Source organism: Oncorhynchus gorbuscha, linkage group LG15 (genome assembly GCF_021184085.1).
Source record: "Oncorhynchus gorbuscha isolate QuinsamMale2020 ecotype Even-year linkage group LG15, OgorEven_v1.0, whole genome shotgun sequence".
Taxonomy (NCBI): Eukaryota; Metazoa; Chordata; class Actinopteri; order Salmoniformes; family Salmonidae; genus Oncorhynchus; species Oncorhynchus gorbuscha.
The window spans coordinates 14,943,662-15,087,840 of record NC_060187.1 but is presented as its reverse complement, the minus strand read 5'-3'; the positions used below and the strand labels follow the sequence as shown (position 1 = coordinate 15,087,840).

The following is a 144,179-nucleotide window of genomic DNA, read 5'->3' as shown; positions in this document are numbered from 1 at the left end:
ATCAATCTGCCAGCCTTCCAATGACAGTTGTGTTTCTGAGTGACAGGCTAACATGCCTGATGGTGTGAAAATGTCAGAAGATCAGCCGGTATTATCCTTCTCCCTAGTGCCCACACTGCAGATCATTAGGGACATGGGGGTAAGAGGGGGTGGAGGGAGTTTAGGGTCAGGATGTGGGGATGAGCAGGAAGAGAAAGGAAATGAAGATGGTTACAATGAGAGGGATAATGTTCCTGTGTTTGTTTGGTTTGTCTTAAGTGGTTATGGTTGATAGTTTAGATTTAATCTAATTTAACCTGGTAAAGTAAGTGATAGAAAACAACATACAGTATCGTCTCTCAGCCCAGAAAATGTATATAATGTTCAATGTAAGCCGTATGAGTCGGTTTCCCAGACACATATTTAACCTAGTCCTGGACTAAAAAGCACTTTTCCATTCAGCATGTATTTTAGTGCAGGGCCAGGATTAATCTGTGTCCAGGAAAGCAGATCTAAATGTTCAGGATACACACATAGAACAAGAGAACTGCACCCACATATTATTTGTGTTGGTACCTTAACCAGATTGTTTTTCTTTTGAGGTTTGTGTCACAGAAACAACATTTGAGAGTTATTACTTTGTAAAACAAGTGCGTCTCTGGTATAATTTGTCATGCCCTGCGCAGTAAATAAACGGAAAACCCGGCACGGTTCATTTTCCCAGCTGTTGCTTCTTAAGGTGGGGAAAGTGTGGGAGTTTGAAAAGGGAGAGTGTTTTGCCTTGTTGCTTCAGAGCAAATGGCTATTTATTTCTGTTCTATGTGAGACCTATGCCAGAGAGCTGAGGAAACATGTTAATTTGATGTTGTGTTATATTTGTACAGTATATGTGCTCCCTTTCTTTTCTCTCTCTCTCTCTCCTTCCCTGCCTCCCTCTCTTGCACTAAACTGGACCACAGAAACCTTCTCTCGCTCTAAACTGGACCACAGAAACCTCCCTCTCAACTGGACCATAAAAACTTCCCTCCCTCGCTCTAAACTGGACCACAGAAACCTCCCTCTCTTGCACTAAACTGGACCACAGAAACCTCCCTCTCTTGCACTAAACTGGACCACAGAATCCTTCTCTCACTCTAAACTGGACCACAGAAACCTTCTCTCGCTCTAAACTGGACCACAGAATCCTTCTCTCACTCTAAACTGGACCACAGAAACCTCCCTCTCAACTGGACCACAGAAACCTCCCTCTCAACTGGACCACAGAATCCTTCTCTCACTCTAAACTGGACCACAGAAACCTTCTCTCGCTCTAAACTGGACCACAGAATCATTCTCTCACTCTAAACTGGACCACAGAAACCTCCCTCTCAACTGGACCACAGAAACCTCCCTCTCAACTGGACCACAGAATCCTTCTCTCACTCTAAACTGGACCACAGAATCCTTCTCTCACTCTAAACTGGACCACAGAATCCTTCTCTCACTCTCAACTGGACCACAGAAACCTTCTCTCACTCTAAACTGGACCACAGAATCCTTCTCTCACTCTAAACTGGACCACAGAAACCTTCTCTCACTCTAAACTGGACCACAGAAACCTCCCTCTCAACTGGACCACAGAAACCTCCCTCTCAACTGGACCACAGAATCCTTCTCTCACTCTAAACTGGACCACAGAAACATCCCTCTCTCACTCTAAACTGGACCACAGAAACTTCCCTGTCTTGCTCTAAACTGGACCATAGAAACATCCCTCCCTCACTCTAAACTGGACCACAGAAACTTCCCTCCCTTGCTCTAAACTGGACCATAGAAACATCCCTCCCTCACTCTGAACTGGACCACAGAAAGATCACTCTCTTGCTCTAAACTGGACCACAGAAACATCCCTCCCTCACTCTGAACTGGACCACAGAAAGATCACTCTCTTGCTCTAAACTGGACCACAGAAACATCCCTCCCTCACTCTAAACTGGACCACAGAAACTTCCCTCCCTTGCTCTAAACTGGACCATAGAAACATCCCTCCCTCACTCTGAACTGGACCACAGAAAGATCACTCTCTTGCTCTAAACTGGACCACAGAAACATCCCTCCCTCACTCTAAACTGGACCACAGAAACTTCCATCCCTTGCTCTAAACTGGACCATAGAAACATCACTCTCTTGCTCTGGACTGGACCACAGAAATGCACTCTCTGGCAGTAGGACAAGAAGCCTCACAACGCTGTGGTTTCTCCAAGAGAATCTTGAGCAAGGACCAGAGGGAGAATGAGAGGAGAAGAAAGGAGAGAAGAAGAGAGTAGAAGAGAAAAAATACAAAATATAGAGGTCTATGCATAATATCCAGCATCTGCAGTGCGGTCAGAAACATCCATTATGCTGAGCCTCTGAGCAGTTTTATATCATAACAGATCATTGTGTGGATTCCTCTCCTGACTTGAAACCAGTCTCAGTAATGTCAGTAACATGGTGGTCCTCTGTGGCCTATCTCAACCAACACAGAACTGTTCTGTACTGCAATCCCTATTCCTGGAGAGACAGTATATCTCCTCGCAGTTCAACATGACACCAGTATGGAAAAAGGATGAGAATAAAAGCTCAACAATCCTGACAGCGTTTAGTTATCCAGCTCATCTGCCTAAGAGATGTGAAATCTATATCAACAATGTTTTAAACACACTGGCTATTTCGGGAAGACCTGTTAATGTCATCAGCCCTCGAAATGTTCCACAGGTTTCACAGTACAATAGTTGTACAGTGCAAATGAGTTTAAAATGGTCTAAACAGATTTGAGTCAGATTTATAAGATGTAAAATTCATTTTCTGCAGATTATGTTTTAGTTTAATTTTCTAATTATAAATTATATTATAATACATGACATCATACAATTATTTGAGTGAAAAATACTTTATAGGGGACAATATGCAGTTCAAATCAAATGTTATTAGTCACATGTCCTGAATAGAACAGAGAAATACTTACTGACAAGCCCCTAACCAACAATGCGGTTTATAAAATACACATAACAATAAGAAATTAAAGTAACAAGTAATTAAAGAGTAGCAGTAAAATAACAATAACGAGACTATATACAGGGGGAACCGGTACAAAGTCAATGTGCGGGGGCACAGGTTAGTCGAGGGTGCTACAGTACATCCATTTTTGGGCTTATAAGTTAATATGTATCCATTGATTTTCGAAGAATATAACTTATAAATGCCTCATCAGCTTAGTTCAGCTGTTACACTTCATCAGAACCCAACATATAATCTAATAAAGCATATATACAGTACCAGTCAAAAGTTTGGTCACACCGACTTCAATTGGCTCGACCAACCAGTGCTCCCGCACATTGGCTAACCGGGCTATCTGCATTGTGTCCCACCACCCGCCACCCGCCAACCCCTCTTTTCACGCTACTGCTACTCTCTGTTCATCATATATGCATAGTCACTTTAACCATATCTACATGTACATACTACCTCAATAAGCCTGACTAACTGGTGTCTGTATATAGCCTTGCAACTCTTTTCTCAAATGTCTTTTTACTGTTGTTTTATTTCTTTACTTACCTACACACACACACACACACACATACACACACACACACACACACACACACACACACACACACACACACACACACACACACACACACACACACACACACACACACACACACACACACACACACACACACACACACACACACACACACACACACACACACACACACACACACACACATACTTTTTTTCTCCGCACTATTGGTTAGAGCCTGTAAGTAAACGATTCACTCTAAAGTCTACTACACCTGCTGTATTCGGCGCACGTGACAAATAAACTTTGATTTGAATTGACACTGTCTGTGATTTATTTAGAATTCAAGGCACACTTAACCAGCATGGCTACCACAGCATTCTGCAGTGATACACCATCCATCTGATTTGCGCTTAGTGAGACTATTGTTTGTTTTTCAACAGGACAATGACCCAACACACCTCCAGGCGGTGTAAGGGCTATTTGACCAAGGAGAGTGATGGAGTGTTGCATCAGATGACCTGGCCTCCACAATCACCCACCTCAACCCAATTGAGATGGTTTGGGATGAGATGGACCGCAAAGTGAAGGAAAAAGCAGCCAACAAGTGCTCAGCATATGTGGAAACTCCTTCAAGCCACCTTCAAGCATTTCAAGTGAAGCTGGTTAAGAGAATGTCAAGAGTGTGCAAAGCTGTCATCAAGGCAAAGGGTGGCTACTTTGAAGATTCTAAAATATAAAATGAATGTTGATTTGTTTAACACTTTTTTAGTTAATACATGATTCCATATGTGTTATTTCATAGTTTTGATGTCTTCACTATTATTCTCCAATGTAGAACAGTAAAAATAAAGAGAAAACATTGAATGAGTAGCTGTGTCCAAACTTTTGACTGGTACTGTATATACAGTATTTTCTGCACTTTCATATATCTCCTAGATATAGGACAGACATTTCAAAACATTATTTCTTATGATTCATTTCTTTACTGTCTTTTTCCCCCATGCATTAATGTGTTATTGTGTTTTTATGGGCTATTGTAGTAAAGGCCAACTGCAATATTTTTTATATTTTTTTAAATTATATATATTTTTATAACTAAATGATCCATGGTATGATGTTTAGAAACAATTAGTTAGGTTACCTTTAGTTTCTTTGGTACAGGAACAATGGTGGACATCTTGAAAAAGCTTATAAGCATGTTTTACTAAATGTTTATTAACTAAGTAACTGTAAAGAAACTCTGTATGGCCTCAAAAGATGCTTGAAAATGTTGATATAATGGCATGTCAGTCCTTGCATCCATAATTCTATGAATTTGAGTGGTTGCATTTCTCCAGCTCCATCTCTCAGCTTTTTACCGAAACAGTGGCGGGATTTCCATTTGTTATTGTTTCAACTGCAGATTGCCGCTTTAATGGACAAAGAGAGAGAGGTTCAGAGAAAACCACAAGAAACATTGAGTTATACTTGATTTTATTGTACTCTGTGTTTTCTCCACTTCAGGACTTATTTAAGGCATTTTAGAATGATGGCTTTGTCAGCTGATGGTGTTATTCTATGTTCCAAGGGACCGGTTCATCCTGCAGAGTAATCTACGGACCGCTATAAAAACACAGTCGCCCTGCCAACCACAAAGAAAGTCATTTAGCCATCTAATAGCTCCAGACCAGAGCGGCTTAATGTAAGCCTTATTGTGATTACCTGACGTAATGACAGCCAATCTAAATACAACCTGGGAACCATTACCGGCACGGCCGAAATAGGGGTAGACGTTATGTGTCGCACAGTGTCGGAATCACAGGCCTGGGCCTCAACAATGCAGGTCCAGGACCAAACTGTCCACCCTACTATTCATCCCCCGATGGACCTCAAAGAGGAACCATTTAGAGTCGTTACATATCACCGTCACAGCCTGTACCTTTGGGGGGTGGGGTTAAGGTGAACCCCTTCTATGCTACAGAGATGCCCAACAAATAAAGGCCAGGGTTTAGTGGATTTGAGTCGTCAACATGAATGACATTGACATACATGACAGGCATGGGTGGAATAAGTCTATTTGTGCTCCCCAAAGCAATTTTATTTTCCCCATGTCGAGAGAGAGAGAGAGAGAGAGATATCGCTCTTCTTAGGTGCACCTGATTTTGCTGCTTCTCAACAATTAACTAAATTTGAGACAATTTAGACACAGGACTCAGGAGACGGGATAATGACAAAAGGTGACGTCAATCCATAACCAGTAAATGAGGTTGGAAGAGGACAAGTTTCTCCATTTCTCTTATGCTATACAATTCAATTCAATTCAATTCAAGGGCTTTATTGGCATGGGAAACATGTGTTAACATTGCCAAAGCAAGTGAGGTAGACAACATACAAAGTGAATATATAAGGTGAAAAACAACAAAAATGAACAGTAAACATTACACATACAGAAGTTTCAAAACAGTAAAGACATTACAAATGTCATATTGTATATATATATATATATATATATATATATATATATATATATACAATGTACAAATAGTTAAAGGACACAGGATAAAATAAATAAGCATAAATATGGGTTGTATTTACAATGGTGTTTGTTCTTCACTGGTTGCCCTTTTCTCGTGGCAACAGGTCCCAAATCTTGCTGCTGTGATGGCACACTGTGGAATTTCACCCAGTAGATATGGGAGTTTTTCAAAATTGGATTTGTTTTCGAATTCTTTGTGGATCTGTGTGATCTGGGGGAAATAAGTGTCTCTAATATGGTCATACATTGGGCAGGAGGTTAGGAAGTGCAGCTCAGTTTCCACCTCATTTTGTGGGCAGTGAGCACATAGCCTGTCTTCTCTTGAGAGCCATGTCTGCCTACGGCGGCCTTTCTCAATAGCAAGGCTATGCTCACTGAGTCTGTACATAGTCAAAGCTTTCCTTAATTTTGGGTCAGTCACAGTGGTCAGGTATTCTGCCGCTGTGTACTCTCTGTGTAGGGCCAAATAGCATTCTAGTTTGCTCTGTTTTTTTGTTAATTCTTTCCAATGTGTTAAGTAATTATCTTTTTGTTTTCTCATGATTTGGTTGGGTCTAATTGTGCTGTTGTCCTGGGGCTCTGTAGGGTGTGTTTGTGAACAGAGCCCCAGGACCAGCTTGCTTAGGGGACTCTTCTCCAGGTTCATCTCTCTGTAGGTGCTGTATCACTGCCCGGTACGGCAACTGCTCCGCCCTTAACCGTAACGCTCTCCAGAGGGTAGTGAGGTCTGCACAACGCATCACCGGGGTCAAACTACCTGCCCTCCAGGACACCTACACCACCCGATGTTACAGGAAGGCCATAAAGATCATCAAGGACATCAACCACCCGAACCACTGCCTGTTCACCCCGCTATCATCCAGAAGGCGAGGTCAGTACAGGTTCATCAAAGCTGGGACCGAGAGACTCAATTTGGTGTTTGTCCCATTTTGTGAAGTCTTGGTTGGTGAGCGGACCCCAGACCTCACAACCATAAAGGGCAATGGGCTCTATGACTGATTCAAGTATTTTTAGCCAAATCCTAATTGGTATGTTGAAATTTATGTTTCTTTTGATGGCATAGAATGCCCGTCTTGCCTTGTCTCTCAGATCGTTCACAGCTTTGTGGAAGATACCTGTGGCGCTGATGTTTAGGCCAAGGTATGTATAGTTTTTTGTGTGCTCTAGGGCAACAGTGTCTAGATGGAATTTGAATTTGTGGTCCTGGTGACTGGACCTTTTTTGGAACACCATTATTTTGGTCTTACTGAGATTTACTGTCAGGGCCCAGGTCTGACAGAATCTGTGCATAAGATCTAGGTGCTGCTGTAGGCCCTCCTTGGTTGGTGACAGAAGCACCAGATCATCAGCAAACAGCAGACATTTGACTTCGGATTCTAGCAGGGGGAGGCCGGGTGCTGCAGACTTTTCTAGTGCCCGCGCCAATTCGTTGATATATATGTTGAAGAGGGTGGTGCTTAAGCTGCATCCCTGTCTAACCCCACGACCCTGTGTGAAGAAATGTGTTTTTTGCCAATTTTAACCGCACACTTGTTGTTTGTGTACATGGATTTTATAATGTCATATGTTTTACCCCCAACACCACTTTCCATCAGATTGTATAGCAGACCCTCATGCCAGATTGAGTCGAAGGCTTTTTTGAAATCAACAAAGCATGAGAAGACTTTGCCTTTGTTTTGGTTTGTTTGGTTGTCAATTAGGGTGTGCAGGGTGAATACATGGTCTGTTGTACGGTAATTTGGTAAAAAGCCAATTTGACATTTGCTCAGTACATTGTTTTCATTGAGGAAATGTACGAGTCTGCTGTTAATAATAATGCAGAGGATTTTCCAAAGGTTACTGTTAACACATATTCCACGGTAGTTATTGGGGTCAAATTTGTCTCCACTTTTGTGGATTGGGGTGATCAGTCAGTTCCAAATATTATACATCAATCTCTTCTCTTCTTAGAGCTGGAAGTTCTGGAACTGTATTGTCCCTCACTAGCTGGAAGTTCTGGAACTGTATTGTCCCTCACTATCTGGAAGTTCTGGAACTGTAATGTCCCTCACTAGCTGGAAGTTCTGGAACTGTATTGTCCCTCACTAGCTGGAAGTTCTGGAACTGTATTGTCCCTCACGAGAAGTCTCTCTCTTGCTTAGCTTTCTGTCATCTGGCTAGAATATCATCTTACACATCATTCAGTATAATGGTGACTATCTGATTATGAAGTACATTTCACTGCAGAGAACAGGAAGAGTAGATTCAATTGGTCTTCTATTCCTCTTCAGGATCAGGACTGTCCCCCAAATGGCACCCTATTCCCTATGTGGTGCATTACTTTAGACCAGGGCCCATAAGGTGTCATTTGGGACACAACCCAGGAATGTCTTTGGAAAGACTTCACCTTTTGGAAATACTCCCTCCCCCACTTCTCCCATATTGACTCTGGACAGAGCCCATTCTGATCCATCCTGCACTTCTTGGCTTGTTTGATGACAGAGGATAGAATAACTTGCCATGTTCATATCCAGAACAGTGTCTCCGCTAAGAGGCCATCACCATTAATATCATTCCACCCACCCATTCCCGTCTCCCCTGGCCCAGTGAAGGGCTGGCTAGTTCTGGCTACCTCAATGCTTTCTCACACACTGTCTGCTGAGGGGTTATGGTCTAGGTCTACCAGAGTTAGTTCTCATCAGTTCAAATAGACACCCCTGGCCTGGTATGTGTGGTGGGAAGTAGAGAGAAGATGAGAGAGAACAAACATTTAGAAGAATAGGAGAGGGGGATGAGAGCAGAGTGATTATGGTAAGGGGGGAAATGTCTGTCTGATACCTTCCAGCCCAGAAGTCAATATAATCTTCTTCAGAGAGGCCCTAAGAGGCTTAGACCCACCTGATGCCAGGAGCTGTTTGTTTAACCTCTGCGTGGCTGCAGCACTAAGCACAGTAATGGTTTACCTCTACACAAGCTACTCCGGTGTTTCCATAGTTGGATTGCCCCAAACCAGGCCCTCTGGCATCAAAATTGACTGTGTATGTCCCCAAGCTAGTTGACTGATCTCACCACCATAATCACATCCTAGCACTGATCTCTCAGCTGATTGGCTAGCTCAGGCATGCTGGGAGAGATTGACATTGGTCACTGACTTCGGGTCTGTCTTAAATGTAGAATTCTACGGACAACAAAACTGACTGTTCATACTGCTTTTGTGTCTTCCCTAAGAAATTCTAATAAATGTATATTGAAATATATATTTATTTAACATGTCCCAAATAAATACACATGAGTGCGACAATATTATTTTGTAAGGAAGTTTTATTCATGGTGAATGGCAGTGTTACATTTTAAGCTTTTGTTTGGATGGCTTTATGGTACAAGTGAGGTGAGGTTGTTCTTCAGAGGCACACGTGGAATGGTTGATAGGACAGAGTTACCTGGAAGGGTGTGACAGGGCCTGATCAGGGCCAGCAGTCTATGTGATCACAGTGGGGGGGGCAGGGCCAGCAGTCTACGTGATCACAGTGGAGGGGCAGGGCCAGCAGTCTACGTGATCACAGTGGGGGGGCAGGGCCAGCAGTCTACGTGATCACAGGAGGGGGCAGGGCCAGCAGTCTACGTGATCACAGGGGGGGGGGGGGGGGGGGGGCAGGGCCAGCAGTCTACGTGATCACAGTGGGCCCGATGCGGCCGGTTTTCTCATGGAGCCCAGAGATCTTCAGCGCAATCTCCACCAGAGGTTTCAGCATGACCTAAGGAAGCCAAACAGTCAACATTGCACTCCAGTCTCACTCGGTCATTGCCTCTTCCTATAACCCCACTGACATCTATGTTATAGTTACAGACTGAACACATAAGTCCAACTAGCCCTGGAACAAGCCAAGCTGAGCCACTACCATAATGCTTTCACCTATCCAATCCTTTTAGATTTGTAAGCAATAGAAATGGTCCTAAATTAATCTGTGTCATAGAAGGTCTCCTTATCCAAAATGATAGTTTTTTTCCACCATTCTGTCAGTTTGTCTTTCTCACGCCATCAGTCTGTCCCTCCTGCCCAGACCACTCGGAATGATTTTATGAAGTGTCAACTCTGTGCTTCTCAACCTTTTTTTTTCTCCCATGGCCTGATATCAACCATGACTCAAACTCTTAGCCAAACATTCCTTCTCCTTCAAGTCAACTAAGAATTCATAAAGGCACTGTTGTTGGACCCGTTGACCCAAAACAAGCTAGCTGCCAGGCTTGTGTGTGTGTGTGTGTGTGTGTGGTGGGTGTAGAAATACTTCATCTTCCATTGAATCATCATGACAAGTACAAGAGCTCCCCCACTGTGCCTCTAAAATTATCCTGTCACATCCAATCAGAGAAGAGCCCTGCTGCTCCTCAGCCCCCAGGTCTCACCTGTGCGTCGCCGTAGATTTTGGCGGGGTCCTTCTCATAGCTGTCTATGTAGAGCCTGACGGTCGCACCAGCGCTGCCTGTCCCACTGAGACGAAAGATGATCCTGGAGCCGTCGGAGAAGACTATCCTCAGACCCTGAGCGACACAGAGAGAGAGACATAACTAAGGAGGAACTCAATATACTGGGAATATGGAGAAGAACTAATAATTATATGTGCCTCTAGTGATGCTTCAGGTCTATATTTGCAGGAAATGTGCTGGTCATATCAACATTCTATGAACTATTAATATCACAATAATATTGTCACAACTATCCATCACTCTTTATCATGTACTGACAGAATTGTATCCACCACACCCATGTCCCATGCTGGGATGCCTCTCTCTAGATGCCTTTTTGGCCCCGTCTCTCACCTGGTTCTTGGAGACGCTGCCATCCACAGGGTCGGTGTAGGCAAAATTGTCAGAGACAGCCACCTCATAGCTCTTGTCTCCCGATGAGAACTTCTGGCCCACAAAGGACTTGTCAAACATCTTAGCCTCAAGATCCTTGATCATGGTGTTGGCTTTGTCTGAGTCCACTTCTTCATAATCATACCTGTTGTAGACGGGGCGGGGGTTAGGGTTACACCCGGTGTAGACGGGGCGGGGGTTAGGGTTACACCCGGTGTAGACGGGGCCGGGGTTAGGGTTACACCCGGTGTAGACGGGGCGGGGGTTAGGGTTACACCCGGTGTAGACGGGGCGGGGGTTAGGGTTACACCCGGTGTAGACGGGGCGGGGGTTAGGGTTACACCCGGTGTAGACGGGGCGGGGGTTAGGGTTACACCTGGTGTCACAGGAAGGCCAAAAAGATCAAGGACAACAACCACTCGAGCCACTGCCTGTTCACCCCGCTATAATCCAGAAGACGAGGTCAGTACAGGTTAGAGGTCAACCGATTAATCGGAATGGCCAATTAATTAGGGCTGATTTCCAGTTCTCATAACAATCGGGAAAAAAATCTATTTTTGGGCACCGATTTTTGCCAATATTTTTTTTTACACCTTTATTTAACTAGGCAAGTCAGTAAAGAAAAGTTAAGAACAGTTAGGAACGGTGGGTTCCAATGTCAGCTCAGGGGATCCAATTTTGCAACCTTACAGTTAACTAGTCCACGCTATAACGACCTGCCTCTCTCTCGTTGCACTCCACAAGGAGACTCCCTGTTACGCGAATGAAGTAAGCCAAGGTAAGTTGCTAGCTAGCATTAAACTTGTCTTATAAAAAACAATCATAATCATTAGTTAACCACACATGATTGATATTACTAGATATTATCTAGCTTGTCCTGTGTTGCATATAATCTGACTGAGCATACCAGCATACAAGTATCTAAGTATCTGACTGAGCGGTGGTAGGCAGAAGCGCGTTTTGCCAGCAGCTCTTCGTTGTGCGTCAAGCATTGCGCTGTTTATGACTTCCAAGCCTATCAATTCCCGAGATTAGGCTGGTGTAACCGAAGTGAAAAGGCTAGCTAGTTAGCTCGCGCTAATAGCGTTTCAAACATCACTCGCTCTGAGCCTGTGGTTGTTCCCCTTGCTCTGCATGGGTAACGCTGCTTCGACGGTGGCTGTTGTCGTTGTGTTCCTGGTTTGAGCCCAGGGAGGAGCGAGGAGAGGGACGGAAGCTATACTGTTACACTGGCAATACTAAAGTGACTATAAGAACATCCAATTGTCAAAGGTTAATGAAATGCAAATGGTATGGAGGGGAAATAGTCCTATAATTCCCATAATAACAACAACCTAAAACTTCTTACCTGAGAATATTGAAGACTCATGTTAAAAGGAACCACCAGCTTTCATATGTTCTCATGTTCTGAGCAAGGAACTGAAACATTAGCTTTCTTACATAGCACATATTGCACTTTTACTTTCTTCTCCAACACTTTGTTTTTGCATTATTTAAACCAAATTGAACATGTTTCATTATTTATTTGAGGCTAAATTGATTTTATTTATTATTATTATTATTATTATTTATTTATTATTATTATTATTATTTTATTGATTATTAAGTTAAAATAAGTGTTCATTCAGTATTGTTGTAATTGTCATTATTACAAATAAATAAAATTGGCTGATTAGTCGGTATCGGCTTTTTTTGGTCCTCCAATAATTGGTATCGGTGTTGAAAAATCATAATCGGTCGACCTTTAGTACAGGTGCATCAAAGCTGGGACTGAGAGACTGAAAAACGGCTTCTATCTCAAGGCCGTCAGACTGTTAAACAACCATCACTAACATTGAGTCTATGTTGGCAGCAGCCACTCAATCTCTAGCCACTTTAATAATTGGATGCAATAAATGTATCACTTAAGCAATGCCACTTTATATAATGTTTACATACCCTACATTACTCATCTCAAATGTATATACTGTACTCTATACCATCTACTGCATCTTGTCTATGCCGTCTGGCCATCGCTCATCCATATATTTATATGTACATATTCTTATTCATTCCTTTACACTTGTGTATTAGGTAGTTGTTGTGAAATTGTTAGATTACTTGTTAGATATTACTGCACGCTCAGAACTAGAAGCACAAGCATTTCACTACACATTAACATCTACTAACCATGTGTATGTGACCAATCTGCTTTGATTTGACTGCACCACTGGAGGGCAGCAGAGTTCAACCACTAACCTGGTGAAGAAGTTCCTGCCAAATTTGTTCCAGTGGTCTTTCATGATCTCTTCCACACTCTGCTTCCTGTGGGCTAGGATGGACATCCAGGCCAGCACTGCCCACAAGCCGTCCTTCTCACGGATGTGATCAGAGCCTTTGGTAAACAATGAAGAGAGGAGGGGAAGACATGTAAAAACACAATGCCTTGCCCAACTGACTGGAACCATGTACAGTGCCTTGCGAAAGAATTCGGCCCCCTTGAACTTTGCGACCTTTTGCCACATTTCAGGCTTCAAACATAGATATAAAAAGATATAAAACCGCCCAATTTTTAAGTTTTTGGTTTGTTAAAAAAGTTTGAAATATCCAATAAATGTCGTTCCACTTCATTATTGTGTCCCACTTGTTGTTGATTCTTCACAAAAAAAATACAGTTTTTTATCTTTATGTTTGAAGCCTGGAATGTGGCAAAAGGTCGCAAAGTTCAAGGGGGCCGAATACTTTCGCAAGGCACTGTAACACCACTGACTCTTTATCAAACTACTAGAGCTGATATAATGCATACAAAGCTACATTATGCTGTACAACTAGAATGCTGGTCTTTGGAAAAGAGAGCAATGCTCACTATGTAGGCTGGTAATAACAAAGTTCATAACACAACTGACAATGTAAACATATGTGTGTGTTATTTTAGTGAATGTCTACCGTCTTTTGTTCTGCCATGGCCCTGGTCAGCTAACGTTAAGATCCCAGTCCTCCTAACTCCTAACTCACCAGTGCCGAAGCTCTCCTCTCCGCACAGAGACAGCTTGCCAGCGTCCATCAGGTTGCCAAAGAACTTCCAGCCAGTAGGAGTCTCATACAGATTCATCTTCAAGGCTTTAGCTACACTGAGGCACAGCGACAGGATATTCAAATGAACTATTTAGCTAACTCCGCCAGTGAAACATTAATGAGGAAACTGAAATGCTGATTAATGTGCACTGTCCCAGTAAAATAAATGTCATAAACAAACTAAATTAAAAAAGGTACAATCAAGAAGAAACTAGGAATGGACTGCGTGGAGTGGACGTTAGGCTCACTTGTCCAGAGCTCCGCTGGTGGGCATGCTGCGGGCCAGACCTTTGACCCCAGTCTTCTGGAAGTAGGGGATGCAAGTGATATTGGCTGCAATGACGGCCACAGAGTCAGAAGGGTTGACAAAGAAGCCATGCTTTCCAAGGACCATGTTACGATCCTGAGTAGATGGTAGGAGTAGAGAGCAGAGGGTAGGAGAACAGAGGAGACTTCAGCATCTGAACAGACTGCAGGAGATATAGAGGTTAGGATTGTGGGATGATTCAAGGACTGGTACTATGGACACGGGTCATGCATGGAATAGCCTCGATTCCAAGCTGCCTTCAGCCGAGTGATGAACGAGACCTGGAGCCTATATTTGAAATATGTGTGAGATGGGGATGAGATCGGGCTGATATCTTCAACTGGTTCCCCCGACTGTCAACTTACACCGTCACCATCAAAGGCGGCTCCGAGGTCGTAATCTCCTCCCTTCATGGCGTTGACCAGGTCAGAGGCGTAGGTCAGATTGGGGTCAGGGTGATGACCACCAAAGTCCTCCTTGGGGACACAGTTGAAGGCACCGTCGGCGGCAGCGCCCAACTCCTCACAGACAATCTTCTTCACGTAGGGTCCAACCACTGAAGGGGGTAAAGGTTATCATGAAGGGAGGTGTAGCTGTACAGGGCATTGCGTGTCTGTACAGGGCATTGCGTGTCTGTACAGGGCATTGCGTGGCTGTACAGGGCATTGCGTGGCTGTACAGGGCATTGCGTGGCTGTACAGGGCATTGCGTGGCTGTACAGGGCATTGTGTGGCTGTACAGGGCATACAGGGCATTGCGTGGCTGTACAGGGCATTGCGTGGCTGTACAGGGCATTGCGTGGCTGTACAGGGCATTGCGTGGCTGTACAGGGCATTGCGTGGCTGTACAGGGCATTGCGTGGCTGTACAGGGCATTGCGTGGCTGTACAGGGCATTGCGTGGCTGTACAGGGCATTGTGTCTCTGCTGGGAATCTATCTGAAAACAGCATTGTTGAGAAATCAGACTATTGGACAATAAGTCACGCAGCACTGAAGATACAAACATTACCGAGAGCAGGAATCGAATTCATTACATTTTAGTCAATTAGCAGACGCTCTTATCCAGAGTGACTTACAGGAACAATCAGGGTTAAGTGCCTTGCTCGAGGGCACAGACAGATTGTTCACCTAGTCGGCTCTGGGATTCGATTACAGGCCCAACGCTTGTAATCGTCAGGCTACCTACCACCATCTCTACCTTGTAGCTAATGCTATAGCAAACATTTAGACAAGGCATTACAAGCACACAGATCATTGTCAATAGAGGGACCTGTGGTATCATACAGCAGTCAGCTGAGCGGACCAGTGATCTACAGTATATGTAGAGTACCTCCGTGCATGGCATCCAGACGGACTTTAATGTGATTGGCTCCAGACACAAGCTGTTTTAGGGCATTGAAGTCGAAGATTCCCCTCAGCATCTCAGCGTAGGACTCCACAGAGTCCACGATCTCCACTGTAGAGGACAAACAGCAGTTAGGATAGATTAGATGTACTAACTATTATAAACTGGGTGGTTCGAGCCCTGAATGTTGATTGGCCGAAAGCCGTGGTATATCAGACCGTACACCAGGTGTATGACAAAACATTGGTAACCAGTTTATAATAGCAAGAGGGCACCTCGGGGTTTGTGGTATATGGCTAATATACCATTGCTAAGGGCTGTATACAGGCACTACGCATTGTACCTAAGAACAGCCTTTAGCTGTGTTATATTGGCCTTATACCACACCCCGTTGTGCCTTATTGCTTATGTAGCCTGTTTCTAGACTTAGGAGAAGACATACAACTAGAAGACATACACATACTTTACTGATTGCAATAATACACCTGAACTTGAGTGCCTTGCCCAAGGATTTGTACCAGTGAGCTTCTCCCAGGTTTGGTCTCCAAGCTAACCCATCCCTGTCAGTTGAGAATAATTCCTGCCTATCCTGCTGTACCTGTCATGGGCTTGAATGTGTCCACCTCAAAGGTCTGCTTGCCGATCTTGGAGATGTCAACCTTGAGGTCGGGGCAGATGTGATACTCTGTTAGGCTCTTGCTGATCTGGAATATTTTGTCTGTGATTCCCTCGGGCGCAGGACCTGGAGACAGACACATACAATAAGGAGAGGAGGATAAAGAAGAGGCTAGAGAAATATTATGTAAAACAGCCACGCTCCATCACTAGGCATCCTAAACCTTGTCATAAAATTACTGATTGGATTGTGTGCTTATTCTATCCTGAAACGTCCTCCAGCTTCGTTACAAAGGCAGGCTAAGTAAAGTTTAAATGTTTCTTGCCTCCCTCCTCTCCCCCATGTCTCCCTGGCCTTCCTCCCCCTATGGCTTTCCCCCTTTCTTGCCTCCCTCCTCTTCCCTTTCTCCCCCTATGGCGTTCCCCTTTCTTGCCTCCCTCCTCTTCCCCATGTCCCCCTGGCCTTTCTCCCCCTAGGGCGTTCCCCTTTCTTGCCTCCCTCCTCTTCCCCATGTCTCCCTGGCCTTTCTCCCCCTATGGCGTTCCCCTTTCTTGCCTCCCTCCTCTTCCCTTTCTCCCCCTATGGCGTTCCCCTTTCTTGCCTCCCTCCTCTTCCCTTTCTCCCCCTATGGCGTTCCCCTTTCTTGCCTCCCTCCTCTTCCCTTTCTCCCCCTATGGCGTTCCCCTTTCTTGCCTCCCTCCTCTTCCCCATGTCTCCCTGGCCTTTCTCCAAATATTGCTTTCCCCCTTTCTTGCCTCCCTCCTCTTCCCCATGTCTCCCTGGCCTTTCTCCCCCTATGGCGTTCCCCTTTCTTGCCTCCCTCCTCTTCCCCATGTCTCCCTGGCCTTTCTCCCCCTATGGCGTTCCCCTTTCTTGCCTCCCTCCTCTTCCCTTTCTCCCCCTATGGCGTTCCCCTTTCTTGCCTCCCTCCTCTTCCCCATGTCTCCCTGGCCTTTCTCCCCCTATGGCGTTCCCCTTTCTTGCCTCCCTCCTCTTCCCCATGTCTCCCTGGCCTTTCTCCCCCTATGGCGTTCCCCTTTCTTGCCTCCCTCCTCTTCCCCATGTCTCCCTGGCCTTTCTCCCCCTATGGCGTTCCCCTTTCTTGCCTCCCTCCTCTTCCCCATGTCTCCCTGGCCTTTCTCCCCTATGGCGTTCCCCTTTCTTGCCTCCCTCCTCTTCCCCATGTCTCCCTGGCCTTTCTCCCCCTATGGCGTTCCCCTTTCTTGCCTCCCTCCTCTTCCCCATGTCTCCCTGGCCTTTCTCCCCCTATGGCGTTCCCCTTTCTTGCCTCCCTCCTCTTCCCCATGTCTCCCTGGCCTTTCTCCCCCTATGGCGTTCCCCTTTCTTGCCTCCCTCCTCTTCCCCATGTATTCCTGGCCTTTCTCCCCCTATGGCGTTCCCCTTTCTTGCCTCCCTCCTCTTCCCCATGTCTCCCTGGCCTTTCTCCCCCTATGGCGTTCCCCTTTCTTGCCTCCCTCCTCTTCCCCATGTCTCCCTGGCCTTTCTCCCCCTATGGCGTTCCACTTTCTTGCCTCCCTCCTCTTCCCCATGTCTCCCTGGCCTTTCTCCCCCTATGGCGTTCCCCTTTCTTGCCTCCCTCCTCTTCCCCATGTCTCCCTGGCCTTTCTCCCCCTATGGCGTTCCCCTTTTTGCCTCCCTCCTCTTCCCCATGTCTCCCTGGCCTTTCTCCCCCTATGGTGTTCCCCTTTCTTGCCTCCCTCCTCTTCCCCATGTCTCCCTGGCCTTTCTCCCCCTATGGTGTTCCCCTTTCTTGCCTCCCTCCTCTTCCCCATGTCTCCCTGGCCTTTCTCCCCCTATGGATTTCCCCTTCCTTGCATCCCTCCCTCTCCTGTCACTATTTCCAGTCTCTCTCCTCCCTTCTCCATTTATCCCCTTCCTGTCTTCAACCTCTTCAATTCATCTCTCTCCCTCTCCTCTCCCCCCTCCTGTCCCATCTCACCTCCGGAGGAGATGTTGTACTTGATGCCAAAGTCTCCTTTAGGGCCACCGGGGTTGTGGCTGGCCGTGAGGATGATTCCTCCCACGGCTTTGAGCTTGCGGATCACACAGGACACAGCGGGGGTGGACATGATGCCATTCTGACCAATGACCAGGTGGCCTATCTGCATGGAGACAGGAGAGAGAGGGAGGAAGGGATGGAGAGAACAATGGGTAAATTATCATTCTCCGATGTCATGTTTTATATATTAAACTGTAGGTCATATTACATTGACCTATCCAGTCGACACAGGTAAGGATGAAAATAGAAGAGGAGTGCACAGATTCAACACAATTCGCTATTGGTGAGGTCAGGCTGCTATGTGGGCGCTAAACAAGCAGCTGAGTGACATGGGAGAGTATGGAGGGTAAACCATGTCTAGGGCAGGATTTTCATAAACCCCCCCAGGTGCATGTTTAGTTTTTTGCCCTAGCACTAAAACAGCTGATTCAAATAACTAACTCACCATCAAGCTTTGATTATTTGAATCAGTTGTGTAGTGCTAGGGCAAAAACTAAAACATGCACCCAACAGGGGCCCCAGGACTGAGTTTGGGAGGGGGGGGGGGAGCAGCCAACAAGTGCACAGCATATGTGGGAACTCCCTGGAAAATCATTCCAGGCGAAGCTAGTTGAAAGAATGCCAAGAGTATGTCATTAAAGCAAAGGGTGGCTACTTCCGAATAATCTCATATAAAATATATTTTTATTTGTTTAACACTTTTCTGGTTAATATATGATGCCATGTGTTATTTCATAGATGATGTCTTCACTATTATTCTACAATGTAGAAAACAGTAAAAAGAAAAAGAAAAAACCCTTAAAGGAGTAGGCGTGTCTAAACTTTAGACTGGTACTGTAGGTCGCAAATAAAATAAGCAATATGTTATACATCATGAATAAGAAGAGTTCTGATGATCATGTTCCTTTTGTGCAGGATTATATGGGACAGATCATAGTGGAGCTATATGGTGTGATAATGACGTTGGTCTGTCTGAACAATTGTGTTCAGCCAGGAGGTCAGTGTCGCGAGCGCTCATGTCATGCCTGGGCTCCGTGACAGCATACAAATGCACTACACCATGAAAAAAAGTGTGAAATTGTAGGAAATTAGCATTAAAATGGCGAAACTCTCAGCCTCATGACAAAATGTGTAGAATAGCATTATAAAACTGCACATTTTTCTCTGCACCATGGCAAAAATGTGTTGAAATGCAGTAAGTTAGCTAATTTCGTAGTTTTTTTGTATCCTACAAAATTATTTAGGGTGGTGGGGCCCCAACTGTGGTAGTCCGACAATGGCAATAAGTTACATTTCATTTTATTATAAAATGGTATTTCCATCTGTATCCAACATAAAATAACGTATCGGCATTGGCAACAGTGTATCTGCCAAACTTCAAAAATGATTAAGCGCTACAATGTACCACTGATTGGAGCGGTCACTGTCAAAACTGGGAGTAGTCAAAGACGCTAGGCTAGCTGCTAATGGTATACGTGTTTGGGGGGGGGGCATGGTATTATTACTGACCCCATTAGCAGCGGCGATCTGGATGATCAACTTAATGGCATCTTTCATGAAAAACCTTCCATCGCCTCCCACTACGAGCAGTCCAGGCTGACGCTCCGCTGGTTCGATGCAAGAGATAATGCTTTGAATGAAGTTCTCCGCATAGTGCTCATTCGTTTGAAAGACTGTCACTCTTTTCCTCAGTCCACTCGTGCCAGGCTTCTGGTCGGGATAAGCCTTGGTTTTGACTACTGTGATTTTCGTCATTTTCCACAAAAGGTTGACAGCCCGTGTGATCCGCGTATTCGGTTGAGGCGAATGCACCGCACAGTTGCCACACGTACACACTCGCAAGTTCCCCCTTGGTTAGGTCCTTCCCACCTCTAGATTTAAACGGACAGTACTGGATTTTGATTCAAGGCCTGGCACATAAACTAAACAATATTCAAAAGAAGTCTGATGCCACAATGTATTTGTGCCTCAAGCCAAACATGGCATCATGGCAACATTAGGACCAAAATAAAACTGTAAGATGCAGTATCTAATGGTTTGGCTAATTTCAGTTTGTGACAAAACAAGCAAGTATAGTGTAGAGAGAATCATTGTACCATCTAAATTGCTGTTAAACATATTCTCTATAACCAATATTGTATTTTCAGATTTTTGAAGCTTGTGTAAAAAGCAAAAGCCAAATTAAGAAATAACAAACAGAACAGATTTACCGCTTCTTATACCTGCTTTCAATGGGAATGACAGATCTATAACTCACACTTCTATGTGAATTTGGTCAGTCTCCCAAAAAGTTAGATATTGCAGCTTTAAATGAATAAAGGCAACCCGAGTCTTGAAGTTAATGTTCTTTGATTTAACCGACTTGTTGAATTTAGGCAATCAGTGAACAGATCAATTAACTCAGTTGGTCAGGTGTCAAATCAAATTTGATTGGTCACATACACGTGTTTCGCAGATATTATTGCGGGTGTAGCGGAATCATTGTGCTTCGATCCAGGTGTTGTCCCTAGTTGGAACAAAATCCTGCAGTCCCTGTGGCACTCCAGGAACAGGGTTGGCTACCGCTGCCCTAGGACCATTCTGTTTTTTATTTGATTTTAAATGTAACCTTTATTTAACCAGGCAAGTCAGTTAAGAACAAATTCTTATTTACAATGATGGCCTACACCGGCCAAACCCGGACGTGTGCACTGCCCTATGGGACTCCCAACCACAGCCAGATGTGATACAGCTTGGATTTGAACCAGGGATTGTAGTGACGCTTCTTGCACTGAGATGCAGTGCCTTAGACTGCTGTGCCACTCGTGTCTGTCTACAACACATGGGTTCATTGACACTGTAGGTTGTGTTTTCTCAGTGAGGATTTTATTGATTCTGTACAGCATCAAATAATGAGATGGAATTAGACAAAACATTTCCATGCATCTCCTAGTGCATATAAATAAAATCAAATGTATTTATATAGCCCTTCGTACATCAGCTGATATCTCAAAGTGATGTACAGAAACCCAGCCTAAAACCCCAAACAGCAAGCAATGCAGGTGTAGAAGCACGATGGCTAGGAAAAACTCCCATGAAAGGCCAAAACCTAGGAAGAAACCTAGAGAGGAACCAGGCTATGAGGGGTGGCCAGTCCACTTCTGGCTGTGCCTGGTGGAGATTATAACAGAACATGGCCAAGATGTTCAAATGTTCATAAATGACCAGCATGGTCGAATAATAATAAGGCAGAACAGTTCAAACTGGAGCAGCAGCACAGTCAGGTGGACTGGGGACAGCAACGAGTCATCATGTCATAACAGGTTGGGACAAATTTAACAGATATATAAAAAATGTTTAACCTTTGACTTTGTGGTGAACCACTCTTTTAAAACTGCAAGTCAGTAAAGCAATGAGCAAACATGCCATAGCACTTGAGTCAGCCCATGTTCCCGAAGAGACAACACCCCCCCCCCAATTTAAAAAAAAAAACATGCACAAAAAAAACACTTCGGGCAGAAGTCGTGACAGTCTAAATTAACATGTATGTAGAAGGAATTAGCCCATTGTGACATTTAACTGCTCAGAGTAGTTGCTACACTTTCTGAAACTCTTTCATTCACAGCCCATTATTAACAAGGTATTACCTCAGACATTACCCATTAGTAATGACATAATTGCTTTCTTGGGGATTAACTGAAACCAGATCCACTTGGTTAAGGTTTGATACCAGGCAAGAAGGCCTACCAGAGAGCATGCATTACTACCGCAGTACCATTACTGTTCCAGCTAAAAGAGGACTGTGGGGTAAAGCGTTACTAAACATTTGGTAGTGAGAAAGGAAGAGTGGAGAGGCACTCAGCAGATTAAATACAGCTCACATCATGTGACATTTACCGGTGAGTTCTACGGTTACGGTAGAAAAAAAGTCAAAGGGCAAAGTAATGGCCTGCAAGCTATTAATAGGAGGTCAAGAAGACTGTGCTCAGCGCTAAAGGAGAATAAAGTGCAGGCCTCAGTGAGGAGGACAGGAATGTAGCCGACTGCTAGGCAGGCCATGCAGCAGCAGGGCTCTCACAGCCACCCGTGTCAAATTATCATCCAAACCTGAACTGTACCGTGCTGGCCTTTCCAGCATGATTACAGCAACTAGGCCAGTGCAGTACAACTCTGATCAGCAGTGTCAAACGTTGAGGCCTAAGGGAAGAGCATACAGGCGTGTCTGACTGCCAGGCAACTCTCACAGGGCTCTCACACCCTTGTTGCACTATCAAGACAACCTGAACCGTTCTGTGCCAGTTCTGCTGGTTCCAGCAGCTATGGTGGATGTGTAACCAGGCCAGTGCTCAGTAGTGTGAAAATGGTGCAAGAACAAGTCTCCAGAGCAGTGTGGTGAACAAGGCTCCAGAGCAGTGTGGTGAACAAGGCTCCAGAGCAGTGTGGTGAACAAGGCTCCAGAGCAGTGTGGTGAACAAGGCTCCAGAGCAGTGTGGTGAACAAGGCTCCAGAGCAGTGTGGTGAACAAGGCTCCAGAGCAATGTGGTGAACAAGGCTCCAGAGCAATGTGGTGAATAGGCATCTCACAATGTCTACAAGTTAATCCATTATTTTAAATTTGAGATTTATTTTTTAGTTTTGACAGACATACGTAATAATGTAATAATGTAATATACCATATTGTTTGTAAATATGACACTTGAGCACACTTGTTAAAACACGTTACAATGCACATCATATTCGTATATAAAGGCATGTGATAAAACAATGTACTATTGCAAAATTATACACATTATTATAGGAGTCACAGTACAATGAAAATTGAGTGTTAAAAATATTATAAATCAGTACAAATATTAGTTCAGTATCATTATCTACAGTATCTCTATTATAGTTCCATTTCCATTAAAGATTTTTCAAAATCAACATAATTTCATACAATTCCATGGAAAAACACAACTACACACCACTATCAAAGGCACATGTTACATACATATAGTATTATTCATTAATTCAGTTTCCCATTGGCTATAAATAGCTGTTGGCCCACTGTCCCTTTTCTATTAGTATGTTTTATAAAGTACCATGGTAATATTAGGGTTGCTGTCTTATCACTGTTTCACTGGCATGGTATAATGCTCTCCACACAGCTGTAGGTCCACTCCTGGTGCTCGTTGATGGGCAGGACATGCTGGCACACCTGAGAGACATGACAAAGACCATTTCAAGTGAAAAACATTATTACACTTGCCCCATTGAGAAACGTGAATGCTTCTTGAAGTAACGTGTTGCTTCTGTTTCCTCTTAAGAGAGAGCAAGTGTGGTTGAGCTCTCCTTTACACCCATCAACATATGTTACACAACAGGAGAAATAGAGCATTAACTGCTCAATGGAGGTCAAATCTGTCTATTTAACATACACTATATATACACAAATGTATGTGGACACCCATTCAAATTAGGGGATTCGGCTATTTCAGCCACATCCGTTGCTGACAGGTGTATAAAATCGAGCACACAGCCATGCCTGTGCCATGCCTGTGAGCTGCCCCAGTCAACTGTAAGTACTGTTATTGTGAAGTGTAAACGTCTAGGCTTCATGAAATGGGTTTCCATGGCCAAGCAGCGTACACAAGCCTAAGATCACCGTGCGCAATGCCAAGCGTCGGCTGGAGTGGTGTAAAGCTCGCCACTATTGGACTCTGGAGAAGTGGAAACGCGTTTTCTGGATAAATGATTCACGCTTCATCATCTGGCAGTCTGACAGACAAATCTGCCCAAATGTGTAGTGCCAACTGTGAATTTTGGTGGAGGAGGAATAATGGTCAGGGGCTGTTTTTCATGGTTCGGGCTAGGCCCCTTAGTTCCAGTAAAGGGAAGTCTTAATGCTACAGCATACAATTATATTCTCGACGATTCTGTGCTTCCAGCCTTGTGGCAACAGTTTGAGGAAGGCCATTTCCTGTTTCAGCATGACAATGCCCACGTGCACAAAGCGAGGTCCATACAGAAGTGGTTTATCGAGATCGGTGTGGAAGAACTTGCCTGGCCTGCACAGAGCCCTGACCTCAACCCCATCGAACACTTTTGGGATGAATTGGAACGCCAAATGCGAGCCAGGCCTAATTGCCCAACATCCGTGCCCGACCTCACGAATGCTCGAACATCTAGTGGAAAGCCTTCCCAGAAGAACGGAGACTGCTATTGCAGCAAAGGTGGGACCAACTCCATATTAATCCCCATGATTTTGCAATGAGATGTTAAACGAGTAGGTGTCCACATACTTTTGGTCATGTAGTGTACATCCCACAAACTATGAAGCCTAAAAATAATGATAAACTAACATTTTGCTGAATCAAGCAGAAGAAAGAATAGGAGACAGCTCAACCTCTGTCCTATGGGACAGTGTGTTCTGTGAGTACAGTATCTCACCATCTTGGTTCTAGCAGGGACCTCCACAGCGAACACACTCATCCCTCTGCTGCTGCTGCAGTTCTTACTCTGCTCGTTGTTCACGTGCACCGTCACCTTCTGGTTGGTCTGCAATAGTATAGAGGGGAGATTTTACATGAACTGTTACATAAAGAACAATAGGTAATGTCATGGTAGCCTGGTCAAGCCAGACTGAGTCTTTAGCCCATTGCGAGTGCAGCGTTTAGTCTGGTTTAACCAGGTTAACATGATGGCCCAGGGTCTGGGGAAATGGGCTGGTGGTAGCCTAAGTAGGTGGACAATTCAAACGAGTTCATATAACCATGCATATGGATTGCTACATTTCCTTTACGAGCTGTGATACCAAGCTTGCTACAGTATTTCCTTACTAAACACTCCACCCAGACCCTTCACTGTTGGCTACAGTATTTCCTTACTAAACACTCCACCCAGACCCTTCACTGTTGGCTACAGTATTTCCTTACTAAACACTCCACCCAGACCCTTCACTGTTGGCTACAGTATTTCCTTACTAAACACTCCACCCAGACTCTTCACTGTTGGCTACAGTATTTCCTTACTAAACACTCCACCCAGACTCTTCACTGTTGGCTACAGTATTTCCTTACTAAACCCTCCACCCAGACCCTTCACTGTTGGCTACAGTATTTCCTTACTAAACCCTCCACCCAGACCCTTCACTGTTGGCTACAGTATTTCCTTACTAAACCCTCCACCCAGACCCTTCACTGCTGGCTGCTTTCACTACTAAGCTAATTTGAAAAAGTATAACACATACCTCCTACAGTATAGTATTACCAGGTACATGGAGAAAAACAGTCTACTAAATCAAAAAGAAACTGCAGCACTCTGATGATCTTAATGCTCCACACAAACTATTCTGCCCACTATGTGTGACCATTAATGCTCACAGTGTGGATCCTGTTGCCATGTGAATGGTGGTGTAAGATGCATATCAATTACAGCATTATGTGATAATGGACTCACTCCTCAACAGTTCTAGACTAGCAGCAATGTATGACGTTGGAGGTCTAATGTACACACATTTCTCAAATCAAATGTTATTTTTTACATGCGCCAAATACAACAGGCGCAGCAGACCTTAGCATGAAATGCTTACTTACAAGCCCTTGACCAACAATGCAGTTCAGAAAATATTTACTAAATAAACTAAAGTAAAACTTTTTTTTTTTAAAGTAACACAGTAAAATAACAATAACGAGGCTATATACAGGGGGTACCGGTGCCGAGTCAATGTGCGAGGGTACAGGTCATTTGTACATGTAGGTAGGGGTAAAGTGACTATGCATAGATAATAAACAGCAAGTAGCAGCAGTGTAAAAACAAAGGGGACGGGCATTTATTTAATTGTTCAGCAGTCTTATGGCTTGGGGATATGGGCCTTTTGGACCTAGACTTGGCACTCCGGTACCACTTGCCGTGCGGTAGCAGAGAGAAGTCTATGACTTGGGTAACTGGAGTCTGACAATTCTTTGGACCTTCCTCTGACACCACCTAGTATCTAGGTCCTAGATGGATGTGATGTACTGGGACGTATGCACTACCTTCTGTAGCGCTTTACGGTTGGATTCTGAGAAGTTGCTATACCAGGCGGTGATGCAACTGGTCAAGATGCTCTCAATGGTGCAGCTGCAGAACTTTTTGAGGATATGGAGACCCATGCTAAATCTTTTCAGTCTCCTGGGGGGAAAAAGGCATTGCAGTGCCCTCTTCACGACTGTCTGGGTGTGTTTGGACCATGATAGTTGGTTGGTGATGTGTAAACCCTCGATCCTTTCCACTACAGCTCTGTCGATGTGAATGAGGGGGGGGGGGGGGGGGTGTTCGGCCCTCCTTTTCCTGTAGTCCACGATCACCTCCTCTGTCTTGCTCACATTGAGGGAGAGGTTGTTGTCCTGACACCACACTGCCAGGTCTCTGACCTCCTCCCTATCGGCTGTCTCATTGTTGTCGGTGATCAGGCCTACCACCATTGTGTCGTCAGTAAACTTAATGGTGTTGGAGTTGTGCTTGGCTAAGCAGTCGTAGCTGAACAGAGAGTACAGGAGGGGACTAAGCACACACCCCTGAGGGGCCCCAGTGTTGAAGATTAGCGTGGCAGATGTGTTGTTGCCTACCCTTACCGCCTGGAGACGGCCCGTCAGGAAGTCCAGGATCCAGTTGCAGAGGGAGGTGTTTAGTCCCAGGGTCCTTAGCTTTGTGATGAGCTTTGTGGGCACTATGGTGTTGAACGCTGAGCTGTAGTCAATGAACAACATTCTCACGTAGGTGTTCCATTTGTCCAGGTGGGAAAGTGCAGTGTGGAGTGCGATTGAGATTGCGTCATCTGTGGAACTGTTGTGGCGGTATGCAAATTGGAGTGGGCCTTGGATTTCCGGGATGATGATGTGAGCCATGACCAGTCTTTCAAAGGACTTCATGGCTACCAACGTGAGTGCTACGGGGCGGTAGACATTTAGGCAGGTTACATTCACTTTCTTGGGCACAGGGACTATGGTGGTCTGCTTAAAACATCTAGGTATTACAGACTCGTTCAAGGACAGGTTGAAAGTGTCAGTGAAGACACTTGCTAGTTGGTCCGCGCATGCTCTGAGTACACGTCCTGGTAATCCGTCTGGCCCCGTGGCCTTGTGAATGTCGACCTGTTTAAAGGTCTTCCTCACATCGGCTATGGAGAGCGTGATAACACAGTCGTCCGGAACAGCTGGTGCTCTCATGCATGTGTCAGTGATGCTTGCCTCGAAGCAAGCATAAATCAAATCAAATGTATTTATATAGCCCTTCGTACATCAGCTGATATCTCAAAGTGCTGTACAGAAACCCAGCCTAAAACCCCAAACAGCAGGCAATGCAGGTGTAGAAGCACGATGGCTAGGAAAAACTCCCTAGAAAGGCCAAAACCTAGGAAGAAACCTAGAGAGGAACAAGGCTATGAGGGGTGGCCAGTCCTCTTCTGGCTGTGCCGGGTGGAGATTATAACAGAACATGGCCAAGTTGTTAAAATGTTCATAAATGACCAGCATGGTCAAATAATAATAATCACAGTAGTTGTCGAGGGTGCAGCAAGTCAACATCTCAGGAGTAAATGTCAGTTGGCTTTTCATAGCCGATCATTAAGAGTATCTCTACCACTCCTGCTGTGTCTAGAGAGTTGAAAACAGCAGGTCTGGGACAGGTAGTACGTCCGGTGAACAGGTCAGGATTCCATAGCCGCATGCAGAACAGTTGAAACTGGAGCAGCAGCACGGCCAGGTGGACTGGGGACAGCAAGGAGTCATCATGCCAGGTAGTCCTGAGGCGTGGTCCTAGGGCTCAGGTCCTCCGAGAGAAAGAGAGAATTAGAGAGAGCATACCTAAATTCACACAGGACACCGGATAAAACAGGAGAAGTACTCCAGATATAACAAACTGACCCTGGACACAAACTACTGCAGCAGTTAGTCTTTTCCTGGAGGCTGAGACAGAAGTGGTCAGGAGACACTGTGGTCCCATTCGATGATACCCCCAGACAGGGCCCAACAGGAAGGATATAACCCCACCCACTTTTCCAAAGCACAGCCCCTACACCACTAGAGGGATATCTTCAACCACCAACTTACCATCCTGAGACAAGGCCGAGTATAGCCCACAAAGATCTCCGCCACAACACAACCCAACCCAGGGGGGTGCCAACCCAGACAGGAAGATCACGTCAGTGACTCAACCCACTCAAGTGACGCACCCCTCCTAGGGACAGCATGAAAGAGCACCAGTAAGCCAGTGACTCAGCCCCTGTAATAGGGTCAGAGGCAGAGAATCCCAGTGGAAAGAAGGGAACCGGCCAGGCAGAGACAGCAAGGGCGGTTCGTTGCTCCAGAGCCTTTCCGTTCACCTTCAGACTCCTGGGCCAGACTACACTCAATCATATGACCCACTGAAGAGATGAGTCTTCAGTAAAGACTTAAAGGTTGAGACAGAGTCTGCGTCTCTCACATGGGTAGGCAGAGCATTCCATAAAAATGGAGCTCTATAGGAGAAAGCCTTGCCTCCAGCTGTTTGCTTAGAAATTCTAGGGACAATTAGGAGGTCTGCGTCTTGTGACCGTAGCGTACGTGTAGGTATCAGAAAGATAGGTAGGAGCAAGCCCATGTAATGCTTTGTAGGTTAGCCGTAAAACCTTGAAATCAGCCCTTGCCTTAACAGGAAGCCAGTGTAGGGAGGCTAGCACTGGAGTAATATGATCACATTTTTTGGTTCCAGTCAGGATTCTAGCAGCCGTATTTAGCACTAACTGAAGTTGATTTAGTGCTTTATCCGGGTAGCCGGAAAGTAGAGCATTGCAGTAGTCTAACCTAGAAGTAACAAAAGCATTGATGAATTTTTCTGCATCATTTTTTGACAGAAAGTTTCTGATTTTTGCAATGTTGCGTGGATGGAATAAAGCTGTCCTTGAAACAGTCTTGATATGTTCGTCAAAAGAGAGATCAGGGTCCGGAGTAACACAGAGGTCCTTCAGTTTTATTTGAGACGACTGTACAACCATCAAGATTAATTGTCAGATTCAACAGAAGATCTCTTTGTTTCTTGGGACCTAGAACAAGCATCTCTGTTTTGTCCGAGTTTAAAAGTAGAAAGTTTGCTGCCATCCACTTCCTTATGTCTGAAACACAGGCTTCTAGTGAGGGCAATTTTGGGGCTTCACCATGTTTCATTGAAATGTACAGCTGTGTGTCATCCTCATAGCAGTGAAAATTAACATTACGTTTTCGAATTACATCCCCCAAGAGGTAAAATATATAGTGAAAACAATAGTGGTCCTAAAATGGAACCTTGAGGAACACCGAAATTTACAGTTGATTTGTCAGAGGACAAACCATTCACAGAGACAAACTGATATCTTTCCGACAGATAAGATCTAAACCAGGCCAGAACTTCTCCGTGTAGACCCATTTGGGTTCCCAATCTCTCCAAAAGAATGTGGTGATCGATGGTATCAAAAGCAGCACTAAGGTCTAGGATCACGAGGACAGATGCAGAGCCTCGGTCTGATGCTATTAAAAGGTAATTTACCACCTTCACAAGTGCAGTCTCAGTGCTATGATGGGGTCTAAAACCAGACTGAAGCATTTCGTATACATTGTTTGTCTTCAGGAAGGCAGTGAGTTGCTGTGCAACAGCTTTTTCTAACATTTTTGAGAGGAATGGAAGATTCGATATAGGCCGATAGTTTTTTATATTTTCTGGGTCAAGGTTTGGGCTTTTCAAGAGAGGCTTTATTACTGCCACTTTTAGTGAGTTTGGTACACATCCAGTGGATAGAGAGCCGTTTATTATGTTCAACATAGGAGGGCCAAGCACAGGAAGCAGCTCTTTCAGTAGTTTAGTTGGAATAGGGTCCAGTATGCAGCTTAAAGGTTTAGAGGCCATGATTATTTTCATCATTGTGTCAAGAGATATAGTGCATAAAAGGCATTTAGCCTGTGTGGTTGGCTCACGTCACTGAGCAGCTCGCAGCCTGGTTTCCCTTAGTAGTCCGTAATAGTTCGCAAGCCTTGCCACACCGACGACTGTCAGAGCCGGTGTAGTAGGCTTGTAAAGAATTCCCTACAGGTCAAATTTACATACAGAAATATGTAAAAACAGACTTGGTTGAAAGCGGATCAGATAAATGAAGATACCTCCATGTTTTTTTCTTCAACAGGCTAGTGTGTATCAAAAATCTGAAGGAATCACAATTTATTTTACCTTTATTTAACTAGGCAAGAACAAATTCTTATTTTTAATGATGGCCTAGGAACAGTGGGTTAACTGCCTTGTTCAGTGGCAGAACGCCAGATTTTTACCTTGTCAGCTCGGGGATTCGATCTCGCAACCTCTCGGTTACTGGCCCAACACTCTAACCACGAGGCAACCTGCCACCCCATAGAGCTCCACAATCATCAGAGTAAATACAGAACATCCCCTCTAGTGGCTGATCATCTTGTTGGTTCAATAAAACCTCTGAAAACACAATGCAAAAAAATCCAATAGTATTTCTTCTAGTCCTTCACCTTGTTGGCGATGACGGTGGAGATCCTATGTTCTCCTCTGTAGGTGTAGAGCAGGACGTTCTCCTGACCCCTGAGGGTTTTGACCTCTGACCTGGCCGTGATGGACCTCTGCAGGGCTGTGTTCAGGATCCTGTGGCCTGACTCCAGACTGACCGGCTGCAGAGTACACTGACCCTCCTCACAGTAAACATCTATCAGGAACGGACATGCCTAGGGGAGGATGAGAAGGATGAGAAGGATGGATTTATTTATACTGCACTTGTTAGACAATATTGTTAGTCAATTTGTGATGATTCAATGGATGTATGTATTAGTCTGATATTTGATGTGCTATGGTACTGCTGAGTGCTACTGCTCTGTGTGCTGCTACTACCAGCAGCTAATACACACAAAGGATCAGTGTGTGTGTGTGTGCGTGTATGTGTGTGTGTGTCTAGCACTAGGACCCACCTCCACCATCTCCAGATTGCGGTTGTAGCCCATGGCCTCCAGCGTTACCCAGAGGTCTGTGGGGTCTCCCCCCCTCTCGCTGGCCTCCATCAGGTTGAGCTCCATGAAGCCCTGACGACTGAGCTGGTTCTTCCGGGTGTCAAAGTTCTCTGGGAAGGAGTCACATAGAGGAGTCATGAACCACTTGAAGAATCAATTGAACCACATTCAACTAATACACCGGACAGGTAGTGTGTTCTTTAAGGCCGAGTCAAAATGCCATCAGACTCAATCTAAACAATAATCATTTCATTTTCAAAACAGCCTGGTTTGACTCTAGCCAAAGCATTGATTAAAGAAAACACGATCAGCACGAAGCTGGAACAACACATGACCTGGTGGCATACGATAGCAGTCTACTATATTATCCATTTGTATAGATCAGGTATATTTCACCTTTGCAGACAGCCCATGCTTCCTCATCACAGTTCTCTCCACTGGTCCTGAGCTCAAAGAAGTTGTACTCCTCCAGACTGAGGAGGCCGTTCCCATCCAGGTCTATCACCTCAAAGATATCAGACAGCGCCCCCCTGTGTTAGGAAGGAAGCATTGTCCAGGTCAGCTCCTGTCTGAATCCTCTTCATAGATATAGAGCGGCACATTTGATATGTACTGTGGACATTAATACACAACATCTGGCACCTTTCACAATAATATAAATATTTTGCCTCTGATAATGAGTTTAAGGTTCACATTGTACAGGGCAACTACTAGGGCCAGGACGATACCAGTACTGCTATACTTATTAGTATCGTGGCAAGGAAACAAAACATGAAGCGGCCCTAATGTTGGAAACAAACATCATTATGTTGTCTTCCAGAGTCAAATGTATTTATTTTCTAACCTATAGCACACAATACTTTACATACAGCAAGTTTTTGAAGGACCAAAGACTTTGGTCTGCTTCGAGTGTTTTCATTTTGCAATGGAAAAAATATAGTGATACTGGTATTAATACTATATAATATTACTCCTCATCATTTCTAGCAGGTGTGTAACAGTTAGGGGTGTACAACTCACCTGAAGTCCCTAGTGAGGTCCAGCTCCCCCGTGTCAGTCCTGTTGACCAGCGTGACAGGTTTAGACACACTCTTCCTGGTCCTCTTCCTCAGCCTACAGCTCGTGGTGAAGGGAAGGAGGCAGTAGGTACCAGCACTCAGCTCCCCCTTCCAGCAACACTTCTGTTTTCAGGAACAATGTTTGTTAGGGTTTTCAATTTAAGTTTTGTACACAATCACTGGAGATGAACGGTATCACAGCTGGCCACTAGAGGCCAGTAAACATTTGAAAGAGACAGTTTGAAAGGCTATTCTCATACTATACTTAAGCAATAGGCATGAGGGGGTGTGATATATGGCCAATATACCATGGTTAAGGGCTGTTTTTAGGCACGACGCATCACTAAGGGCTGTGCCTGGACACAGCCTTTAGCCGTGGTATATAAACCATATACCACAAACGTCTGAGGTGCCTTATTGCTATTATAAACTGGTTACCAATGTAATTAGAGCAGAAAAAATAAATATTTTCTCATAACCGTGGTATACGGTCTAATATACCATGGCTGTCAGCCAATCAGCATTCTGGGCTCAAACCAACCAGTTTATAATTCAAATTAGAGGTTTTCACAGGTCCAAAAAGTTGCACCCGGACAGGCCGGAGGACAATTAGACCCTAACGGATCTGGGTCTCGACCAGACTCGATTGGACCGGAGTGACAAAACAAAAGTATGTTCATCAGTCAAGCTGGCTAGGCCTTCTAGAAGTCAATAAATTCACCTTGTTAGAGTAAAATAAATATGCTATGCAGAACCGTGGTCGATAATCAAACAGGACACGTCCCGGACCAGAGGAACAAGTTAGAATTTCAGACCCGAATCTAATCGAGTCCACCCGGACCCATGAAGACCTCTACTACAAATATACTCTCTCGCTCTCTAAATTGGAGGTTGTTTCATTTGAAAATGGTCATCATGCATGACATTTACAATAATTAAGGACTGACCTCTTTGTCTCTTGACTCAGTGAAACACACCAAAGTGGAGTCCTCTTTAGTGTCTTTTCCTGACACCACAAAGACAGCTGTGTCCACCGACATCCAGGATGAGGGCTTTTCTAAGAAACAGGACAAAAAGGTTACATTCCAAAAAGGTTACATTCCAAAAAGGTTACATTCCAAAAAGGTTACATTCCGGTCCTCAATTGCAAATATCAAAACATTGGGGGGGTCTGATGGTCAGGGTTGGGGAGTAACAGATTACAATAAAACTAACTGTAATCTGTTACCAGCTAAAATATCTAGGATTACTTTTAAATTCAGAAAGGATGTTTGCAAAAAAAAATTTTTATGACACCTTTCTATTCTCAATGACATTCAAATCAGCATTGAAAAAAGGCTCAAGTTTAAGTTTGTTCCCCCGAAGCGAGTCTGACCACAAGTCACAGACCACTATGATGACACACAGAATGTGTTTGATAGATCACGGGAAAAGAGCTGGATTAAGGCTTTTGCAGGATCCAGTCCAAGCTACGTCTTCCAATGGTGTAACTGCTGGCGGCATCCAAAGATTATACATCCAATTTGAATAAACGCTTGGAGGCATGGACGACAGCAGTGGTGTAGCTGACAGGCGATCTGGATATCACTTATTATTGATACAGTATCTACAGTATCTACATAGCGCAATGATGTGGTGCTCCCGAGAGGCGCATCAGTCTAAGGCACTGCATCTCAGTGCTAGAGGCGTCACTACAGACCCTAGTTCGATTCCAGGCTGTATCACAACCAGCCGTGATTGGGAGTCCCATATGGTGGCGCACAATTGGCCCAGCGTTGTCCAGGTTAGGGTTTGGCTGGGGTAGACCGTCATTGAAAATAAGAATTTGTTCTTAACTGACTTGCCTAGTTAAATAAAGGTGAAATAAAAAAGAAATAAAACATGTGAATCAAACTGTTGCTCACTCATTTAGCTATTTGGGCCTTACAGATTGTGGGCGTATGTGTATTTTAACACAATAATGGTTGAATTGAGGAAGTTTAAGGTGCCTATAAATCCTTGTTTTTTGCAACCAGTGGACAGCCAGTGAAAAACAAGCGGTCCACGTGGATCCTAGCCTATGGAATACAAGTTTGAGGGAGTGTCTCTCTTCTAAACTCCTCCATGGTATTGTGATCCATACTGTCAAAAACTAGTTGAATTGAAGACCACGAGTGGGGATTTTATTGCTCAACACATTTTTTACTGATTTAAAAAAACAAAAAAGTCCATAGGCCTAATGGCTAAAGTTGAGAGTCTGATGGTGAGGTAGACTTACCAAGTCTCTGATGGTGAGGTAGACTTACCACGTCTCTGATGGTGAGGTAGACTTACCACGTCTCTGATGGTGAGGTAGACTTACCACGTCTCTGATGGTGAGGTAGACTTACCACGTCTCTGATGGTGAGGTAGACTTACCACGTCTCTGGCTAAGGTTGAGAGTCTGATGGTGAGGTAGACTTACCAAGTCTCTGGCTAAGGTTGAGAGGTCTGATGGTGAGGTAGACGGTGGCTGTCTGGGGGACGGTGAGACGGTATTGCAGGGACGTGATGCCTCCATCCTCCTCAAGGAAGAAACTGCCCTTCATACAGGTGTGATGCCAGTCCTGGCAAAGGGGAGATGTTTTTTTATTATCAAACACTGCTTTAATATCCCAGTGGGCCTTTTAACTGACATAATGTATGAAAAGCTCACAGAATGGCCTACAATCCTTGAACAATGCATTAGTGCAGGTGGTTTCAAAACAGGAGGAAACCGACACCCTGAGAAGTAAATATTAAAGGGATGCATCATGTTGAATTTGTAACAAATATAAATGATAACTCACTTGGAAATCCGTTAAACAGACAGATATAAATGGGCATGATGGCCCCACATTAAGTATGCTAATTCAGAGAGCATATTCACAATGTTATGCTTCCGCACCTTGCTTCAGTACCCAACACCAACAAGTAGACCACTAAATACAACCACCAGATGGCAGGATGGAGACAACAGCTTGAAAACAAAGGCCTCATCTAATGGGCCAGATTATTGGAAAATTGCATTGCTTTGATATATATATTTTTTCAACAAAATAGTTTAAATAGTTGTCCTCCCAAAACATAACGTGATTATTGAACAATGTTTATGAATTCCATTTTTTTGTTCCCGCCTGCTTTTAAAATCTCTATTACAACTGTGATCAGAATCACCTTTATTCGACAAGTACATTTAAACACACAACATTGTTGGCCTAATATTTGGGAAATTGTATAATTTGAAAGAGAGCACAAACATCCATCCCAGATGCAGATATGTACAGCATAAAAGCTCTCTCATTCCTAAACCATAGAAGACACATTCAATGAAACACAACTGCTGGTGGTCCTTACAGTCTGGAATGGCATCTTTTTAGGTGACCTGTCAATCACCAAGTTAAAGAAACAAACAAACTGTGTCTGGACAAAAAAAAAAAAAAAGAGTCAGCTCTTAAAACCAAAGCTATTTCCTCAAAGTATTTATGTTAGGTTGTAAAACATACAGTGGATCAAACCATAGAAGTCCCAATATCAAATCAGGCCACCTGCCCCGGGCGCATGTCACATCCACTACTTTAAGGGGTCTGAAATAATTCCCCCCCACAGAGAGAGATCAGCTTCAGCCCAATACAGGCCCCTGTCACTCAGTCACTCTACTCTGGCCCCAGCACTAATTTACATGGCATCTTGAGGGCCACAAGGTTTCTTGCCTCCCTTTAAAACACATTCTTACCTTCCCTAAGACATGGCTCTAGACAGCCTTACCCATTCCCAACGATCAACCCAGAACAGGCCTGGAGCAACATACTGTACAATGAGGACCTTCCAGCAGGTAATCTCCAGACACACATTGTTTAACCTTCTCCTCCATCTGGCACTTTCCAATTACACTCCTCTGACCAGGAAGGTTCAGGGAGCACAGCTATTGTTTTTCTCTCTTTTGTTTTGTTGCAGTAAAGAAAACGAGCCATGGTGAAGTCAAAAAGAGTGCAAACAAAGAGAATGGGATCAATACCAACACTCTATACTTATCGACTGACCCAGAGTAAATTTGCCACCAAAAGGCATCACACAACGACAACAAAATAGCAACAACAATGCTGCCTGGCTCCAGGCCCTGATATCTACTAGTGGACTAACACCAGAGCAGAGCAATGGACTTCAGGGCTGTTACTGAAGGGACCTAAGGTGGATCCTTGCTCTGCTCCGATATGAGTGGGTAGGCCTAATGGGTGCACAATGAGGAACTCAGGAGGAGAACTCAAAGACAAAAGACCCCGATCTTGGTCTAACTGCAGTTACACTACTGTTCAAAAGTTTGGGGTCACTTAGAAATGTCCTTGTTTTTTAAAGAAAAACACATTATTTGTCCATGAAAATAACATCAAATTGATAATGCGCCTCTCTACACCTTTGTAGATATTCCATTAAAAATCTGCCGTTTCCAGCTTCAATAGTCATTTACAACATTAACCATTTTTAAAATTTTATTTTACATTTATTTAACCAGGCAAGTCAGTTAAGAACAAATTCTTATTTTCAATGACGGCCGAGGAACAGTGGGTTAACTACAGGGGCAGAATGACAGATTTGTACCTTGTCAGCTCGGGGGTTTGAACTTGCAACCTTCCGGTTACTAGTCCAACGCTCTCACCACTCAATTTGATGTTATTTTAAATGGACAGAAAATGTGCTTTTCTTTCAAAAACAAAGACATTTCTAAGTGACCCCAAACTTTTGAACGGTAGTATGTATATACATCGTCCCAACCGTCTCTCGGACAATTAATTATTAAACCACATTATTTCTGTCAGAGAAAACAGACAGGTTAACCATAACCCAGTGTGTGATCGATGTACATGTGAGTCCAGACTGTTCCAGGGCTGTAGTACCTGTATAGATGTGGGCTCTGCCAGCTTGACGCTCTTAGTGTTGCTGGCTGCCATGGTGATGGCGTTAGACAGTGACGACCGTCTACTGCGAGCTGAGGAGGGCCGGGACGACGATCTGCTGTCTGAGAAACATACAGACACACACAGGAGAAACACATCTGTAACTTAAACAGATAAACCCAGCTAGAAGAAACCCACCAGAAACCCAGACTTGGGCCAAGGACACCTGAAAAATATGAGCTACTCAAGCACCATCATTAAAATGTGAGACGTGATCTCAAGTTCAAACACGTTAGTTAGTTCATTTGTAGAGGCATTCTAAATTACAAATTGTGCAATCACAGTCCTTCCAATCCATTATCTTGTACAACTTTCCCTCCATTGCTAATTAAAAACAGGAAATATAAATTCAATAATCTAGGGCTTGATTGTTTCTCAGACCATCGAAGAGAGATGCAGAGTAATGTGATCCGCTATACCATCTTAACATACCAGTTAAATGAATGGCTCCACTATTAAGGTATTTGTCAAAGATCTAATGTGTATTAATCACAGGGATCTATTTTAAAGGACCAAATCACAACTGTTTAGGAAAACGGAGACAATGATGTATTGTTGAAATTGAAATTTAACCAAGCTGTTTTATGTGGGGGTAAAAACAAGACTTCTAGTCAGAAGAAGCTAGTCTAACAACACCAGTTTAAAATCCACTCCAAATAACCAGTCAAAACATTTGAAGCACAAGAAAAGCCTCACATGGCCTTGGTCACATGCAGACTGTGTCAGAAGCGTGTTAACACGTAAAGGACAGATAAATCAATAGATGGATAATCCAGCCAGTATCTCACAACTCATTTATTTTTGCAGCTCTGGTTAGAGAGGCCTTCCCCTAGATGACTGTTTAATCCCTCATGGTCTCAGAGAGCAGTTGAGGGATCTCCCCAATCAATAACATGAACACAGACTGACCACTTAAAGCAACCCACTCCATCTTCCCATCCCTGGCCCACCCTGCCTGGCCCTAGCTCAGACCTGGGTTCAAATACTATTTGAAATCTTTCAAATACTTTTAGCGTTCGCGTACGCCTGACTGGAGCGCCAGATGGGCGGGGTCTGCAGTTTTGCAATGTCTCTATTGGTTCCATTATGCCAGGCAAACTCAATTACATCCAGTTAAAGTATTTGAAATTATTTCAAATAGTATATGAACCCAGGTCTACACTGGGTCTCTCAGTGGGGGACGTTACACACACACACACCCCTCCCAATTCTCCCTCTGTTAACCTACCTCATAATGGAAGATATGATTACCTAAATCACAATGCTTTAGAATCCCCTCCCTACAAACAAACTGGTGTAATGGTGTGGAGATGATGATCCATGGAGTGTCTTAATGAGGTGATTTGTCATCAGGGGAGGAAAATCAATCAATAACAGACCTATTACTTATTCCTTAACACTACTCCAGAAGAGAGTACTTATAGGCTGTGTGTGTGTGTGTGTGTGTGTGTGTGTGTGTGTGTGTGTGTGTGTGTGTGTGTGTGTGTGTGTGTGTGTGTGTGTGTGTGTGTGTGTGTGTGTGTGTGTGTGTGTGTGTGTGTGTGTGTGTGTGTGTGTGTAAACATGCATAGTACTGTTCTAGGCTAGCACTCCTCTACCAGAGATCTGTAGTACCTTTCTTCAGTGTGATGTCCGGCTCGGTTTTGTGAGGTGGCTGGGGGACAGTCACAGCGGTGGACGCTAAGCTCTTTGGAGGGCTGTCTAACTCGTTGCCAAAGTTCTGCCTCTTCAGCTTGGCATCAGCCTCCAGTCTCTCCAGAGCTGCAATCTGACACTGCTCTGCCGTGGACTCCAACAGTCTGCAGAACTGGGACAAAAACAGGCTGTTATGTTAAGGCTGTATAATACATGAACGTGCACGCTAAAGAGTACAATTAGAGTAATACATGTAGGCCTACAGTAAAGGGCAAGGAAAAAGTATGGTAAAAATAGCAAACTCTCATCCCAATCTCACCTCGGCATAGTCCAATTTGCCATCTTTGTTGGTATCAGCTAATGAAAAAATGGCATCCACCTCCTTGGCAGCCATCTTTTCACCTCTCTAGAAGAACAAGAAAGTTAATAATAAATTTTGAGCAACATACCATTGACTCAATTGGGCCTTTGATCTCAGTGTAAGTAACTTGTGATGACCTAACACCCTTTACAGACAGACTTGTTTTTTAGAACACAATTCATACGGTCCCATTTTTACCACATTATTTTTGGGACAAGCCTTTTCTATCTCCCGTGCACATGCCAGCAACTGCAGGAGTGGGAGTAGTCGTGAGCCCATGTGGGTGGACGTCGATTTTAATAAATCCATTGAATATACACCATCACAAAGAAATACATTATTAATTTGTTCTCGGTCCTAAGAAACATTTTAAGACTAATACAATATTTTTAAAAAAAAGAATAGAACAGCATATTTTGAGTTTAATGATGTTGCTGGTCTGTGCAGCCTATAGGCTATATGGCCATCCACATGAAATTATTAGTTATTATGTTCACAGACAAGGCACGATGTTCACATTCAACATATATATTTTAGAGTAGATTAAGAGTACAATGAAATATAAACAGAATAAAATACACCAAATATTTTTCCCACACAACTTGCATCACTGCAAAGTGTGAAACCGCTTTGAGTGATAAAGTGATATTTTGAAAACAGAGCCAAAAGCAAGCCCATGATTTTTTAAATCCATGTTTAATGTCTTTCCTAACCTTCCTCCGCTTTGTTAGGAGCAGCCGCAGGACTTTACAATGAGAGTATCTTCATCATGATACCCATATAAAATAATAGCAATCTATATGTTTTCAAAAGCACACGAGTGTCGTGTCTATATTTCACAACCTCCGCAGGCTTTTGAAGTTGCCTATACGCGATCAAGCAAAATAATAGGTCTACACTTGATTTTGGCCACATTAATGCATGCTAAATGTTTCTGATCAGTGATAGATGAGGAAACAAATAGACGTGCTATACCACCTCCACTGATTTGCCCAGCCAGAGAATTAACCAAATATACAAACGACGATTCAGAGAAACAAAATCACATTGACTGATTAAGACAAGTCACAGGCTTTTGACCAGGAGTAGGCCTAGGTTACTTAGCCGCGAGTGAAGAGCAAAATAATCCACTTGTTAAGCTACACAACATGCTGGCAAAATGTTCTGTTCAGTGCTAATGAATGAACCAACTAGAGAAGATGATCATGTGCAGCACTCACCTCAACTTATTTAACATTTCCACTGCCTAAATGTAGCCTAACCAATATCCAAACTGAGATTCTGTGAAGAAGAAAAATAAATGTAACAAAAATCAGACATTTAATTTAGTTTATTTTATTTTTACAGGGACAGTGCACATTAATCAACGTTTCAGTAAAAGTGCCGGTTTTAGCCAGTCGGCTAATTTTCAACCGTAGTCCCTGGGCAGGTTATTAAAAACAATTACAATATACACAATAGCACCATAGAACAAGCAAGACATAGCAACATAGGACAAGCAAGACATAGCATATAGACAGAGCAACATAGAACGAAAAGCAGCAAAACAAAATTCATAAAAGCAACAAAGTGTTTCCACACCTCACAAGCTACAGACAACAGACAACATGGAAAGCGGCAACACACAGCTAGGGACCATGTTCACAAATCTGATTGACCTTTAGTCAGGTCTTCAAGCATTTTGTGAAAGTGTGATATGATATGTGGTGCAGTTATGTGTGTCTGATGGCGGTGTATTCCAGACATGGGAAGCTCTCACAGAGAATGCAGATTTACTAAAGGTGCTTTTCCTTAGGGGAACTATACAGTCACCTCTCATGGCAGACCTTGTGGATCTGCTGCCATATGTCTGGGTTTTCTGTTTAACAAAAATATTGAGTGGAGGGGGAGCCAGGCCATTAAGGATCTTGAATACAAGACATGCGTCGGTGTATTGCACAAGATTTTCCCAACTCAAGAGCTCATGCTTTCTAAGGATGTGACAATGATGATGGCTATTGGGCTTCCTATCAAGCACTTTGAGAGCCTGTTTGTAGACAGACTGAATAGGTTTTAATGTTGTACAGCAAGCTTGGGCCCAACTAGTCAAGCAGTATGTTAAGTGGGGGAGTATCATAGAATTGAAGTACAGTTTTGCTACCTCTGTAGTCAAACAATTTCGTATAAATCGGAAATTAGCTAGGTTGAATTTGGTTATTTGAATTACCTTTGTCACATGCTTTTTAAAAGAGAGGTTGGAATCAAGTATGATGCCAAGGTACTTAAAATCGGATACCACCTGGAGCTTCTCCCCTGACACATAGACATCTGGCTCAGTAGCATCTGTTGCCCTCTTTGTGAAGAACATGCAAACATTTTTTTTCACATTGAGATGCAAACACGAGTCACTGAGCCACTTTGTAACCTGGACCATTACAGTAGTGAGTTCTTCTGCAGCTTGTTGTTTGCTCTTTGCATGCACATATATATCACTGTATCATCTGCATACATTTGAACTTCAGACCCAGTACAGACAGAAGGCAGATCATTAATGTACAGGCTGAACAGGAGGGGCCCCAGTATTGACCCTTGGGGCACGCCCACATCATAGCTATGAGTGGGCGACAGCTCATTGCTCACTCTGACACACTGAGTTCTGCCTTCAAGGTATGATTTCATCCATCTCAAGGCATCAGGGGAAAAGTTGAACTTGGACAATTTTGTGATGAGAATCTCATGGTTAACAGTATCAAAAGCCTTCCTTAGGTCCAGAAACACAGCACATTGATTGATTTATCAAGATGAGTCACCAGGCTTGTCTCAAAGAAGCATAAAAAGGTGCTGAAATAGTTGACCACACGCAGGTAGGCTATTCTCACTGGGCATAGATGTCAATTCAACGTCTATTCTACGTTGGTCCAACCACTGTCTGCCCAGTGAGTTGCTTCAAATGTATTAGAACAATTCGATGACTTTGGGAGTGTCAGTATAAGCAACAATTTGATGCCTTCAATTGCATCAGCCTACTTTATTTCCATATTTTCATCATTCGGTGATATTTTTTACCACAGTAATTCTTTATGGATCCATCAACTTGTGGTTAAGAAAACAGTGCAGGCATGGGTGAGGTGACATGCCTCGTGTCAACGGTATGAAATGGCTAGCTAGTTAGCGGGGTAGGTGCTAATAGCGTTTCTAATAGCGTTGCTCTGAGACCTTGAAGTAGTTGTTTCCCTTGCTTTGCAAGGTCTTCGGCTTTTGTGGAGCGATAGGTAACAATGCTTCGTGGGAGGCAGTTGTTGATGTGGTTCGAGCCCAGGTATGGGCGAGGAGAAGGACGGAAGCAATACTGTTACACTTGCAAAGTTTAGAACTGCCAGGAGGATAGTAGTAATGGCCGCTGCCTAGCAACCATCAAGAGCTTAAGAGCATAGTGCATGTTAATGCCGCCTCAGCATTACAGATACATTTCACACTAAGGCGTAGGCAGAACTTTACCACAACCATGACTAGGTCAGTTTGTGGAAATACAAGTTTATGCTTTGATACCGGCAACATCTTTCAGATACAAAGAAAAGCCGCAAAAAAGTTGGCGTGATGCTAAAGTTAGCGGGAAAACATCTTGGTTTGAAAGGTGTATAAGTTAGAGCTATTCATGTACATATCTGCAATGCATCACACTTTCATTTCAATGTATCATACTGTACCTAGAAATATCTGGATGATGTAGAATGACTTCAATGAGGCAGTACTTACTGAAGTGAGGACTATGTGTAGTTCATTGTGTGAGATATAGCCATCTCCATTAATGTCCATCTTTCTGAAGGCTCTCATCAACTCGTGCACCTCTGTCGGCCTCTCATTCTTCACTATCTCACAGAAATCATCAAAGTTCAGCTTAGTGGTACTTGGGGTCCAGTGTTTGTTGAGAGTTGCCTGGGATGGATTTCTGCCTGCCTGCTGGAGAACTAAGATAAATAGAAAAATAATGAATTGACATATTTTCATAACAGTTGGCAATGATGATGGCTTGTTGTTCAGTAGCTACAACATTTAATGGAGTGTAACTTCCACTAGATGTAGCCTATTCACATTCTAAGCAGGCAGTATTATGTGGTGGAGGAAGAATTCACTGATATGCATTATTTACTTAGCTACTGACTGTATGTGAACGTGATAATTGCTACTTCAGCCAGTATCACGCTAGCAGCTACACAAATGATTGCTCTCTGATTCTAAAACGAATGACTAATGATGAGAACGTTTACTTACCACGGCATAGCTGATGTTTGGAGCTGATACTGGCCAGACTAGACCTAAATACAGTCAGGTAGGCAGCTCTGCAGTGAATGTAGAACGTTTCCTCATCAGTACATTTCTGCATCCCGATAGACTGAGAAGATGCCTGTAGAGACATTCTGTCGGAAATATATGTGAATCACACAGTTTAGTTTTCTATCTATCTATCTATCTATCTATCTATCTATCTATCTATCTATCTATCTATCTATCGAACTTTAGCTAACCGGCTTACTTAGCCAGACAGAGAACTCAGCACTGACAGCAGCATCCAGATTCTCAAAAATATGGTGGTTCGTAATAATTCAAGTCGAACAGCAACAACTAAAACGCAACAACTAAAACGCACTTCATATGTAAAGATGTTTACCTCGTTGAAAAAATGAATGCTTCCAACAGTTTGGACCAGAAATAACGGTAGTTTAGTTGCTATGTACACAAACATTTCGCGACGCACTGAGAAAAGGACATCGGAAGGAACAAGAAATGTGAAAGGTTCCCATATATTTTCACTTATAATGTAAATAAAACAATAAATTAAAACATATATTTAAAAATAGGTGTATTTAATGATACATGTTTTTTAAACAATACCATATGCGAATAATTTTATATTAAAGATAAGAGATGTAATTATGACCGGCAGATAAGAATTTCGTGTTGCTCATGTTTCCGGAGGACTCATATTCTCTTGCAAACGCTGTACGCGCCAAATGTGTTACCATTGGACTGGGCCTCTCAGAAGTTGTTTGTCAACTATCAACAACAAAATGTCGTAAGTATCTTACTATCTATTCCTTTGTGTTACATAGCTAAACATTTATCAACATTATTAATCATACAATGTAATAACTGTGCAAATTAAAGTTTGATTTGGAAGTAGTTGTTCTCGATAAACTAGCGAGCTCGCTACAGTAGCTAATGTTGGCTAAACAAGCCAGTCTGGGGGGGGGGTACTAATTAAGCTAACAGTACTATAGTTTCTAATACACACTTTCTTTCATATTTCTAAATGATCTTCACTGTCTTTCAGAGTCAAAAGAACACTCCGAATGGAGGACAATGACAACGTGAGTTAATGGGAATTTGAGCCTAACTTACTGTAGCTAGCTGAATTGAACTGGCAATTTTTGGGTGTGTGAGTTCTGTTCTGCATCATAACGTTAGTGCTAATAAGCATAACCAGGAGAAAATGTAATGGGTAAATGTAGTATTTGTATGTCTATGCACAAAGCAGACACCAGCCAAGAGACCTGCACCAATCAGGAACTACTCCCCATTGACTGGTACTTACCAGATGAGTCCAAGTGCAGCTCCCCAAGCTGGTACAGTAAGGTTCCACATCATGACAAAGAAATGACCTCAGAAAATCAACAAACAAAACCAATAATATTTGTCACATACACAGTTTACAGCCAGTATAAAAGGTGCAGTGAAGTGAAATGCTTGTTAGCTCCCTCAACAATGCAGTACATTGTGCAATTTCCATTGCAACATTTTGTACTTCAACAGGTAAAGCCAAAGCCAGTGGGAAAACTGCTAATTCCCATAAACCACAGGTGCCACAGACGGAAGTAGAAATGTGAGTACTGTAAATATCACGATGTCTCCATGTACACAACAGCAATACTGCTAAGCTAGCTATATATACACTGAACAAAAATATAAACGCAACATGCAACAATGTCAAATATTTTACTGAGTTACAGTTCATATAAGGAAATCAGTCAATTGAAATAAAATCATTAGGCCATAATCTATGGCTTCATCTGTTGGTCACAGATGCCTTTTAACCTCTGGGATATGTGGGACAGTAGTGTCCCACCTCGCCAACAGCCAGTGAAAGTGCAGGGTGCCAAATTCAAAACAACAAATCTCATAATTAAAATTCCTCAAGCATACAAGTATTTTTACACCATTTTAAAGATAAGATTCTCGTTAATCCAGCCACAGTGTCTGAATTTTTTTTTAATTGTAAAAAATGCTTCACAGTGAAAGCACCACAAATTATTATGTTAGGTCACCACCAACTCACAGAAAAACAGCCATTTTTCCAGCCAAAGAGAAGAGGTTAAATGAATCACTAACCTTTGATCTTTATCACATGACACTCATAGGACTTCATGTTACACAATACATGTATGTTTTGTTCAATAAAGTGCATATTTATATTTTTAAAAATCTCATTTTACATTGGCGCTTTATGTTCAGTAGTTTTAAAACTATTTACAGAAATACTCTATTATAAATGTTGATGGAAAATACAACGGTTATACGTGGAATTAGAGATATACTTTTCCTTAATGCAACTGCTTTTTTTTATATAAAAAAAAGCAAACCATGCAATAATCTTGAGTCTAGCGTTCAGACAAAGCAGTAAAAAAGATATCCGCCATATTGGGTGGTCGACATTAGTCAGAAATAGCATTATAAATATTCACTTACCTTTGATCTTCATCAGAATGCACTCCCAGGAATCGCAGTTCCACAATAAATGTTTGAAAATGTCCATTTATGTCCAAATACCTTCTTTTGTTACGGCGTGGGGTAAATAAATCCAAAAGCGTGTTCAGGTCCAGCCGAACGTCGAATGAAAAGTTCAAAATGCTCCGTTACAGCCTGAAGAAACTTGTCAAATTAAGTATAGATTAAATCTTTAGGATGTTTTTATCATTAATGTTCTAACCGAAGAATTCCTATGTCTGTAGAAAAGCAATGGAACGAGAGCTAACTCTCTCGTGACTGCGCCTCAGAGCCTGTGGCAATCTGCCAGACACCCGACTCATTCCTCTCTCATTTGGTCCCACATCACAGTAGAATCAACATAACCAATATCCCACTGTATCTACAATAGGAACTGAGTTAAAAAACTACAAGCCTCAAATTTCCCACTCCCTGGTTGGATTTTTCTCAGGTTTTTGCCTGCAATATGAGATCTGTTATACTCACAGATATCATTCAAACAGTTTTAAAAACTTCAGTGTTTTCTATCCAAGGATACTAATAATATGCATCTATGAGCATCTGGGACAGAGTATCAGGCAGTTTACTCTGGGCACCCTATTCATCCAAGTGACTCAATACTGCCCACCTGTCATCAAGAAGTTAAAGGGAGGGATGTGGATCAGAAAACCAGTCCGTATCTGGTGTGACCACTGTTTGTCTCATGCAGCGTGACACATTTCGGGAACTGGAACATGCTGTCACGTAAGAGAGGGGCATTGATATATATTTTTAGTGTGGAGAATTTCTTGGATCTTTTATTTCAGCTCCTGAAACATGGTTCCAAAACTTTACATGTTGCGTTTATATTTTTGTTCAGTATATAATAACGTCCTGTTTGTTGAAGATGTCTCGTTTTTATTAAGAAGGGGGATATATTTCAATTGCCACACTTGGCTGATGGTCATTATGACAAATCATAATTTAATGACAGGAGACATGCAACAAAGTGGATTCGTCATTGGCCGAATTATCAGTGATTTACATAGCACTAAAAATAGTTGGATAAGAGTACTTTAAGACTAGGGCAATTTCCTTCCCCAAAGCATACCCATTCTGAGTCTGTTCTATCCATCAAGACGAGCATTAGTTTTGAATTTTATAGTGCAGTCATTTTAGAGGGATCTATTTAAATGTTACCATTCAAGTATGGTCATGGTGTATTTGATAGACTAGACGTGCTGTCATTATGGGATATTATGAGTTTTAACTATAGCAGTAGTATAATCCTATATCTCTAACCTATGATTTGAATGTATTTAACACTTCATTTGGACATTTTAATTCATTTGGACCAGACTACATGCCATCAGCTCTAAACTGGAAGCATCAGTTGGAGCATTTATCAAGGCAAGGCAAGAGCTGAAGAAAATAGTGGTGAGTAAAAAATGTTTTGTCAAATTTCCCTATCGAAGAAAAAATACATTTAGTGCTTCCATCATAGCTCCAGTTTGAGTTACAGTATATGATAGCCTTAACCTTGATTTTTGCTCTGGCGTTCTCAGGTCATTGCATGCACTGTAGGGACAGTTTATATTTGATGTTAAGGAGCTGCTCACCCTTTAAATATCAATCTGAGAAAAGTGATGTATTGTTTTTGGCATCAGGCTGCAGAGGGCAGCAGTGAGCTGAAGAGTTTCTTTTCTAGAGGCTCTGCTGACCTGAAGACCGAACTGAAGAGGCACAGAGAACTTGGTCAGTGGGGTTTTAACCACTTAGTATAATCATACAGTATATGGTATGATGGCAAGGGCCATTCAATAAGCTATTGTGCAGGTGTAGGCAATTAGATTAAGCAGCAAGCCGATTTTTGTCGAAGCAGATGGTCAGGGGGCCGGAACATAATTATACTGTACAAAAATATAAACGCAATGTGTAAAGTGTTGGTTTCATGAGCTGAAATAAAAGATCCCAGAAATGTTCCAAATGTGCTAATTTTTCTCAAATTGTGCACAAATTTGTTTACATCCTTGTTAGTGAGCATTTATCATTTGCCAAGATAATCCATCCACCTGACAGGTGTGGCATATCAAGAAACTGATTAAACAGCATCATCATTACACAGGTCCACCTTGTGCTGGGGACAATAAAAGGCAACTCTAAAATGTGCAGTTTTGTCACAACACAATGCCACAGTTGTATCAAGTTTTGAGGAAGCCATTGTGTTGTGACAAAGCCGCAATTGGCATACCGGAGCAGTTTCCACAGAATGTAATGTTAATTTCTCTACCATAAGCCGCCTCCAACATTTTTTTTGAGAATTTATCAGTACGTCCAACTGGCCTCACAAATGCAGACCATGTGTGACCATGCCCGCCCAGAACCGCTACATTCTGCTTCTTCCCTGTGGGATCGTCTGAGACCAGCCACCCGAACAGCTGATGAAACTGGGGGGTATTTATATCTGTAATAAAGCGCTTTTGTGGGGAAAAACAAATTCTGATTATCTGCGCTTTGCTCCCCAGTGGGTGTGCCTAGCTCCCAAGTTTGTTGGGCCAATGCCCACCCAGATTTACTAAATTAAACCCATTATAGCTAGTGATTTTACGGTCTTTTTCCCCCAATTTTTTTCCCAAAATTGACATCTCTACCGATTTATTATTATTTTTACTAAAACTTTAGGGGGGGACCAAACAAAAATCACTCGCAGGCCGGTTTTGGCCCGCTGGCCACCTGTTGCCAACCCCTGCTATAGTGGAACTAAGTATGTGACAAATGTTAGTTTGGTTTGTAAACTAGAATTAGTTAGTTACTAATGAATAGTTAGTTGGGGCCAGGGGTTACTTAGAGCAAATAAATGGTTGTCAGATATTTTGTTTGTTACTTTCTATTTGTCGGTGTGCTTGTTGTCCAAAAATGTTATGTTTTTTGGAACATATTTTCAGCATCCAAAGCAGACTCCAGCCTCCGCGTGAATGGTGCTGGCCAGAGCCATTTGCAAGGTACGTGCTACTCTAATTACATAATAACATTTTTAAATGTTTGTGTCAATAAAGTATTGTTTATCCTAATCATATCAAGATTATTTACTAAGTGTGGTAGACACTTGTAAACTCAGAAGAAAAAGAAACGTCCTCACTGTCAACTGTGTTTATTATCAGCAAACTTAACGTGTGTAAATATTTGTATGAACAATAAGATTCAACAAGTGAGAAATAAACTGAACAGGTTCCAAAGACTGGTGACTAACATAAATTAAATAATGTGTCCCTGAACAAAGAGGGGATCAAAATGAAAAGTAACAGTCGGTATCTAGTGTGGCAACCAGCTGCATTAAGTTCTGTAGTGCATCTCCTCCTCATGGACTGCACCAGATTTGCCAGTTCTTGTTGTGAGATGTTACCCCACTCTTCCACCAAGGCACCTGCAGGTTCCCGGACATTTCTGGGGGGAATGGCCCTAGCCCTCCAATCCAACTGGTCCCAGACGTGCTCAATGGGATTGAGATCTGGGCTCTTCGATGGCCGTGGCAGAATGTTGACATTGCAGGAAATCATGCACAGAACGAGCAGTATGGCTGGTGGCTTTGTCATGCTGGAGAGTCATTTCAGTATGAGCCTGCAGGAAGGCTACCACATGAGGGAGGAGGATGTCTTCCCTGTAATGCACAGCGTTGAGATTGCCTGCAATGACAACAAGCTCAGTCCAATGATGATGTGACACACTGCCCCAGACCATGACGGACCCTCCACCGTTCCCGCTCCAGAGTACAGGCCTCTGTGTAATGCTCATTCCTTCGCCGTTAAATGCGAATCCGACCATCACCCCTGGTGAGACAAAACCGCAACTCATCAGTGAAGAGCACTTTTCCAGTCCTGTCTGGTCCAGCGACAGTGGGTTTGTGTCCATAGGCGATGTTGGTGCCGGTGATGTCTGGTGAGGACCTGCCTTACAACAGGCCTACAAGCCCTCAGTCCAGCCTCTCTCAGCCTATTGCAGACAATCTGAGCACTGATGGAGGGATTGTGCGTTCCTGGTGTAACTCGGGCAGTTGTTGTTGCCATCCTGTACTTGTCCCTGTCCCACAGGTGTGATTTACTGATCCTGTGCAGGTGTTACAAGTGGGAACCTGTGTTTAAACCCTTTACAATTAATATCTGTGAAGTTATTTGGATTTTTACAAGTTATCTTTGAAAGACAGGGTCCTGAAAAGGATGTTTCTTTTTATGCTGAGTTTAGCTTTGAAATAACTTTTTTTTATGATGAGATCATGTGCTCTGAGGAAGGTCAATAGGGCCAAAACATTAGCAGCATCTAAAATGAAAAGCGTATCAGTGTGAGCTCCTCTCCTTTTGACCAATCCTATAACACCATAAAACTAATAGTTGCGTTTTCATGTCCATACATTCCGATGAGATATTTCCTGCATTGAATTGGGTTGTAATTAGATTATCATTCGTTATTATGGTGACTTTTCTCTAGTATTCCTTAAAGGGAATATCTACAGTTCAAACAACTACAAAGCAATCACCCAGCCAGTGTTTTGGTAAATAGCTGAGGGATGGGGCTAGAGAAATGTAACCACTGAAATTTACAGAGCAATTGATGCAAGGACTGACCATCCATGAAATCAAAATGATAGTATTACCCATGTTTTTAGGCATGTTTTGTTTACAAACGATGGAGTAAAACAAGCTGAGTTCTGATGGGATATGAACTAAGCTCACGAGGCATTCATAAGTTCTATTCAATCAATTGGTATATGGATATAGCAGTCACAGATTTACCCTTTTTAAATGAAGGGATAGTAAGAACATGTTTTGTTTATATGAGCTGGTTGACATGACATGGGTGTGATGGGTTTGAATGCAGTCACATGGACAGGCTTGGGGCTACTAGGCTTTGATCTGATCTACTACTGGGCCTATTTATCACCATTTATCCACTATTCATTCAATGTGTTTGTCTGTCTCCATTTTCCAATAGAAAAACTATAATCTTTGGAGAAAAACAACATTTTGTTTTCCCAACACAAACACAATTTCCCAGGCAGAGAATTAATTTGATTATTTCAGGCACACATTATGCCTCCAGCAAAGCTATACTTGTGATCCAATCACATAATGGTGATTTGTGGGAAATGAATAGGGGGATTGTCAGGGAAGTCGGGCTTGTTTTCTGATAAGGTCGTTGAAAATTGTTTTAATTAGTTACAGTGAAGAAACGTAACATATGTGTTGCCTTGTGGCCCCACACCAGAGGAACGTCACATTTTCTATCACATGGTGGAGCATGAAATTTATCGGTTGTGTATAAACCCCCTTACAACAACTAAGTTCGCATCGTCAAACTAGATAGCTAGGGGAAGATAATAGCTCCTCTGTTGCTTTGAGACACATTTTTAAAGTAAACAAGCTTTTTATTCAAGGCAGTGGACAAGGCGAGCGGAGCGCTGGCCCTTATCTGTGCTGTGGAGGGAGCGTGAAATCCAGACCAATGATGGTGATCGTGTCATGGAGGCATGGCTCTGCTTCCCAGTGTAAAACGTTTTAGACTCGCTGGCTATGGCATTCAGGCCCTGCATTCATGTATGGAAAGGTGTAAGATGCTCTGAAAAATGTAACTGCTTTGTCAGGGTGACTGCGTTCTTCTCAACCTGCATTACATTTATAGTTCGTTTTATTTATTTAGCAGTTCTTACTTCAGTTCTGACCCTTAGGCTAGATTTAAGAGTGCACTCGATTGCTTTATAATTGATCTAAAGTGTAACAGTCCTGTCGAATATGGTAACTGCTGTGACAGATTGTTTATGTAAGCCTGCATCCTCGAGGCTAGTATAAGTTTGGGTATGTGTTTCACGGGGTGATGGGTAAAATATAGTCTTTTACAACGGTAGTAGATGAGAATGTAAATCTGACCTAATATCAGGCCTTCCCGAGGAGGTCACCAGAACGATTTATTTATAGATTTGATAAGTTCTGTCTTCTAATTAACTGTCAGCTTTTTGTGTAGTCAGTTAGTCCACAATGAATGCAATGTCATACAAATCCGATTTGGTGATTGGATTATTCTGCCTGCACTCTCCAGGGAAAGCTGATAGGCTGCCGTAAAACAAACAAACAGTTGTAGTTAAGGGGGAAAATGCTCAATTTGGGTCAAAACAATGCAGTTCAAAGACACTGTTAACTAATTCACAGAACTACGGGTCATATTCTGTGGCTGGAAAAGTAGAAAACGTCTCCTGAGTTGTGAGCTAAGCTTCCTGTTTTCAGTGTCGACACTCCAGTGTTCAAGAGAGCGCCTGGTAAAAGGGAAAGCCCTAGGCGTCCTCCTCTGCTTTGTGACTAGAGCATGACTCAACACGGGGGGGCCCCACAAGGATGCGTCCTAATGCCCCTTCTGTACTCCCTGGCCTCACACAGTTCCAACTCCATTATCAAGTTCGCTGACGACATGACCGTAGTAGGCCTGATTATCAACAAAGACGAGACGACCTACAGAGAGGAGGTAGGCACTATGATGGCGCGGTACCAGATAAACAACCTCAACATCAGCAAAACAAAGGAGCTGATTGAGGACTTCAGGAGGAACCAGCCTGGCCACGACCCAATCCTCACCAACGGAGACGGTCAAAAACAAAGTTTGAGCTGAAATGGGCAAACCACATGGACACCATGGTGAAGAAGGAACAGCGACTCTTCAAACTCAAGAGGCTGAAGAAATTCTGCCTATCCCCAAGGGCTCTCTGTGTTATTTTCTACATTGTTGAATAATAGTGAAGACATCAAAACTATGAAATAACACATATGGAATCATGTAGTAAAAAGTGTTAAACAAATCAATAAAAAATATATATATTTAAAAATATATATATGTGTGTGTATATATATGTGTGTGTGTATGTATATTTGACTTTCTTCAAATAGCCGCCTTAGTGACAGCTTTGCACATTCTTGGCATTCTCTCAACCAGCTTCACCTGAAATGCTTTTCCAACAGTCTTGAAGGAGTTCCCACATATGCTGAGCACTTGTTGGCTGCTTTTCCTTCACTCTGCGGTCCAACTCCTCCCAGTCCAGCTCAACTGGGTTGGGGTCGGGTGATTTGTGGAGGCCAGGTCATCTGATGCAGCACTCCATCACTCTCCTTCTTGGTCAACTAGCCTTTATACCGCCTGGAGGTGTGTTGGGTCATTGTCCTGTTGAAAAACAAATGATAGTCCCACTAAGCGCAAACCAGATGGAATGTCATATCGTTGCACAATGCTGCGGTAGCCATGCTGGTTAAGTGTGCCTTGAATTCTAAAGAACTCACCAACAGTGTCACCAGCAAAGCACCATCACGCCTCCTTCATGGTGGGAACCACACATGCTGAGATCATCCGTTCTACTCTGTATATTACAAAGACAGTGGTTGGAACCAAAAATCTCAAATTTGGATAAATCAGACCAAAGGACAGATTTTCACCGGTCTAATGTCCATTGTTTGTTTCTTGTCCCAAGCAAGTCTCTTATTATTGGGGTCCTTTAGTAGTGGTTTCTTTGCAGCAATTCAACCATGAAGGCCTGATTCACGCAGTCTCCTCTGAACAGTTGAAGTTGTCTGTTACTTGCATTTATTTGGGCTGCAATTTCTGAGGCTGGTCCTCGAAAGAACGTGTCCTCCTGCAACAAAGGTAACTCTGGGTCTTCCTTTCCTGTGGCTGTCCTCATGAGAGCAAGTTTCATCAAAGCTCTTGATGGTTTTTGTGGCTGCAAAAAGTTATTGAAATGTTCATGTCTTAAAGTAATGATGGACTGTTGTTTCTCTTTGCTTATTTGAGCTGTTCTTGCCATAATTTGGACTTGGTCATTTACCAAATAGGGCTATCTTCTGTATACCACCCCTACCTCGTCACAACACAACTGATTGGCTCAAACGCATTGAGGAAGGGTGCATGTGTTAATTGAAATGCATTCCAGGTGACTACCTTGTGAAGCTGGTTGAGATAATGCCAAGAGTGTGCGAAGGGTAGCTACTTTGAAGAATATAAAATGTATTTAGATGAGTTTTTTTGGGTTACTACATGATTCCATATGTGCTATTTCATTGTTTGTCTTATTTTTCTACAATGTAAAAAATAAAAACCCTTGAATTGAGTAGGTTTCTAAACTTTTGACTGGTGCTGTATTTGTATTCTTGTTTCATTCACTTCTTTTTGACCTGCACTGCTCGGCGCTTAAGAATTTCACTGTACCCTGCATTTACATCTGCGACCCTGGCATGTGACTAAACTCACCTCATTGTTACCTGCGCCGTGTTGAGAACACCAGCTCTTAGATCTGGGCTTTGAGACTGATGCTGTCTCAGGGGCCAAGCAACGCCTCAAACAGCGTAGCTCAGTACAGCGCCAGGCCAAACACTGCCAAGACAGTGGAGTCAATTGACAATAATATTTGAACTTTGACGTTATAACCTCTGAACCCGCTCCCTTTCTCTTTCTTCAACGTGCCTGCTGGGGTGTTGCGCAGCGCTTACGGCCATTATTTAAGCAAAAGTTTCGGTAAGCATTCTGGAGAAGTCTCTTTTTGTGAGCAATCAGGGTTCAGGCAGACATAAATCCACAGGGTTGTCCAGGCATTACAAATACCCCAGTAGGGAGGACTCCTGCCTGTATGTGCTGATGACTACAGAACTGTAAAGCGAAGGCCATAATAATTCTGAGGCAAGTTTCCCTCAGCAGAAGGTATTGATTATTTGTGTGTGGTGAGAGATTTGGAAAATTCAATTAAAGGAGTTGTGCAAAGGATTCGTAAATTCTCCCTCCGACCTGTACAGAGACATTTGTTATGATCTAAATCAATGTTGCACTTCACAATATATTTTCTTAGAAGCATAAAAATAAATAACATGTAAACAGATCTGCTTACTACAGAATTACATTTTATTTTCTCAGAAGCATTTAGTCATGGGCAACCCAATGACACGTGCACATCTTCTGGGCAGTAACAGATTTTTATTGCCATTTTTCCATAAGAAAATCCTATATAATGTGAATTTTGAGGTGGGGAGAAAGGGGACTGATCAGCAGTATAAAAATTGATCAGGCCATAGATGGGTCCATGTTGGGGAAGATTTGTATGTCAGCACAGCAGTAATGGGGTGTATTAAAGACAGGATTTCATAAATGTAATCAAAGCGCTGGGGTGGTTTCCCAGGGCTAAGGCCCAGGCCTCACCGCGATCTAACACATCAATCCTCTCATCAGACACATGGCACCTGCTTGGGAGGAGTTTTATGCTTTTTGATTAAACACACAGCTGTAATTAAAGAGCAGCGATATAAATTATATTACAGACTATTGTGGTGACAACTGAAGCCGAGCTGCACTGCTGCAGCCTCAGACTACGCATTCCTTCAGATATGATTTCAGTCGTTTTGGATTTTGTCCTCCAGTGAAAAATTATTACCTCTGGTAATATTGTTAACTTTTAATCAATTAGGCAAGTATTTAGTAACATCTGTATTTCACTTGTAAATCAAACCACTTTGGCCAGAAGTTAGTACTGTATTCTCTGAATTATTCATTTTCTCTACAGGCGTTGTCCAGACTGGCAGCTCCTCTGATTTCCTGAAATCCATAATGGCCTTATAAAGGTACAACAACTCAGATGGAGCCTATAGCTTTGTCTTTATGAATCAGGTTTAAAGATCCATTATACTGTAACACATTGTTCAATTGTCATCACACGTTACCTGTTTGTTTCCTTCTAGTAGAGCTACATGAGTCAGTATGTCTTCCTATTGAGTCTGGTGATATTGCATTACTGTGTAACAGACAGCAGGGTTGCACTCATGGTTTCCCCTCTGACGTCCCCCTTGTAGGTTTCTGCTTAGGGAGCCCCTCAACTCAACTCTCAACAGACCGACGGCAAATGGAATAGCAGCTCTGCCTTCTCTCACGCGGTGGTGTACATGTTTCCTCTTCGGAGACGGCTGGGTGATGAATATAGAATCTACGCTGTCATTTGTGAGGCAGAGGGATGTCTCGGAGGCTGCCTGTCAGTCATTGGGGGGAATGTGTCAAAGTAAAACGCCTTAGACATCAGACAGGTTTACGCCGAACCCTCACCACTGACAAATGTTGACTCTACAATAACTGCCGCTATACAGTGCTGAGAAAATGTTCTTTCAGTGAGAGAACGCCCTCGTCCCATTAGACCTGATGCTATATGAAATCCACCCCCACAATGTCCTCCAGCTACCCTGAAAGGTGAAGGAAACTGGAATATAGGCTCTGAGAGGCTAGTGCACACACACACACTTCATTCTTTTTGGCTCTTTCTTTCCTTCTCTCTCTTTGGCTGTGCCAGGGAAGGCAGAGGGCCTCTTACAGCCTGAGAGACCTAAGCAACAGCTGGTGTGCACAGACACATTTCCTATTTCTGCCCAAGGTGGATCATGTAACTCTCACTCTATCAGCCTTGGAGGCCGTGTGAAGGACAAAGCGAGCACATCCATAAACAAAACTAATGTTTTCATACGGGCCCTCTGGCGGTAAAAGAGGGGACCCTTGGCGGTCTTACACCCGCCACCTCTCCCGCTACTTCAACCCACCTTGCCTTCTACCCCTATCACTTCTTAGACCTCTACCCCACTAACCCTTTCCTCCTAGAGGGTCCCACTCTCCCTGGGTCTCACCCCCCCCAACGCTCCACTCTTCATTTGACTGTGGTGCATGAAGCGGATGCGGCAATGACTTTACCTGTGACTCGTCCTCCCTGTCCCAACTGACACATACGTGTTAAAACTGGAGCATCGCTACATTGCTGCAAGCAACCCATCTGTCTAGAGACTACCTTCCTCCCAGTCGATCCACAGTAGTCATTTTAAAGCCCCTGGTTGTCCCACTCTTCGTAATATAGGATGCAGGGACAGCGGCTGCAGATATACAGTGTAGCAGCGGCCCTCAGTGACCCGATAACATTTATAGAAGTAATGGATTTTTTTAATGGCTGTCATTAACTCACAGGCAGAGAGGGGAAAGATTGCTTGTACTGTTTTTTTTTTCCTGTGGTATTTCAGCTTTATGACATTATGTTCAGATATGTCATCTTCCATCATCCTTGTTTGAGGGCCTGTCTGACCTGCCACTGCTTTTTTGTGTTGAAATGCATAGCCCTTTGTGGACTCCTTGTTTTCTAATTGGCTCATTAATCCCCCTTCCTCTCCCCTGTAACTATTCTCCAGGTTGTTGCTGTACATGAATGTGTTGAGTCAACTTACCTGGTAAAATAAAATTGTCTAGGTGTTGTAATGAATATTTTTTTCAGCTAAATTAAATGGTTGGAAGACATGGTTTGGCTCATTGTCTGGCTACAACATACGCTGTTACAACCAAGTGATTGAGCTAGCTTGGAGAAGATGGACACTGAGGATTTTATTGAAACTGCTTTTGACAGATCGAGTCTGTGCTGGCAATATGGCTGTAAAGTAAGGGTTATTCAAGAATTCATATCAGGTGATTTTATTTTAAGACAAATACTCTATTGGTACAAAATAAATGTAATGCTGTTACATACATTTGAAAATATTGCAAAACAGTAAAGTAAAAAATAATCATGCTTGATGTACATAATTAGGCATTGACAAAACAGCAACCATTCATGTTGACAGGAGGGTTCTCTAGAGAATAAAGATTCTAAATGATTGGCCCTAGACTGGTAGTTGGTCCATGGGCCTTATTGCTAATTGACTGAAGCACTGTGCTAAGTTAGTTTTTCTGTTGGGTGGTGACCACCCAGTTCTGTTTTTTTCCACCCTCATAATTACTCAGTTATCATCTGGTCCCTACCTCCCTAATGATTACTCAGTTATCATCTGGTCCCTACCTCCCTAATGATTACTCAGTTATCATCTGGTCCCTACCTCCCTAATGATTACTCAGTTACTTTTCTTCTGGTTCTTCCTCACAGATTGTGGTGGCTCGGCTATCTGGACAATGTTGAAGTAGAGGAGGAGGCCCAGGAAGTGTAGGTAGGAGAACACAGACACCAGGAGGGGAAACAAATCAGGCAGCTGATCCGGAGGGGCCAAAGCCACGCTCATAAAGCTCAAACCAGCCATAGCCGTGATGGAGAAATAAAACTGCAGGAGAGATGGACAGAGAGTTCAGTTCATTCTTTTTCAAGGTAGTTGAGCCATCAGGATATGAGACAAGTCCCCCCCCTCAGCCCAGAAGTGGGGCTCAATATTCGATATAAATTCCAGTCAACTCAGAAAGTAAATTTGACAAGGGATTCAAATTGATAAATTAAGCCCATCTAAATAGATAATTAAAGTATTTCCTTGGCCCTAGTCATAACTATTCAAACTAGACCAGACTGAAAAACATTTTTTTAGACCTCACATGACCATCCCTCATCACAAGCTGACGTTTATTTTAGTCCTGACCGGTGCGTCCAGAACGGAAAGGCAAACAGTGTTAGTAGCAGGATCAACATGAACATGTCTATTTGGGACCTGCGGACCCAGGGATCAGTGAGGGTAGGTGTTGTAAGCACCTCCGTATGAGACCAACCCCATGAAACCCTAGCCCCATCACTGGGCCTCCTTATTTATGCCTCTTGTGTAAATAAATGTATCTAAGCAAACCTGTGTTAATGACTCTATAAAAAGACACCTTCCTTCTGATCTCACACAGCTCTGTCTGGTGGTGGTGTCTGGCTACGTCCCCATCCCATACCCTATAGAGTGCACTACTTTTGACCAGGGCCCATCCTATTCTCTATGTAGAGCCCTATGAGGCCTCTGGTCAAAAGTAGTGCAGTATATAGGGAATAGGGTGCTATTTGGGATCCCCCCTGCCCATATGTCACTAAAGGAGGGGAGGGTGCAGAGCTGGCCGGGGCCAGGCACTTCAGAGATGCCTGTAACTTAAATAAGTGATAAATAATACTTGGGGCCTGGCAGTGACTTTCATCTGGCAGGTAGCCTCACGGTTAAGCGCATTGGGCCATTAACTGAAAGGTTGCTGGTTTGAATCCCAGAGCCGGCAAGGTGGAAAAATCTGCCCTTGAGCAAGGAAGTTAACCCCCAACAACAACTGCTCCCTAAGCACACATTTCGGTTGAATGCATTCAGTTGTGCAAATGACTAGGTATCCTCTTTCCCATCCCAGACAGCCTACACAGCTTACAGTACAGTGGCACATGATCTTTATTTATACAGTTGGAGAGATATCCATATCTTCTCACGCTGATGCCATTCAGGTTAGAGCCGCCGTGCTCCTGGATGTAGATACCACTTAAGACTATTAGAAACACCAGCCATAGAGACAGGCAGCTATGAAATTACTCTGACAACAACCTGATTGCCAGTTAATAGAGGACCACAATGGAAGTCTTGACTTTGTGTATATAAAATGGTCATAAAATCTAAATGAGCTCAACTCCCTACTTACGTGTGCAAGGTAAGTGTAACTAGACAGACAACATTGCAACTATCTTCCTGGTAAAGCAAACTGGGTCACACTTTATTTGGATAGTCTGGATTTTTCATCCTCATACGATCTGTTGATAAGGGTTATGGTTAGGATAACGGTGAGGGTTAGTTGAAATGTAACTGATTAGTCTGTAGAGCATCTACAGATGTACTATCCAAATAAAGAGTTTGCTTTGCAATCTGATACATTTCTTGCGATGAATAAATGATGACAGGCATATGGGGTAGTGCAATGTGAAAGGGAATTTGTTTACACCACCAGGCCACACTTACTTTCCACTTGGTGACTCTGCCGAGGTCCATGCGGGGCATGCAGATGAGGCGGCGGTAGGGCCCCAGACGCAGCTTGTCCTCTGAGCAGTGCTCAAGGGCTGAGAGCAGGTAGATGGAGAAGAACAGGAAGGCCAGGGAGGTGACCACGTACGGCACCAACAGGCCATCTTTCAGAAACAACGGCAGCATGCTGGGGAGGACGGGGAGGGAGAGAGTACAAGAACAATGTAGCCTCAAACACGTCTGTACTAAGGACTACTTAAATCCAACAAAACCCCATCTATTCATTGGCAAAACACCTAAAAAAATATAATAACTGCTTAAGCAACCATTTGACTAAATTATGCAACTATGTCTTCAATTTACCCAAATAAGATGTACACTATATACAGTGTATTCAGACCCCTTGACTTTTTCTAAAACATTTGACGTATACAGCCTTATTCTAAAATGTATTATTGTTTTCCCCCCTCAATCTACACACAATAGCCCATAATAACAAAGCAAAATGTTGTTTTTTTTAAACATTTTTGCAAATGTATTCAAAATAAACTATCACGTATTGCAAAAGTAGTAACATCTGACAAAAATATCTAAAGACCCTGAAACAGCCAACTTTGTGGATATTAATATTTGTGTCATTCTCAAAACTTATGGCCATGACTAAGTGCTGTTATTGTAAAGTGGAAACGTCTAGGAGCAGCAATGGCTCAGCCGCGAAGTGGTAGACCACACAAGCTCACAGAACGGGACCACCGAGTGCTGAAAGCACGTAGAAAATAGTCTGTCCTCGGTTACAACAGACACTACCAAGTTCCAAACTGCCTCTGGAAGCAACGTCAGCACAACAACAGTTTGTCGGGAGCTTCATGAAATGGGTTTCCATGGCCAAGCAGCCGCACACAAGCCTAAGATCATGCGCAATGCCAAGCGTCGACTGGAGTGGTGTAAAGCTCGCCGCCATTGGACTCTGGAGTAGCACTGAAAATGCCTTCTCTGGAGTAATGAATGACGCTTCACCATCCGGCAGGCTGATGGACAAATCTGTTAAGTTTGGTGGAGGAATGGTCTGGGCCTGTCTTTCATGGTTTGAGCTAGTTCCCTTAGTTCCAGTGAAGAGGAATCTTAACACTACAGTATACGATGACATTCTAGACTTCTGTGCTTCCAACTTTGTAGTAACAGTTTTTGGGAAGGCCCTTTCCTGTTTCAGCATGACAATTCCCCATGCACAAAGCGAGGTCCAGACAGAAATGGTTCGTCAGAGATTGGTGTGAAAGACCTTGACTGGCCTGCACAGAGCCAATACCTCAACCCCATCAAAAACCTTTGGGATGAATTGGAATGCCGACTGCGAGCCAGGCCTAATCGCCTGACCTCACTAATGCTCTTGTGGCTGGATGGAAGCAAGTTCCTTCAGAAATGTTCCAACATCTAGTGGAAAGCCTTCCCAGAAGCGTGGAGGCTGTTATAGCAAGTGTCCACATACTGTTGGTCATAGGAGTTTGGAGTGTGACTGTTTTGAGGTTGTGGACAGGTGTCTTTTATACTGATAACAAGTTCAAACAGGTGCCATTAATACAGGTAACGAGTGAAGGACAGAGGAGCCTCTTAAAGAAGAAGTTACAGGTCTGTGAGAGCCAGAAATCTTGCTTGTTTGTAGGTGACCAAATACTTATTTTCCACCATAATTTGCAAATAAATTCATAAAAAAATCCTACAATGTGATTTTCTGGATTTTTTTTCTAATTTTGTCTGTCATAGTTGAAGTGTACCTATGATGAAAATTACAGGCCTCATCTTTTTAAGTGAGAGAACTTGCACAATTGGTGGCTGACTAAATACTTTTTTGCCCCACTGTATGACCTTTAACCTGGTCTGTTATTATTGGTCCACCATAGTTTCCCCTACTGTAGCTTCCTACCTGAAGGTGGAAGCCTGTAGAAACCAGATGGCTGGCAGAGGAAGGTCATTCAGTAGTAGGCAGACTGGCCTAGAGGCAGAAAGACAAGAGGGAGGTCATTCAGTAGCAGGCAGACTGGCCTAGAGGCAGAAAGACAAGAGGGAGGTCATTCAGTAGCAGGCAGACTGGCCTAGAGGCAGAAAGACAAGAGGGAGGTGAATGCACCAATTTGTAAGTCACTCTGGATAAGAGCGTCTGCTAAATGACTTAAATGTAAATGTAAATTCAGTAGCAGGCAGACTGGCCTATAGGCAGAAAGAAAAGAGGGAAGTCATTCAGTAGCAGGCAGACAGAAAAGGTTACACACACTTAAATTATACACACTTTATTTAACAACAAACAACATGGGCCCTGGTCAGAAGTAGTGCACCATATAAGGAATAGGGTACCTTCAGACACAGCCCATCGCTCCCCGGGCTTCTAATTACAGAAGTACTCTTTGCGTGCAGTGGTTTGAAGCAAAATTGTTTTTCAATCGTTTCGTTCTGAACAGAAGCATTATTTTTTTCTGTTTCGTTCCACTGTTCCAAAATAAAGTTCTGGACCGGTCGAACCAAAAAAAAATACCGGTTTATATAATTCCTTTTTACATTAGCTTGACATTCAATTACTTCACAAATCACTGCGAATAAAGCAGCTTGCTATGGAGCAGGAAATATATCGTTGTTTTAGCCTGCATGGGTGCTATCAGCTGTCTCGGCTATGGCTGTTTAGATGCGATGGACAGACAAGTGTATGACACGATATGCAAATAAAATTTTGCGGATGGGGAGAAGGTGGAGGAGGAGGCTTGGCTTGAAGCGCTGGGCATCTTTTGATGACATGCATTATCTAAATTAGGCTCACAGAATTATACCTATGGAGTAGCAGATTCTACGGAGGAACTTTTAATGTCTTTGGACTTCCAAGAGTTGGCTTACCGTTGGACCAGAGCTAGCTAACAAGCTTGTGTGTAAAGGCTTTGCATAGGTGCCTCGTGGGACCCCCACAAAATGCCCGGAACATGAAAGAACGTTAAAAGGTTCCTATGCTTTTAAAATTAAAGTTCGGTTCCAGAACAGCATAGATCCCTTTCATTCCCAGTTATAATTGTGTTCCAACAATTCCCCAAAAAAATTTTTTTATGTTCCCTGAACTGGTTCCAACTCCTGTTTGTATGTCCAGTTACACCCATTCCTATAGTCCCAATAATTGATTCACCACAAACAATGCCCTCCTCCTTTTCTCCACAGTCTGGCATTCCTCCCTAAGCCCTGACATGCATTACTGATTGATTCAGGGACAGACATGATGGAGATATATCTCAATAGTTAATAAAGCAACAATCAGCCTAATTTAGATGAATAGATCAGCAAAATCTGTAACCAAATCCCACAGCGCAGTAAAACCTAGATAGCCTACGATTACAGCTGCCTGTTGCTTTTTATATACTGCACTGCAGTCGGTGAGGTAAATTATTAGGAACCGCAGGCAGGAAGGCACACACGCATGCGAACACACACTCCTAATCCTCCCCTCTACTCACAAGGCAGGCAGGAGGATTGATTTCTCATGGACTTGAAAGGAGAAGAGGAAGAATGCCAGAGAGGAGTTGACCTGAAATCACATTTTACACAGGTTGGCATTACATCATTCTCTGTTATCAAACATCAGTAAACTGTACAAAAATACTCACTTACCAAGGCAAGTTTGAACTGCCACAATGTAGGTTTCATCAAAAGTTTTATAGACGAAGGTAGGATAGCCAGGAGAGTGGTGGTCAAACTGAAAACAAAACAAAAACAGAATAATTATGTAATCTATCAATGATGATCAATCTGACCAAACAGTGAATGGCCCAGCCCTGAAACCTAACCCTCGGGGTTAAACTGAACCTTGCGGCTGCTCTGCTGCCGGCTTGTTTTAACCCAGCATGGTCAAACCATAAGACCCCAGCTACAGTGGGGAGAACAAGTATTTGATAACCTGCAAAATCGGCAGTGTTTCCTACTTACAAAGCATGTAGAGGTCTGTAATTTTTATCATAGGTACACTTCAACTGTGAGAGACGGAATCTAAAACAAAAATCCTGAAACTCACATTGTATGATTTTTAAGTAATTCATTGGCATTTTATTGCATTACATAAGTATTTGATACATGAGAAATGCAGAAGGCAGACTGGCCTAGAGGCAGACAGAAAAGGTTACACACACTTATTTGGTACAGAAACCTTTGTTTGCAATTACAGAGATCAGACCTTTCCTGTAGTTCTTGACCAGGTTTGCACACACTGCAGCAGGGATTTTGGCCCACTCCTCCATAGACCTTCTCCAGATCCTTCAGGTTTCGAGGCTGTCACTAGGCAATACGGACTTTCAGCTACATCCAAAGATTTTCTATTGGGTTCAGGTCTGGAGACTGGCTAGGCCACTCCAGGACCTTGAGATGCTTCTTAAGGAGCCACTCCTTAGTTGCCCTGGCTGTGTGTTTCGGGTCGTTGTCATGCTGGAAGACCCAGCCACGACCCATCTTCAATGCTCTTACTGAGGAGGTTGTTGGCCAAAATCTCGCGATACATCCTCCCCTCAATACAGTGCAGTCGTCCTGTCCCCTTTGCAGAAAAGCATCCACAAAGAATGATGTTTCCACCTCCATGCTTCACGGTTGGGATGGTGTTCTTGGGGTTGTACTCATCCTTATTCTTCCTCCAAGCACAGTGAGTGGATTTTAGACCAAAAAGCTCTATTTTTGTCTCATCAGACCACATGACCTTATTCCATTCCTCCTCTGGATCATCCACATGGTCATTGGCAAACTTCAGACGGGCCTGGACATGCACTGGCTTGAGCAGGGGGACCTTGTGTGCGCTGCAGGATTTTAATCCATGACAGCGTAGTGTGTTACTAATGGTTTTCTTTGAGACTGTGGTCCCAGCTCTCTTCAGGTCATTGACCAGGTCCTGCAGTGTAGTTCTGGGCTGATCCCTCACCTTCCTCATGATCATTGATGCCCCCATGAGGTGAGATCTTGCATGGAGCCCCAGACCGAGGGTGATTGACCGTCATCTTGAACTTCTTCCATTTTCGAATAATTGCGCCAACAGTTGTTGCCTTCTCACCAAGCTGCTTGCCTATTGTCCTGTAGCCCATCCCAGCCTTGTGCAGGTCTACAATTTTATCCCTGATGTCCTTACACAGCTCTCTGGTCTTGGCCATTGTGGAGAGGTTGGAGTCTGTTTGATTGATTGTGTGGACAGGTGTCTTTTATACAGGTAACGAGTTCAAACAGGTGCAGTTAATACAGGTAATGAATGGAGAAGGGCTTCTTAAAGAAAAACTAACAGGTCTGTGAGAGCTGGAATTCTTACTGGTTGGTAGGTGATCAAATACTTATGTCATGCAATAAAATGCCAATTAATTACTTAAAAATCATACAATGTGATTTTCTGGATTTTTGTTTTAGATTCTGTCTCTCACAGTTGAAGTGTACCTATGATAAAAATTACAGACCTCTACATGCAAAATCGTCAGTGTATCAAATACTTGTTCTCCCCACTGTATGTGGGAAATGTACCAAACACTGTCTCCGCTTAGGGCACCCCAACATTAGTCTAACCATTCAATTGTCACTCCCAGGGGATAGAGACACAGGAAAGGAGGGGGGCCAGGGAGGTACCTCCACTCTGACTGAAGGGTTAGGGTAGGGCAGCTGTATCAGGCCTAAAGGGCCCCTGGGGTGTGCTAGGGAGGTGGGGAGGGTCATGGTGATTTTGGGATACAGTTCCCAGATACTGTCCCACAGGTGATCCATCGTGACATTTCTGTTGAGACATTTTACAGAAACGTAGTAGTAACAAGCATATACATAAATACATGATCCAGTAGTCCACTTCTATTGTAACGAGGAGTGATCCATTGTTTTATGACACATTCTACAGCAAGGTATCCCTCCCCTAAAACATGTCTATATTCACCCATGGCCAAAAAGCTCTAGTGTTTTAATTTGTTTTAAATACACTACAGTCTTAGAAGTCCAAGTTAAATCCTGGTCTTAACAGTCGGGCAGAAACGTGTCTATCCTGTGCAGAATGCACACAGCACCCCTAAATATAGCCCCATAGGTTATTCAAGCACGTACCACCATGACAACATGAGAAGGGTTCTATGACTGATTGTCTGTGTAGCATCTTCTCATTCATAAGGACCTTGGAGGAAAATCAGCTTTGACTGAAATAACACCTCATGTCAACACAGAGAAGTTAGCTAACTGCTGTTTCTCAAGCGGAAATTGTTCAAATACTTTCTACTGACATTCCAAATCTGAAATCTCATCAGCAGATTTCCAATAGTTGTCAGATTGCCCATAGCAGCTGGTAGTGATCAGTATCTCAGTGTTCAAGGGATAATCTTGTTTTCACTCTGCAAGAGAGCATGAGATGGAGAGCGTGAGATGGAGAGTGAGAGGGGGATTACCTGAAGTAGAGCTGGGTATCAGTGGACAGGATGGTCTTGATCTTTATCAGGACATTCAAGCTGCACCACGTGTTGGCCACTTTATCCTGTCAACACACTATCATGTCAACACACTATCCTGTCAACACACACACACTTTTTAATAAGAAAATAAATACGTTTCATAGCTCACTTCCTATAACGATGCAGAACATGATCATATTCCTTATTGTTAGTGAAGTGTTTATTATCGATGTGAATCATTTAAATGAGTTATAAAACTCATTACAAGGGTTTTAAATTTAGAAAACCACATATGGTATGCCAGTACGCTGCTTTAAAAAGCATTCGGTTTTGAAGAGAAGGCTAATAAGTGGCATTGCTCCAAGTAATCATTTCCCAACTGAAAGTGCAATAAGAATTCCTTCTTTGCATTCCACAGTGTATTTGTACAGGAGCGCTTTGGAAGGTATTACCAGCCTCATATATCGCCTGTCAGGTCATATGGAACGGGATGTCACTAGAAGCTATGCACTTTCTGTAAACTTGGGGACACAGGGTTAAATGTTCAGAGATAATCACATTACGATAATTTCTGCATACTTCGGCACATTCAGACCACCCCATAGAAGAACACTGTCACAGTGTGTCCACCCACCACACCACCCAAATCATAGTTATAACCATTGGGAAACAGATCCAAACTGTCAGCCTTAACGACGGTCTTTGCGGTTGGGGTAGCCAGCAGGAAATGGAGGACGGAGGACTGACCGTGTAATTAATGTGATTTAAGGCCTTAGCAGTTGTTCTGAGATCAGATGTTAAGACCCCCTGCTGCTTCTACTGGCTGTGATATGACACAAAGTAGATATACAATGCATAGATCACTGTAGTCTAATCATGTCTCGTAATAGTGTGGTCTTTTCTATAGGGTGAATTTCTATGCGGTCCACTGGGCTTGCTACAGCTGCTCAGAGCACAGCTGTGTGTGTGTGGAGGTTACAGACAGGCCCAGTCAGCAGGCTGTCCGTCCTGCAGACGTCGAGGCCCCATCTCTCCTCAAACACACCCCTGTAGCCCCCCCCCCCCAAATAACGACCCTATCGGAATGTCCTCCAACGCCGCCTCGGCTGAGGGCTACACAGGAACCTGGGGTTCAGCTGCAAATGTGGGCAAGTGCCGATGGCGTCACTCTTCACCTATAAACCAGCTTGGAATTTCATAGGCTGCAGCATTTGGTGCCATTTTTGTGAAGCAGGAAAACAGGCGGTCAGAGTGCTGCGTGGTGGGTAAACGTACAACTTACCCTCCTCACCCCCTCAACCTTCTCCACCACCCCTTCTCGCCCTGTCTGCTTGTCCCAGTCCGGCTTCTGCTTACGTGCACAATTTCACAATTAGTTCAGGCAGGCTTCTCCTGGAGACCCTCGCACCACGGGGTATACAGTCACCCACACTTTGTGTATTATGTTTGTATCATTTCATAAATAAATGTCAGGCATACTGCCAGCATGACCAACCTCACATAGCCTTTTTGGGGGGGGTATTGTAAGATTTCTACCAATATTGCCTTACAGATAAATACCAAGATTATAATGATATATCCCATTGACTGATCGTGGTTTTTCAGATCCCCTAACAATACAGTTTACAATACAGTTTACATAACATCCATTCCTGGACCTGACTCCAAAAGCGAACCACCGTTGGACAGTACCAGAAAATACATTTTATTGATTCTGTTTCCTTGTGACAAGAGACTGCACAAGGCTGACTGTTTAATTTTCAATTACTTCTCACATCACCGCACCTTGGGGAATGGGTGCAGGGCACAGGGCAGGCTTCCAAAACTAGAGCAGCTGGCCTTGGCCTCTGAGCTGCCAACCACCTCTACACCGCCCCTGTAACAGTGTTACCTCAGCAGCTCAACCGTGACATGCTTTCAATATGTTCTAACTAATGTCCCCAGTGTGAGCCATCACTGTCCATCAGTTTTTCATTTCCCCCCTCTGCACCTCTCCTCCTGTGTGGCCTTGCTGTGTGTACATACACGCGTGTAAGTTCACTTTTCAAGGACGCAGCAGTTTAGCTGCCAACGTTTTGCACAACGAATGGATGCACTCTGACACGCATAGTGTTGCCCTTTGGCACCAAACCATGCATCACACGGCTAAAACATGGCCCCGCAATGATGTGCTGAAAATACCCTGGCAGTAAATGTGTTAGATTTATCTTTACCCCCCCCAGTCACTACGACGCCCCCCCCCCCCCCCCCCCAGATAGAGCAAACCTGATCTTCTGACCTTTCACCATTTTATTCCTCTGTTTTCTTTGATCCTGCAGGAGATCCATTTCCAATTGGCTAAGCACAGAGGAATTGATGGAGGGTAGCAGGTTGTGTGTGTGTGTCTGTAAGAGCATGTAGGCTGTGAAGAACAGGAGGCGCAGCATACCACTCCTGTCTACGAGGGCAGCACTTTGTTGACTACCATAAACCTCCTCGTCTTTCTAGCACCAACTGATTTTGACTTGGCAGATAGTGTGGTCTCTCAAAATTGGGCTGTGGGTGGAGAATCTGGTTTGGGTTACTCTGTTGGTCTCAAGAACATTCTACAAGCTTTAGGTGACTCACGTCGCAGAATGTTAGGGAAACCACTTGACTTGATAGTATGACTAATTGCCTTGAATACTGAAACCTTTTTGTACGTACCTCGAATAGGCCTCGCCCCACAGGGAAAAGGCGGTGCACCACCTGCAGGATCTGGCCAGGGTCAGACAGGAAGGGCAGCCAGCAGAGGACAAAGGTCACCAGGACTGTTACAGCGATCTTGACTAGCAGGAATAGCCTGGGTGAGTGGTGGATGAGAAAACAAATGATAAAGTACACTGAACCTTTGAAACGGTCAAATACCCAAAACGTAAACTTACACACGGTCTAAGATACCCAAAACTGGCTACATTGATATGTACTGTAAAGCAGTGAAACATGATCATTCATATTGTAAACAGTATTAATTGGCTGAATCTCACATCTCTCGCATCACAACAGCTGTGAGTGGAACTATCCACATCCCAAGTTAGTCAATATATGTTGGGAAAACCATGCGTCAGCTAAAAGTCTTTCACAGTAGGTCAGCTGTAGTAGCTGTGTGGCGGTAAAGTTGCACACACAGGAACAGCCGAGGAGCTTGGGCATGGCCATAATGTCATCTGGACATATCTTCCCCTGCCCATCTAATCTAGCTATCCATTAGCCCTTGGTACATTGTTACTAGATAAACAAATGTGGGGACACTAGAAACAGTCATCCAATCTGATTGGCTCGCCTCAGTAACTCTGCTACTCTGTTTTGGAGAAAATGTAGGCTACTTTATGGGGCCATGTTTTGTGGTAAGGGCTATACAGACTTTTCTGGCTTGCAAACCGACTAGCGTTAATTGTAGCCTAAACCCAACCCTTAACCTTGACCCTAACCTAATTTTAACCAATTCTGAAATTAAATATTGATTTGCATTTCAGAAACGTCTGCATAGCCCTTTCCATGTTTTGTCCACAGGCGACAGAAAATGATTGATTCTGGGTATTACTTTAAAAACAATCATGCTGATTCAGTGAACGATGAATATAATATAATCTGATGTTTAATGCTTTTGGGAGGGATCTTAGACCATTCCTCCATACATAATACTTCCTTGATATCCTTTATCTGCCCTCTTCAATTCACAGACCGAGTTCACCTTGTATCTTTATTTACCTTTTATCTCCATATTTGCATTCTATGCACACTCACAGGGCCCTACACACACACACACACTCCATCTTCTGACTCACACATAATATGCACATACAGTACCAGTCAAAAGTTGACACACCTACTCATTCAATGGTTTTTCTTTATTTTTACTATTTTCTACATTGTCTAATAATAGTGAACACATTAAAACTATGAAAAAACACATATGGAATCATGTAACCAAAAAAGTGTTAAACAAATCAAAATTATTCAAAGTAGCCACCCTTTGCCTTGAGAGCTTTGCACACTCTTGGCATTCTCTCAACCAGCTTCACCTGGAATGCTTTTCCAACCGTCTTGAAGGAGTTCCCAAATATGCTGAGCACTTGTTGGCTGCTTTTCCTGCACTCTGCAGTCCAACTCATCCCAAACCATCTCAATTGGGTTGAGGTCAAGTGATTGTGGAGGCCAGGTCATCTGATGCAGCACTCCATCACTCTCCTTCTTAGTCAAATAGCCTGGAGGTGTGTTTTGTCCTGTTGAAAAACAGGACAAAACACAAATCTGGTCTGGATAGTCCCACAAATGATAGTCCCACTAAGCACAAAGGAGATGGGATGGCGTGTGTTCTCGCACACCCCGAGAGCTTCTGGTCAGCGGGGTGGTGGCACCGGGATCCTCATCTCTCCCAAGTGGTCATTCTCTCTTTCTCCCCTTACCCATCTGTCTATCGCCTCCTTTGAATTCCATGCTGTCACAGTTACCAGCCCTTTCAAGCTTAACATCCTTATCATTTATCGCCCTCCAGGTTCCCTCGGAGAGTTCATCAATGAGCTTGATGCCTTGATAAGCTCCTTTCCTGAGGACGGCTCACCTCTCACAGTTCTGGGCGACTTTAACCTCCCCACGTCTACCTTTGACCCTTTCCTCTCTGCCTCCTTCTTTCCACTCCTCTCCTCTTTTGACCTCACCCTCTCACCTTCCCCCCCTACTCACAAGGCAGGCAATACGCTCGACCTCATCTTTACTAGATGCTGTTCTTCCACTAACCTCATTGCAACTCCCCTCCAAGTCTCCGACCACTACCTTGTATCCTTTTCCCTCTCGCTCTCATCCAACACCTCCCACACTGCCCCTACTCGGATGGTATCGCGCCGTCCCAACCTTCGCTCTCTCTCCCCGCTACTCTCCTCTTCCATCCTATCATCTCTTCCCTCCGCTCAAACCTTCTCCAACCTATCTCCTGATTCTGCCTCCTCAACCCTCCTCTCCTCCCTCTCTGCATCCTTTGACTCTCTATGTCCCCTATCCTCCAGGCCGGCTCGGTCCTCCCCTCCCGCTCCGTGGCTCGATGACTCATTGCGAGCTCACAGAACAGGGCTCCGGGCAGCCGAGCGGAAATGGAGGAAAACTCGCCTCCCTGCGGACCTGGCATCCTTTCATTCCCTCCTCTCTACATTTTCCTCCTCTGTCTCTGCTGCTAAAGCCACTTTCTACCACGCTAAATTCCAAGCATCTGCCTCTAACCCTAGGAAGCTCTTTGCCACCTTCTCCTCCCTCCTGAATCCTCCTCCCCCCCCTCCTCCCTCTCTGCAGATGACTTCGTCAACCATTTTGAAAAGAAGGTTGACGACATCCGATCCTCGTTTGCTAAGTCAAACGACACCGCTGGTTCTGCTCACACTGCCCTACCCTGTGCTCTGACCTCTTTCTCCCCTCTCTCTCCAGATGAAATCTCGCGTCTTGTGACGGCCGGCCGCCCAACAACCTGCCCGCTTGACCCTATCCCCTCCTCTCTTCTCCAGACCATTTCCGGAGACCTTCTCCCTTACCTCACCTCGCTCATCAACTCATCCCTGACCGCTGGCTACGTCCCTTCCGTCTTCAAGAGAGTGAGAGTTGCACCCCTTCTGAAAAAACCTACACTCGATCCCTCCGATGTCAACAATTACAGACCAGTATCCCTTCTTTCTTTTCTCTCCAAAACTCTTGAACGTGCCGTCCTTGGCCAGCTCTCCCGCTATCTCTCTCTGAATGACCTTCTTGATCCAAATCAGTCAGGTTTCAAGACTAGTCATTCAACTGAGACTGCTCTCCTCTGTATCACGGAGGCGCTCCGCACTGCTAAAGCTAACTCTCTCTCCTCTGCTCTCATCCTTCTAGATCTATCGGCTGCCTTCGATACTGTGAACCATCAGATCCTCCTCTCCACCCTCTCCGAGTTGGGCATCTCCGGCGCGGCCCACGCTTGGATTGCGTCCTACCTGACAGGTCGCTCCTACCAGGTGGCGTGGCGAGAATCTGTCTCCTCACCACGCGCTCTCACCACTGGTGTCCCCCAGGGCTCTGTTCTAGGCCCTCTCCTATTCTCGCTATACACCAAGTCACTTGGCTCTGTCATAACCTCACATGGTCTCTCCTATCATTGCTATGCAGACGACACACAACTAATCTTCTCCTTTCCCCCTTCTGATGACCAGGTGGCGAATCGCATCTCTGCATGTCTGGCAGACATATCAGTGTGGATGACGGATCACCACCTCAAGCTGAACCTCGGCAAGACGGAGCTGCTCTTCCTCCCGGGGAAGGACTGCCCGTTCCATGATCTCGCCATCACGGTTGACAACTCCATTGTGTCCTCCTCCCAGAGCGCTAAGAACCTTGGCGTGATCCTGGACAACACCCTGTCGTTCTCAACCAACATCAAGGCGGTGGCCCGTTCCTGTAGGTTCATGCTCTACAACATCCGCAGAGTACGACCCTGCCTCACACAGGAAGCGGCGCAGGTCCTAATCCAGGCACTTGTCATCTCCCTGCCTGTGCCATTAAACCCCTTCAACTCATCCAGAACGCCGCAGCCCGTCTGGTGTTCAACCTTCCCAAGTTCTCTCACGTCACCCCGCTCCTCCGTTCTCTCCACTGGCTTCCAGTTGAAGCTCGCATCCGCTACAAGACCATGGTGCTTGCCTACGGAGCTGTGAGGGGAACGGCACCTCAGTACCTCCAGGCTCTGATCAGGCCCTACACCCAAACAAGGGCACTGCGTTCATCCACCTCTGGCCTGCTCGCCTCCCTACCACTGAGGAAGTACAGCTCCCGCTCAGCCCAGTCAAAACTGTTCGCTGCTCTGGCCCCCCAATGGTGGAACAAACTCCCTCACGACGCCAGGACAGCGGAGTCAATCACCACCTTCCGGAGACACCTGAAACCCCACCTCTTTAAGGAATACCTAGGATAGGATAAGTAATCCCTCTCACCCCCCCTTTAAGATTTAGATGCACTATTGTAAAGTGACTGTTCCACTGGATGTCATAAGGTGAATGCACCAATTTGTAAGTCGCTCTGGATAAGAGCGTCTGCTAAATGACTTAAATGTAAATGTAAATGTAAAATGTAAATGTATCGCTGCAGAATGCTGTGGTAGCCATGCTGGGGAAGTGTGCTTTGAATTCTAAATAAATCACCAACAGTGTCACCTGCAAAGCACCATCACGCCTCCTCCATGCTTCACGGTGGGAACCACACATGCGGAGATAATCCATTCACCTACTCTGTCTCTCACAAAAACCTGCCAGTGTTTTTGTGAGGACAGATTTCCACCGGTCTAATTAATGTCCATTGCTCATGTTCTTGACCCAAGCAAGTCCCTTCTTCGTATTGGTGTTCTTTAGTAGTGGTTTCTTTGCAGCAATCCGACCATGAAGGCCTGATTCACAAAGTCTGCCCTGAAAGGTTGATGTGTCTGTTACTTCAACTCTGTGAAACATTTATTCGGGCTGCAATTTCTGAGGTTGGTAACTCTAATGAACTTATCCTCTGCAGCAGAGGTAACTCTGGGTCTTCCTTTCCTGTGGCCGTCCTCATGAGAGCCAGTTTCATCATAGCGCTTGATCGTTATTGCGACTGCACTTGAAGAAACTTTCATGAGTTTGATTGACTGACCTTCATGTCTTAAAGTAACAATGGACTGTCGTTTCTCTTTGCTTATTTGAGCTGTTCATGCCATAACAATGAACTTGGTCTTTTACCAAATAACGCTATCTTCTGTAAACCACCCCTACCTTGTCACAACACAACTGATTGGCTCAAATGCATTAAGAAGGAAAGAAATTCCACAAATTAACTTTTAATTGAAATGTATTCCAGGAGACTACCTCATGAAGCTGGTTGAGAGAATGCCAAGAGTGTGCAAAGCTGTCATCAAGGCAAAGGGTGGCTACTTTGAAGAATCTCAAATATAAAATAGGTTGATTTGTTTAACACTTTTTTGGGTACTACACGATTCCATGTGAGAGTTGAAAGTCCGTGTTGCCCAGCAACAGCCCCAAAACATCACTGCTCTAGAGGAGATCTGCATGGAGGAATGGGCCAAAATACCAGCAACAGTGTGTGAAAACCTGGTGAAGACTTACAGAAAATGTTTGACCTCTGTCATTGCCAACAAAGGGTATATAACAAAGTATTGAGATAAACTTTTGTTATTGACCAAATATTTATTTTCCACCATAATTTGCAAATAAATTAATTGAAAATCCTACAATGTGATTTTCTGGATTTTTTCCCTCATTTTGTCTGTCATAGTTGAAGTGTACCCAATGAGGAAAATTAAAGGCCTCTCTCATCTTTTTAAGTGGGAGAACTTGCACAATTGGATAGCTGACTAAATACTTTTTTCCCCCACTGTATCTACTTCCATCACTCCAGTATCCCTGAACCTGTATATAGTCACCTTCCCCCTATACATATCTACTTCCTTCACTCCAGTATCCCTGAACCTGTATAGTCATCTTACCCCTATACATATCTTCTTCCATCACTCCAGTATCCCTGAACCTGTATATAGTCACCTTACCCCTATACATATCTACTTCCATCACTCCAGTATCCCTGAACCTGTATATAGTCATCTTACCCCTATACATATCTACTTCCATCACTCCAGTATCCCTGAACCTGTATATAGTCACCTTACCCCTCTATATATCTACTTCCATCACTCCAGTATCCCTGAACCTGTATATAGTCACCTTCCCCCTATACATATCTACTTCCATCACTCCAGTATCCCTGAACCTGTATATAGTCACCTTACCCTCTATATATCTACTTCCATCACTCCAGTATCCCTGAATCTGAACCTGTATATATGGTATTGGAACTGACTTTTTAAATATTTCCTGTATGTAGTATGCTCACTCACTGACTGTTTCATATTTCTTACTCTTATTTCTCTTGTTATTGTTTTCTAGTAATACATTGTTATTGATTATTGCGATCTTGGGTTTTGGGTTAGCAAGAAAGGCATTTCACAGTACTTGTGCATGTGACATTAAAACTTGAAACAAACCACAGGTTTTCAATGGGGTTCAAGTCTGGAGACTGAAACAGCCATTGCAAAATGTTGATTTTGTGGTCAATTGACCATTTATTTTGGGATTTTGATGTATGTTTGGTGTTATTGTCTTGCTGGAAGATCCACTTGTGGACAAGTCATGGCAGAGACAACCAAGTTTTTGGCTGAAATGTCCTGATACTGGGTAACGTTCATGATACTGTTGACCTTAAAGGCCCCAGGACCAAAGATCCACCACCATATTTTACAGTAGGTATGGTGTTATTTTCTGCTCATACATTGTAATTTTGACACCAAATCCACCACTACTGTGTGTGGCCAAAGAGCTCTATTTTCATGTCGTCCAACCAATGTAAACACCTGGAGTTTGATAAATGGCATTGGCACTTGGATTGAGCTCTTGGCCACACATATCCCTCCCAACGGGTTCTCCGGCTCATAAAACATTTTTAAAAAGGCTCAGTGTGGTTATCCTCACAAGGTAAGGTATTGAAAATGGGTGTCAATTTTGACCCCTACCTCTTTGAGCAATTGTATTAGTATAAAATAATATATATTCCCAATTGTTTTCAGCATACAATATAGTTCAGTATTTTTATAATTTATATATTTTATACAGTCATATTTGCTCATCTTTATCAGGGGTGTCAATAATTTCGGACCCCAGTGTATATCATCTCGCCACACACACAGTCCCATTCAAACAAACCCTCTTAGCCAGGGGTATAAGTCTAAGTCAGCTAACTCACCCTCGGCCTGCCAGGCCCTGCTTGAAACACTTGCCCAGTAAGTAGCAGAAGAAGGGTAGGGAGTGGTAGAGCTCCATCTGTTTGTAGTTGAGGGACAGGACGAAGGCCAGAGAGCCCAGCACGTCCCAGCCCAGACCCAGAACCACCACACCCCATAGGGCCAGCCCCAGGCTTATACTGTTATATCTGACGCCCAGTTAAAGAATACATAGTCATGATGGTACTGTTACCGGATGCTCTGCTATGCCTCATTCATACAAATCCTGGTCTCCAATCAAACTGCTTCTACCATGATTCATCTCATTTATATTCACACAGGCTGAACATAAAGTGCTTTCTGAAAATATTTTCAGACCCCATGACATTTTCCACATTTTCTTTCATTACAGCCTTATTCTAAAATAAATTACAGATTTATTTCCTTCATCAATATACACTGCTCAAAAAAATAAAGGGAACACTAAAATAACACATCCTAGATCTGAATGAATGAAATATTCTTATTAAATACCTTTTTCTTTACAAAGTTGAATGTGCTGACAACAAAATCACACAAAAATTATCAATGGAAATCAAATTTATCAACCCATGGAGGTCTGGATTTAGAGTCACACTCAAAATTAAAGTGGAAAACCACACTACAGGCTGATCCAACTTTGATGTAATGTCCTTAAAACAAGTCAAAATGTGGCTCAGTAGTGTGTGTGGCCTCCACGTGCCTGTATGACCTCCCTACAACCCCTGGTCATGCTCCTGATGAGGTGGCGGATGGTCTCCTGAGGGATCTCCTCCCAGACCTGGACTAAAGCATCCGCCAACTCCTGGACAGTCTGAGGTGCAACATGGCGTTGGTGGATGGAGTGAGACATGATGTCCCAGATGTGCTCAATTGGATTCAGGTCTGGGGAACGGGCGGGCCAGTCCATAGCAACAATGCCTTCCTCTTGCAGGAACTGCTGACACACTCCAGCCACATGAGGTCTAGCATTGTCTTTCATTAGGAGGAACCCAGGGCCAACCGCACCAGCATATGGTCTCACAAGGGGTCTGAGGATCTCATCTCGGTACCTAATGGCAGTCAGGCTACCTCTGGCGAGCACATGGGCTGTGCTGCCCCCAAAAGAAATGCCACCCCACACCATGACTGACCCACCGCCAAACCGGTCATGTTAGAGGATGTTGCAGGCAGCAGAACGTTCTCCACGGCGTCTCCAGACTCTCACGTCTGTCACATGTGCTCAGTGTGAACCTGCTTTCATCTGTGAAGAGCACAGGGCGCCAGTGGCGAATTTTCCAATCTTGGTGTTCTCTGGCAAATGCCAAACGTCCTGCACGGTGTTGGGCTGTAAGCACAACCCCCACATGTGGACGTTGTGTCCTCATACCACCCTCATGGAGTCTGTTTCTGACCGTTTGAGCAGACACATGCACAATTGTGGCCTGCTGGAAGTCATTTTGCAGGGCTCTGGCAGTTCTCCACCTGCTCCTCCTTGCACAAAGGCGGAGGTAGCGGTCCTACTACTGGGTTGTTGCCCTCCTACGGCCTCCTCCACGTCTCCTGATGTACTGGCCTGTCTCCTGGTAGCGCCTCCATGCTCTGGACACTACGCTGACAGACACAGCAAACCTTCTTGCCACAGCTCGCATTGATGTGCCATCCTGGATGAGCTGTACTACCTGAGCCACTTGTGTGGGTTGTAGACTCCGTCTCATGCCAGGAAGCATAGGAACTGAGAAAAGTGGTCTGTGGTCACCACCTGCAGAACCACTCCTTTATTGGGGGTGTCTGGCTAATTGCCTATAATTTCCACCTGTTGTCTATTCCATTTCCACAACAGCATGTGAAATGTGTGATTGACTTGGAGTTACATTGTGTTTGTTTAAGTGTTCCCTTTATTTTTTTGAGCAGTGTACATACAATACTCCATAATGACAAAGCAAAAAAAATATTTTAACATTTTAAAAAAAACTGAAATATAACATTTACAAGTATTCAGACCCTTTATTCAGTACTTTGTTGAAGCACCTTTGGCAGCGATCACAACCTCGAATCTTCTTGGGTATGACGCTACATGCTTGGCACACCTGTATTTGGAGAGTTTCTCCCATTCTTCTCTGCAGATCCTATCAAGCTCTGTCGGGTTGGATGGGGAGCGTCTCTCCACAGCTATTTTCAGGTCTCTCCAGAGATGTTTGATCAGGTTCAAATCTGAACTCTGGCTGGGCCACTCAAAAACCTTCAGAGACTTGAAGCCTGCATTGTATTGGCTGTGTGCTTAGGGTCGTTGTCCTGTTGGAAGGTGAACCTTCGCCCCAGTCTGAGGTCCTGAGTGCACTGGAACAGGTTTTCATCAAGGATCTCTCTTCTACTTTGCTCCGTTCATCTTTCCCTCGATTCTGACTAGTCTCCTAGTCCCTGCCACTGAAAAACATCCCCACAGCATGATGCTGCCACCACCATGCTTCACCGTAGGGATGGTGCCAGGTTTCCTCCAGACGTGACGCTTGGCATTCAGGACAAATAATTCAATCTTGGTTTCATCAGACCAGAGAATCTTGTTTCTCATTATCTGAGTCCTTAAGTGCCTTTTGACAAACTCCAAGTGGGCTGTCATGTGCTTTTTACTGAGGAGTGGCTTCCGTCTGGCCACTCTATCATAAAGGCCTCATTGGTGGAGGGCTGCAGAGATGGTTGTCCTTCTGGAAGGTTCTCCCATCTCCACAGAGGAACTCTGGAGCTCTGTCAGAGTGATCATGGGGTTCTTGGTCACCTCCCTGACCAAGGCCCTTCTCCCCTGATTGGTCAGTTTGGCAGGGCGGCCAGGTCTAGGAAGAGTCTTGGTGAATCCAAACTTCTTCCATTTAAGAATGATGGACGCTACTGTGTTCTTGGGAACCTTCAATGCTGCAGAATTATTTTGGTACCCTTTCCCAGATCTATGGACAATTCCTTCGACCTCATGGCTTGATTTTTGCTCTGTCATGCAATGTCAACTGTGGGACCTAATATATACAGGTGTGTGCCTTTCCAAATCATGTCCAACCAATTGAATTTACCACAGGTGGACTCCTAACAAGTTGTAGAAACATCTCAAGGATGATCAATGGAAACAGGATGCACCTGAGCTCAATTTCGAGGCTCATAAGCAAAGGGTCTGAATACTTATGTAAATAGGGTATTATTATTTTTTGGTAATAAATTTGCTAAAAATTCTAAACCTGTTTTAGCTTTGTCATTATGGGTTATTATGTGTAGATTTCATGAAAAAATGTGTATTTAATCATTTTTAGGATAAGGCTGGAACGCAAAACAAAATTTGGAAAAAGTAAAGGGGTCTGAATACTTTCCGAATGCACAGCACCTGTGATGACAAGAGATGGTCATGATTTTGACATAAGAATAATATGATCTAGTGATAGAAACAGCTTGGGTTTTTGAAGGATATTGGAAATGCCCGTAGTCGATTAGAATAAGTCCTGGATAGAGCAGGATACAGAGGACTGTGCAGACCTAGGCAAGAAGAGAACACAACACACATTATAGTGAGACGGGCAGGTAATGCCTATCTAATACAGTATCTTTGTTTTTGTCATTCTCAAAACTGAGACTGCACTTATTTTGAGTTATAAATCAAATAGAGGGAATGTAAATGTCAGAAGTCTGACATACCTTCTTTTTGTTTGATCCTTCACTGAGGTAAAAACTGTAAAGAACAACAGCAGGAATGTATATCAGCAGATCTGCAACAAGAACTGAGCAAAGACACATATATTCAGTCCCACAAATGAATCACTATGCTCTGCGTTGGTGTCTCACTCCTATGTGATGCTCGTCACTCAACCAACAGTCCGTGCGGGTGGTGGGGGGGGGGTTCTTTAACCTGTACTATTATTTAAACTGGCTGTCAGTACTGTTAATGTGTACTGTTCTTTAACCTGTCTGTCAGTAGTGTTAATGTGTACTGTTCTTTAACCTGTCTGTCAGTTGTGTTAATGTGTACTGTTCTTTAACCTGTCTGTCAGTAGTGTTAATGTACACTGTTCTTAAACCTGTCTGTCAGTTGTGTTAATGTGTACTGTTCTTTAACCTGTCTGTCAGTAGTGTTAATGTACACTGTTCTTAAACCTGTCTGTGAGCACTGTTGATGTGTACTGTTCTTTAACCTGTCTGTGAGCACTGTTGATGTGTACTGTTCTTTAACCTGTCTGTGAGCACTGTTGATGTGTACTGTTCTTTAACCTGTCTGTCAGTAGTGTTAATGTGTACTGTTCTTTAACCTGTCTGTCAGTTGTGTTGATGTGTACTGTTCTTTAACCTGTCTGTCAGTTGTGTTGATGTGTACTGTTCTTTAACCTTTCTGTCAGTTGTGTTGATATGTACTGTTCTTTAACCTGTCTGTGAGCAGTGTTGATGTGTACTGTTATTTAACCTGTCTGTCAATTGTGTTGATGTGTACTGTTCTTTAACCTGTCTGTCAATTGTGTTGATGTGTACTGTTCTTTAACCTGTCTGTCAATTGTGTTGATGTGTACTGTTCTTTAACCTTTCTGTCAGTTGTGTTGATGTGTACTGTTCTTTAACCTGTCTGTCAATTGTGTTGATGTGTACTGTTCTTTAACCTTTCTGTCAGTTGTGTTGATGTGTACTGTTCTTTAACCTGTCTGTGAGTTGTGTTGATGTGTACTGTTCTTTAACCTGTCTGTGAGCAGTGTTGATGTGTACTGTTATTTAACCTGTCTGTGAGTTGTGTTGATGTGTACTGTTATTTAACCTGTCTGTGAGCAGTGTTGATGTGTACTGTTCTTTAGCCTGTCTGTCAGTGTGTTGATGTGTACTGTTCTTTAACCTGTCTGTCAATTGTGTTGATGTGTACTGTTCTTTAACCTTTCTGTCAGTTGTGTTGATGTGTACTGTTCTTTAACCTGTCTGTGAGTTGTGTTGATGTGTACTGTTCTTTAACCTGTCTGTGAGTTGTGTTGATGTGTACTGTTCTTTAACCTGTCTGTCAGTTGTGTTGATGTGTACTGTTCGTTAACCTGTCTGTCAGTTGTGTTGATGTGTACTGTTATTTAACCTGTGTGAGAAGCGTTGATGTGTACTGTTTTTTAACCTGTATTTCAGTTGTGTTGATGTTTACTGTTATTTAACCTGTATTTCAGTAGTGTTGATGTGTACTGTTCTTTAACCCGTCCGTCAGTAGTGTTGATGTGTACTGTTATTTAACCTGTATGTCAGTTGTGTTGATGTGTACTGTTATTTAACCTGTGTGAGAAGCGTTGATGTGTACTGTTCTTTAACCTGTCTGTCAGTGTGTTGATATGTACTGTTCTTTAACCTGTCTGTCAGTTGTGTTGATGTGTACTGTTCGTTAACCTGTCTGTCAGTTGTGTTGATGTGTACTGTTCTTTAACCTGTCTGTCAGTTGTGTTGATGTGTACTGTTCTTTAACCTGTCTGTCAGTTGTGTTGATGTGTACTGTTCGTTAACCTGTCTGTCAGTTGTGTTGATGTGTACCGTTAACCTGTCTGTCAGTTGTGTTGATGTGTACTGTTCTTTAACCTGTCTGTCAGTTGTGTTGATGTGTACTGTTCGTTAACCTGTCTGTCAGTTGTGTTGATGTGTACTGTTATTTAACCTGTCTGTCAGTTGTGTTGATGTGTACTGTTCTTTAACCTGTCTGTCAGTTGTGTTGATGTGTACTGTTCGTTAACCTGTCTGTCAGTTGTGTTGATGTGTACTGTTCGTTAACCTGTCTGTCAGTTGTGTTGATGTGTACTGTTCGTTAACCTGTCTGTCAGTTGTGTTGATGTGTACTGTTCGTTAACCTGTCTGTCAGTTGTGTTGATGTGTACTGTTCGTTAACCTGTCTGTCAATTGTGTTGATGTGTACTGTTCGTTAACCTGTCTGTCAGTTGTGTTGATGTGTACTGTTCTTTAACCTGTCTGTCAGTTGTGTTGATGTGTACTGTTCGTTAACCTGTCTGTCAGTTGTGTTGATGTGTACTGTTCGTTAACCTGTCTGTCAGTTGTGTTGATGTGTACTGTTCTTTAACCTGTCTGTCAGTTGTGTTGATGTGTACTGTTCTTTAACCTGTCTGTCAGTTGTGTTGATGTGTACTGTTCGTTAACCTGTCTGTCAGTTGTGTTGATGTGTACTGTTATTTAACCTGTCTGTCAGTTGTGTTGATGTGTACTGTTATTTAACCTGTCTGTCAGTGTGTTGATGTGTACTGTTCTTTAGCCTGTCTGTCAGTGTGTTGATGTGTACTGTTCTTTAGCCTGTCTGTCAGTGTGTTGATGTGTACTGTTATTTAACCTGTGTGAGAAGCGTTGATGTTTACTGTTATTTAACCTGTATTTCAGTAGTGTTAATGTGTACTGTTCTTTAACCCGTCCGTCAGTAGTGTTGATGTTTACTGTTCTTAAACCTGTATTTCAGTTGTGTTGATGTGTACTGTTCTTAAACCTGTATTTCAGTAGTGTTGATGTTTACTGTTCTTAAACCTGTATTTCAGTTGTGTTGATGTTTACTGTTCTTTAACCTGTATTTCAGTAGTGTTGATGTTTACTGTTCTTAAACCTGTATTTCAGTAGTGTTGATGTGTACTGTTCTTAAACCTGTATTTCAGTAGTGTTGATGTTTACTGTTCTTAAACCTGTATTTCAGTAGTGTTGATGTGTACTGTTCTTAAACCTGTATTTCAGTAGTGTTGATGTTTACTGTTCTTAAACCTGTATTTCAGTTGTGTTGATGTTTACTGTTCTTAAACCTGTATTTCAGTAGTGTTGATGTTTACTGTTCTTAAACCTGTATTTCAGTAGTGTTGATGTTTACTGTTCTTAAACCTGTATTTCAGTAGTGTTGATGTTTACTGTTCTTAAACCTGTATTTGAGTGTTGATGTTTACTGTTCTTAAACCTGTATTTCAGTAGTGTTGATGTTTACTGTTCTTAAACCTGTATTTCAGTAGTGTTGATGTTTACTGTTCTTAAACCTGTATTTCAGTAGTGTTGATGTTTACTGTTCTTAAACCTGTATTTGAGTGTTGATGTTTACTGTTCTTAAACCTGTATTTCAGTTGTGTTGATGTTTCCTGTTCTTAAACCTGTATTTCAGTAGTGTTGATGTTTACTGTTCTTAAACCTGTATTTCAGTAGTGTTGATGTGTACTGTTCTTTAACCTGTATTTCAGTAGTGTTGATGTGTACTGTTCTTAAACCTGTATTTCAGTAGTGTTGATGTTTACTGTTCTTTAACCTGTATTTCAGTAGTGTTGATGTGTACTGTTCTTAAACCAGTAGTGTTGATGTTTACTGTTCAGTATTTCAGTGTGTTGATGTGTACTGTTCTTAAACCTGTATTTCAGTAGTGTTGATGTGTACTGTTCTTTAACCCGTCCGTCAGTAGTGTTGATGTTTACTGTTCTTAAACCTGTATTTCAGTAGTGTTGATGTGTACTGTTCTTTAGCCTGTCTGTCAGTGTGTTGATGTGTACTGTTCTTTAACCCGTCCGTCAGTAGTGTTGATGTTTACTGTTCTTAAACCTGTATTTCAGTAGTGTTGATGTGTACTGTTCTTAAACCTGTATTTCAGTTGTGTTGATGTTTACTGTTCTTAAACCTGTATTTCAGTAGTGTTGATGTGTACTGTTCTTAAACCTGTATTTCAGTAGTGTTGATGTGTACTGTTCTTAAACCTGTATTTCAGTAGTGTTGATGTGTACTGTTCTTAAACCTGTATTTCAGTAGTGTTGATGTGTACTGTTCTTAAACCTGTATTTCAGTAGTGTTGATGTGTACTGTTCTTAAACCTGTATTTCAGTAGTGTTGATGTGTACTGTTCTTAAACCTGTATTTCAGTAGTGTTGATGTGTACTGTTCTTAAACCTGTATTTCAGTTGTGTTGATGTGTACTGTTCTTAAACCTGTATTTCAGTTGTGTTGATGTGTACTGTTCTTTAACCTGTCTGTCAGTAGTGTTGATGTGTACTGTTCTTAAACCTGTATTTCAGTAGTGTTGATGTGTACTGTTCTTTAACCTGTATTTCAGTAGTGTTGATGTGTACTGTTCTTAAACCTGTCTGTCAGTAGTGTTGATGTGTACTGTTCTTAAACCTGTATTTCAGTAGTGTTGATGTGTACTGTTCTTTAACCTGTCTGTCAGTAGTGTTGATGTGTACTGTTCTTAAACCTGTATTTCAGTAGTGTTGATGTGTACTGTTCTTTAACCTGTATTTCAGTAGTGTTGATGTGTACTGTTCTTAAACCTGTCTGTCAGTAGTGTTGATGTGTACTGTTCTTAAACCTGTATTTCAGTAGTGTTGATGTTTACTGTTCTTTAACCTGTATTTCAGTAGTGTTGATGTGTACTGTTCTTTAACCTGTCTGTCAGCAGTCTTACCTGTGGCTCTCATAAACAACTTATGTCCATAGCTTTCATGACCTCGAGACGCATGCAACTCCACCCAGTCTGGGTTTATCAGCTTGGCCCTGCAGGAAAGCACAACAAAGTAATATAATAATGATAACATTCATAATATATATTGCAGTACTGTGTGCATACATTTTCATACGGTGGCCCCAGCGGAAATCAAACCCATGATCCTGATGTTTGTGTGTGTGCCCTCAGACTTACACATATGCACAGAGCAGGCTGTGGTAGGCTGTGAGAGGGGGATAGTCCAAACCCCAGTAGTTTAGGTTGTTGTCTGTAGTGTTGAAGTACCTGAAGGATGAAAACAACATTAAGTTATCCTAACTATTGCTTAGAAACTTTATAAAACACACAAAGATGCAAGACAGGACCATAGACAGCTGCATAGACCAACCATTCATGAACAGGCAGATTGTATGTCACTTCTTGCCAGTGCCTTTGAGCTTCGTAGTCCCCGAACATGGGTGGTTTGCCTGCCCCTGAAAATAAGAGAAATGGGTAAAAATGCTGCTGAATAATAATAGTTAGCCAGCTATATGAAATATGCAGAGAACGAGATTACAGTCCTGCTGTTGAACAGTGGCTAGCTAGTAAGCAGACTCGTGTTTATGTCTCTAGCAAGCTAATGTGCATAATCATTTCACCAAAATACCGGTTGCATTTTACCACTCAAAATCAACAATTTGACCAGTTTACAATGCAAGCTGGCTAGGATTTCTAGCTAACTATGTAGCTATGAAACAGGGGGCTGTCAGTGAGCCATGCAGGTGCAACATTAGCATAAAGCTAGCTAGCTACAGTCCACTTCCTACCTGAATAAGAGTTCAAGGATACAGCCCATCTTGCCGTAAGACCGAACAAAACACAAATGGACACAAGGCTCCAGTTCTCCATGACCGACACTATACAACAGCTTTATTATTGGCAACGAAATGCTATTATTCTCGATGCACGTTGCAGCTTCCGTGCAGGATTGTTGTTTACACTTCCTGAACACGTCAGCGCAGGCGCCGGTTGATGACGTATCGTGGTAACTCGGTCCTTTTTTTGGTCAGAGCTGGATGATGCTGACGATAGAGAATATTCGATTTCAATCAAAAGCAGAATAAACCGAAACCGACATTATCACATTATATGTCAATATGCACAAATATTGACGGAAAGAAGATTGATAGTGAAGGATTTAGCTACTTTGGCTATTTGTTCAAATATGTTATTTGGACATTGAAGGAATCAGTTTTTCCACAAGTAGGCAAACCAATACACTCTTAGAAAAAGGTGTTATCTAGAACCTAAAAGGTTTCTTCGGCTGTCCCCATATAGGACCCATTGAATAACCCTTTTTGGTTCTAGGTATAACCCTTCTGGTTTCCATGTAAACACCCTTTCCACTGAGGGTTCTACCTGTAACCCAAACGGTTTCTACCTGGAACCAAAAAAGGGTTCCACTATGGGGACAGCTGAAGAACCTTTTTGGAACACTTTTTTTTCTAAGGGGCTCCCGAGTGGCTTAGCAGTTTAAGGCACTGCATCTCAGTGCAAGTGGTGTCACTACAGTCCCTGGTTCGAATACACGCTGTATCACATCCGGCCGTGATTGGGAATCCCATAGTGCGGCACACAATTGGCCCAACATCATCAGGGTTTAGCCGGGGTAGGCCGCCATTGTAAATAAGAATTTTTTCTAACTGACTTACCTAGTTGAATGAGGGTTAAATAAAAGTAATTGGCCACGTGGGCTTAGGTAGTTGGTTTGAGGTTACATTAACTAGTAGACAGTAATTTTAGCCATTATTTTGACCCACATGATAAAACAATGCCTATTGTCTGAGACTTCAGTGAGTGCTATGACAAGGTATGATTCTCTATGAAGGATTGACAAACAAGAGAGGTAACAATATGTGACAGCAATAGGAGGTAGTTTATGAATATGTAAATTCTGTCGCACAATATCAGTACCAAGGTGCTTGTTGTCACCCCCAGTATACTGTCTATCTGCCCAGAGGCACATCCTGTATGACCTTTCAGTCTAGTGACATCTACAACCATGTCTATGTTTCCATTCCGAGGGGTGGGAAGTTGTTGGATGAAACACATCACTTCTTTGTGGTTCATGCATCAATTATTTATAAATAATAATAACCTTGGACAACTGCTGATTTGCAATGACACTTTCATTACAATGAGAAGCCTATAACTCATTGGTGGCCATTAGTTATTAATACCCTGGTGTGCCAGCTTTACTCTGTCATTTATTGCTTAATCTCTGTGCCTTTTAAATATTCAATAACTGCTGTATCTACATTTACTGTCTATGATCTGGCCTGGCTTGTCACCCCTGCTATAATGCTATAATGAAGGCTTTCCACGTCTTGCTTGACAATGCACAATGTCCAAACTGGCACCCTATACACTAGTGCACTATATAGGGAATAGAATGTCATTTCAGTCACAGACCCAGGCTTTGGTTGTTTCTTTACCTTCATGTTTGGAATGATACATGAAGGTAGATAGATAGATGGATAGAGAAATGGATAGATAGACAAATTGATAGATACAGTTGAAGTCGGAAGTTTACATACACCTAGGTTGGAGTCATTAAAATTTGTTTTCAACCACTCCACAAATTTCTTGTTAACAAACTGTAGTTTTGGCAAGTCGGTTAGGACATCTACTTTGTGCATGGCACAAGTCATTTTTCCAACAATTGTTTACAGATAGATTATTTCACTTATAATTCACTGTATCACAATTTCAGTGGGTCAGAAATTTACATACGCTAAGTTGACTGTGCCTCTAAACAGCTTGGAAAATTCCAGAAAATGATGTCATGGCTTTAGAAGTTTCTGATACACTAATTGACATCATTTGAGTCAATTGTAGGTGTACCTGTGGATGTATTTCAAGACCTACCTTCAAACTCAGTGCTTCTTTGCTTGACATCATGGGAAATTCAAAAGAAATCAGCCAAGACTCAGAACAAAATGGTAGACTTCCACAAGTCTGGTTCATCCTTGGGAGCAATTTCCAAATGCCTGAAGGTACCACATTCATCTGTACAGACAATAGTACGCAAGTATAAACACCATGGGACCACGTAGCCGTCATACCGCTCAGGAAGGAGACACGTTCTGTCTCCTAGAGATGAACGTATTTCGGTGCGAGAAGTGCAAATCAATCCCAAATCAACTGCAAAGGACCTTGTGAAGATGCTGGATGAAACAGGTACAAAAGTATCTATATCCACAGTAAAACAAGTCCTATATCGACATAATCTGAAAGACCGCTTAGCAAGGAAGACGCCACTGTTCAAAAACCACCATTAAAAAAACCAGACTACGGTTTGAAACTGCACATGGGGATAAAGATCATACTTTTTGGAGAAATGTCCTCTGGTCTGATGAAGCAAAAATAGTTAAAGCTTGGTCTCAAATGGGTCTTCCAAATGGACAATGACCCCAAGCATACTTCCAAAGTTGTGGCAAAATGGCTTAAGGTCAACAAAGTCAAGGTAATGGAGTGGCCATCACAAAGCCCTGACCTCAATCCCATAGAAAATTTGTGGGCAGAACTGAAAAGGCGTGTGCAAGAAAGGAGGCCTACAAACCTGACTCTGTTACACCAGCTCTGTCAGGAGGAATGGGCCAACATTCACCCAACTTATTGTGGGAAGCTTGTGGAAGGCTCCCCAAAACATTTGACCCAAGTTAAACAATTTGAAGGCAATGCTACCAAATATGAATTGAATTCCCGCTGGGAATATGATGAAAGAAATAAAAGCTGAAATAAATAATTCTCTCTACTATTATTCTGACATTTCATTACAATGAGAAGCCTATAAATGAAGTGGTGATCCTAACTGACCTAAAACCAGGAATCTTTTGTCAGGATTTGGCCAGGGTTGTTCCGGTTTTTGGTCACTAGATGCCCCCATTGTGCTTTTTGACCTTTTGTTTTCCCTTGATCCCCATTATTATTTGCACCTGTGCCTCGTTTCCCCTGATTGTATTTAAACCCTTAGTTTTTCTCAGTTCTTTGCTCTGTGTTTGTATGTTAGCACCCAGCCCTAGTATTCTGTGTACGCTTGTTGATCCCGGTGGACTCTCTTGTGGAATTCTGTTTTTTGTTCTTGTTTATTTATTTTTTAGTATCTTTTGAGGCTTTTTATGCTTTACCACCTTGTGGATTTACCTTTTTGTCTTGGAGGATTACCTTTGTTCTTGTGGTATTCCTTTTGAGGTTGTGGAGTTACATGTTTTCCTGAAGGACTTCACTTTTTTTACTTCATTAAATACACTGTCTCAAGTACTGCTGTGTCTGCCTCATCTTCTGGGTTCTGCCGACTATTCGTGGCTCAGTTGGTTAAGTGACTGTTTCGCACTCCGGAGACCCGGGTTCGTAACCGGGTCTTGACATCTTTGCTACGATTAAATGTTTGGAATTGTGAAAAACTGAGTTTAAATGTATTTGGCTAAGGTGTATGTAAACTTCCAACTTCAGCTGGAGATGGATGGATAGATAGATAATAGTTTTATTTACACCAAGACATGTGCCACAATGGAATAGAGAGGGCCATGGTTGTGGAGAAGGAGATGAACCAATTCATCCTTGTGCTTTGTGTTCAAATGCCACTGGAGTGTATGGTTTTTACTTTACCTGTGTTTCCTACCAATCCTATACAGTGGGGAATGGATGTGGAGAAGGAGATAAAGGCATGAAGTACCCTCCATCATCATCATCATCAGGCTGACCAAAGACTGATAATGTTTCTGGACTTTACTGGATGAAGAGATGAATGAAGTAAGTAGCTAAGTAACTAACATAGTATCATGACAATAGCAACATTGTAATAGCACAATGGCAGTGGAAGTTAAAGCAACAACCAGGTATGAAACCATAATAATAATGTGTAACCATTTTGTTGTATTTGCACAGGTAATAAACACAGTTCATTATTGACCATTTGTCATAGATCAGAGGTAATTATTGAAATGTATTTGTAGATTTCATTACACACACACACACGCACACACGCACGTAGACACACACACACAGACACACACACACTCCCAGTAAATTGCGCTTTGGATCAACTCAAACAAGGGAAATTAATCAATAAAGTAGTCTGATTTTTTAAAGAAACAGTGGGAAATAGGTCTACAAAACAGAGATGTTATTGTGGGAATGCCTCACCTGGAATTTAAGCAATGTGTCATCTGGAAAATGGATGAATGAAGTATTCTTCCTTGTAAAAATAAAGGTAGATAAAATGAACATTCCCAACTGAAACACGTTTTATAGCTAACAAAGATTATAGGCAGTAGAAAATAGAGTGGGAATGTGTCATATCATCTGCAATATTTGAGATATTTGAGCTCCATATTAGAGAATTCGTTTTTTTGTGAGTCTCCAATGTGTTTGCTGTCCACCAGAAGAAGAAGGCCTGTAAAGCCCCTCTTTCTTTGTGTACTTATCCTAATTGTCTTGTGTTCTTTGTTTTATGTATTGTAGGCCTAGTGGATGTGAAAAACAAACATTTAGGACATTTATTACATTTACATTTAAGTCATTTAGCAGACGCTCTTATCCAGAGCGACTTACAAATTGGTGCATTCACCTTATGACATCCAGTGGAACAGTCACTTTACAATAGTGCATCTAAATCTTAAAGGGGGGGGGGATACTTATCCTATCCTACACATGACACAACTGTGCATAAACATCCATTTACAAAAAACGTGTCTAACAAAATGAAGAATAGACTACTGTGTAAATATTATTCGATTTTTCACTCAAAATGCCTTTGCTGATGCTGCTCAGCAAAGATTTCGTTTAAAGTCCAAATGTACCTTCTGTAGTAATTAAAAACGATTTATGTTATGTCAAGTAGATTATGAGAACCTCTGTGGTGGTCCATGCTGTTTGTGCTGTCAGTGTTGAGTGTGTTTCGGGGGTTGTGGGAACCGCTTGTTCTCACTACCCATACAACCCACCTGTGCAGCGCTCGAGAGCAGGTGCAGCTACAAAGGTCAGCGTTGTGTGTGAGTGTGAGCGCCGCGCTATCTACAAAGCCCAGAAACTTTCAACAGAGCTCTATACAGCCCCCGCATCTCTCGGATTCGGAGGGGTTGGGTTAAATGCAGAAGACACATTTCAGTTGAAAGCATTCAGTTGTACAACTGACTAGGTATCCCGCTTTCCATTTCCCTATGCTGTAGGCTTTTAGGCCTCCCTAAAACGGAAATGCATCCAAACATTTGAGCACAGGTCATCATCCTTCGCTTGTTGTAATCCATTTCGTTGGAGATGTAGCATGTAGCATATGTCAGTATGATTATTAGCCTCACCACAGTTGAGATAGTAGTCTACTAGAATGTTATTAATACAATGTTCTCGTTATTATTTTCCATAAATAGGCTTTTTTGTGTGTCCTATTTCAAGTCAAAATAGTCTACCTTCATATGGGCTCCCATTTCATTCCATTTCAAATAATGTATTATGGGAAAGGCAATTCTGTCTTTGGGCACAATATGAAACGACTTACAAATCCTACACAGCAGTCCGTCCAAGCAACTTGAGACTGTACTAGAATACAATGTAAAGGTATCAACTTTGTCCTAATATTTAGGCTTACATTATGCAGCCAATTACTTTGAGGATTGTGAAATGCCAAAATGAGTTTGCAGCCCCGTCAGTGTGTCTCTGTGAATATGCAGATTGATAGGCTACCTAGGTAATAACTCGAGGAGCTCCGGATGTCCACAGTTGCAACACCCATCGAAGGTTATTACTTGAAGTCAGGTATATAAAAAGCAGGGATCTATTATAACCTTGCACTTGTTAAAGAGTCAACTCTTTCCCACCAGCTGCCCCTAAAATAGACACACGATTAAAACCCGTTGAATCTAAACAGTTTCAGTGTCCTTACTTCACGATAAATAAGGTCGACCCAAACCACTCAGTATAGCCCACTTACGCCAACTGATGTCTGATAGTCGCCCATGTAATGCTCCTGGAAGGATTTGTAGGCCTGATGTTTCTGTGTTTAAATCGCTTTGCACCAGAATAAAGGTGTCAATAAACGCCACCTAGCGATTTTCACAAGTCATTGCTGTGACACGGTTATGTGTGTGTTATTGTGGGCTACATTACATTGTTTGAACAGTAAATTAACAGAATGTTTGAGCAGAATGTCTCCATTGAATAAAGATATCTTCTTAACAAACTAATACCGTAATTGCATGGTATATATTTTCTCAGGTGTTTTGGTTTTGCTAGAGAGCAAATGTTATAATGTCTACTCAATGATCTTTTTAATGATTGCTTTTACCTAAGACATAAAGGAGATTATGGTAGTAATTATGAGACACATATGTCTATATGTGTCTCATAATTACTACCATAATCTCCTTTATGCATTTGTTAGTCATAGTTTTGTTGGAAAATAACCAGCTTGGCAATTAAAAATGATGTAAACATTTTAATGAACAACCGTCGGTTGATAAGCAGCATTTATTCACATTTCGATCAGACATTGCATTAAGATATTATGGGATCAACAGCCTATCGAAGTGAACATAGGCCTAGCTTCCTTTACAAATCTCCCCTCACAAAGAAGCACGCCAGTAGGCCTGGCTATGAATGCTTGTATGCCGTCATATTAGATCTATAGCTGGGCTTTATTTAAAAGAGAAGCCCCTGCATCGCTACGTCCTGTAAATCACCGGCGGTATGTGATATCAAACTGTGCTTTGACGCGAGGCATCGGAGCAATGCGCATAAAAATGTAGTCTCATCTGAAGGAATAAGGAGCCAGTCGTAGAATGGGCGCCCCGTTATCCAGTGTCATTGAGAAGCACTGCCTCAGCAGCTTCTTCAGACTGAAAGTGAATTCAAGAAGAGAGTCCTTTCTCTGTTCCCATGAGTATCAGTTAAAAATAGCCCCCTAGCCCCTGTGCATTGACACCGGCCACACACACCATCGACCATTTGCTGTTTGTGTAAAACTGATTATCCAGACACAACTGTGAAATTAAGTGTTACTTTTATAGTAGCAACATGCAAACATATTTTATATCTTCTCGGTTTCTCTTGTAATATGATACCATAATGTCTCGGCATTTACCAGTTAGGCTAAAGAGCATCTGCACTGCATCTAACATTTCTCATGAGTGAATCCACTCTCATTTTCATGTTAGTAATGTTAGTGAAAACATTATCAACAGCTTATTGATCATCAAATGTTTTACTATTTTGATCCACCAAAATAATTTTCATACCAGTTCTAATGATTTCATGTTTGTTTTTAAGTTTTGTCTGTAATAAAATAACGAAGCAGAATCCTGCGTTCTGTGGCCTTATAAGTAGTCTAATTCCTGATTAGTATTTAGGCCTATATACTATTCAAAATCAAATCTATTTAATTGTTTTGACATCTGTAAATAAGCCATCATACGGTAGTAGCAGAAAACGGCTATAATGATGTAGCCTAGTTATTGTCATGCCAAATGATAACAAGATTATATCATAATAAACAACAAAATAACTTTAAAACAGTTGAATGTAACTATAAATTGAAATATATAATGAATTGATATTAAACTAAAGTAAACATTTCCTAATTTGTAATATCAATAGCCATATTTTATATTAATAGATATTACATTTGAACTAGACCTATGGGAAATGGCCTGTGTTTCAGTTGATTCATTCATTACTTGCTCGCGGTAATAAACACGTCATTACACTCTCACTTAATTGTCGTAGCAATAAAAATATTCAAGTTTCGAGTTTCAGAGGCCTACCTTTATTATTGGCCTTAAATTAAATGCACCTGTTTGTTTACAAAACCTGTACTGATATTTTGTCATATCCCAGGGACTTTTCCGATTATTTCCTACTATTCAAATGGTTTCAATTAGAGACGTTTCAATAACTATCACAAAGCAGACCTATCAGACATTTCAAAAACTACATAAAGAAAATGAATACTGCTAATGCTTCTTTCTTTAGATTTATTAACAAATTATTCCAGTTTACAACACAATAGAGATACATAGAATACATATATATTTATTAACAGACCATTTGTCCAGACTTAGAATAAGAACATGTTGTATCATGTATGAAAAAATCAAAGCAAAAGTGTTGATTATTTTAAACTAACAGTGAGCTAGCTACCAGTTACAAAATCAAATATAAAATAATATCAGGAAAGCTCGTCTATAACTACAATTGTTGTACAGTTCAAACAACGAAATAAAATAAGTAAAAGTCAAACAAGTAAAAGTATTTATTTTTACAAATATGTACAAATATTACCTGTACAGATAGCATTCCTTTGCTGTTGTCTCTTTGTTTAGTCTTTACATGGCTACAGATTGGTGGACACCTTCCAGCGCTGCATGCCTATTTCGTGCTGTACAGTCTCCCCCCCAAGTCTCTAGAAAAGTGAGTATTTTATTGAGACTATTGAGGCCATTTGGATACTGCCGTTACTGAGGGTAAAAACTGTCCCGACATGATATTAGATGGCATGCTAAGAATTGGTGCAATAGCTGCTGTTGTCCTGGTTAGGCCATGTGCGCTCAACAACGCAGACTGAACAGTCACCGGAGGCCGCATGAAAGTCTGTGCACTAGAGGAAGTGGATACCCCGATGATGTTTTCTATACTGAAAGACGGTCTACTGGAGGGCTCGGACTTGATCATAGACGCGGTGCTCAGACTGTTCAGCTGCATCTGTAGGCTGGGGCTGAGCTGAGAGTTGAAGGCTTTTCTGTTCAGCTCAGCGGAGGACAAGAGAGGGACAGTCGGGGGAAGCATGGGACCTACTGGGTGCATGTAAGGGTACATCCCCGCTGGATGGGTGTAGGCTGGGTGAATTCCATAGTGACGTCCGTAAGGATTCCCAATACTGTAAGCCCCAAAACTTTGCATCATGAGGGCTGTCTGGTCCCTGAGAATGTCTGGCTGGTGCCTCTTGAATCGTTTCCTTCTCCTGAGGAAGCTGCCGTTGTCAAACATATCTTCCGATTGTGGGTCCAGGGTCCAGTAGTTGCCCTTACCAGGGTTGCCCGGCTCCCGGGGGATTTTCACGAAGCAGTCGTTCAGCGACAGGTTGTGGCGGATAGAGTTCTGCCAGGCTGGAAACTTCTCTCGGTAATACGGGAACCGGCTGCTGATAAACTCGCAGATCCCGCTGAGTGTGAGTTTCTTCTGCGGGCTCTGGAGTATCGACATGGTGATGAGCGCGATGTAGGAGTAGGGGGGCTTCACTAGACTGTTTTTCGGCTTGCTGCTCATGGCACCCGACGCGCTCTCAGTGCCGTCCGCTTTGGTCTCTCCCTCCCCGGCGCTCTCGCAGGGACTCCCGGACCTGTCCTTCACTTCTATCTCTTCCACCTCCTCCGAGTGGTCGTGCATGCCCCCCTGGCTGTCGCAGTCGCTGTCTCGCTCCATTCCCTCATCGCCTTCGCCGACCACGTCGATATCCACATCCTCGGCAGTGAGCACCGTCTGACCGGACATGTCGTTGGCACTGTTGCCACCAGACAGGGTCATCACAGCTTACTTTACCGAAGAACAACCAGGGATCTAGGTGAGGGTGCGCGCGCGGCCCGTCCGTTGCGGTCAGATCGGATGTCGCCGGATTCTAAATGCAGGTCAGACCGGCCTGCCAGAGAAACTTAAACTTCAGAAAATATTTCTCCAGTCAAGTAGCCTAGTCGTCTTCTTAAGGGTTTTGGTGTGTGCGCTTCACGCCTCGATGTCCTTCGATCGCTATTTCCTAGTAAGAGTGGTTTAAGAGTGCGAAGTCAAAATGACATATGCTTTTAAAGCCGGTTTTAAGGACTGTCTGATAGATTACTTTTTCAGTTTAAGATATACTATCAGTGCCGCCACGTGATTGGGTGACGTCAGACGTCCCCTGCTAAACCATGCAAACTGAAGTTGTTTCATGGATTTGTCAACAAAGGGACAACAGTAATGCTGCTTTCCACTACTTTCTGTCTGTGTTCGTCCGTCATAGACCATTTAACGGTAGTGGGTGGTTTGGTGGGTGGGTGGGGGGTGAAAAGTGGCCTACATGATTGAAAGATCTGATGCGCATTATATCTCCCGGCTGCACTAAAACCAAATCTTAACTTTGCTTAAACAAATTGCTTGTGTTGAAAGCTGCGGAATGAAAACGTCGACAGCTAAGTTAATTGAATATCTTCTAGTTATTATTGTGTGCTCGTCTTTATGTTGCATGGGATATAATCATTTTTATTAAATTGGAAAAGAGAGTCTATAATTCTTAGTTGCCTTCTCCATACCCAAATGACTTCACGTGTAATTATTACTTTAAGCATAAGACCCTTTGGTGAAAGACAGCCTACTTAGTATTATTTTTTACTATTATACCAACTAAAATCTAGTTTAAATTTCACCATGGAATGTAAGGCTATATTCAAACGATTAATTCCGTGGATTTGTCGAAGGTGAGAAGGATACTGAAAACAACCATGGAAAAGAATAAATAAATAATTGTCAACGGGTTTTGCCAGAGGTGTTAACGACCTAATCATTGCATGTGTTAGCATATGAAAAAAGTAGGAAATGCGGGACCGGGTGAATGCAAAGGCCCCATTCACAACCATGAAGGTGCGCAGTGTATGTGGGCTGTTCACAAGAAAGGATGTAGAAACGAATACAGAAGTTTAAACGTTTCCTGCGTTGTGTGAGAAATGTTGTCCGATGTCATTGTAGTGGAGTGGAGTGGAGGGGGTCAGGAGAAGTATCATTACCATCCCTGCTCTGATAATAGCCTGCAAATAGGCTGATGATGGTCGGGCAGACACGTAGCACTGTTTATCTATTTAAAATAGGACATGTTCATTGCTAATTTACAAAAGCTGCCGTTGCTTTGTTGTGAATAAATAAAACAATAGTATCTTCCTATCTTAGATTCTCTCTATATGTGCCACAAAGCAATATAACTTCCTATTGATTCCGTCTGAAACACCTCCTGTCGTAATGAAAATATATTTTAATTGACAACAGAAGCAATTATTCTTATCACCCCTCTATTAGAACTAACAAAAATGTGTAAATTACTTTACAATGGGAACGGAGTAGCAGTTAACCATGACAAGTTTTGCTCAGTTCAAAGCTCCTCTTCTGGTCTCCATTGAAAAGCTAAACAGCAATCTGTGCACATTGGTATTGTTCTGTGAGGATTTCGCTACCACTAACCACAATTCCCTCAGACACCACCACAAATACTTAGATTATTTGCTTATAAACACTATTATGTAGATCACATCATCTTTATTTAGGTCAACAAATACAACTATTGTAATAACTCAATTAGGCCTAAATTAATACAAATAATTATGATTATTTTAATTTGATAATTGTTCAATATTATTACAATATTATAACCATTATATTTGAAATATTTTACGTTGCTAGAAATAGTCCAGATTATAGCTCTGTTGTTTATAACAATTTCCTCGGATAATATAGGCTAGGTACATCGAAAATGGGCCTTTACTAATACATATTTTACAATTTCAGTATCTAATATTACATCAATTCTAATATAATTAAATTCCTCATTCCCGAGCCTGTATTTTGTTATTGAGGGTTTGGATGACATTTAATCTAAAAACAAGCGCCTCGCGGCCGCGACCTCCACGTTCTTCTATCTCTATCCTTTAATTCTACCTGGCATAGGGGGCTCGTGCCTAGTGCTGCACCTTTGACGTGGCTGCTCCTTTTGTTTGAATAAAAGTCGGCTTAATTAAATCATATCGTTAATAATGGTGTCGCAGTGAAAAGGGACAAGGCCCCCGATTAGACATGCATTGTGCTAATCTCTTGCTCAGGCATGCACCCGGTGACCTGTGTGATGTGGAGTCTATCAATACCCGGCTACTTAGCAGATGAAATCACAGCTCACCCATTCAGTCCTATATATAATTTACACTGACACTACGAAACTGTTTGCGTAACATGTTTGTTTCAATTTTTCACTATATTGTGTATATATATATATACATCATATTGTTTGTTTGGGGGAGTACTACTATGTTATGTTATTTTGATTTGGGCATCTCAGAAACGTTTAGAAACAGGTGTAGGCTATCCTAAAAGGCTCCTTCGTCTTTAAATCCGAGATGCAGCGTGTCGTGAAAGACAGACAATGTAACTAGGTGATAGGAGATCGAACCCGTCCTCCCTGTGATCTTTTGAAGCCTCACAAATCCGCTTTTATATCTTTGCAGTTTGTTAATGAAATGTACATTTAAGCACACATGCACGGCTTAGCCCGACAAAAACCTTTTAGAATAATAAGCTAACTCTCTCCACCATGAACCATTAGAGGACGCGGTAGCGATAGCAGATAGCAGGTGACAGAGCGGATACAGTCACCGCGTCGCCGCGTTGCAATGTGATTACCACAGGAAGGTCAGAAACAAATACCTCCCAGATAGCAAAACGGTATAGAATTTCTGCCTAATTAAATTGCTTAAATAAAAAGAGACGAGGATGAAATTGAAAGGTGTGTCAGAAAGAGGGAGAGCGAGAGAATGTGTGCTCTGAAGGAAAACAGATTCCTAGAATGGGAACGGGACGGAAAGACGCGGCTACAATTGAAACCAATAATGGGGCGTATAATTACGCATGGCCATATATTAATTACGCACAAACATATATTAATCCTCGGTACTTGTATAACACATACTGCTGCATTATTTCCACTGTTACTGAATAATAATACAAAAATAAAACAGCCTAAACGCCCTAGACATCGAATAATGTGTTATTTTTCACAGAGGAACGCGAATCATTGACAGAAGACTCAGTGCGTTCTTCTTTTTATGATTCTTGGGCAGAATCAAAGGATGCTTTCTCATAATTTTAAACCATTTCCTTCCAGTAAATAAGTTATGTAAAACTTGGAACTGTTGCGGATTAAGAGCTAAGGATCCTGGCATCATCAGCACTATTCCTGTGTCTGTTTGGCACTCGCCACAGCTCGTTTCGGAATGTATTTGGTGATTTCTTTATGTAAGGTTGAGATGAGTTTAAACACGCTAATCAAGATGGTTTAAACAAAAGCCTAACGTGAAAACTATTAGTTTGAAAACAGATTTTTGAAAGGCAACTCATTTAATTAATTATGGGAGAGTAGTTGGGTCAGAAAGTTAGTAAAACGTTATGATGAATTAATGGGATTGTTAGCGCGCTTTTAATTACGGCTATTATGTTAATTATTTTACGTCACCGAATGATCAGCACGCCACATTTAAGAAAAATGAGCCATTCTCTGTAAAACTGTTCTTTTCATCTAGGAAGAGGGAAGTGTCCACGTCATACTTGAGTTAAAAAATGACTTTTCATTTAAATGCGAGCTCTAATTAGATTTTTCACGGTCGACACCGTGATTCCCTCAAGGCTATACCCACCAGAAGGCAGGATCTCAGCCGTTTTTTGGGAATTCGCCATTTTCACCCCCTTGAAGAATCCACTCTATCAACCTGCAACTTTCTGTCAAACAATATGATGTAGCTCATTTTTAACCGTCCCTTTTGTAGAATCATCCTGGAGCCTCGTGCAGTCACAACAATGCACAAAGGGGCCAAACTGAGAATGCGAGTCGCGCTCTGCAGATGCGCCAGAATAACGACATAATTGCTTTGGTATCCAAAATCCAAAATGACAGGAAGATACGGTTAAAAGCCAAGAGGAAACAACATGGACAATATCACTGCCTGGTGGCTATAGGTCTATAGATGATTTATCGAATGGACACCTGAGTTCGAACACCTGAGATGTGGAGCTGGCGCTGGTGATGGATATGAAAGGGATTGGCAATGAATAAATTATCAATTCATTTTCTTCATATTGCTCATCTTCAGTATATTTCGATAATTTCCTTCCTAAAAAATAAGCGGCCAATCTGTTATTATTTATTTTTTTTAAATTTCAAAACAGAAATGTTTGTGAAGTAAAATTGGAAAAGCAATGTTTTTGTTTTTCGTGTTATGCCAAAAGATTGACAAGACCATTGCTAGATTTTTGTAACGATTTTTTGTTGACCTTTTCGACCATACAGTGATGCGATTATCAACACCTAACCCATGGATTCAAGACAACTGAGAGTTGTGTAGACCTAATCAACATACAGTTTACTGTAGGTCTTGGCTATAGATTATTGAAGGTGCCCTCAAATGCAGTATCTAAATTTCACCTTTTCACCTAAATGCTGAACAAGGTCCAATAGGTGATATAGACTCCAACACCGTGAGAGACTGGTGAGATATGTTAGTAGCCTACACATCATAATTACTGGTGTACAACGATTAGGCCTATACTGTTATCATCTTGGGGGAATAACAGTCTGTATGTGAAGCGTTTTAGCGAATATTGTTTTAACGTTATTTATCCATGAAAAAAATTTAATAGTTAGGCCACTCAAAAGCACATAAAATACATATTTCAGGGACATTTGTTTTGGGCTTTTTAGTGAGATTGTCATTCATTAGTTTGCCAACATATTTCGATAAAAATAGTAGGCCTATGTTTAACCCACACGCATTATGTACATTAGTGATACTCTTACATTTGCATTGAAATGGTTCTCATTTCTAGGCTACATTAAAACGTCATGTGTCGAGATCGTGCTTTCAACATCGAATAATTGCTTCATTGATTATCCGGGCAACGTATTAACATGCAACAACATGGAGATCTTATTGACATTGATTGAAATGTTGTTGGTTTGTTTTCATAATGCATCTGCTATTGTCCCACATTTCCAAGATAGTAGCCTGTCGAGTAAAACCAACGCAATGGTTGCAGTCTCTCTGCTTTCTAAAGACTCATCATTAGTTCGAATACGAAAGTGTTCGATGCTTGGAGTTCCCCATGAAGGCTCGCGATGTGGAATGGTGCGAGGGTGGGAAAGTGACACCTCCTGCTAAATGTAAGATGGATTAACATGCCAATGTGTCTTGTTAAGTATGTGCAATGTCACCCGGTTTGTAGATTTTATTGTCATTTAGATGAGGGCTCAAGTTGCACATTAGCACTACCAGAAAGTGTTATTTGAGTACAGTAGGTTGTAAACAGCACAAATTACACGTCATACGCAATGTCCCTCGTCGCACCACCTTGGCTAAAAATGCTGCTAACTAGAACAGGCCTGTAGACGGATAAAAATACATTGAAATCTAATACACTTAACAGAAAATTATTTTAATACAAATTTAAGAGAAACAGTACAGTATCTAATATTGAAATGCAGGCATGCTGTTTTGGATTGTGTGATCTTTGGGAGACAATTATTAATTGAAAATGAACACATACATTTATTTACCGTGTAATATAAATAGAGGGGTTCATGTGGAGGTTTGGTAGTTATTGGGTTAGTGGTGTCGTTTTGGTATTTATTCCGTTGCACTTTGCCTCCTGTGAATAAAGGGATATATTAATCTGATGATATTTATAAATGGGGTGATTGAAACACTTGGATTTTATATCGAATGAGAGACTCTGCGAAACTCCTACTGCACGTTGTCCAGGCCATTTTAATGTTTACATTTGAGACAATGCCTCTTTAAAGCATTTACAAGATAGCCAGAGATAAAACGACAACTCCCATTACCTGTAATTTATGTTAAAGGAAACTGTCATTCTTTAGCTTGGTAATGTAGTGTATTCCGCATGGCACTTGTACTGACCCTTGAACTCAATCTCGTCTTGCGTATTGATGCACACATATATCTATAACAGTAAATTACCTTCTCCAAGAGGTGGCTGCTTCTAATAATCTATCAGATTCTCTGCAGAGCCACGTTTTAACCGGATTTACCTTGCTAGCTCCAAAACCCAATTACCTGGATTGGGGATGATGAGGGGAAATCTTTGTATATGAAAGCACGTGCTGTAATCGACTATTGAGGGGTGTCACTGGGGGCCTGTAACGATAGATCCATGGTGCCACTGAGGAGCAGATTCCCTTGTGACTGTGAGAATAGACTGCTGATGTTGTTTCCATTATGGCGATCAAAACAACAACATTTAAATCACTTTCAATAAGATTTCCATACTGTATGTAGGCCGTTTGCTTACATATTTCCCGTTGTTGTTGCTTGTTGCTTTATAAAATATAATTCGTCTAGTATTCCTTACCTGGGAAATCCGAAAACGGAAATGCCATGTTTAGTTTTGTTTTATGTACATGGCAGAGGAGGCTGGTGGGAGGAGCTATAGGAGGACGGTCTCATTGTAATGACTGGAATGGAATCACAGGAAGGTATCAAACACATCAAACATATGGAAACCACACGTTTGATTCCATTCCATTGATTCCATTCCATCCATTGCAACGAGCCCCTCCTCTACAGGTAGCTCCTCCTCTGGTGCATGGTGACGTTGGATCTCCATTGCTTCGATAAACTAATGTAGTTAATTAAAATGAGAGTAGAGGCTTAATATGGTAAAATGTCATGTTGGTTCAAGAGATGAATGATTATTGGTCAAGTCAGACAAGGCTAAACTTTTCATTTTCAAGACTGTTGAAGAGTTTCATCAAGGTAAATCAAATGAACATAATTGTCATTGTTTTGCTGATCTTTAAATCTTGTTCTGCAGTTCGGCAAAAATATAAATGAACATCAGGGTGAAAACATAAATATAAATGAACATCAGGGTGAAAACATAAATATAAATGAACATCAGGGTGAAAACATAAATATAAATGAACATCAGGGTGAAAACATAAATATAAATGAACATCAGGGTGAAAACATAAATATAAATGAACATCAGGGTGAAAACACAAATATAAATGAACATCAGGGTGAAAACATAAATATAAATGAACATCAGGGTGAAAACATAAATATAAATGAACATCAGGGTGAAAACATAAATATAAATGAACATCAGGGTGAAAACATAAATATAAATGAACATCAGGGTGAAAACATAAATATAAATGAACATCAGGGTGAAAACACAAATATAAATGAACATCAGGGTGAAAACACAAATATAAATGAACATCAGGGTGAAAACACAAACAGCCTAATAATGCATGATTCAAAACACGTCAAAGAAAGACTGACAAATGTCCACTGTCCCACGGCGTGTTTGTTTAATATATTGATTCAGAGATTTTGTAGATGTATTTATGGAATGTTTATCTATATGTACATGCATGTACTTATCCATGTTGCATATACATATCAATAACAATATAAATATTTGAGTCCAAAGTCACGCACAAGAACATCAATATTTTACACATCCCTCCATATTTCTCTTTAAAGATGCAATCAATGGCTTCAATTCATTACCCATGTGTGTGTCTTAGGTATGGGCTTTGCGATAAACAATAATTCTCCTCTCTTCAGTCTCACATAACTTCACTGGCTCTGTACTTTTACAAATGCCTCTAGGCTATAAATACTAATGGAATCTCTTTGCTTAATTTGATTTTGCTGATACACTTGCAGTTATGGCTGAACTTTCCCACGAGAGCAGCTGATTGAACGGCTCTCCAGTCCGTATGGAAGCGCGAAAACATTTCGCAGAGCCGGGGAGATCATTTCCATAATTACCCCGGTCTATCTGCAGCCTTAACGACCTTCTGCAACAATAAAACGATCCCTTGTTAATTCCATCTCCGTCGCTGACATTCAAGAGATTTCTATCTTTTATATGTTTGAGGGGTTCACAAGATAACAAGTGTACTTCTTTTTCTTTTTTCTACACCATTTTCAGCCCCAAAGAGAGCAGTCGATTTAATTAGCCCCAACACTACACAGCCAGGGCCGCTGCTGGGGCTACTGATGGCGGATATAAGCTATGAAAGAGATCCGCTTGTGTCTCCACATCCACGCCTTGTCCCCTCTATGCCCCAAAATTGGATAATTTATGGGCCTGGGAGAGATTATAAAGATGGATCTTCAAGGCAATCCATTTTCATGTTGCGTTTTGAATGGTGGGATAGAAATGAAGTACAGAATAATTAAAAAGATCACAAGTCCCCCCGTGCATGTAATTATGTGTAAATCCCATATGGCACCTTTTTCCCTATTTAGTGCGCTACTTTTGCGCGTAGCCCTCTGGTCAAAAGCGGTGCACTATGTAGGGAACATGGTGCCATTTGGTATGCGCTCTAGCGGTTTGACCATTCATTGTGCCGCTGGAGGATTGCCTTTTGATTTGATGGTGAGGGAGAGCACCCTCGGTCCAGTCCAGTCTTACACCAACACAATAGGGAGTTTCAGCACTAAGGATGCATTTAACAATGGTCTCTCACTGCAACTTTGACTTATGGGACTATAATGGACTGTGTTCTTGTCCACCACAAGATCATAGCAGATAGCCTGTTGTCTGTTTAGTAGAGGAGGTTACATGGATGACTAAATTGGAATGAGTCAGTTGGCACAAAAGTGAGAGGCATTGGTTGTTTTGAATTTTTAATATGTTATTTAGTATGACTACAATGTTTGGTGTGTTTGAGCTTTGGGACCAAAATAAAATGCTTCCTTTTTGCATATGAATGGCTGTCAAGATGTAGTGTTAGTCTACTGCATGGGTATGTCTATGGCCTTTGTTGTTTTTCACAATCTTTTCTAATAGTCAAATAGCCTTATTCTACCTCAAACAGTATGACAGTGTCAATGTATACATCTTATCCTTCAGATTTTCCAGCACACATGCAGTTTTACAAAAGTCAATGTTCTTTTCTCCTCTCTTTACATTTAAAGCCATGCCATAAAAGACAAGAAACACTGGTTTCATTCTGATAGGATACCATGATACATGAACTACCTTTCTAATACTTCCTGGTTGTCTTAGAGTATTATTTTTCAAAATTGCATATGCATTATTTGTTATGTATAAGTTATTTAAAAAAATCCTAAACACATTGAAGCCTCTCAGCCGGTGCATTGTGAAGGCATCAAGGCATATGGCCACACACAATGCATTTGGAAAGTATTCAAACCCCTTGACTTTTTCCACATTTTGTTACGTTACGGCCAAATTCTAAAATTGTTGAAATTTTTTTACTCATCTATCTACACACAATACTCCATAATGACAAAGCGAAAACAGGTTTTTAGATATGTGAGAGAAAAAAAAAACAGGAACACCTTATTTACATAAGAATTCAGACCCTTTGCTATGAGACTCGAAATCGAGTTCACGTGCATCCTGTTTCTGTTGATCATCCTTGATGTTTCTACAACTTGATTGTAGTCCACATGTGGTAAATTCAATTGATTGGACATGATTTGGAAAGGCACACACCTGTCAGTAAAAGGCACATGACTGCCCACTTGGAGTTTGCCTAAAGGCACCTAAAGACTATCAGACCACGAGAAACATGATTCTCTGGTCTGATGAAACCAAGATTGAACTCTTTGGTCTGAATGCCAAGCTTCACGTCTGGAGGAAACCTGGCACCATCCCTATGGTGAAACATGCTGGTGGCAGCATCATGCTGTTGGTATGTTTTTCAGCCGCAGAGACTGGGAGACTAGTCAGGATCGAGGCAAAGATGACCTGAGCAAAGTACAGAAAGATCCTTGATGAAAACCTGTTCCAGTGCGCTCAGGACCTCAGACTGGGGCGAAGGTTCACCTTCCAAAAGGACAATGTCCCTAAGCACACAGCCAAGACAACACAGGAGTGGCTTCGGGACAAGTCTCTGAATGTTGTTGAGTGGCCCAGCCAGAGTCCGGACTTGAACCCAATCGAACATCTCTGGAGAGACCTGAAAATAGCTGTGCAGCAACGTTCCCCATCCAACCTGACCGAGCTTGAGAGGATATGCAGAAAAAGAATGGGAGAAACTCCCCAAATACAGATGTACCAAGCTTGTAGCGTCATACCGAGGAAGACTCAAGGCTGTAATCGCTGCCAAAGGTGCTTCAACAAAATATTGAGTAAAGGGTCTGAATACTTATGTAAATGTGATATTTAAGTAGTTTTTTGTATAGTTTTGTAAAAAATGTCTAATAACCTGTTTTTTCTTTGTCATTATGGGGTATTGTATGTAGATTGATGTGGGAAAAAACTATTTAATTTTAGAATTTGGCCGTAACGTAACAAAATGTGGAACAAATCAAGGGGTCTGAATACTTTCCGAATGCACTTTACACAGTGTGACTGCTCTGCTCTCTGTGCTTGAAGGGTAACGTTATCTGGCAGTGTCTCACATTGGATATCATTCTGCCGGTCACTTACTGTAGCTAACTTTAACATCAGTATCAATGCAGAACGAGAGAGAAAGGAGAGAGAATAAAGAAAGAGATACAGATTAAATACCACTCACAGCTTTACATCATTCGCCAGCTCGGACAGTGCCGTTAGCAGTCGCTAATTTAGTGTAGATTCCCTTTTAAAGATATTGACATTTGGTAATTGGTAGCCTGAGATTGATTTCTACAGCAGAGCAGCAGTATCTCTCTCTCTTTTCTCTCTCTCTCTCTAGACATTATCAGTGAGATGAAATCGCTGTCTTTTTTACAAGGAGAGAAGGCAGAGAAAGAAGTGTATTATATTGTACAAAATAAAATATGTAAAATATGTATATACTGTATATACAGTATAAGTCCATCCTTCTAGATGAATTGTGTTATGATATATTCACCATAGTAAACGGACATATTATCTAAATGGTTCGATTACTAAGGATCCACACAAAAGATAATCAATAAGACTGTTGAATGAACTACCTGTCAGTATGGTCAAATGTAATTATTATACAGGTTGAATAAACTAACTTGCAAATAGGCGTACAGGAAAATTCAATGAACATGTTCCAATAGTTCTAAAAGGAAATATCGGTATAGCCTTCAGTGGGGCTGGAAGCAAGGACTGTTTTATCTCAGATGCTGCGAGAGGTTAGTCAATTGGAAGGACTATGTAGTGTTTCCCTGTATAAATGTCAGAGCTATGGTTCGTTTACACGGAGTTCACTGTGATTCGCCATCTGTTGTTTTTTTAGTATTATAATGTTTTAAAATGTAACTTTTATTTAACTAGTCAAGTCAGTTACATATAAACACACTGACAACACAGAGGACGTCCACGGAATGTCCAGCAATAACGGGGATCTCTTTAGATGAAGGAGTGGTGATGTATGATAATCATATTGTATCTTTGAAAGTTGTTGAGGTCAGATGGCATAAGGTAAAGTCATGCTATCAGATTGCATTGGACTCACACATAACGTGTGTAGCATGTAGTTCCAAGCCCATACACGTCAAATGTATAACAAATTATATTTGTTACATGAGCCGAATACAAACTTACAGTGAAATAAATGCTTACTTACAGGCCCTTAACCAACAATGCTTTAAGAAGTTAAGCATTTAAAAAAAAGTGTTTAAGTAAAAAATATATAAAATAAAAGTAACAAATAATTAAAGAGCAGCAGTAAAATAACAAGTGAGAGTATATAAAGGGGGCACTGGTACACAGTCAATATGCTGGGACACCGGTTAGTCGAGGTAATTGAGGTAATATGTACATGTAGGTAAAGTGACTATGCATAGATTATAAACAGAGAGTAGCAGCAGTGTAAAAGAGGGGTCTGGGTAGCCCTTTGATTATCTGTTCAGGATTCTTATGGCTTGGGGGTAGAAGCTGTTAAGGAGGCTTTTGGACCTAGACTTGGTGCTCCGATACCGCTTGCCGTGCGCTAGCAGAGAGAACAGTCTATGATTTGGGTGTCCGTGGTGTGTCCGTGCTTCAGTTGCACTGAAGGTTGTTCAGTGCAATTTTGTGAATGATGACTATCTGTGTGTGTTGTTGTTTTCACTGAGTGAGTGGCCTCTGGTTAAACTGCAGAATCAGACTATTTGTATTATTTCAACACATAATAAAATCATCAAAGTGTGGTGGCAAATTGCAAATTGGCAGTCTCTTCCTCTTAGACCCTGTAATCTCCTACACATTTCTTACAATGAACCAGAGTGAACCAAAGGACCTGCTAACCAACTAATGTGTCCATGTGACTGGACTTCAGGGAGTGGAGCTCAGAACAGAAAACTCAATTATCATGTTAGAATTCTGCATGAAAACAATCTATTCTAGAAATTAGAGGTATTCCTATCAGATGACTTGCGTTACAGGGGTAATCTCATTTGGAACAACCACCCCCGTTCTTTGAATGTTATCAAATGTTTACAAAGTGCTTAATGTGTCTAAATGCAATCAGAGAAACCATTGGTAATTGTGTGTCCGCCCGGCGTCATGCAGCACCCAGTGCTTTACCGTCAGTTGCCTTGATGTTACTGGGGATCAGAGACTATATGTGCCTTAACAAACCTTAGCTCCACTTTGGAATGTGTTTGTGTGAAAGACCAGGGTTCGAATCCACAAGACGGGGTAACCTAACGAGCTAAATCCCAGGCATTCGTTTGGGGAGTTCCCTTTCCACATAAGCTCCACATATGACAACTTTCTAGTTTTGTGTCTGTGTCTCCTTAGCAGTAACTGCTGTTGTTTCTTACCATGCCCTACAGTGGCACGTCTATTAGGACCCTGTTTTGCTGCATCCTGCAAGGGGCCTTCAAACTTTAGGAAGCTCACAAAGGCTCCTTTCTCCTCTGTGTTGCTCTTCTTTATCCCCAGCCCCAGGGCACAGCAGAGCCCTCAAACCCCAGTATTGTCTGACCAAAACCACATATTACATTTGCTCTGCATAACTCATTTCATTGAGCTGTGCTGCAGGAATGACTTGCTGGGTCATTCATCTATGTTCATGGTTTAGATGCAAAGAAAGCCAGTGAAGGATAATATTAAGGAAGTTAGATATATTTCATGTTTGCCATTCATTTCTCTTCTGTATGCCTTGGTGTCGTGTTGGGGATGTTGACAGGGATTGTTGCAGGGAGAGAAATGGGGATGTTGACAGGGATTGTTGCAGGGAGAGAAATTGGGATGTTGACAGGGATTGTTGCAGGGAGAGAAATGGGGATGTTGACAGGGATTGTTGCAGGGAGAGAAATGGGGATGTTTGGGACATTTGCTCCGAGCATCTCTGGATTTCTGCCTGTATCTGTAATGTTCTGAAGCTCATTAGGAATTCTGGGCTTTCCCATCAGGAATGTCAATTGAATGGAGCTGAATGGAAACCAAGAGGCTTCTATATCCACTCCAACAATTAACAATGAATAAGAAAACCCCTTTTTAAGAACTCTCCACAAGCCTAGCAATTCACTGATCACACTGTTTGGTGATCCACTGTCTCCAAATGCTAACTTATTAATGCTAACTTATTAATGCTAACTTATTAATGCTAACTTATTAATGCTAACTTATTCATGCTAACTTATTCATGCTAACTTATTCATGCTAACTTATTCATGCTAACTTATTATTCAAATGTTAGCATTTGGATACAGGGGCCAGGTAAACAAAAGCAAAGTGTGGATTATGTCTTACCTTGTCCATAGACTGCGTACAGTGTAAGGAAAGTAATATATCACTTTGTAATTTGGGTGAACTACTCCTTTAATTTGGACCTATTTCCAAAATGATGGCATAGTTATTTGAGTTCCCTCAACAATTCTACAGGAGGCCTAGCTGTTATGCAGTTATCTCGTATTTCCATACACTCTATGACCCACGGTTATCATCCCCCATTTAACCCGTTAGGCGCTCTGTAAATATTTGATTAATTTCAAAGAAGGTCCAGTTGTCTCAAATTGCATTTACTGAAACCAGAGTCATCTGGTAGGAATTAATTCGGCTAATCTCCCAGACAGGATAGAGTGTTGTCCAAGCGGAATTATTCTGATACAATCAAATGAAGCCTTTGCATCCCCATTCTGATGGGAAGACAGCTGCTGAGAGATTCGTTTTTTACAATGTATTTTCACCATGACAAATCTCTTCTGATAATCGCAGCATGTGGTTAACTGACTGTTGTGTTTCGATGTAGGCCTAACAGGTCACTGCCGTTTCTCCTGGCCGATATGCCTATTCATGTGACCTAAGACCCTTCTTCACTTTCTAAACCCACCAATCCTACTCAATGGGAAAAAACTGCTTGAATCAACATTGTTTCCACGTAATTTCAAACCTAAAAATCAATGTGATGATGTTGAATCAATGTGGAAAACTGATTGGAATTACAAAAAGTAATCAACGCATTTCGTTTGAACCTAAATCCAATGACTTAGTGAATTTAGAAGAAAAATTCACGTTGAATTCACGTTAGTTGACAACTCAACAAAATGTAAATCAAAACTAGATGTTGAACTGACGTCTGTGCCCAGTGGGTAACTTGATTACATTTGACTGAGGTTAGTTCTGTGTAACTCAATGGAGTTTATCAGAAGAGACCTCTACCTAAGTAATCCCAATTACAAAACCTTACTGGAAGTTTACGTAGGTTTAGGGGACACTTTGTGGGCAAATTTTCCACACTACAGTAAATCTTGAACCGCACAGCAAGGTCATGGCAACAGAGATGCAATAGATATCTAATGCAGTCATCAAAAGTCATGATAGCATCAGTAAATCATGAAGGGGACACATCTCTCGTTCCAAGTCTGTGTCAAATGGCACCCTACTCCCTTTATAATGCTCTACTTTGGACCATGGCCTGGTAGTGCACTATGTAGGGAATATGGATGCATTTTGAGACAGTCGTACAGTCTCTGAGCATAACCGTCCGATCCCCTGCTGTGTCCATCTCCTGGCCCCTGTCTGCCCAGCCTCCGTGTCCCAGTGGCCTGGCATCTGTTTGGCAGTCACACAGAGTCACCCAGAGTCACCCAGAGGCTAAAGTTCACCCTGCCTTTTGAGTGGTTTACTGTGTCTGCTAGGCTGGATAGCTGTCTGTCCGTATGGTTGGTGTCAGGGCCTGCTCTACCAGTGTATAGTATATTGTGTGTGTGTGTGTGTGTGGGACAGCGGGACACCATAAACACTGTCATTATACACTGTGTGTGTAGCCTGCCCCAAACTCTGTCTGTCTGTCTGTATTGTGCATTTCTTTCTCTCATCCTAACAGCACTTCCCTGCTGTGTGTAAATGGGTTCTGTACTGTATCGTGTGTGTCCAGGTGTGTGCATTCATATCTGTAGTTTTGTGTGACTCAATTCACCATGTTCCAGGGACAGAAGCAGTTACACAGGACAGGACAGAGACAGGACAGACAGGCAGGACAGACAGGCAGGACAGACAGGACAGACAGACAGGCAGGACAGACAGGACAGACAGACAGGATATACAGGAGAGACAGGACAGACAGACAGGATATACAGGACAGAGAGGACAGACAGGCAAGACAGACAGGACAGACAGGCAGGACAGGCAGGACAGACAGAGAGGATATACAGGACAGACAGACAGGATATACAGGAGAGACAGGACAGACAGACAGGATATACAGGACAGAGAGGACAGACAGGCAAGACAGACAGGACAGACAGGCAGGACAGGCAGGACAGACAGAGAGGATATACAGGACAGACAGGACAGACAGACAGAATATACAGGACAGACAGGACAGACAGACAGAATATACAGGACAGACAGGACAGACAGGCAGGACAGACAGGACAGACGGACGGACGGACGGACGGGACAGACGGGACACCAGTGTATTCTAGGTTCCTCACTCACCCCTCACATGAGGAGGTTTTCAGGCTTCTGGTTTCATAGTAGAATTAGGATGACATCAGGGGAGTCACACAGGTCACTGCAGGACACCCTACTGTCCCCTCTGTCCATACTGTCCCTACTGTCCCCTCTGTCCCGACTGTCCCCTATGTCCCCACTGTCCCCTCTGTCCCCACTGTCCCCACTGACCCCTCTGTCCCCACTGTCCCCACTGTCCCTTCTGTCCCCACTGTCCCCACTATCCCTACTGTACCCTCTGTCCCTACTGTCCCCTCTGTCCCCTCTGTCCCCTCTGTCCCCACTGTCCCCACTGTCCCCTCTGTCCCCACTGTCCCGACTGTCCCCTCTGTCCCTACTGTCCCCTCTGTCCCCTCTGTCCCCACTGTCCATACTGTCCCTACTGTCCCGACTGTCCCCTCTGTCCCCACTGTCCCCACTGTCCCTACTGTCCCTACTGTCCCCTCTGTCTCCACTGTCCCCACAATACACAGAGCCCCTGCTGTCCCCACTGTCCATACTGTCCCTACTGTCCCAACTGTCACTGCTGTCCCCATTGTCCTCACTGTCCCCACAATACACATAGCCCCTACTGTCCCCACTGTCCCCACAATACACACTGTCCCCACTGACCTTACTGTTCCCACAATACATACTGCCCCCACTGTTCCCAGAATACACACCGCACCCACCCTACTGTCCCCACTGTCTCCACAATACACACTTCAGCATGTCCCTAATGTGTTAAAACGGGACATCTGGACCGTATTAATAAAGTGTGTCAGAGGAAGAGGGCTGATCTAGAATCACTGTCCATGTAATCTGATTTATTATGATCTAAAAGGCAAAACTGATTCTAGATCAGTGCTACTGCTCTGAGACACTTTATGAATACAAGCCCTGATAATGATCGAGATGATGCATAATTGATGCTGTGATATTTTCTAGCAGAAGGCCAATCAGAGCAACCATTACTGAATCAAACCTGTTATAGCACCGAAACACAGGAGAACAGAACAGAGGTAGAGGTAGAGGAGAACAGAACAGAGTGTGGCTTCAAAGAAGTGGTTGTGTTGTGTAGCTTTGGAAACTGTTGGCGCTAGCGCTGAGTTGTGGCCCCTCCCTGGTAGGATCATTTGTTTCTGATGGTGAACGCCTCTTGTTTCCCGGTCTCTGGCAGGACCAAATGAAGAGGTGCACTCAGGATGGATGAGTGTTAGGTGAATGAGGGATTGGAGGACAGGCCAGATTTGTCCAGGTTTTGTTTCTTCTTTTTTCTTTCCCTCCTTTCTTCAACTGCAGGCTGTCAGACAGATGTGCCTGAAGGAAAACAGGATTTGTTTGTCTTCAGTGTTTGTTTAGTGTTTTCCTCCTTGGTGTTGCCATCTCAATTTCCCTTTACACAACAAATCAAGAAAGAAACAACAAGGCTACTGATAGTGAAATACTTGGAAATGCCAGGAAACGGTGCTTGGAATTCAGAATATCTCCATAATGTAAACATACTTGACTTAGAATTTTGAATGGGGTAAAGTAGAGGGGAATAGCTGGCCTACGATCTAGGACACAGCAAGAGTCAACTATACCATGTGTGAGTGTGTGTGAGAGAGAAAAGAAGACACAGAGACAGAGAGAAAAATAAACCAGGCTGGAAAGAGAGAAACAGAGAAGATAGGTAGGTGTCAGTTGCCACCAACATTGTGACAAGTGGGGAACAACTTCCTGCCTGTGTTTACTGGCTATGATGGAGCTGGATGCCCTGAGGAGCCTATAGGATTGCTAGCTGGGGCCCGAGCAGCGGACAGGTCAGAGGTCACAGGTCAGGGTCGGCCCAGATGAAATACTTCATAAGCTGCTAGATTTCCTGCCTGGCCAGACGGGTTAGGTCACCAAATAGATATTGATTGTGTCTAACAATGTCTAACACGTCCCATGGAGGGGCTTGTGTGGTGCTGCTGTTATGGTGAGGTCGGGGGAGGGGGATTGTCTCAAAACCACCACAGGGCAGAGAGGGGGAGAGAGAGAGAGAGAGAGAGAGAGAGAGAGAGATAATGAAATAATGAAATAAAGAACAAGAGAGAAAGACACCACATCTTAGAGAGCATTTTGCGCTTGCTATGACCAGTCCACATTTAATTTGATAAACAATCAGCTGTGAAATTAGATGTAAGTGTACACATAGACTGTACATCTAAATATCCAGATGGTGCTTCTCCATATTCAGTAAACCTGGTGGCCAACTACAAGAAACGTCTGACCTCTGTGATTGCCAACAAGGGTTTTGCCACCAAGTACTAAGTCCTGTTTTGCGGAGGGGTCAAATACTTATTTCCCTCATTAAAATGCAAATAAATGTATAACATTTTTGAGATGCGTTTCTCTAGATTTTGTTGTTGTTATTCTGTCTCACACTGTTCAAATAAACCTTCCATTAAAATTAGACTAATCATTTCTTTGTCAGTGGGCAAACGTACAAAATCAGCAAATACTTTTTTCCCTCACTGTAACACACAATGCCATTTCTATTGAACAGAGTCAAACTAGAGGATATGTTCCATATTTTACAACGGCAACCATCTAGTTTCCCATGAAGCTATGTTTTGTTGGGAAAAGTGTCCTGTTTTGTTCAGCTGACTGTATTAGTGTTGTTCCTAGAAGTCTCAGTAACAGTGGTCAGAAGTTTCATGTGACAGACTTCTTGTTGCGGCGCGGGGTGACTAAGTCACAGACCTATGAGGTCATCATGCTATAGAATTATAGCCGAGAGCAACTCCCCCACATACCACACAGAGAGGAGGTCACCACCACCACCACCCACGTCTCTCCCTATCTCCATCAGAGAAGAAGGTAGCCATCATCCTCACCACCCACGTCTCTCCCTATCTCCATCAGAGAAGAAGGTAGCCATCATCCTCACCACCCTCGTCTCTCCCTATCTCCAGCAGAGAAAAAGGTAGCCATCATCCTCAGCACCCACGTCTCTCCCTATCTCCATCAGAGAAGAAGGTAGCCATCATCCTCACCACCCTCGTCTCTCCCTATCTCCATCAGAGAAGAAGGTAGCCATCATCCTCACCACCCTCGTCTCTCCCTATCTCCAGCAGAGAAGAAGGCAGCCATCATCCTCACCACCCTCGTCTCTCCCTATCTCCGCCATCATCCTCCCTATCTCCATCTCCATCAGAGAAGATGGTAGCCATCATCCTCACCACCCTCGTCTCTCCCTATCTCCATCAGAGAAGAAGGTAGCCATCATCCTCACCACCCTCGTCTCTCCCTATCTCCATCAGAGAAGAAGGTAGCCATCATCCTCACCACCCACGTCTCTCCCTATCTCCATCAGAGAAGAAGGTAGCCATCATCCTCACCACCCTCGTCTCTCCCTATCTCCATCAGAGAAGAAGGTAGCCATCATCCTCACCACCCTCGTCTCTCCCTATCTCCATCAGAGAAGAAGGCCATTATCCTCACCACCCTCGTCTCCCCCTATCTCCATCATCCTCACCTATCTCCATCAGAGAAGAAGGTAGCCATCATCCTCACCACCCGTCTCTCCCTATCTCCATCAGAGAAGAAGGTAGCCATCATCCTCACCCACCTATCTCCATCAGAGAAGAAGGTAGCCATCATCCTCACCACCCTCGTCTCCCCCTATCTCCATCAGAGAAGAAGGTAGCCATCATCCTCACCACCCTCGTCTCCCCCTATCTCCATCAGATAATAGCCAATTAAATTACTTTGATTTGAGCCAAAATGGCACATAAAGGAGTTTCTGCACGCGTCATATCAGTCTCTATCGGGTTATTTATCCGTGAATGGCGGATCCTTAGCATTTGGTGGCATTTGGTGGTATCTGTATCATGGGTTAAGTGTAGGTCATTTGTATGTTAATGGATCATTGGCATGTAGTTAAAGTAAGTGTGTCTGAACGCCTCAGTGGAGCTGCAGCAGAGCTGTCGACGGAGGCTGACAGCAGCGTGATGTCAGACACGGTCATAGAAATTGTCTGGATAGAACAACAAGTAACAGTGTTTTAACGCAATGCCAGGGGATTTGTAAGTGATCGCTGATCTAAGCGTTTGTTCACATATGGTTGCCACCACAAACACTTTAATATTCTGTGTTTTTCCAGTGTTCCAGTGTTCTAGCTATTAGGTATAAGATTTACCATGATGTTGGAACATTGCTACATGATTACCTAACACAATGAAAACATAAAATACAACAATAAATATGCCCTAGATTTTTTTATCTAAACATTTCCCCAATGTAATTAAACAGACTGTTGTCCCAACACAATAAACATACAACATCTCTCATCCCTTATAGGCCTATAGCTCTTCCTATAAAGAGATGCAGGAAGTTGTATATCTTATGTTCTATGCAAATGTTTCGGGTATTAGCACACACAGCTGTAATTAAAGCATAATTACAGAGACAAATGGTTCTGTGATGCTCTGAGACTCGCTGCCTTGGCACCTCTACTCTACTCTGTTTATCAGCCTCTCCTTGTTTAGCCGGCTAAAACAGGTTTATGAAACAAGCATTGGAGCCGAGTGGAGCATCAATTGTTATCATTGCCTTGGAAAGCAAATAGGTACCTATGCTGCAGCCGCTGTGGTCCGTCTGCGTCTCAATTGGCACCCTAATCCCTATTTACTACCCTACTTTTGACCACAGCGTAGTGCACTTCATAGGGAATAGGGTACCATTTGAGATGCTGCCCCGGTGTTAGAGGAGAGGAGAGAAAGCCGGAGAGGGACCCGGACAAATGAGTGGTGAAAATGAGAGTGTGGAAATTGGAGAGGGATTAGCGTGGACGATAATGAAGCAATTAAAGAGAAACGCTGAGCACTCAGGTGTCTTTACCCAGGCAGTCGCTCCTTCTCCAGCTGCTTTCAGAGCTCTACAACGCAAATGTATCCCCACCGGTGAGGGGAGGCAACACTAATGTGTCATTCATGCAGGGAGGGAGGAGAAGAGACAACACAACACAAAACAACGCAAATATATCTCCACCGGTGAGGGGAGGAGAGTAAACAATGTATCACTCATAAAAGGAGGAGGAGGCAACACAACACGACGCAACAGAAAGTGGTAGAAAGTGGAAAGCATTTCAGACAAATGTATTCCTACTCCATAAGGAGGACAAGATGTCGATATTGCTCCCTTAACATTTTGTCTGAAAGAGGAGTTGCTGAGATCTGTGTTACTTTACATTTATCGTTATTGTTAATATTGATGAATGTACTACATTGTTGAGGAAGCTAGCACACAAGCATTTTGCTGCACCTTTTATACCTGCTGTAAACTATGTGATTAATACAATTTTATTTGACCAATAAAGTATTTTTATACACACTTATGCAGAGCAACTTACAGGAGCAATTAGGTTGAAGTGTCTTGCTCAAGATGTTTTACCTCGTCAGCTCAGGGATTCAAACCAGCGACCTTTTGGTTGTTGACCCAACCTCTAGGCTACCTGCCGTTCCATCCTCTGTGCCTATCCGGAGAGGCGGAGAGAGGAATCAGACTACAGAAGAGGAGAGAGGCAAGGTTGATCAGAAGAGAAGAGGAGAGAGGCAAGGTTGATCAGAAGAGAAGAGGAGAGAGCCAGGGTTGATCAGAAGAGAAGAGGAGAGAGCCAGAGTTGATCAGAAGAGAAGAGAGAGGCAGAGTTGATCAGAAGAGAAGAGAGAGGCAGAGTTGATCAGAAGAGAAGAGAGAGGCAGAGTTGATCAGAAGAGAAGAGGAGAGAGGCAGAGTTGATCAGAAGAGAAGAGAGAGGCAGGGTTGATCAGAAGAGAAGAGGAGAGAGGCAGAGTTGATCAGAAGAGAAGAGGAGAGAGGCAGAGTTGATCAGAAGAGAAGAGAGAGGCAGGGTTGATCAGAAGAGAAGAGGAGAGAGGCAGAGTTGATCAGAAGAGAAGAGAGAGGCAGAGTTGATCAGAAGAGAAGAGGAGAGAGGCAGGGTTGATCAGAAGAGAAGAGGAGAGAGGCAGAGTTGATCAGAAGAGAAGAGGAGAGAGGCAGGGTTGATCAGAAGAGAAGAGAGAGGCAGAGTTGATCAGAAGAGAAGAGAGAGGCAGGGTTGATCAGAAGAGGAGAGAGGCAGGGTTGATCAGAAGAGAAGAGGAGAGAGGCAGGGTTGATCAGAAGAGAAGAGGAGAGAGGCAGGGTTGATCAGAAGAGAAGAGGAGAGAGGCAGGGTTGATCAGAAGAGAAGAGAGAGGCAGAGTTGATCAGAAGAGAAGAGAGAGGCAGGGTTGATCAGAAGAGAAGAGAGAGGCAGAGTTGATCAGAAGAGAAGAGAGAGGCAGGGTTGATCAGAAGAGAAGAGGAGAGAGGCAGGGTTGATCAGAAGAGAAGAGGAGAGAGGCAGGGGTTGATCAGTTGATCAGAAGAGAGAAGAGCAGAGGCAGAGTTGATCAGAAGAGAAGAGAGAGGCAGGGTTGATCAGAAGAGAAGAGGAGAGAGGCAGGGTTGATCAGAAGAGAAGAGAGAGGCAGAGTTGATCAGAAGAGAAGAGAGAGGCAGAGTTGATCAGAAGAGAAGAGAGAGGCAGGGTTGATCAGAAGAGAAGAGGAGAGAGGCAGGGTTGATCAGAAGAGAAGAGGAGAGAAGCAGGGTTGATCAGAAGAGAAGAGAGAGGCAGAGTTGATCAGAAGAGAAGAGAGAGGCAGGGTTGATCAGAAGAGAAGAGGAGAGAGGCAGAGTTGATCAGAAGAGAAGAGAGAGGCAGAGTTGATCAGAAGAGAAGAGAGAGGCAGAGTTGATCAGAAGAGAAGAGGAGAGAGGCAGGGTTGATCAGAAGAGAAGAGGAGAGAGGCAGAGTTGATCAGAAGAGAAGAGAGAGGCAGAGTTGATGAGAAGAGGAGAGAGAGCCAGGGGATGAGGCAGGGGAGAGAAAAGGAGGACAGAGAGAGGGAGGGTAGAAAGTCCCTGTCTACTCTCCAGTGACTTGAGACATCATGGTTTGGGTAAGAAAGACCCTCTCAAAGTCAACAGTTCAGAAAGTCCTTTGTCCTGCTAAAAGAGTGTTTAATTTTTAACACAAACTTGCACTTAGGTATGCATGAACTTTGGTACAATCCAGAGATGTGTATAGCGGGTAATGAATGACGGTCATGTGTTCAGTAATGATGTCAGCTCTCTGCTTGAGCTCAGCACCGCCTAGTCCTCTGATAGAGGAGGGCCTAATGTACATTTAATTTGGACTGATGTATGATGGGGATGTGAGAGGGGTGTGTGAATGAGAGAGGGGGGATAGGGGCAGGGGGTTGAGCTGCTCCTGTTGGAGGAGCTGAGGGGTTTGGGGGACAGGGGAGGGGAAAGAGAGGAATGGAGGGAGGGAGGTTTAGAGGGAGGACGGGAAGGATGGGGGTAGAGGGGGGAACAGGGGGTAGGTAGAGGGGGTCTCTATGAAGTGTCTCCACGGGAGGAGCAGCTGGATTGGGGCTCTGCCACTCTGCCAACACTGTCTGCTTAACCAGGATTAATGACACACAAACACATGCACAAACACATGCACACTCTTACACACACAGAGACACACACACACATATACACCCCACAGTCCCCCACTATGCCACATTTACCCCTGACAATGTTGAGGGGAGGGATGGTTGCTTTTGGTTTTCAATGAGAGGGCAAAAACCTGAATGGAGAGGCTAAACACCCGTCTCTGCCTTTTCACAGACCCCCCCCCCTTCAAATGAAGTGGATGAATGCTAAATCAATGTTTTTAGTGGTGCTCATCACCCTCTTTATCCCCCCTCTCATTGTTTTGTGGAAGATTGAGAGGATATTGATAGCCACGACTGGGGGTCTTAATACCGCTGGGACTCTGTCCAGGCAAGAGATTGATAAGGGGATGTGTTAGGGGAATATGTTACAGATTCAGATTGGGATTTCATAAAGAAAATGTAAAAAAATATGTTGTAGAGACATTTTTGAGCCTTTCCACAGCCTTTCCACAGCTACAATGTAACAATATTTCGAGCAGAAATCCACTCTGAATCTTTCCTTTCACGTTACTCTTTATCCTTTCATCTCACTTATGATCTTTACACTGTGTCTCCAATCTCCTTATTGCACCTATCTCCTTACCTTCTTATCTCTCCTATCTCTCTTATCTCATTATCTCTCCTATCTTCTTATCTCTCTTATCTCCCTATCTCTCCTGACTCTCCTATCTCCTTATCACCTATCTCTCATTTTCTCTCCTTATCTTGCCTATCTCCCCTTATCTCTCCTATCTCCCATCCCTCTCCTATGTCCATCATAGTTATTGTAGACTTACATCAACCCTGAAGGCCTGCCACACAGCTTTTCAACCCCTCAACCGAGATTACAGTTTCATTTTATTATCCTTAAAAAAAAGAAGCATCGAATGAACACTGAGCTAATTACAAACTCCTTCTGTCATCATCACCATCACCATCATCATCATCACCACCATAGTCTCCTGCTCATCTCAGAGTTCATAATAAATGGGTCTGGGGAAGATGAGTGCAGGGCGAATGAATAGTGAAGGGTATTCATCAGGCAGGCAAGGAGGGGCAAGAGCTGCGGCCAAGATCCAATTATATATATTCATTAAGTGATAATGATATCATGGTCTTTTAAATGGGAAGAAAAGAGCGTAATTGAATAATAACAGTTGTACAATCCCAGAGGAGGGGGCCTGGGGGCCGGGAGGGGGGCCGCTCCATCCCCGACACAGTGACCCCTGGGGGGGGGGGTGGGGGAAGGTGGGAGGATTGATGCTATTCTATTAGTCCCTGATAGATGTATTATGAAGGCCTGAGTGGACTCGGTGCGCCACTTTGTCACTCACACTAATCAGCAGGCTAAGGCTACATGTGAGGGAGGATGCTGTGACTGTCTAACCATCCTTTTGTATGTGGTGGGGATGAAGGGTGTAGGGGGGTGTGGGTCTCCCCCTCTCTCTGACGGTCTCCCCCTGTGTCTCTCTCTCTCTTCCCCCCCACCCCTCCACAAAGACAAGGTTAGGGGCGTTTGACATGACGGCAGATGGGACGGCCCTGTTGAGCCCAGAGTCGTGGCCCGACACAAATGGGCCAGCTGAGCACCCTGACCTGCGGGTTGAGCCCTCATTTGTTTATTAATTTTGGGCATTTGCAACACCATAAGGGTGTGTGTCACTGGGATCAACAGCCCCAGCCCTGGGAAAACAATTTGTAAATATTTAGGAAGAGGAGACGAGAGGAGATCTCGTTCCCTTTCGGTTGACATTATGCGTGTGTTGGGTTGAAGGGCTGCCAGGAGGCAGGTACACTGACAAACAGACACACACTAACAGGGTCAGGGACAAACACTTAGGCCAATGTGCACACACAGGACATTAGTGCAAAGTGCAAACATACGCACGCACAATTTAATACTTCTAGTGTACTGTAGATTTCATGTGTGGATAAGATATTGATGCAGTATGAAAAATGAACTTTCAACCACTTAAAGCAGTATGGAATGGATCAAACTGCTTGAGTGAGGTTTAAATTGAGATATTTCCATGCACCCATGCACACAAAAGCAAAACAATTGCTGAAATTAGAATTTTTCAAACGTAACAGTGTTAATAAATGAACCCTCGTGTCAAACCCTATTTCTGTATCAACATCTGTATCGATCATTACACAATGATATATACCTGTAGTCTGTGTGGGTATAAAGTATTCGGCTCCCTTTAACTTTGAGACCTTTTACCACATTTCAGGCTTCAAACATAAAGATATAAAACTGTATTTTTTTGTGAAGAATCAACAACAAGTGGGACACAATCATGAAGTGGAACGACATTCATTGGATATTTCAAACTTTTTTAACAAATCAAAAACTGACAAATTGAGCGTGCAAAATTATTCAGCTCCTTTACTTTCAGTGCAGCAAACTCTCTCCAGAAGTTCAGTGAGGATCTCTGAATGATCCAATGTTGACCTAAATGACTAATGATGATAAATACAATCCACCTGTGTGTAATCAAGTCTCCGTATAAATGCACCTGCACTGTGATAGTCTCAGAGGTCCGTTAAAAGCGCAGAGAGCATCATGAAGAGCAAGGAACACACCAGGCAGGTCCGAGATACTGTTGTGAAGAAGTTTAAAGCCGGATTTGGATACAAAAAGATTTCCCAAGCTTTAAACATCCCAAGGAGCACTGTGCAAGCGATAATATTGAAATGGAAGGAGTATCAGACCACTGCAAATCTACCAAGACCTGGCCGTCCCTCTAAAATTTCAGCTCATACAAGGAGAAGACTGATCAGAGATGCAGCCAAGAGGCCCATGATCACTCTGGATGAACTGCAGAGATCTACAGCTGAGGTGGGAGACTCTGTCCATAGGACAACAATCAGTCGTATATTGCACAAATCTGGCCTTTATGGAAGAGTGGCAAGAAGAAAGCCATTTCTTAAAGATATCCATAAAAAGTGTCGTTTAAAGTTTGCCACAAGCCACCTGGGAGACACACCAAACATGTGGAAGAAGGTGCTTTGGTCAGATGAAAGCAAAATTGAATTTTTTGGCAACAATGCAAAACGTTATGTTTGGCGTAAAAGCAACACAGCTCATCACCCTGAACTCACCATCCCCACTGTCAAACATGGTGGTGGCAGCATCATGGTTTGGGCCTGCTTTTCTTCAGCAGGGTCAGGGAAGATGGTTCAAATTGATGGGAAGATGGATGGAGCCAAATACAGGACCATTCTGGAAGAAAACCTGATGGAGTCTGCAAAAGACCTGAGACTGGGATGGAGATTTGTCTTCCAACAAGACAATGATCCAAAACATAAAGCAAAATCTACAATGGAATGGTTCAAAAATAAACATATCCAGGTGTTAGAATGGCCAAGTCAAAGTCCAGACCTGAATCCAATCGAGAATCTGTGGAAAGAACTGAAAACTGCTGTTCACAAATGCCCTCCATCCAACCTCACTGAGCTCGAGCTGTTTTGCAAGGAGGAATGGGAAAAAATTTCAGTCTCTCGATGTGCAAAACTGATAGAGACATACCCCAAGCGACTTACAGCTGTAATCGCAGCAAAAGGTGGCGCTACAAAGTATTAACTTAAGGGGGCTGAATAATTTTGCACGCCCAATTTTTCAGTTTTTGATTTGTTAAAAAAGTTTGAAATATCCAATAAATGCCGTTCCACTTCATGATTGTGTCCCCACTTGTTGTTGATTCTTCACCAAAAAATACCTCTACACCAGGCGGTGTCAGAGGAAGGCCCTAAAAATTGTCAAAGACCCCAGCCATCCCAGTCATAGACTGTTCTCTCTACTACCACATGGCAAGCGGTACCAGAGTGCCAAGTCCAGGACAAAAAGGATCTCAACAGTTTTTACCCCCAAGCCATAAGACTCCTGAACAGGTAACCAAATGGCTACCCGGACTATTTTATTTTATTTTACTAGGCAAGTCAGTTAAGAACAAATTCTTATTTTCAATGACGGCCTAGGAACAGTGGGTTAACTGCCTGTTCAGGGGCAGAACGACAGATTTGTACCTTGTCAGCTCGGGGATTTGAATTTGCAACCTTTCGGTTACTAGTCCAACACTCTAACCACTAGGCTACCCGGACTATTTGCATTGTGTGCCCCTCCTCAACCCCTCTTTTTACTCTACTGCTACTCTCTGTTCATCATACATGCATAGTCACTTTAACTATACATTCATGTACATACTAGCTCAATTGGGCCGACCAACCAGTGCTCCCGCACATTGGCTAACCGGGCTATCGGCATTGTGTCCCGCCACCCACCAACCCTTCTTTTACCCTGCTGATACTCTCTGTTCATCATATATGTATAGTCACTTTAACCATATCTTCATGTACATACTACCTCAATCAGCCTGACTAACCGGTGTCTGTATGTAGCCTCGCTACTTTTATAGCCTCGCTACTGTATATAGCCTCGCTACTGTATATAGCCTGTCTTTTTACTGTTGTTTTATTTCTTTACTTACCTATTGTTCACCTAATACCTTTTTTGCACTATTGGTTAGAGCCTGAAAGTAAGCATTTCACTGTAAGGTTGTTGTATTTGGCGCATGTGACAAATAAACTTTGATTTGATTTGATCTTCAATCAATGACAGGCCTCTCTTTCCCACCGTACTCTAAACACCATCACCATGGTGTAAAAGACAGAGAGAGAGAGAGTCAGTCCCTCTGTTCAGCTTTGATACAAACATTTTGAAGCTTCATAAGAATAAATCATTGATTTCTGTTACACACCAAGCACGACAACCAGTTCACACGGCCCGGTGGTGCTTTGATTTGGACCAGCGTACAGTAGAGAAATGTAAAGTGGAGAATAATTTTTACCCTGGTGGTATTGCAATTAGCTGGGGAAACATGCAGCGTACGTGTGTCTGTTCCCTGGCAGGACTGGCGTGAATTAAAGAGCCATTATGAACAAGCAAAACTCTGGCTTTTGTTTACTTCCCGCGGAGCGGAGCATTAAACATGCTCGCTCAGTGTGGCGTTTTGATATGATCATCTGAGTCAGTCATCAGTCAGATACTCCCCACTGCAGGCCTAATGGCAAACAGACAGAGCCTCCCCACAGCCCAAATGACACACAGACAGACACACTCAGCTGGGAGACTTGATACACAATAGGGCCATGAAGGTACAGATACTCTGTCTGTCTGTCTGTCTGTCTGTCTGTCTGTCTGTCTGTCTGTCTGTCTGTCTGTCTGTCTGTCTGTCTGTCTGTCTGTCTGTCTGTCTGTCTGTCTGTCTGTCTGTCTGTCTGTCTGTCTGTCTGTCTGTCTGTCTGTCTGTCTGTCTGTCTGTCTGTCTGTCTGTCTGTCTGTCTGTCTGTCTGTCTGTCTGTCTGTCTGTCTGTGCAGGCCTGCCTGCCTGCCTGCCTGCCTGCCTGCCTGCCTGCCTGCCTGCCTGCCTGCCTGCCTGCCTGCCTGCCTGCCTGCCTGCCTGCCTGCCTGCCTGTCCCTGTATCACATCTTTCACTCACTCTCTGTCTGTGTGCCTGTCTGTCCCTGTATCACATCTTTCACTCACTCTCTGTCTGTGTGCCTGTCTGTCCCTGTATCACATCTTTCACTCACTCTCTGTCTGTGTGCCTGTCTGTCCCTGTATCACATCTTTCACTCACTCTGTATGCCTGCCTGCCTGCCTGTCTGTCTGTCTGTCTTTCCCTGTATCACATCTTTCAGTCTTTCTCTCCTACACACCGCAAGTCTCAAACACCACAACTCCCCCCGCTAGTCTTACACACCTTCATTAACCAAGTCTCATTTAGTTCCTTAATTACATTCATAGATGAATAGGCCTCTGCTGATCCTGACTGGATTACTGATGACAGATCTCCTTTCTGTGTGTGACAGACTCGTCTCTACTCTCCCCAGGTCCATCCTCCTCTCCTCTCATTCTCCACAGAGCCTCAGGTTAAACCTATGGCTTCATTCTCCACAGGATCTAACCTGGGATCCCTGAGAGAGAACCCAACCTGTCCTGAGGGGAGAGACCCAGAGACCCAGGAACTCAGAGAGTCACAGAGTAACACAGTAACATCTCTGTTCATTCTCTCTGTGTTGAGGGCTTAATTTACCCCCATGTGTGGGGATATCCTCAGGGGTCCCCCCCGGAACATCCTTGTTAGAGCGTGTAACGCACCCCCTGGTTCTGGCCTGAGCCCCTCCAGTCTGCCCTAACTCATGATCCATCAGCCCTCCAGGCTGGAGCTGCCAGAGGCCCCCTGACCAGGGCTGGAGGGGCTTCTGGGGGAGCCACAGGATCCAAGCGGAACCTGAAGGGCTGCCTGCAAGGGCCGGGGTACACCGTCTGGAACACCCAGCGTGGCGACTGGAGGCCACTGAGACAGGGTTAGGATGAATTAGTGAACCCTATTAGGACTTTATTAGGATTGGCTAGGCAGCTCATGCTAGGCAGCTCATCGAATCAAATCAAATTGTATTTGTCACATGCTCCGAATACAACAGGTGAAATGCTTACGTACAAGCCCTTACCAACAATGCAGTTTTAAGAAAAAAAAGTGTTAAGAAAGTATTTACTAAAATAAACTGAAGTAAAAAATAAATTTAAAAAAAGTAAAAAATGTAAATAAAAATAATAAAACTAACAAATAATTAAGGAGCAACAATAACATAACAGTAGAGAGGGTAGTATATGCAGGGGGTACTGGTACAGAGTCAATGTGCGGGGGAACCGGTTAGTCGAGGTAATTGAGGTAATATGTTTATGTATGTAGAGGTAAAGTGACTATGCATGGTGAATAAACAGAGAGCAGCAGCAGCGTAAAAATGGGTTGGATTATGCAAATAGTCCGGGTAGCCATTTGATTAGCTCTGCATGATTCTTATGGCTTGGGGGTAGAAGCCTTTTGGACCTAGACTTGGCGCTCTGGTACCGCTTGCCATGCGTTAGCAGAGAGAACAGTCTATGACTAGGGTGGCTGCAGTCATTGGCATTTTTTTGGGCCTTCCTCTGACACTGCCTGGTGTAGAGGTCCTGAATGGCAGGAAGCTTGGCCCCAGTGATATACTCGGCCGTACGCACTACTCTCTGTAGTGCCTTGTGGTCAGAGGCCGAGGTGTTGCCATATCAGGCGGTAATACAACCAGTTCCATGTTCTCGATGGTGCAGCTGTATAACTTTTTGAGGATCTGAGGACCCATGCCAAATATTTTCACTCTCCTGAGGGGGAATATGTGTTGTCGTGCCCTCTTTACAACTGTGTGCTTGGACCATTCTAGTTTGTTGGTGATGTGGACACCAGGGAACTTGAAGCTCTCAACCTGCTCCTCTACTGCCCCATTGATGAGAATGGGGGCGTGCTCGGGCCTCCTTTTCTTGTAGTCCACAATCATATCCTTTGTCTTATCACGTTGAAGGAGAGGTTGTTATCCTGGCACCACACTGCCAGGTCTCTGACCTCGTCCCAATAGGCTGTCTCATTGTTGTTGTTGATCAGGCCTGCCACCGTTGTGTCGTCAGCAAACTTAATGATGGTGTTGGAGTCGTGCTTAGCCATAAGGTCATGGGTGAACAGGGAGCACAGGAGGGTACTGAGAATGCACCCCTGAGGGGCCCCTGTGTTGAGGATCAACCCCCCCTCCTCCCCATGTGCCCAGTTGCGTGACAGATGTGTTGTTACCTACCCGTACCACCTGGGGGTGGCCCGATTGGAAGTCCAGGATCCAGTTGCTTTGAGGGTACTATGGTGTTGAACGCTGAGCTGTAGTCAATGAATAGCATTCTCACGTAGGTGTTCCTTTTGTCCAGGTAGGAAAGGGCAGTGTGGAGTGCAATAGAGGTTGCATCATCTGTGGTCTGTTATGCAAAATGGGGTGGGTCTAAGGTTTCTGGGATAATGGTGTTGATGTGAGCCATGACCAGCCTTTCAAAGCACTTCATGGCTACAGATGTTACGGGTCCGTAGTCATTTAGGCAGGCTACCTTCGCTTTCTTGGGCACAGGGACTACAGTGGTCTGCTTGAACAGCTGGTGGTGGTCTGCTTGAACAGCTGGAACAGCTGGTGCTCTCATGCATGCTTCAGTGTTGCTTGCCTCGAAGCGAGCATAGAAGTTATTTAGCTCATCTGGTAGGCTCGTGTCACTGGGCAGCTCTCAGCTGTGCTTACTTTTCTAGTCTGTAATAGTTTGCAAGCCCCGCCACATCTGACGAGCGTCGGAGCCAGTGTAGTATGATTCAATCTTAGTCCTGTTTGATGGTTCGTCGGAGGGCATAGCGGGACTTCTTATAAGCGTCCAGGTTAGAGTCCCACTCCTTGAAAGCGGCAGCTCTACCCTTTAGCTCAGTGCGAATGGTGCCTTTAATCCAAAGCTTCTGGTTGGGGTACGTACGGTCACTGTGGGGACGACATCATCGAGGCACTTATTGATGAAGCCACTGAATGATGTAGTGTACACCTCAATTCCATCGGGGGAATCCCGGAACATTTTCCAGTCTGTGATAGCAAAACAGTCTTGTAGCTTAGCATTTGTGTCATCTGACCACTTTCATATTGAGCGAGTATCTGGTCCTTCCTGCTTAAGGTTTTGCTTGTAAGCAGGAATCAGGAGGATAGAGTTATGGTCAGATTTGCCAAATGGAGGGCGAGGGAGAGCTTTGTATGCATCTCTGTGTGTGGAGTAAAGGTGGTCCAGAGTTGTTTTCCCTCTGGAATTAGGTCAAACGGATTTAAGTTTCCCTGCATTAAAGTCCCTGGCCACTAGGAGCGCCGCCTCTGGATGATAATTTTCTTGTTTGCTCATGACTTTATACAGCTCGTTGAGTGCGGTCTTAGTGTGAGCATCAGTTTGTGGTGGTAAATACACAGCTACGAAAAATATAGATGAAACCTCTTTTGGTAAACAGTGTGGTCTACAGCTTATCATGAGATACTCTACCTTAATATTAGATTTTGTGCATCAGCTGTTATTTGCAAATAGACACAGACCGCCACCCCTTGTCTTACCGGAAGCAGCTGTTCTATCTTGCCGATGGACTGAAAACCCAGGCAGCTGTATGTTATCCATGTCATTGTTCAGCCAGGACTTGATGAAACATAAGATATTACATTTTTTATTGTCCCGTTGACAGGAATGTCTTGATTGAGCTCATCCATTTTATTATCCAATGATTGCATGTTGGCTAATAGGAGTGATGGTAGAGGCGGATTACGTACTTGCCATCAGATCCTTACAAGGCATCCAGACCTACGTCCCCGCTATCTCAGTCTCTTCTTCATTTGAATGACGGGATGTGGGATTTGTCGGTTGTCTGAAGTAAATCCTTTGTGTCTGACTCGTTAAAGAAAAAGTACGATGTGAGTAATCGCTGTCCTGATATGCAGAAGCTCTTTTCGGTCATAAGAGACGGTGGACGAAACATTATGTACTAAATAAGTTACAAATAACGTGAAAAACACACATAATAGCACAATTGGTTAGGAGCCTGTAAAATGGCAGCCATCTCCTCCGGCGCCATAATAAAAATCTCATGCTTGACAGCTCAAGCTAGGCAACTCATGCTAGGCAGTTCATGCTTGGCAGCTCATGCTAGGCAACTCATGCTAGGCAAGGTAGCTCATGCTAGGCAACTCATGCTAGGCTGCTCATGCTAGGCAACTCATGCTAGGCAACTCATGCTAGGCAGCTCATGCTAGGTAGCTCATGCTAGGCAGCTCATGTTAGGTAGCTACAGGACTTAATGACATGCAGGGACTACTACAATGTGTAGCACCCACCTGCAAGGAAGCAATGCCACTGATTCTTGTGTACTGTACTTGCAATGTAAATAACATTTATTTAGTGAAGGTTTCAGTATCACAGCCATATTTCATCATAGGATTTTAACAGGGGTGTCTGTCAGGTCTGTCCATCCCTCCATCTATGGATAGGTAATATACCCCCCCCCCATCCCCATGTGCCCTGGGCTGTGGGCTCCCTGGCTGGCCTGGCTCCAGTGACTAGTGGGTCTGCTCCCTGCTTTCAGCTCCACCACTCATCTCTCTATCTCTTTAATGTCATTTAGCTGCAGGGTGGCGGGCGCCTCGCTCAGCCATTAATCCCTTTCCAAATGCCATAACATTTCCCCAAAAACCCCTGCTTCTTAAAACCGATAATTAGAATGTCTATTTAAAGTTCAACACTCCCTGGCCGTTATCAATTAAAAGACATTTAAAGGTGATCGGTAGCAATTGTCAACAAATTCAATTTCTTCCCTTCCTCACTTTCTCTGTTAAAGTAGGAACATTTGAGGGAATAAGTGCTTTTGGATATTTAAGAGGTGGTAGAGGTGGCCCGAGCTTCAAATACCACACTGGAATGAAAAAACGATTAGGAATGATTGGTACTTCATTTCTCTCTGAGTTTCTCCTCTGCAAGACTTCAATGCTGGCTAATCTGTTACCTCTTTTTTACTCTGTGTAACAGATATAGTAGTCTTGATGTTGTAAAAGATGAAAGCCATTGTTGGCAGTCAACATAAGTTCACATCTAAATTGAAACATTGTGAGGCTGATTGTCAGAGCGTTTAATCTGAATAAGATAAAATATGATAAAAGGATATAACAGAGAAAGGAAATATCATATTTGTGATAACATTATTTGGGTTCTGATTCTATTATATAATACAGACACAATACGGAGTTGATGATGATGCATTAGTGTCATACAGGAGATGTGTATTTTTCCCAAAGGAAGCCCCCACCTTATTGTTGGGAACGTACCATCTGGCTCTCTTAGGGGTTCTCAGACATCCATCTCCTTGCCTTGGACAACACTGAAGGAGACTCTCTCAGAGAGAGAACCAACCGTGGCTGGCTGACAAGACTAATTGGCAATAAATTGTGGATTGCATTAGTATATCATTATATTTGTTTGACGATGTGATTCTGAATGTTATACGTCCGGTTCGGTCGTAATCCTTTTATATTTGAATAGATTTGATGTATTTGTAAAATAAGCATGAGCCTGGATAAACTGCTATGTTTGACCATGATCCTTCAAATGTAAACGTTTTTAAACAGATGTGTAGTTACATGTTTTCATGTGTGTATACTGTATTTGTGGATTTATCTGTGTGTGTACATCAGTGTTCCCAGTATCCCCATGATTTCCCAGTCTCTCTCTATCTCTCCCAGCAGCAGTCTGCCTGAGGAGGTGTTCCCCTAATAAACCATCCAGGGAAAAGCTGTGTCCAGCTCCAGCAACAAGACTACTCTGACACCAGGAGCTCTTTTGAAGTTACCACCAGAGTCAGGCTCCCTCTGAAGGGGGCCATTGTCCTACAGAACCCCCCCTCCTCCACATTCCCTCCCACTCCATGGGTCCTCCTCAGTGCTAAAGTCTCACAGTGGTAACAGCTAGCAGCGACTTCAAAAGCCTGCCTATGAAAGGACTAGTTTGACCTCTGTTCACTAAGCAGCAGCTAAATCGGGTAGATAGACCATCAGGGTAATTTGTATCAACTCAATAAGTTACTATTCCGCTAAACCGGAAGGTCATGACTTTATGCCGCGGCCACGGACCCGTTCCCATGGCAACAGGACATCAATGTACCATCAGTTTCCCCCAAAACACCGGCTCTGAGTCTGGCTGTAAACGCTGTGTGGTAAACAAGGGTACGATTGTAGCCGAGACGACAGCACAAATTATATCAGCACTGATTGTGGCGGCATAGTCGGACAGGACAACAGAGGGACAGGAAGTGAGTGTTTCGGGTTGGGAGGGTGTATGAGGGTGGGGGGGGTTCCACGCTGTCATGGCACAGAAGAATCTGCATGCATGAATGTCCTGGGAGAGAGGAGGATGATGATGGGGTAATGATTGCTGGGTTGAAGATGACTATAGTTGATTGAATCAGGCCTGAAACCAAAGGTCGGAGGTCAGGGGTTTGGGAGGCTACTGGCTACTGTCAGGGGAGGATGACCCCCCCACCCCCCTCCCTCCTTCATCGTCCAGTTTTTACAGCTCAACCAAAATTCTCAGCACGGCTAAAATCAATGTTGCCATTGTTGGGCCAAACAGTGCGTTCTTACCATGGCCAATGCAAAGAATGTCTGAAAGTAGGGGCCACTGGTCCGTTGGGACATACAGATTTGATTATGAGAAGGGCTAGAGTTGTTTTTCACCCCTCAGAAGAAAGGGGTTTTTTGTTCCAGTAAGGGACAATGGGGCTTCTAAGTGGCATGTGAAACTGGGAGAACTCTGTGCAATAATTCAAGCCTTTGATTTGACAAATGTTTTTGCGCCTTCCTCCACATCTGCAAATACCTCCACTCTTTTTCTCTCTTCTCTTCTTTTTCTTTCTCCCTCCCGCTCTATTTTTTTCTCTGTCTCTCTTTCTCCATCTCTTCTCTTCTCTACTAAGCACTGTGCCTTATTGCCTGCCTCTACCAATGCAAACTACCCACTGTTCTGCTTTATACACAGAAAAAAGACTAAATTGAAAAGAGAATAAAAAAAGAACACGTTTGAGGAAAGAGTTGGGCACGTACATAGCCTAAGTTTTGCTATTTGGTCTTTTGTTGTTTGAATTAGAATAAAGGTTTCCTTCTCCACTGTCACTTCTGGTTAGTGTGTTAGGGAGCTGCTATCAGGGCTGCTCCTGTGTGTGGAGTGAAGCTGACGGAGTGTGGAAACTAACACAGCCACTGTGCTGTGACCACGTCGCCTGCAATCAACCACAGCAGCCGCCCAGATTAATCATGACAGTAGGCAATATTTCCAACATTATTAGAAGAGAAACCTAATATTTTGGGACATCAGGGAGCCTGGTGCTGGTGTCCATCAAAGTGAGGGCCTTCATCTAATACTCTTTGGATGGGTAACCCAGGCACTTAACCCCTTTTAGCTATTCCATCTCTTTCCCGTTTCCTCACCTCACACACGTACAGAGAGAAACAGACGGACACAGGCTCGTGTGGGGTTATGATGAGGGATTTCTCATAGCAGGGATGTAATGCATTTATTTCCAACACAATTCCACACCTATTATGCCATGATTTCAGAAAGCAAAACAATCACGTCACACATCGGGTCTGTTTGCTGTAGCATCAAGGAAAAGGCTTGGAGTTATTGAAAACAAAATGGACCTTCCACATTGCAATATCTGTGTTTGTGTGTATGTGTGTGCGTAGCTAGGATGTGGAGATTTGAAAGAGCTTGCAGTGCGGACATGCACCCTTGTATGTGTGGTCTGATTTTGTCTCTGTGTGTATTTTCTATGTCTCTTGTGTCCTTTTGTGTATGTGTGTGTGTGATATTGAGAGTGTGATTGGATGTGATTGTGTCTGGCATAGAGTGTGTGCAGGTGCTGTGAATCGTATAAAGGCCCTGGGCCGTGTGACTCATCTTCTCCTGCTCCCAGGACGTTTCACCTCCCAGCCAGCACGTCCATGGACAATGTGTTTGCATATGGATTACAAACACTCAGAGACATGGATCCTCCCCCAGGCCATTCCGTCTCCCCCTCTTATCCCCGGTGTGTGTGTGCCTGTGTGTGTGCATGTGCGTGTTGTGTGTGTGAGGTAGATGCATGACGACACAGGCAGACAGCATGGTTGGCTGAGCCCTCTGTTCGGAGACATTGATTGGCTGTGACACCTGGAGCCCTCCCCTGTCTCCTCACCCTATACCATGGGCACTGAGACAGGATCAATGTCACCAGTTTAACGGAGGTGGTTCAGTCAGTGAATCATCCTTGCGTGATGACTAACCTTGCCTGAGACATGAAGACTTGCGTTAGCTTCCCGAGCTAATGCCTGGGCTCAGAATGAACCACTTCCACAGTGGCAGAGACAGTGACCATAGCAGAATGATGCATCAATCAAATCGATTCAGAGAATTGGTACAGTTTATTTAATTCTCAAGACTCCACATTGGCAAATAATGTAGAGATGGTTTTCCTCTGCCCATTGATTCCCAGCCTACTCTCTCTGCCAGACAGCATTGTGTCTTTGTGCATTGAGCTCTATTTAGGGAGGGAGCAGGCAAGGGCCCTATCCTCTATATATTGCACTACTTTTGACCAGGGCCCATATTGGGAATAGGGAGCCATTTGGGATCCACTTAGGAAGACAATGTTGTCCTGCTGGTCGTGTGCCTCACTGTGCCTCTTCTGGCTGTGTGATTGTTCATCAGGGGTTTGGGGTGCCTAATACACCATAGCGCTCCCCCATTTGTTTAATTTGTAAGGCTCTGACATCAATTGTTGAGCTTCATTTGGCATGTCGCAGCGTCACATGTCATTGCTAATGGGGCGAGGTGTGTGTGTTTGCGGGGGGTGGGTGTGGGTGTGGGTTTGTGTGTGTGCATGCATGCATGTGTGTTGGTTTGTGTGTGCGTGAATGCGCGTGTGTGTGTTGGTGGTCTGTTGCTCAATTTCATCCAGAGGGATGGGAGCCAAATTGCCTCCTGGTGCTCCTCAATGAGGTGCAGAAAGACCGAGAGGGGGCTTGGTATAATAGGATAAATCAAAGTCTCTGGAAAAATGTCCAAAGTGTCTGTCAGGCTTCTGGCTGATGTCCACTTCCACATGTTAGGACGTACAATTACAGCATTATGGGACAGCTGGTCTGGTCCTCTCTACAATACACACAGCACTGTCCCCTAATAATCTGGTGGCCTTTATGTGTCATAGACTCATAGTGATGCTCTTTTAAAAACATGCATATTTCAATATGGCAGCACAAAAGGATGTGTGTATGTGTATGTGTGTGTGTGTGTGTGTGTGTGTGTGTGTGTGTGTGTGTGTGTGTGTTTGAGATACTAAACAGTGGTCTTCACTCTATTGGAAAGATGACTTCACATCACATCACTGTGAAAGTCTGGGGTCTCATTCATTTTTAAGGCTCCCCTCTAACCATAGTTAAGATATGATTTAAAATGGACCAGCACAATGAGTGAAGGGCCACACACCCCAACGATAACCCCGGGACATGAGTCACCCATCCACTATGCTCCATCACAATTAACAACCATCAGCAAATCTCGCATCACATGTTTGTGATGTAGCCGTCTGCTGAGTGGCTGCTGTTTGTTCCACCATTCTAAAAGTCACAGGTCTCACAGTGTAATTATTCAGTGTCTCAATGACGCCCATTTATCCTGTATTTTTATGGCAATTCAGCACTGGAAAGGATCCAAGCATAACTGCAGTTAAAAACTAGATTAATATTTTAAAAAGAAACAAAGAGATAGAGAAGGAGAGAAGGAGAGAGAGAAGGAGAGAGAGAGGAGAGAGAGAGGAGAGGAGAGGAGAGGAGAGAGAAGGGGAGAGAGAGAGAAGGGGAGAGAGAGAGAAGGGGAGAGAGAGAGAGAGAGAGAGAAGGAGAAAGAAGGAGAGAGAGAGTCGAGAGAGAGGAGAGGAGAGAGAGAGAAGGGAGAGAGAGAGAAGAGGAGAGAGAGAAGGGGAGAAAGAGAGGAGAGAGAGAGAAGGAGAAAGAAGGAGAGAGAGAGAAGGAGAGAAAGAGAAAGAGAGAGAAGGAGAGAAAGAGAAAGAGAGAGAGAAAGAGAGAGAGAGAAGGGGTTAATTCTGTTGTGAAGGACTAATACATTCACACCCACTCAGATTGACTCACTCACCCCACAAAAGGACTATGTGTTGTCTATTCTAGAGTGCTGTGCAGGACGCAGAAACTTGGAATCCTTTGTAGGCCGCGAGGAGAAGTCATCCTTTGTGAAGTTTCATGGAGTATATTTTACCATACGCCTTTGCACGATCAGCTAGACATTTGGAGTTGCAACAGGCTAAAGAAAGTTTGCATAGATTAGCAGTGTTATTGCAAATGTTGAGCCCACTTATGTGTTAATCAAGCTAGTTGAAATGCAGGCCTTGTCCAGTTGGGCTTGTCGTAATGTGAAATGTACACTATTCTGACACTCAGACTGTTGACAAGGGTAAACTGTACAGAAGGCTAACTGGACAAGCCCTGTCAGGAATTAGATTATCTAAAAGACCAGGCGGGTGGGATTTGCACCATTGGGACTATTCTATTGGTTCCTTTGCGCCAGGCAAGCTCAATCAAGCACAGATAATATATTTGAAGTCATTTTTAATTGCATTTGAACCCAGGTCTGGGTCAGAGACTCTTGGTTGAAATGAACCAACGCTGTCAAAGAGATGGAATACTGCATCTTCTTATTTCGCGACCAGTTAAAAGAGAGAAGCACAGCAGGGTATATTCACAATTACATTGACCAGAGCCCATTGGGCTCTGGTCAGAAGTAGTGCACTATATAGGGAATAAGGCTCTGGTCTAAAGTAGTGCACTATATAGGGTCAGAAGTAGTGCACTATATAGGGAATAAGGCTCTGGTCTAAAGTAGTGCACTATATAGGGAATAGGGCTCTGGTCTAAAGTAGTGCACTATATAGGGAATAGGGCTCTGGTCTAAAGTAGTGCACTATATAGGGAATAGGGCTCTGGTCTAAAGTAGTGCACTATATAGGGAATAGGGCTCTGGTCTAAAGTAGTGCATTATATAGGGAATAGGATTCCATTTGGGATGCGGAAAGGTATTTTAATCTGAACTGAAACTTGTTCATCTTAAATGAGAAGCTTTAAAGCTACTACAATTAATCAATCAGTTATGATGCTGAGCCAATCATTGGCTGCTAATTGACTTCTTGATCAACCCCACGACCCACCTGTTAGCAACGGAACGAGTCAATAACCAATCAGGTGGTGAAAGGGGGAGGGTCTTAGCTGTCAATCAAAATAAGCCTTTTGCCCTGAGTGAGGGCGGGGCTTGTTGTTGTTGCACTGAAGCATCAATGGATTTATTCAATAACTGTTCAGCTTAATACATATATATGACACAACATGAAATTACAGTGTATATCTGGGAGGTTTGTGTGTGTGTACGTGCCTGTGTGCACTGATAGTACAATAGAGCCAGTCATTAAAATACTGTAATTTTTGTATGTATTGGGTGCTGTATGTATTGGGTGCTGTATGTAATGTTTCCTGTATGTATTGGGTGCTGTATATATTGTTTCCTGTACGTATTGGGTGCTGTATGTATTGTTTCCTGTATGTATTGGGTGCTGTATGTATTGTTTCCTGTATGTATTGGGTGCTGTATGTATTGGGTGCTGTATGTATTGTTTCCTGTATGTATTGGTGCTGTATGCATTGTTTCCTGTATGTATTGGTTCCTGTATGTATTGCTTTCTGTACGTGTTGGGTGCTGTATGTATTGGGTGCTGTATTTATTGCGTGCTGTACGTATTGGGTGTTGTAGTATTGGATTCTTTATGTATTGGGTGCTGTATGTATTGGGTGCTGTATGTATTGCATGCTGTATGTATTGGTTCCTTTATGTATTGGGTGCTGTATGTATTGGGTATGTATTGGGTGCTTTATGTATTGGATTCTGTATGTATTGCGTGCTGTATGTATTGGGTACTGTATGTATTGGGTACTGTATGTATTGGGTGCTGTATGTATTGTGTGCTGTACGTATTGGGTGCTGTAGTATTGGATTCTGTATGTATTGGGTGCTGTATGTATTGGGTGCTGTATGTATTGTGTGCTGTATGTATTGGATTCTGTATGTATTGTGTGCTGTATGTATTGAACGCTGTATGTATTAGGTGCTGTATGTATTGGATTCTGTATGTATTGCGTGCTGTTTGTATTGGGTGCTGTATGTATTGGGTGCTATATGTATTGCGTGCTGTATGTAATGTTTCCTGTATGCATTGGGTGCTGAATGTATTGTTTCCTGTACGTATTGGGTGCTGTATGTATTGTTTCCTGTATGTATTGGGTGCTGTATGTATTGTTTCCTGTATGTATTGGGTGCTGTATGTATTGTTTCCTGTATGTATTGGTGCTGTATGTATTGTGTGCTGTATGTATTGAACGCTGTTTGTATTAGGTGCTGTATGTATTGGATTCTGTATGTATTGCGTGCTGTTTGTATTGGGTGCTGTATGTATTGGGTGCTATATGTATTGCGTGCTGTATGTAATGTTTCCTGTATGCATTGGGTGCTGAATGTATTGTTTCCTGTACGTATTGGGTGCTGTATGTATTGTTTCCTGTATGTATTGTTTCCTGTATGTATTGGGTGCTGTATGTATTGGGTGCTGTATGTATTGGGTGCTGTATGTATTGTTTCCTGTATATATTGGTGCTGTATGCATTGTTTCCTGTATGTATTGCTTTCTGTACGTGTTGGGTGCTGTATGTATTGGGTGCTGTATTTATTGCGTGCTGTACGTATTGGGTGTTGTAGTATTGGATTCTGTATGTATTGGGTGCTGTATGTATTGGGTGCTGTATGTATTGCATGCTGTATGTATTGGTTCCTTTATGTATTGGGTGCTGTATGTATTGGGTATGTATTGGGTGCTTTATGTATTGGATTCTGTATGTATTGCGTGCTGTATGTATTGGGTACTGTATGTATTGGGTACTGTATGTATTGGGTGCTGTATGTATTGTGTGCTGTACGTATTGGGTGCTGTAGTATTGGGTGCTGTAGTATTGGATTCTGTATGTATTGGGTGCTGTATGTATTGGGTGCTGTATGTATTGTGTGCTGTATGTATTGGATTCTGTATGTATTGTGTGCTGTATGTATTGAACGCTGTATGTATTAGGTGCTGTATGTATTGGATTCTGTATGTATTGCATGCTATATGTATTGCGTGCTGTATGTATTGGGTGCTGTAGTATTGGGTGCTGTATGTATTGGGTGCTGTATGTACTGCATGTATTGGATTCTGTATGTATTGCATGCTGTATGTATTGGGTCCTGAATGTATTGCTTTCTGTACGTGTTGGGTGCTGTATGTATTGGGTGCTGTACGTATTGGGTGCTGTAGTATTGGATTCTGTATGTATTGGGTGCTGTATGTATTGGGTGCTGTATGTATTGTGTGCTGTATGTATTGGATTCTGTATGTATTGTGTGCTGTATGTATTGAACGCTGTATGTATTAGGTGCTGTATGTATTGCGTGCTGTTTGTATTGGGTGCTGTATGTATTGCGTGCTGTATGTAATGTTTCCTGTATGCATTGGGTGCTGAATGTATTGTTTCCTGTACGTATTGGGTGCTGTATGTATTGTTTCCTGTATGTATTGGGTGCTGTATGTATTGTTTCCTGTATGTATTGGGTGCTGTATGTATTGTTTCCTGTATGTATTGGTGCTGTATGTATTGTGTGCTGTATGTATTGAACGCTGTATGTATTAGGTGCTGTATGTATTGGATTCTGTATGTATTGCGTGCTGTTTGTATTGGGTGCTGTATGTATTGGGTGCTATATGTATTGCGTGCTGTATGTAATGTTTCCTGTATGCATTGGGTCCTGAATGTATTGTTTCCTGTACGTATTGGGTGCTGTATGTATTGTTTCCTGTATGTATTGTTTCCTGTATGTATTGGGTGCTGTATGTATTGGGTGCTGTATGTATTGGGTGCTGTATGTATTGTTTCCTGTATATATTGGTGCTGTATGCATTGTTTCCTGTATGTATTGGTTCCTGTATGTATTGCTTTCTGTACGTGTTGGGTGCTGTATGTATTGGGTGCTGTATTTATTGCGTGCTGTACGTATTGGGTGTTGTAGTATTGGATTCTGTATGTATTGGGTGCTGTATGTATTGGGTGCTGTATGTATTGCATGCTGTATGTGTTGGTTCCTTTATGTATTGGGTGCTGTATGTATTGTATGTATTGGGTGCTTTATGTATTGGATTCTGTATGTATTGCGTGCTGTATGTATTGGGTACTGTATGTATTGGGTACTGTATGTATTGGGTGCTGTATGTATTGTGTGCTGTACGTATTGGGTGCTGTAGTATTGGGTGCTGTAGTATTGGATTCTGTATGTATTGGGTGCTGTATGTATTGTGTGCTGTATGTATTGGATTCTGTATGTATTGTGTGCTGTATGTATTGAACGCTGTATGTATTAGGTGCTGTATGTATTGGATTCTGTATGTATTGCATGCTATATGTATTGCGTGCTGTATGTATTGGGTGCTGTAGTATTGGGTGCTGTATGTATTGGGTGCTGTATGTACTGCATGTATTGGATTCTGTATGTATTGCGTGCTGTATGTATTGGGTCCTGTATGTATTGCGTACTGTATGTATTGGTTCCTGTATGTATTGTGTGCTGTATGTATTGGGTCCTGTATGTATTGTGTGCTGTATGTATTGGATTCTGTATGTATTGTGTGCTGTATGTATTGGATGCTGTATGTATTAGGTGCTGTATGTATTGGATTCTGTATGTATTGTGTGCTGTAGTATTGGATTCTGTATGTATTGGGTCCTGTATGTATTGCTTGCTGTATGTATTGGATTCTGTATGTATTGCGTGCTGTATGTATTGGGTCCTGTATGTATTGCGTACTGTATGTATTGGGTGCTGTATGTATCGGGTGCTGTATGTATTGGGTGCTGTATGCATTGCGTGCTGTATGTATTGGATTCTGTATGTATTGCTGTATGTATTGGGTGCTGTATGTATTGGTTCCTGTATGTATTGCGTGCTGTATGTATTGAGTGCTGTATGTTTATTTATTTATTTATTTTTACTTTATTTAACCAGGCAAGTCCGTTAAGAACAAATTCTTATTTTCAATGACGGCCTAGGAACAGCGGGTTAACTGCCTGTTCAGGGGCAGAACGACAGATTTGTACCTTGTCAGCTCGGGGGTTTGAACTTGCAACCTTCCGGTTACTAGTCCACGCTCTAACCACTAGGCTACCCTGCCGTGTATTGGGTGCTGTATTATTGAGTGCTGTATGTATTGGATTCTGTATGTATTGCGTGCTGTATGTATTGGTTCCTGTATGTGTTGCGTACTGTATGTATTGGTTCCTGTATGTATTGCGTGCTGTATGTATTGGATTCTGTCTGTATTGCGTGCTGTATGTATTGCATACTGTATGTATTGGTTCCTGTATGTATTGCGTGCTGTATGTATTGCGTGCTGTATGTATTGCGTGCTGTATGTATTGGGTGCTGTTTGTATTGGGTGCTGTATGTATTGGGTGCTGTATGTATTGGGTGCTGTATGTATTGGATTCTGTATGTATTGGATTCTGTATGCATTGCGTGCTGTATGTATTGGATTCTGTATGTATTGCGTGCTGTATGTATTGGTTCCTGTATGTGTTGGCTGCTGTATCTTTTGTATTGTGTTCGTTTCTAATTAAAAATTAAAAGCTGAAATGTCTTGAGTATTCAACCCCTTTGTTTTGGCAAGCCTAAATACGTTCAGGATAAAAATATTGCTTAACAAGTCACATAATACTTTGCATGGACTCACTCTGTGTTCAATAATAGTGTTTAACATGATTTCTTTTAATGACCTCATCTCTGTACCCTACACGTACAATTATCTGTGAGGTCCCTCGACAACTACTGTCTCTGCTATTATTTGACCATGCTGGTCATTTATGAACATTTGAACATCTTGGCCATGTTCTGTTATAATCTCCACCCGACACAGCCAGAAGAGGACTGGCCACCCCTCATAGCCTGGTTCCTCTCTAGGTTTCTTCCTAGGTTTGGCCTTTCTAGGGAGTTTTTCCTAGCCACCGTGCTTCTATATCTGCATTGCTTGCTGTTTGGGGTTGTAGGCTGGGTTTCTCTACAGCACTTTGAGATATGAGCTGATGTAAGAAAGGCTATATAAATACATTTGATTTGAGTCGGTACCACGTGTATATAGAAACCTTATCGTTACTCATTGTGTATTTATTATTACTTTTATTATTATGTGTTTTACTTTTCTATTATTTCTCTATTTTCTTTCTCTCTGTATTGTTGGAAAGGGCCTGTAAGTAGGTGTTTCCACTGTTAGTCTACACCTGTTGTTTATGAAGCATTTATGGAGCATTCAATTTGATTTGAGAAGATCACAGTGGCACTCAACTACAAACCAGAGTGCTGCTTGTCACAACAGATTTGGCATCTCTCCCCCAATGTGAAATGTTTAGATTCTCTGTCAAATCTTTCTGGGAAAGGGCCCAATCAGTATATTAATGTATAGCTCCTATGGCATCTTGGTGATTCGTTATCCAATGGAGTGTTTAAATGAGGTATTTAGACAACATTAATCTATCGACAAACAAAGAAAAAGTGTCTCTCTTGGAATCGTGAAGTGGTTCCATTCAGACACAGCTGAGAAGCATCAAACCCACACACGCACACACACACACACACACACACACACACACACACACACACACACACACACACACACACACACACACACACACACACACACACACACACACACACACACACACACACACACACACACACACACACACACACACACACACACACACACACACACACACACACACACACACACACACACTCTCTCTCTCTTGGCACTCTTAGCTGTAGAAACATGATGATTATAATCAAATAAGAGGGTGTGTGTGCGAGGGTGTGTGTGGGCACAAACTCATGGATTCAATCTAGCTTTAAAATTCTCCATCACTGTCACGACTTCTGCCAAAGTCAATGCTTCTCCTTATTCGGGCAGTGCTCGGCGGTCGACGTCACCGGTCTTCCAGACATCATTGATCCATTTTTCATTTTCCATTGGTTTTGTCTTGTCTTCCTACATGACCTGTTATGTATTTAACCCTCTGTTTCCCCTCATGTCTTTGTCAGAGATAGTTTGTTGTTCAGATTTCGTGTTTGTATTGGTGCGCGACGGGTCCTCGTACCCACTTTGTTTTATATTATTTCATAATTTTGGAGTTATGTTTTGTTTACAGTCATTAAACAACTCAATTTCACTAAGTTTGATTCTCCTGCGCCTGACTTCCCTGCCACCTATACACACGACTCTGACAGAATTTCTGACCCAAAAAGAAGTCAACAGGAGAAGGTACCCCGGCCATGGAGGTGGAGGAGCGCGTCATGGAAAATATGGAGATGATTTACAATCTGAGCGCCGCCATGGATCGCGTTGTCCAGAATATGGACCTGGGAGACACAGAGGTTTTCCAGCGCCTCCACCAGCACAACCAGGGTCACACCTGAGCGCCCCTTCCTCGCCTGAACACAGCAGGATCCATATATCCATGCCACAGGGGTACGGCAGAGATGCTGCCGGCTGCCAGGGTTTTCTCCTCAAACTAAGCCTGTACCTGGCCACGGTCTACCCAGCTCCATCGGACCGTGAGAAGAGTTACGCCCTCGTCTCGTGCCTCACCGGGAAAGCCCTGGAGTGGGCCAACGCTGTGTGTAGAGAGGAGGATGTGGCATTGAACCATTGAGGAGTTTATCTGCCATTTCCGGGCAGTATTCGACCACCCACCCGAAAGCAGAGCGGCGGGTGAGCGCCTCTACCATCTGAGGCAGGAGACGAGGAGCGACCAGGAGTTTGCTCTGGAGTTTAGGACCCTGGCTGCCGGAGCTGGATGGAGCGACAGGGCCCTGATCGACCATTACCGTTGTAGTCTACGCAAGGACGTCCGGAGCTGGCCTGTAGAGACACCACACTCACCTTCGACCAGCTGGTGGACATGTCTATCAGGCTGGGCAACATGCTGGCTACTCGTGGACATCTAGATCGGGGTCTGGTTGTTCCATCCCCCGCAACCTCTCTCCTGTACCCATGGAGTTGGGAGGGATGGTGCGCAGGGAGACTGGAGTGGGTTCCCTCTCGTACACCATATGTGGTCCCAGAGGACACACTGCTGGTCGGTGCTGGGTTGGTTCCTCTGGGAATCGAGGCAGCAGGCAGGGCACTCTGACATCACTCCAGATGAGTAGGCACCATTCTCATCCAGAGCCTTCTGTTGCACATATGTTTGTCTCTGTCACTTTTCCTGAATTCTCCCCGTGTTCCCAGCATAAGATGCTAGTATATTCAGGCATGGCTGGAAATTTCATTAATAAAGTGTTAGCTCATAGTTTAGGGAACCCCATTGTTCCTGTGGATGTGCCTTTCCCCGTTCACACCTTAGATAGTCGACCATTAGGGTTAGTGTTTATCAGGGAGGCCACCGTTCCTTTGAATATGGTGATGCAGGGGGGTCACAGGGGTCACACGTGTTTTTACGTATTGATTCTCCTGCGTATTCCGTGGTGTTGGGCCTACCCTGGTTAACTTGTCATAACCCCACTGTTTCTTGGCCACAGAGGGCTCTCACGGGGTGGTCGCGAGTTTGCTCAGGTAGGTGTTTAGGGGTTTCATTGGTGCTACTGAAGGTGGAAAGTGCAGACTAGGTCTCCACCGTGCGCATCCCCCCAGAATATGCCGATTTGGCTCTTTTTCTATTAAAAGAAGGCGAGAGTGACCGCATTGCAGCCGTGCGTAATTGGCCGACTCCCACCACGGTAAAGGAGGTGCAGCGACTCTTAGGGTTTGCCAACTACTACCTGAGGTTTATCCAGGGTTTTGGTCAGGTAGCAGCTCCCATTACCTCACTGCTGAAGGGGGGCCCGGTGCGCTTGCAATGGTCAGCTGAGGCGAACAGGTCTTTTAGGCACCTGAAGGCTCTATTTACCTCGGTTCCTGTGTTGGCTCATCCGGATCCCTCTTTGCCATTCATAATGGAGTTGGATGCATCCGAAGCTGGGATAGGATCAGTGCTCACTCAGCACTTGGGTGTGCCCTGTGCTTTATTTTCGAAGAAGCTCAGCCCGGCGTAGCGAAACTATGATGTGGGGGACCGGGAGCTGTTGGCTGTTGTCAAGGCTTTGAAGGCATGGAGACATTGGCTTGAGGGGGCTAAACACCCTTTTCTCATCTGGACTGACCATCACAATCTGGAGTACATCCGGGAAGCGAGGCGACTGAATCCTCGCCAGGCAAGGTGGGACATGTTTTTCACCCGTTTTGTGTTTACCCTCTCTTACAGACCAGGCTCCCAGACACACTGTCCCGGCTGTTTTACACAGAGGTGCGGTCAATGGATCCCACTCCCATTCTCCCAGCCTCTTGTTTGGTGGAGTCACAACTTCTGCCGAAGTCGAAGCCTCTCCTTGTTCGGGCGGTGTTTGGCGGTCGACGTCACCGGTCTTCTAGCCATCATTGATCCATTTTTCATTTTCCATTGGTTTTGTCTTCTACACGCCTGGTTTCCATCCTATTCATTACCTGTTATGTATTTAACCCTCTATTTCCCCTCATGTCTTTGTCAGAGATAGTTTGTTGTTCAGATTTCGTGTTTGTATTGGTGTGCGACGGGTCCTCGTATTCACTTTGTTTTATATTATTTCATAATTTTGGAGTTATGTTTTGTTTACTGTCATTAAACAACTCCATTCCAATAAGTTTGATTTTGCTGCGCCTCACTTCCCTGCCACCTATACACACGACTCTGACAATCACTGTCTGTAGAATGTAATCGTTGGATAACCAACTGGTTGTTACATACAATACATCACCCTCAATGTTTAATTAATCATAATCACAACAATATTTCTGTGTTAGGGTTAAGTGGTGAATTGCTAGATACCGCATGGGTGGGGAAAATGTCTGCTTATAGTACACCTCCATTTCAATGGTCTTATTATTTAGCTATGTGATTTAGTGTTGTGTTATACAATGAGTGAGTCTGATGCTGATTTGTTAAAACCACATTCGAGCCGGTGTCTATTCCACAAGTTACCACCGGCTAAATCTATGATGCTGAAATGCCTATTTAAACTTGATCTCCACTGTAAAAAGCA

General features: G+C 43.2%; 5 protein-coding genes across 12 annotated transcripts; 1 reads left to right on the top strand and 4 right to left on the bottom strand.

Annotated features, from left to right (window-relative positions):
- Positions 1–9,323: 9,323 nt before the first annotated feature.
- On the bottom strand, positions 9,324–20,077 carry pgm1 (phosphoglucomutase 1). 2 transcript variants are annotated; one of them, XM_046300206.1, is made up of 12 exons: positions 19,729–20,077; positions 18,160–18,322; positions 16,182–16,325; positions 15,569–15,694; positions 14,604–14,794; positions 14,180–14,334; positions 13,872–13,987; positions 13,116–13,251; positions 10,839–11,022; positions 10,425–10,559; positions 9,700–9,775; positions 9,324–9,618 (listed from the first exon to the last, which is right to left on the bottom strand). In XM_046300206.1, exons 1-12 carry the CDS (start codon positions 19,972–19,974, stop codon positions 9,605–9,607), a joined length of 1,686 nt encoding a protein of 561 aa, XP_046156162.1. In that variant the 5' UTR covers positions 19,975–20,077; the 3' UTR covers positions 9,324–9,604. The 2 variants fall into 2 exon arrangements, with proteins under 2 accessions (XP_046156162.1, XP_046156161.1); XM_046300205.1 differs by having other exon boundaries at positions 9,324–9,775; positions 19,729–20,076.
- Positions 20,078–22,794: 2,717 nt separating this feature from the next.
- On the bottom strand, positions 22,795–43,967 carry efcab7 (EF-hand calcium binding domain 7). Of its 2 annotated transcripts, XM_046300203.1 has the most exons (14): positions 43,842–43,967; positions 43,445–43,590; positions 42,929–43,140; positions 39,152–39,238; positions 38,812–39,004; positions 37,138–37,259; positions 34,689–34,830; positions 33,193–33,302; positions 32,208–32,368; positions 31,584–31,717; positions 31,149–31,297; positions 30,699–30,908; positions 24,628–24,735; positions 22,795–23,395 (listed from the first exon to the last, which is right to left on the bottom strand). In XM_046300203.1, exons 2-14 carry the CDS (start codon positions 43,587–43,589, stop codon positions 23,315–23,317), a joined length of 1,854 nt encoding a protein of 617 aa, XP_046156159.1. In that variant the 5' UTR covers position 43,590; positions 43,842–43,967; the 3' UTR covers positions 22,795–23,314. The 2 variants fall into 2 exon arrangements, with proteins under 2 accessions (XP_046156159.1, XP_046156160.1); XM_046300204.1 differs by lacking the exons at positions 42,929–43,140; positions 43,445–43,590; positions 43,842–43,967 and adding an exon at positions 40,414–40,432.
- A 178-nt stretch (positions 43,968–44,145) lies between these two features.
- Positions 44,146–57,247, top strand: LOC123996655 (integrin subunit beta 3 binding protein). 4 transcript variants are annotated; one of them, XM_046300216.1, is made up of 9 exons: positions 44,146–44,246; positions 44,505–44,541; positions 44,706–44,796; positions 44,984–45,053; positions 47,272–47,350; positions 47,581–47,668; positions 48,859–48,915; positions 55,491–55,548; positions 55,777–57,247. In XM_046300216.1, the coding sequence occupies exons 1-8, from the start codon at positions 44,185–44,187 to the stop codon at positions 55,544–55,546; spliced, it is 540 nt and encodes a 179-aa protein (XP_046156172.1). In that variant the 5' UTR covers positions 44,146–44,184; the 3' UTR covers positions 55,547–55,548; positions 55,777–57,247. The 4 variants fall into 4 exon arrangements, with proteins under 4 accessions (XP_046156172.1, XP_046156173.1, XP_046156171.1 ...); XM_046300217.1 differs by lacking the exons at positions 55,491–55,548; positions 55,777–57,247 and adding an exon at positions 52,336–53,701; XM_046300215.1 differs by lacking the exons at positions 47,272–47,350; positions 47,581–47,668; positions 55,491–55,548; positions 55,777–57,247 and adding an exon at positions 52,336–53,701 and having other exon boundaries at positions 44,709–44,796.
- A 155-nt stretch (positions 57,248–57,402) lies between these two features.
- alg6 (ALG6 alpha-1,3-glucosyltransferase) lies at positions 57,403–85,347 on the bottom strand. 3 transcript variants are annotated; one of them, XM_046300209.1, is made up of 15 exons: positions 85,144–85,347; positions 84,726–84,810; positions 84,533–84,622; positions 84,299–84,387; positions 79,567–79,649; positions 79,343–79,407; positions 75,897–76,082; positions 68,772–68,907; positions 66,084–66,169; positions 63,310–63,394; positions 63,156–63,226; positions 61,592–61,660; positions 59,668–59,857; positions 57,809–58,038; positions 57,403–57,771 (listed from the first exon to the last, which is right to left on the bottom strand). In XM_046300209.1, the coding sequence occupies exons 1-14, from the start codon at positions 85,223–85,225 to the stop codon at positions 57,835–57,837; spliced, it is 1,521 nt and encodes a 506-aa protein (XP_046156165.1). In that variant the 5' UTR covers positions 85,226–85,347; the 3' UTR covers positions 57,403–57,771; positions 57,809–57,834. The 3 variants fall into 3 exon arrangements, with proteins under 3 accessions (XP_046156165.1, XP_046156164.1, XP_046156163.1); XM_046300208.1 differs by having other exon boundaries at positions 57,403–57,782; positions 57,820–58,038; XM_046300207.1 differs by having other exon boundaries at positions 57,403–58,038.
- Positions 85,348–93,325: 7,978 nt separating this feature from the next.
- On the bottom strand, positions 93,326–95,176 carry foxd3 (forkhead box D3). Its single transcript, XM_046300212.1, has one exon. It carries the CDS (start codon positions 94,892–94,894, stop codon positions 93,800–93,802), a length of 1,095 nt encoding a protein of 364 aa, XP_046156168.1. The 5' UTR covers positions 94,895–95,176; the 3' UTR covers positions 93,326–93,799.
- Between the last annotated feature and the right edge of the window lie 49,003 nt (positions 95,177–144,179).

What these genes read in the sequence shown, in the direction of transcription:
- alg6 (XM_046300207.1), bottom strand. Translation starts at nt 85,225, where the DNA reads ATGGAGAACTGGAGCCTTGTGTCCATTTGTGTTTTGTTCGGTCTTACG. An exon ending in AGCCTGCTCTGTGCATATGT is followed by an intron (nt 84,388 to 84,532) that starts GTAAGTCTGAGG and finishes GCTTTCCTGCAG; the next exon opens with GGCCAAGCTGATAAACCCAG. An exon ending in TGGGGCGAGGCCTATTCGAG is followed by an intron (nt 66,170 to 68,771) that starts GTACGTACAAAA and finishes GTGTGTTGACAG; the next exon opens with GATAAAGTGGCCAACACGTG.
- efcab7 (XM_046300203.1), bottom strand. Translation starts at nt 43,589, where the DNA reads ATGTCTCTACAGGCATCTTCTCAGTCTATCGGGATGCAGAAATGTACT. An exon ending in CAAACATCAGCTATGCCGTG is followed by an intron (nt 43,141 to 43,444) that starts GTAAGTAAACGT and finishes TATTTATCTTAG; the next exon opens with TTCTCCAGCAGGCAGGCAGA. An exon ending in CTGAGTCAAGAGACAAAGAG is followed by an intron (nt 32,369 to 33,192) that starts GTCAGTCCTTAA and finishes TCCTGAAAACAG; the next exon opens with AAGTGTTGCTGGAAGGGGGA.
- pgm1 (XM_046300206.1), bottom strand. Translation starts at nt 19,974, where the DNA reads ATGACGAAAATCACAGTAGTCAAAACCAAGGCTTATCCCGACCAGAAG. An exon ending in GTACAACATCTCCTCCGGAG is followed by an intron (nt 16,326 to 18,159) that starts GTGAGATGGGAC and finishes GTCTGTCTCCAG; the next exon opens with GTCCTGCGCCCGAGGGAATC. An exon ending in GCAGCGTCTCCAAGAACCAG is followed by an intron (nt 10,560 to 10,838) that starts GTGAGAGACGGG and finishes TGTGTCGCTCAG; the next exon opens with GGTCTGAGGATAGTCTTCTC.
- LOC123996655 (XM_046300213.1), top strand. Translation starts at nt 44,185, where the DNA reads ATGTGTTACCATTGGACTGGGCCTCTCAGAAGTTGTTTGTCAACTATC. An exon ending in ACTATCAACAACAAAATGTC is followed by an intron (nt 44,247 to 44,504) that starts GTAAGTATCTTA and finishes ACTGTCTTTCAG; the next exon opens with AGTCAAAAGAACACTCCGAA. An exon ending in GAATGGAGGACAATGACAAC is followed by an intron (nt 44,542 to 44,705) that starts GTGAGTTAATGG and finishes CTATGCACAAAG; the next exon opens with CAGACACCAGCCAAGAGACC.
- foxd3 (XM_046300212.1), bottom strand. Translation starts at nt 94,894, where the DNA reads ATGACCCTGTCTGGTGGCAACAGTGCCAACGACATGTCCGGTCAGACG.